The 137,907-nt window shown below is 47.0% G+C and overlaps 6 protein-coding genes across 11 annotated transcripts in view; 4 read left to right on the top strand and 2 right to left on the bottom strand.

The window, feature by feature from the left end:
* Positions 1–7,818, bottom strand: part of hic1 (hypermethylated in cancer 1) — an 8,824-nt gene extending 1,006 nt beyond the window's left edge. Inside the window, exons 1-2 of one of the 4 annotated variants that reach the window (XM_056611661.1) lie at positions 7,502–7,818; positions 1–1,865 (exon numbers count right to left, since the gene is read on the bottom strand). The exon at positions 1–1,865 is cut by the window's left edge and continues 1,006 nt beyond it. In XM_056611661.1, the coding sequence (XP_056467636.1) occupies positions 1–1,848 (1,848 nt within the window). In that variant the 5' untranslated portion in view covers positions 1,849–1,865; positions 7,502–7,818. Of the gene's footprint in view, positions 1,866–6,024; positions 6,438–7,501 lie in introns of those variants that run through there. The other 3 variants (XM_056611659.1, XM_056611660.1, XM_056611658.1) reach the window with 3 other exon arrangements.
* A 12,610-nt stretch (positions 7,819–20,428) lies between these two features.
* tsr1 (TSR1 ribosome maturation factor) lies at positions 20,429–32,972 on the bottom strand. Its single transcript, XM_056612401.1, has 16 exons — positions 32,868–32,972; positions 32,381–32,581; positions 31,317–31,420; positions 30,457–30,685; positions 28,630–28,764; positions 28,065–28,516; positions 27,138–27,276; positions 26,535–26,722; positions 25,060–25,274; positions 23,656–23,815; positions 23,298–23,408; positions 23,024–23,156; positions 22,630–22,746; positions 22,019–22,159; positions 21,594–21,668; positions 20,429–21,225 (listed from the first exon to the last, which is right to left on the bottom strand). Exons 2-16 carry the CDS (start codon positions 32,505–32,507, stop codon positions 21,047–21,049), a joined length of 2,505 nt encoding a protein of 834 aa, XP_056468376.1. The 5' UTR covers positions 32,508–32,581; positions 32,868–32,972; the 3' UTR covers positions 20,429–21,046.
* A 9-nt stretch (positions 32,973–32,981) lies between these two features.
* taok1a (TAO kinase 1a) lies at positions 32,982–52,637 on the top strand. 2 transcript variants are annotated; one of them, XM_056612399.1, is made up of 20 exons: positions 32,982–33,252; positions 37,357–37,613; positions 38,163–38,234; positions 38,527–38,628; positions 38,742–38,787; positions 39,066–39,162; positions 39,280–39,393; positions 39,520–39,611; positions 39,788–39,881; positions 39,995–40,076; positions 40,225–40,392; positions 40,724–40,909; positions 41,601–41,729; positions 42,100–42,336; positions 42,566–42,694; positions 43,276–43,479; positions 44,490–44,729; positions 46,033–46,245; positions 46,681–46,863; positions 48,027–52,637. In XM_056612399.1, exons 2-20 carry the CDS (start codon positions 37,482–37,484, stop codon positions 48,591–48,593), a joined length of 3,087 nt encoding a protein of 1,028 aa, XP_056468374.1. In that variant the 5' UTR covers positions 32,982–33,252; positions 37,357–37,481; the 3' UTR covers positions 48,594–52,637. The 2 variants fall into 2 exon arrangements, with proteins under 2 accessions (XP_056468374.1, XP_056468375.1); XM_056612400.1 differs by lacking the exon at positions 32,982–33,252 and adding an exon at positions 33,259–33,474.
* Positions 52,638–52,735: 98 nt separating this feature from the next.
* paf1 (PAF1 homolog, Paf1/RNA polymerase II complex component) lies at positions 52,736–57,592 on the top strand. 2 transcript variants are annotated; one of them, XM_056612402.1, is made up of 14 exons: positions 52,736–52,944; positions 53,360–53,392; positions 53,505–53,597; positions 53,694–53,815; positions 53,899–53,965; positions 54,132–54,233; positions 54,348–54,453; positions 54,602–54,670; positions 54,958–55,061; positions 55,210–55,326; positions 55,418–55,546; positions 55,720–55,825; positions 56,308–56,386; positions 56,864–57,592. In XM_056612402.1, the coding sequence occupies exons 1-14, from the start codon at positions 52,898–52,900 to the stop codon at positions 57,397–57,399; spliced, it is 1,710 nt and encodes a 569-aa protein (XP_056468377.1). In that variant the 5' UTR covers positions 52,736–52,897; the 3' UTR covers positions 57,400–57,592. The 2 variants fall into 2 exon arrangements, with proteins under 2 accessions (XP_056468377.1, XP_056468378.1); XM_056612403.1 differs by having other exon boundaries at positions 52,738–52,944; positions 53,363–53,392.
* Positions 57,593–58,562: 970 nt separating this feature from the next.
* Positions 58,563–73,570, top strand: LOC130405824 (protein Smaug homolog 2). The gene is made up of 13 exons (XM_056611072.1): positions 58,563–59,286; positions 60,255–60,803; positions 61,643–62,113; positions 62,678–62,917; positions 63,502–63,611; positions 63,941–64,027; positions 64,578–64,824; positions 66,196–66,281; positions 66,523–66,638; positions 67,028–67,229; positions 67,812–67,938; positions 70,576–70,659; positions 71,058–73,570. Exons 2-13 carry the CDS (start codon positions 60,608–60,610, stop codon positions 71,084–71,086), a joined length of 1,995 nt encoding a protein of 664 aa, XP_056467047.1. The 5' UTR covers positions 58,563–59,286; positions 60,255–60,607; the 3' UTR covers positions 71,087–73,570.
* A 1,319-nt stretch (positions 73,571–74,889) lies between these two features.
* On the top strand, positions 74,890–79,763 carry socs9 (suppressor of cytokine signaling 9). Its single transcript, XM_056611073.1, is given in 3 exon segments — positions 74,890–75,008; positions 76,087–76,369; positions 76,371–79,763. Coding segments are annotated over 2 exon segments (1,695 nt in total). The 5' UTR covers positions 74,890–75,008; positions 76,087–76,264; the 3' UTR covers positions 77,961–79,763.
* Positions 79,764–137,907: the final 58,144 nt, after the last annotated feature.

Raw genomic sequence — 137,907 nt, 5'->3', positions numbered from 1 at the left:
GATGCGCATGTGCTCGGTGAGGCGGTACTGCCGGGTGAAGCGCATGCCGCAGGCGTCGCAGGCGAACGGCTTCAGGCCCAGGTGGCTGCGCATGTGCCGCGTCATGGTGCCGCGCTGGGTGAACTTCTTGCCGCAGATGCTGCAGGGGTACGGCCGGGTGAGCCAGTGGGTCTTCTCGTGCTGCCGCAGCGTGGCCGGGTCTTTGTACGATTTGTCACAGTTGGAGCAGCGGTACGGCCGTATCATCTCGCCCAGCCCGCCGCCCCCGCTGGCCTTGCCCTCCAGGTGGGACAGGCTGTTCAGACCGCCGCCGCCGCTGCTCAGGCCGCCGTAGCCGTTGGTTGTGCCGCCGCCGCCGCCGCTCTTGCAGTTGCTGTTGCCGTTGCCCGTGTCCATGCCGGAGTTGCCGTACAGCTCCTCCTCCGTGTGCGTCTCCACGTGCGCGTTGAGCTGCTCTGAGCTGGGGAAGCCCTTGTCGCAGGGGATGCAGACGTAGAGGTTGTCCCCGAAGCTCTCGGGCTCGTAGGGCATGTGGAAGCGCCTCATGTTCCCCGTCGGGGAGGGGCGGCCCTCGCTGCTGCCCGTCTCCTCGCTGCCCGAGCCGCTCTTGTCGTCGGCCCCCTCGCTCTCCTCGCCGCCGCCCTTCAGGTGGTTGAGGTGCTGGTGGTGGTGGTGGCCGTCCGGGTCGCCGTGCCCGCCGCCCTCCTCGTCGTCTTCGTCCTCCTCGTCCTCCTCGCCCGTGTACATCAGCGGCTCGTTCTTCACCCAGCGGTAGATGTTGCCCATCTCCCGGGCTCGCTCTCCGGCGTCGGTGGGCGTGTCCGGGCTGGGGGGGCACGGGTAGGGGTCCGTGCCCTGGGAGACGGAGCGGTGGAGGTGGGGGAGGTGCGGGCCGAGGGGCTGGTTGTGGTGGGGGAAGGGCGGAGGGGGGACGGAGCCCGTCTGGTCCGCCGTCTCCATCTTCTCCAGCGAGTACGGCCGGCCGTTGGCGCCCGGCGTGGGGCTGGTCCGTGTGCTGCGGGCGCCCTCCCGCTCCTCGCCGTGGGGCGGGGCGCTGGCCAGGTGTGACTGCGACGGGGCGTGCTGGGACTGGGAGCTGGGGCTCTTCTTGGAGAGGTCCAGGCCGAAGACGGGCGAGCGGTTCCTGTCCGGGTGCGCCGAGCGCAGGCCGAGCTGCGAGGGCAGCAGGGCGGGGAACACGGGGGACCCCTGGGTGGAGGAGGGCGCGTACAGCTCCCCGGCGTGGACGGCCAGCGGGCGGGGGACCATGTCCTCCAGGGGAGGGGGGCGGGGGGTGTGGCTGTTCACCGCCCCGCCGGGGGGGCAGGGCTGGATGACCGGGGTGGAGACCCGGTACCGGGCAGCGCCCCCCATGCCCCCCATGCCCCCCATGCCCCCCATGCCCCCCATGCCGACGGGCCCTATCTTCCCGTACGGGAAGATGGGGGCCTGGCGCGGGGGGTACTTGCCGTTCCTCTTGAGTTTCTTCTTGCACAGCGCCACCAGGTCCAGCAGCTGAAGGTAGCTGGCGGCGGCCAGCACGGCGGCCAGGTTGGGCTCGGCCGGGGAGGCGGGGTCCCCGTCGCAGAGACGGCCCGTGTAGATGTAGTCCAGGACGACGCGAAAGACCCCCGGGCTCACCATCTCGTGGTCCAGGTTGATGAGGTTGTCGTGGACGACCAGGGACTTGAGATAGAGGCTGCTGGCGGCCAGGATGTTCTTGTGGGCTCGGAAGAGAGCGTTCTGCACCACGATGATGACATCGCAGAGGAAGCCCTTGGTGCGCTGGCTGTTGAGCTGCAGGAGGAGGTGCCTAGCGTGACTTGGAACTTCCATGGCGTCCAGCATCGTCTTCAGACTGCCACCTGCAAGACACAGGAAGCGATGGATGTTACATCACGGCGAGCGTAGTAGCACCGTCCTCGAAGGATGTGAAAGCAACAAGCCTGAGGGTGGGGTGGGTGTGTTAATGGGTGTGAAAACACTGCGAGGTGTGGGCGACTGAACACCTTTGAAGTCTAAAATGGTCGCGCAAAAGTCACTTCTAGTAACGACATGATGTGAAAGTCACTGTTTGATTATTCAATATGATGACTCTTAGTTTTCAAAAGTGCTTTACCACGAGATGTTTTTTTTAAATAATAGGGATTTTTGTGGAGAATTTATCATTTTCATTTGTTGATAGTTCAAGTAAGTATTCAGGCATTAATTGTCTGTTATCTCGTATTCACTTGAGATAAAGCATGAGGAAACCTCATTAATGTGACGGTTATTATAACCAACCCAAAGTAAGCGTTTGCTAAAGGGAAATCGGTCGCTATTTGCTATCACAAATCTAAACGCTCACTTCCTTTGCGTCTTTCTTCTCAGATATACTTTTCAGTCTTTCTCCTTTTTTTTTCTGCACACAGATATATTTGTGTTTCCTAGCTACTGACTACCAGATAAAATATTCCAGAAGTTGTGCAGAAGTCTGAGACGAGCAGTACTGAGCGTTACGCAAGCCGTGATGAACAGCAGATATAACCTGTGGGTTGGAGACACACACATCCAAAAACAGATAGGCCTTTCAGCTCTCCTGCTGCCCAGTCATATAAGGAACACTGAGCAGCTCGCTGCTAAATCATGGTCGCATAAGATGGCCCACTGATTTATCTGGGGATGAACTCAACTCTAATGTACACAAACGCACGCATACACACACAGGGCACTCGTACACGTACACAACACACACACTCACACACTCACGCACACACACACACACACACACATACAGGGCACTCATGCACTTACACAACACACACGCACACACACACACACACACACGGCACTCATACACTAACACAACACACACACAAACACTCACATAAATACACACAGCTCTCACAAACACAGACACGGCACTCATTCACACACTCACACACACACACACACACACACACAAACACACACACACACACACACACACACACACACACACACACACACACACACACACACACACACACACACACACACACACCATCCCCATACACACGCAGCACTCATTTACACACAAACACACACACAAACACACACACACACACACACACACACACACACACACACACACACACACACACACACACACACACACACACACACACACACACACACACACACACACACAGAGACACACAAGCACACACACACACACACACACACACACACACACACACACCACACACACACAGATGTCTTTACACTCATTTAGAAAAAAAAAATCACAAAACGCACTCAAGCGAATACACACCTACACACACACACACACACACACACACACACACACACACACACACACACACACACACACACACACACACACACAAACACACAAACACACGCAAACACACACTGCTAGACAAATGTATATATGGCAAAAGCATAAACCAAAGTGGAGCAATATAATTGAAACTATAAGGTATCCTTGTCAAATATAATATGGCTGAATTAGTTTAAGTCTTTAATCTCAGGAAGCACATTTAACGTTAAGAATAATTAAGCATTTCTGAAGCTGGTCTATGAGAATTTAGACCTGTCAATCCATACGTGACTACTTTTGTTATCATTGATGAGGAGACTCCAATCGCATATCTTCGGTGTCTATCGGACGGGGGCGTTTAGTGACTGAGAGTCTCTCTGTAGCACCTAACGCGTCTCGCACTCCCTCTGTCACAGTCTCTGTCTCTCCCTCACTGTCCCACACTCACCTGGTGGTTTCAACCTAAAACACTGCAGAATAAAGGGTCGTTGTGGACTCCGCAGGACAATTAACACACGTTATATCACTCATGTCATTTGAATGACACGCGTGCCGATTAATAGTTTGGTTTCTTCGAGACTATGAGAAGACCGATGTGTCGAGATTGATAACATTAAATGTGAAATGCCCCCTCTTATTCACATCACGCACCTGTCAAAACACAATTTGTATCAGGCTGAGTTGGACTGAACCCATAGTGCGCCTGTTTTATGTTACGTTGCTCACAGATGCGACTGGATGACGTCCGGTGTACTGTTTATAGGTGCATACTGTTTGATTAAATGTACCGCTACTTGGCCAAAGCTATAGGTGAGTAAATACCCTCGGACACTTGGAAAGCGCGGACAACGACGGTCCATTGCAGCATGGTGTGAATCTTGAGTGCATACACCGCTGCGTAAATCCAAAAACCCGCTCATGACAACGCTCCTCTGTACGAGGTGGGTCCTTGGCCTGCTCTTTTTACTCTTTTATTTGAGTTTGTGTCGCAAAATGCAATAGAATCTCTCAGTGCATATTGGAAAATAGATAGGAAATTATGAATTATTGATAGGAATTGTAGGATGAGCTCAAGTCTATTCATGGCCAGTGTTGTCGCTTCTGATTGGAAATAGACAAGGGAGTGAACGTTTTTTTCCTCATATTGCAATCTTCATAAACCCCATGTTGTGGTGACACGGCGTTTAAATCCGGCCTTGTGTGTTGGTGTTACGACCTGACAGAATATGTGGGACGTAAACCCCCAGAAGGTAAAAATCAAATATTTTTTTCATCAAATATCAGCTCCAGCTGTTTAAATGGGGGTTTGTCATTAAGTGACAAGAGGCTGTAGAGATGCACAACAGCTTGGGATGTATGAAGCCACACAGAGCAGAAAACTGGAGCCCGGGGCGCAGAGACGAACCATTTCATTGTGCGTAAACTGGAATGGCAAACGAGTCTCGTCAGTGAACATCAAAAACAGATTCATATTTTTTTCCACCCATGTATGGTTTCTGTTACCCGGACACCATGCTCATCATTTATCAATAAAATACTATTGCACCCCCCGATTTCACTTTCATGTGCACCAAAACTCTCATTCATAAATCTTACTTGCATACAAGTTGGCTGAGGTGGGTTTAGCTGTGGTCTTTCAGGAGGCGCGATGTTAATGATAATTTAAGAGCCATCCCTGATATTAACACAGTATTTGGCTCAGTCTACAATCTTCTTATTTACATAACCTATTTATTGTAATTAATATTTGACTTTTTTTATACTTTAAATACACAGAACAAATTATATTTACTAAATTAAATTAAATTCTCGTCTGAAACAGATTTGGTTTGGTTTAGTTAATTTCATTCGATTTATATTTTGAATTTAGCCTAATCTGCATAACAAATTTAGCAATACATTTTACTTTTTCGTACAGTTTGGCTTTACACTTATTCAAATATATATCAGAATAAGATTACCGTTTATTAGTAGGCAGAAACAGAAAAACGCAACAGAATACATTAAATGGTGTTGTTGTTAGTGGAGCTGTAGGGCCCCAGACTTTACTAATTGATCCTCACTGAGGGCCCGGGCTTTATCTCAGCCTGCTACTCATAACGGGCAGTTAACCAGACGTCATCGGGCCACTAGCCACTGAACCATGACATCGTATAGGATCTATTGCGCTGTGTGTAAAGTCAGATATGTGTAATATAAGGAGCCTGTTTCCGTGAATCAGCTTGAGCTCTGCCTTCCTATATCAACATTCATGGACATTTTGGTTCTCGTTCGACCTTTTAGCGTGAGGGAAGTTATTAGAAAGTACCGAGAAATTCGCATTTCTCGGGACTTTATACATCTCCACTCACGCGTAAATGTCGAACGAACACCAAATGTCGATGAACTTGAACTTAACGCGGACACCCCAATTTAAAACCCACTTTATTTTCAGCATCATCTGGATTTTAAACACATTTTTTGCTTAGTACTAAATTGTATTATGGTAATTAGAAGAGATTAGAATTTGATTATCCATTTTTAAAGTGACTAGTAGTTAGCTGAAAACAGGCCTTGCTTTTGCACTATCCAACCGCTCTCACCCTTCGAGCCAATTTAGCCCACCGTCACATTAGTTTAATCACCATTAATAACCGAACCAATAAATCAGGTAAGAAAACATTGGGGATCAAAATATGCCATGCGTCTAAAAGGATACATTCATGAAATATCTCCAGGCCTACCTTATATTAGGAGTTGGTTTTTCAGGCAATTTAAAACGATATTGTCAATTCCATCACAACACTTTCAGCAGCCTATGAAGTTAGTGCAACGCGAGGATATCCTATTAAAACGTCTTAAAGTAGGCGATACAAATAAAAGGACGCACATCCAGGCTGAGAAAGGACTGAAGGATCATTCCTGGTAAATGTTCCTTAGAGCTGGAGAATAGACCCAAACAGGGCACTGGATCTTACCTGCATGCCCGATCTCTGCTGCCATCCGATCTAAGTCTCCCTTAATGATCATCTCAATAGTCTTTTGGAGTCATATCTGACGTTCAACTCTCATCTGCCAGCCTCCAAAAACCATGCCAGTTTTCCAGGCACGTCTGCCAACTCCTTTTATTATTAATTGATATGAATTTCTTGTTGCTCCTTACGTCCGCCCTCCCACCCACCCCTTTCTCTCTCTCCTTCGCTCTCTCTCCCTCCCTCCCTCCCTCCCTCCCTCCCTCCCTCCCTCTTTCTCTCTCGCTATCTCTGCCCCTCCTCTTCGTTTTGTTCGCATCCCCTCCGATCAAAAAAATCGCGTCCCTCGACCAGCAACAGATTCCTCCTATGTTTTTTTTTCCTCCAGCGATTTCCTCGGCTGTTGGGTGAGTTGAGCGCGAAAAGGCGCACAGAGGTGATAGCGGAGGCTCTGAGCGTCCCTGGGTGTTGTAGTGTCGCCCCTCTGATGTCAGGAGAGCCGAATGAAGAACCAAGAGGTAACACGGGGGGCAGGAACTCCGAGTGACCCCGACCTGAACCTGACGCACATCGCCTTAAAGAGACACACCGGGTACTGTGTGCATTACACCGCTGCTTTAACTCACTTTTACGCACGTTTTAGCGAGTCTCTCTCTCTCTCTCTCTCTCTCTCTCTCTCTCTCTCTCTCTCTCTCTCCTCTCTCTCTCTCGTCTCCTCTCTCTCTCTCTCTCTCTCTCTCTCTCTCTCTCTCTCTCTCTCTCTCTCTCTCTCTCTCTCTCTCTCTCTCTCTCTCTCTCTCAGGTAAAAGAAACACCTGTTGGCTCCTATTCATCACTTTCCTTAATGTGTTATAGAACAAAGTTGGTCCTCGGGGGATAAATGAACACCATTCATCAACACCGTAGTGAATAACGCTGCAAAATAAAGCCATCGACGTTTAGTTGAATGCTTTCATTTATACGACGGACAATGATTTTTTTAATTTAGGATGCTATTAAAACTATGCATTGTTCCCTCTTCTCTATATGAATAGGACGTTACTTGCCCGCCACGATGTTATCTAACCCTCCATGAGAAAGAAAACAAAATGCGATCGCCGCAATGCAAAACACCAAAACGAAACACAAGTCTATAATAAGCTAACTCCATGCGAGATGAGTTGGAAGTATTGTTAGTCCACATCACACTTCAGAAAACTCATGTCTGGGAATAGGCTATATCACAGAAATTCACACGGAAATCCCTCACCACAGAGGGTAATCGCAGTCCCCACCGAACGTCATCTCCAGATCTGCCCCGGATCCAACCTACCTCGGACTCATGTCTGGTGTCTACCCGGCGGTGTGGTCTATCTTCGGGGTTTCCTCATGGAGACCTGTGCGCCTTATTCCTCGATGCTGCCTCTTACCAGGTCTCCATAGCGGCTCGTCTCCCTCTGTTATTATTTTTTATCCCTTTACTCTTGTACAAAACATTCGATCCCCACGTGCACCAGAAGAAGTATCCCACTTAAAGGTGGTCATGGTCGGGTCGGACCTCGGCTGCCCGTCCTAGAGAACGCGCGGACAGCGACACCCTATGGCCGGTCCGCATGGTGACCCGGGAGCTTTGGATCCAAACGATGGAAAAGTAGTTAATGAGCGCAAATGATCAACGTTTATTACGATATTTCTTTTACTTTTGTTATTGTAAATAATTATACTTGAAGAAAATACTTTTGTTGTGAGAATTCGTTTATTACGATATTCATTCTACTTTTTTTATTGTAAATATTTATACTTGAAGAAAATACTTTTGTTTTGAGTAGGCCTACATCAACCCTATGTGGCGAAATCGACCAGTTCAAATAAATGTTTTTTATTTTGTTATCAGACAGCAAATGCCTACTACTCTATGTCCTACAAATGTAATTTATTAATACAACTTAATATAAGGCCAACCATTTCAGGATAAACAAACACATCCATTGTCTTGGCAGAGACACGTTTTTAATAAAACAGGGTTGAATAGTGTGGGCTAAAACGAATTATTTTACCATACTCCCTGGCTGACTGAAATCGTGCGTGGCATTGATCCAATGAATCAACACATTTCGTTTTAATCGGGCGAGCAGCTGACGAGCTCGTAATGCGGGACCCTTCCTCTCTGTAGCTGTCCCAGATTCCCGAGATGTGAGGGATGCTCCGTGCCGACAGAGTGGGAGCATTGTCCTTCACTTCCACTGTCCCTGATGACCAGCTGATAAGCTCCGAGCTGGACTCACATGTGGACCGAGACGATAGCCAGCCATGTTTAAAAATAGCTTGCAGCGAGGGAATACGGTGATATGTTCCATGATGCTTTGCTGTTGGGGGACAGAATATATATTTTATGTTAGTGTTTAATTCAACAAAGAGTCAGACTGTTGTCTGGTGATTTAAAACTACCTATTTTAAAACTGAAAAAAACTGAAAAATGAAAACATCAATACTATAAGTAATGTAATAAAATATGTATATTTGTTACAGAGTAGTGGCTCTCGCAGATAGAACGTGTCAACCTCCAATACTACTAATCACCAATTAGTCTGCCCGCACACAGCCATGCATTGAACATGAAACCGCCTCTACTCATGATGCACATATTCAGCTTCAGATCCTTAAATGTTGGCAGAACCTTAAACTACCCACTTGAAACTGAACAAACTTGAAGGGGTAAGGGAACCTGACCCTTAACCCCAAACCTACCCAACACCGGAGCAGATGATAACAGTTCACAGTCCGCCATGTGTTCTGAGTACCTTCTGATCAACCAGGGCATGCACGTCTGTGTGTGTGTCTGTGTGTGTGTGTCTGTGTGTGTATGCGTGTGCATACTTGCGTGCATGCATGTTTGTTTGTGTTTATGTGTGAGTGTGTGTTTGTGTTTGTGCGGATGTTTTTTGTGTTTAGGTTGCAATGGGAGAGAGAGGGAGAGAGAGAGAGAGAGAGAGAGAGAGAGAGAGAGAGAGAGAGAGAGAGAGAGAGAGAGAGAGAGAGAGGGAAGGAAAGAGAGAGATGCAGAGAGAGAGAGAGAGAGAGAGAGAGAGAGAGAGAGAGAGAGAGAGGGAGAGAGAGAGAGAGAGAGAGAGAGAGAGAGAGAGAGAGAGAGAGAGAGAGAGAGAGAGAGCGAGAGAGGGAGAGAGAGAGAGAGAGAGAGAGAGAGAGAGAGAGAAAGAGAGAGAGAGGGGGAGAGAGGGGGAGAGAGGGAGAAAGAGAGAGAGAAAGATGCAGAGAGAGAGCAAGAGAGAGAGAGATGGCCCAACGCTCTCATGCAGCTGAACAGTTAAACCGGTTTCACTGCCGTCTCTCACCTTGTAAATCACACGTCTTCTTCACGGTGATTTGAATAATCTGGAACTGGAACATTTTTATTTTATACCTCGTTTGGAGCACGCTGTGACCGATTAGCGTTCCCTCTCCCTCGTTTGTCCTCCCCATGCTCAGTGGTGCACCGAGGGCCCCCAGCTCTCCCTTCGCCCCCCCCCTCCTCTTTTTCCTTCTCCTGCTCCTCCCCCTCCTCCTCCTTCTCTCCCCCTCTCACCCCCTCCTCCCCCATCCTCCCCAACCCCCCCGTCTCCTCTTCCTCCTCCTCCTCCCCCTCCTCCTCCACCCCGTCACGGGACGGCCCGTCCGATGGAGCTCTCATCGCCGCCGCGTCGCCCCGGGCCAGGTGAGGCGCGGCGCGCGAGACGAGGCCCCCCAGGGAGGCTCAGAGGCAACGGGAACATCCCCGCATCACGGTGACACCTCGGGCCAGACGCCGGCACCACGCAGCCATCTGCACCTGGTTGTCCGCCACATGTTTCATTAAGGCTCGGAGCGGGAGAGGAGAGTAGCGTGGCTTTGCTTTGGTCTCACTGCTCTTCTCCCTATTTTAGATTAGATTCGGATTATGTTATGTTCCGTGAGATTATATTCTATGTATTTTATAATACTGTATGATATGATGTTATTTGTATTATATTAGATTATAGATTATACTAGATTGGATTGCATTGATTGGATTGGATTACATTACATTACATTCAACTGTATTGTCGATGCACAGTAAAAGTATAATGCAACAAAAAAGTACATCGACCCAGTTTCAAGGTCGGATTATAGCATTAAAAGTACAGTACATGAAATCGAGCCATTCCGGAATTTAGTGGCAATTACGCCAGTCCTCCTCCTCCTCCTCCTCCTCCTCCTTCTCCCCCCTCTCTCCCCCCCACCTCCTCCTTCTCCTCGTCCAATACCAAAATGAAGTGGTAGTTCAGCATGCACACACACTCTCCTAATTCATCGTAATGAGCGGCTTTGTGACAGTTTTAGAGTAGAGCCGTGCAAACCATTTCATTTGCATGAGCCGGGACGTGTTGAGTGGATTCAGATACGGGCTCTCTGCCTCCCTCCTCTCTCCCTGCTCCTCGGTCCTCCCTCCTCTCCCTCTCTCCCTCAATCCCTCCCCCCCCCCCTCTCTCTCTCTCCCTCTTCCTCTCTCTCTCTCTCTCTCTCTCTCTCTCTCTCTCTCTCTCTCTCTCTCTCTCTCTCTCTCTCTCTCTCTCTCTCTCCCCTTCTCCCCCCCCCCCCTTGTCTTTCACATTCTGATGGTGCTTGACAATTATGTCGCCATGATTAGAGCCCGATCAGGAATACTTTTGGTTAGAGGGTGATAATGGAGATAATGGAGGAGGTGTGGGTCTTGAAGATGCGTGAACTTGGAACAGGGCCATCAGCTCACACGCAGACGGGCAATGGGGGAACGAAAACACACTAAAGGAAACAAAATTATATGTTTGTGAAATTTTACTTTGGCTTTATCGATTGCATTTGCATAAAACTAGAGGAGATGAAAACAGCAAATACAGTTTGACACAGGTAGTAAAAACATGTGTGTGAACCACGGGTAGTCAGCCAGCAGCGTACATGTGTGTGTGAAGGTTTACATGTGTATCGTTCTATGTGTGCAATTGTGCAAGCGTGCAAAATATTTGTTTGTGTGTGTGTGTGTGTGTGTGTGTGTGTGTGTGTGTGTGTGTGTGTGTGTGTGTGTGTGTGTGTGTGTGTGTGTGTGTGTGTGTGTGTGTGTGTGTGTGTGTATGTTTGTACCTGAATGTGTTTGTTATCACCTGAATGTGTGTGCGTGTGTGTGTGTGTCGGTATGCGCCCGTATATGTTTGTTTTTGCGTGTATTTGTATATGTGTTCCTATATGTGTTTGTGTATGTGTGTGTGTGTGTGTGTGTGTGTGTGTGTGTGTGTGTGTGTGTGTGTGTGTGTGTGTGTGTGTGTGTGGGGTTGTGTGTCTGCAATTGCATCTGTGTGTGTGTTTGCACCTGTATCTGTTTGTGTGTGTGTGTGTGTGTGTGTGTGTGTATGTGTGTGTGTGTGTGTGTGTGTGTGTGTGTGTGTGTGTGTGTGTGTGTGTGTGGGGTTGTGTGTCTGCAATTGCATCTGTGTGTGTGTTTGCACCTGTATCTGTTTGTGTGTGTGTGTGTGTGTGTGTGTGTGTGTGTGTGTGTGTGTGTGTGTGTGTGTGTGTGTGTGTGTGTGTGTGTGTGTGTGTGTGTGTGTGTGCGTGCGTGCGTGCGTGCCTGTGTGCGTGCATGCGTGCGTGCGTGCCTGCGTGCGTGTGTGTGTGTGTGTGTTCAGGCCGTATGTGGTGCACATGGTTGTCCGCTGCGTGGTCCCCGCTCCCTGGTCTCTCCTCATTAGCCTCACACAGTGCTGCCCCCCCCCCCCCCCCCTCCTCCCCCTCCTCCCCCTCCTCACCCCCTCACCTCCCCTCCTTTACCTTCCCCTCACACCACACAAGGGGGCTGGGGGAGGAGGGCAAGCTTTTGTTTTCCCCATCCGATACGCACCCCGTTCCAAATCTTCTCCTCCTCTCCTCTCCTCTGCTCTCCTCCTCCTCTCTTCTCCACCTCCTCCTCTCCTCCTTTCCTTCTCTCCTTCTCTCCTTCTCTCCCCCTCTCCTCCTCCTCTCCTCTCCTTCTCTGCTCTAGTCCTCCTCTCCTCCTTATCTCCTCCTCTCCTCTTCTGCTTCTCCTCTCCTGTCCTCCATCTCTCCTTCTCTCCTCCTCCCCTCTCCTTCTCTGCTCTCCTCCTCTCCTCCCCTCCTCTCCACTTCTCCTTCTCCTCTCCTCTCCTCCTTCTCTCCTTCGCCTCTCCTCTCCTTCTCCTCTCCTTTCCTCCTCCTTCTCCTCTCCTCCTCTCCTCCACTTACTAAATCTCTTTTCCGGCTTGATACTGCTGAAAACCATATGGTGTGTGACATCATGAGGGCAGGAAGCAGAGGGAGAGGAGGGGAGGGGAGGGGAGCGATTGGCTTGCCAGGTCTCTGAGCAGTGATGTCAGCACAAAGGCATTATGGGAGGCCCTACAGGGACAGGGGGGGGGGCAGAGAACAGGTTGAATAGATATATGTTGGAGTCCCACCTGGGTAATCATTGTTTTTTGGAGTGCGATGGGGCGTTGGGAGGGCAACGCTCAGCTTAGTGAAAGTTAAGAGTCTGAATCCTGGCCCTTCTATGAGCTGGTAACTGAACACTTGGAGAAAAAAAATAGCAGATGTACTTAATTACTGCTCCCAAAGTGGTGTGCACTTATAGTTTTTCGCCCATGATTTACATTTATGTAAATCACCTTGGCAGCCTGATGGAACAGGAACTGTCCTTGGAAGAGAAGGAGTCTAAAGTGTGAGTTAGTTCAAAATGCATTCGGGGTTTGGTCATTAGCACAGGGGAGGACAGGAAAGACCTTTCCTCCTTATATATCTCGTTCTCTTGCCTTTGTTTGTTGTCCCTGGCAGTCGCAATGTGCATGCCAGGCACTGTGTGTGTGTGCTTGTGTGTGTCTATGTGTGTGTGCGTCTGTGTGTATGTGTATGTGTGTGTGTGTGTGTGTGTGTGTGCATCTGTTTGTGCCTCTGTGTGTATGTGTATGTGTGTGTGTGTGTGTGTGTGTGTGTGTGTGTGTGTGTGTGTGTGTGTGTGTGTGTGTGTGTGTGTGTGTGTGTGTGTGTGTGTGTGTGTGTGTGTGCATCTGTGTTTGTGTATGTGTGTGTCTGAGTGTGTTTGTGTGTGCATCTGGGTGTGTTAGTATGTGTGTGTGTGTGTGTGTGTGTGTGTGTGTGTGTGTGTTTGTGTGTGCATCTGGGTGTGTTAGTATGTATGTGTGTGTGTGTGTGTACGTGTGTGTTTGTGTGCATCTGGTTGTGTTAGTGTGTGTGTGTGTGTGTGTGTGTGTGTGTGTGTGTGTGTGTGTGTGTGTGTGTGTGTGAGCCGTTCTCCCTCCTCTCTGCGCCCGCTGGTTGAACCCTCAGCTCTGCTGTGAGGTCCTGCTCCCCATACCATCACCCCCGTCCCTTCCAGCAGAGCAGTATCAGAACACACAGAAACACACACGTAAACACTCACACACGCACACACCCTCTCACACACACACACACACACACACACACACACACACACACACACACACACACACACACACACACACACACACACACACAGACACACACACACACACACACAGACACACACACACACACACACACACACACACATACACACGCCCACACACACACTCGCACAGCACTGTTCATTTTTTGTTCTCTCCCTCATTTCCCTCGCTCTCTCTCATTGCCACATCAACACAACAAACATCAGGCACACACACACACACACACACACACAACACACACACATACTCACACACATAACACACACAACACACATACACACAAACACACACGTACCCTTCACTCTCTCTCTCTCTCTCTCTCTCTCTCTCTCTCTGATTAATGGCAGAGCTGGGGAGGGTGCCAGGCAAGTTCTTTCAGCGGAAGGCAAAGGAAGGGAGGAAATGGGAGACGCTAGGGCAGATGAGGAGAGGGAGAGGAGAAGAGAGGAGAGGATAGGAGTGGAGAGGAGAGAAGAGAGGAGAGGAGAGGAGAAGAGAGGAGAGGAGAGGAGAAGGGAGGAGAGGAGAGGAGAAGGGAGGAGAAGAGAGGAGAGGAGAGGAGAGCAGAGGAGAGGAGAAGTGAGGAGAAGAGGGGAGAGAGGAGGGGAGAGAGAGGAGGGGAGAGAGAGGAGGGGAGAGAGAGGAGGGGAGAGAAGAGGAGAGGAGAGAATAGGAGAAGATGAGAGGGAGAGGAGAGAGGAGAGAAAAAGAGAGGAAACAATATTTGAATATAATAGAGAAGAGGAGAGTTGAACAGAAGAGAGGAGAGAAGAATAGAACAGGGGAAAGGAGGCAAACGCTGCAGCAGCTGTGCTTTGGAGCTGGTCTCCTCACCCCCCTCACTGCCCCTTGTCTCCATCTCGTCTTGGGCTCCTATAGGGACAGACGCCCTGGCCAGGCCCCAAGAACCAGGGAGTCAGAACCAGGCTGAGGGGGAGAAGGAGGGAGAGGAGAACCAGAGGAAAAGATAAAACAAAAGGCAGGGGAAAGTGAAGCTGAACTTATGTCAAGGTAACTGATATCAAGAATCCTCTTTTTAAAAGAGGTGGCTGCAAGATAGAACCAGGTTTACACATGACCCTGAACGTTTTTCATGGGCAAAATAGTACTTTAGACTACAAAAGAAATCCTATTAAAAACTACTAGAACCTGTAAATGGTTTACTGCTTTCTGGAAAATGTGTCAGTGATTCTCTGTAGTGCCATCGATTTGTCTGCCTGAGGGTTCAAACTGAGGTTGAAGGTATGAACACATGAGAGAATGCTACCTTCTCTTCTACAGTGTCAACCCTCAAGGACCAGATGTGTGCCCAATATCACGTGCAGTGGAGGGCGGTAGCACCCAGCTAGCTAGGCCTCCATTTCACGGTGGCTTCGGGTTCATGGTTCCCTGTGAATACAAGAAGCCATGTTGTGATGTGGACCCAAAACAGAAGTAGGTGAAAGCTTTTGTTCCTTTTGTTGATTTTACCTGATTTTACTTATTTTACTCATTATTATTTTAGAACACAACAGTAAATATAAGATGCGATTCGATTTTATTCGATCAACCGCCATGCCACTGTTCATTGTTTATTAAACCATCCAGGCATCACAGAGCATCCTTTCTGCTGAACGGCCTGTATTGTTTGGAGTTGAATGTAGAAAAAATGATTAAATTATTTCTTCTGCTGACATTTCGTCGTCCAGACAGTAGACAGTACAACAAAGAAATGGGCTCTGACATTGATTAAGTGAGGCACCCTGGTTCTGTTTCTCTCAGCATAGTACAAGAACAAAAACAACACGAATAAAAACACTAGGATGATTCCAAATCCATTGATTGGTTAAGGGAATAGTCCCGGCTCGGTCTGTTATGCCAGCCAATGAAAAGCTTGCTCAAGTCTTTGAGCAGAAAACTGAATCAGCAAACAAATCAGACTTGATTATTGCAGCAGTGATGTGCTCAGGCTTCAGTAACATTTGAAGAATGTTCACAACAGTTCATCAAGGTGAAGAACAATTCATGCGAATTCTTCAGAATAAGTTTATTCATCACAATGGCCCTCATTTATCAAACGAACGTAGAAATGAGCGCAAATCTGAACGCATGATTCATCTTACGATAGGACCCACGTGAGATTTACGAAACCTCCGTATCACACCAATCCCAGCGTACGAAGGATCTTGGTGTTGATAAATACGGCGGCTGAGATCGATCGTAATTAACGTAACACGCCCATATAAAAGCACGTCTTCAGAAGTCTCGCCCCTAACTTTTACGACATGGAGAAACGTCCAACGGTAAAATAGAGGAATTTTTCCGAGACCCAAATGGAGACGCTCGGGTCGCTGGTGGATGCGAACCGTCTGGTTTTATTTGGTAGCCTATAGCTGGCATTAAAGGCCAGCAAAAGAATGCTATATGGAAGGAAATAACTGTTGCAGTGAATAGTGTTTCCAATGTTCGTCGGGCTACGGAAGAGGTTTGTTAATTAAATTAATTAAATAATAAATTAAATGTACAACTTCTGTTATCCAGCTTAAAACATTTCACATATATGCTATTGTTTGCATTCCGTTAAAGTTATTTCATTCCGAATAAGGTGAAGAAAAAATGGTCCGACATGAAGCTCCAAAAAACGTGTTGCGGCTGTGAAGCCGGCCAAGCAAGAAACGGGAGGAGGCCGGTGCAGTGCGACTGCAGCGTAACTCACCGAGATGACTCTGACCATGTAGTGCGCCCTGATGTAGACGATGCCCAACGTTGCTATTTTGGAAAATAAAAGAATCGTGCGTGCCCCCAGGCCATCGGGCTACCATGTTCAGGATTGACATTCTGGCACCGCAAATAATCAGAACATTAACTGAATGGTAGCTTTTGCGGTTGATGTACGCGTAATCATTAATAGATGGTTCATACGCACATGGGTACAATCAACCGCACCAATCACATTTGGAAACCTAGCAATAGCATAAAAATCCCGTTTGATTCCAGTTTGCTGATCGTTATTATATGGGAATTTAATATAACGTTCGGAGAGGGACATTATAGCTGCCAAAACTGTGCGTTGAGATGGCAGAGCCAGATCTGCCATCGCTGAGACACGACCACCTATTTGGCAAAGCTTCTGTTAATATAGACAGCTGAATAAACATTTCACCTGTCACATTCTAATTATTTTCATAGCAATACTGTTTTTAATTAGGCCTGACTTGATTGTAATTGTTTGAACGGCTGGGCTAATTCCAATTTATTTAGTAATTAATACAGATGTTGAACATGGGCTACTTGTGCTGCAATATTCATCATTGAAATACCCGTATGTTGCGCCAAAAAAACTTGCGTACACGAGCTCAGACCTGACGTGAGATTTCATCGCAGCCTGCGCTCACGTTCAAATTGATAAATGCCAAGCTCAACGTTGAAATTAGCGTACGTCCATTTTACGCACGTTTTCTGTCGTACGCTCGTTTGATAAATGAGGGCCAATGTGTTTAATTCTGAGTCAGGAGGGAACATGAGGGAAAGGCAGGAAAACAGTGAGATAACAATGATTCAAATCAACTTTTCAACAGCTAACTACACTTGACTACTATTCATAAAAAACACAGCAAAAAATAACTATACTAACCAGTTTTTTGATTCCCTTTCTTATACTGTGCCCTCTGCATCTTTAGTCTTCTCCTCAGATCACTCTAGTTGTCGTGAAAGAAATGTGGTTGTGCAACTTCAGAATGTGTGTATTTGCTCAAATATTGATTGTTTTTATTGTGCACAGCCTCACTCGAAAGTCGCTGTGGGTGAAGGCGTCTGCCAAATAGAAAATGAAGAATGCATGTATATTAAATGTAATAATACAGATGTGAAACCTTGGAGAGCTAATGTAGGGTTGGAAGGGGAAATGGGGGAGTAGATGTGTAGGTATAGGGGTACTGTTCCTTGGCCTGAAGATAAGACTGTGGCAGCATATCTCTTAAGTTACCCCTTGGCTTGGTTCCTTTTGCTCTTTTTAATCTCTAAGTCTTTGTTTTGATCACTCAGCAAGAATGCATAAAAAATTATGGGGTGGGCTTTCCATTATCCGAGCGAAATCCAAGCATTTGATCTTGGTATGGATGCATTTGGAGAGTGTTCCTATTAAATATAAGATAAGCTTATCAGCCATCACCCTGATAAGCCAACTTTTTTTACGGGTGGCTTTTACCTCACCGCTGGCAGAGCGTACATTTATATGTTTTTCAGCTTGTCTACGAGAGCGGGGAAAGCGTGTGAGTGTGTGTGTGCATATGCATGAGAGGATTCTCCTATTTATTTAAAGCACCGTGTTTTCGTGCGCGTTCCCCCCTGAGTGTGTGAGTATGTTCGAACACATGCACCTCAACGGCAGTCATTGGCCAACCCCCGTTGCCCTCTGGTCCCCGTGCGCGTGTGTGTTCGGGGGCCCCCGCTCACCCGCGGCCTGCCCCCTTTCTGTGTTTTATGGGCTGTGTGCGCTGCGGTGCCGTGACCTCCCCCTCACCCGGTGCCACCCAGCCGGTGCAGGATTCAGGCGCGCATGGCCCCTGCCAAAACCCCACCGCGCCACATCTGCAATCCATAAACACCAGCGCACTCTAGCTCTCCTTCTCCCTCGCCCACACTGCATCAGACTCTCACACTCCTCCATTTCACCCCTCTCTCCCCCTCCCTCTCTTCCTCTCTGAAACCCTGTGCACCCTTTTCTGCATTCTTCTTCTCTCTTTTTTTTTTACGGAATCCACCATCTTCTATTTAATATGGTTTTGTTTGTTCTGAGCGTGAACTGGCACTTCCTTTAAAGCTCTCTCTCTGTGTCCCTCTCGCTCTCTCTCTCGCCCTCTCTCTCTATCTATCTCTTTCTCTATCTCTCTCTCTATCTCTCTCTCTCTATCTCTCTTTCTCTCAGTCTCTCTCTTTCTCTCCCCCCCCCCCCCACCACCCCTTTTGTTGCTCTACCTTCCTTTATCCCCATCCAACGGAAAACAATCCCTCAACCTCTCCCCCTGTCTTCGGAGGGAGCCGGCTAAGTGTGGTGGCAGTGAACTGGGAACCGCAAGACATTCCTGAGCCCGACCGCGCTGAGCCACCAGTGCTGTGCGCTCCCCTCCAGTGCCAAACACACACTTCACTTATAGGCTGGAATCCGCCTCACCGCGATGCCGCGCGTCCCCAAACAGCCAGCAGTTTATCTGCTTCAAATTGATAGTGTCAAGAGGCCGAGAGAGAGAGATTTACGCTAAAGGCAGCGCATCCTTTAAGTCGCCTTTGCTTTAGGTGGATTTCTCTCCTTTCCTTCAGGCGCGATTCCCCGCGGTGGCCATATTGATTTCCAAACCTCTCCCTCATCATGAGGAGTGAGCTGGTGGTTTTATTCTCTCTCTCTCCTGGCCTGAACAAGATGTGTTCTACACATCATACTCCAGTGTCCTCGTGGTAATAGTCTAAAAGAAAAGAAGGAAGTGAGGAAATAAATGGAGTGTTACAGCGAAACTGTCCAGGGTTCAGAGTTGAAGCCCAGCCGCACACCAACACCGCACACTCTTTTACATGCATGCAGGCACGTAGACCCACACATATGCAGGAACATACACATGTACACAAACACTCGTACACGCACACACGCACGCACGCACGCACGCACACACACACCCACGCACACCCACAAACACACTCACGCACATGCCAAGGTTAATAGAAACGCAGCCTTTCTAGATTGTATAATCTTTATTTTTCAGGGTTCTCTACCGTAATCAAATTCACTCTTTAAAAAAATGGCACAACGTGAACTTTTGCTCCCCATTTGTTTCCTGCATCCCGTATATTTCTCTCTCTCTCTCTCTCTCTCTCTCTCTCTTCGCCAGACCTTCACCTTCTGCTTTCCCAGACATATTGGCATGCCTCTACGCTGCTGGAATAAAAACATGTTGCTGAGAGCAGGCAGGAACGCTGTTGTATGATAAATAGTTCAATTCATAAATCATTATTTTCCCCTAAGAAAGAAAGAAAGGAAAAAAACGTATGGGATGGGACGGGAAGTGGACGTGAAACCGTGGAGATCCAGAGAGAAAACAAGGAGGGGGTCAGGAGCTGGGTGTCTGCGTTTGACTGGCGGGAGACACGAGGTCATAGCCAGGGTTCGACCACCAGGGAGCGATATAGGGAGGACTCTGAAATATGGCCTCCGCGTTGGCCCACACAAGACTTCATTTTTGTGGATACTAATTACACCCACATATATCTAATTATGTTTTTTTTTCTGCTGTTTGCAGATTTTTAATTTTACACTTGACATTTAATGTCTAAGGAGAGAAATGGGTAATATGGATGTAATATTTTTCTTTCTATCTTTTCTTTTCTTACATTGTTAATATCCATTTGCACTGTTACTCCATTCAACTGACTTAATCATTGATTGATCTTGACTGAATCATTTCGTTGAGTATTGTCATTGTTATGTTCTACACTCATAAATCTCATTGGGCCATATTATATATATATATATATATATATATATATATATATATATATATATATATATATATATATATATATATATATATATATATATATATAGTTGTTAATAGTTGAAACACTGCACCCTGGCGGCTACCTGTACAAGCAACAGGTTTAATGGTAAATCAACAGGTGCAAGCAATTAACGCCGAAGGTTTGAGGGAACATGGAGCGTGGTCGTAGTGGTTTCATTTCGTACATTCCCCTTTTAATTCGAAACATTGAGCCATTTGGCGTTTTTATTTATTTATATTAAAAAAAACACGTTTACTTTCACTATTTGGAGGAATTGGGTTTCGAACGCACAAATAATGAATAGACAAATAATATACAAATAATGAAAAAATAATCCTTTGGTGCAGCTTGTTGTGCATCTTAAACAAACCTTCCAAGAACCCCAACAAAAGCAAGAACAAGCAAGATAAACAGCAATTTTCTCATGTTTCCCAGACGACTTGACGCTTTCAATCGAAGTGTTTGATGAATGACATGAGGGGGTAATTGTTTGAATGTTAAACTGCAGCATGTTTTTATTTCCTTCCTCTTACTTTTGATATATTCTTCTTAACAGATTGTTCCACCATGATTTATGACTGCCACCAAGTGGCCAGAATAGGACGTTTCTTTACATCACAAAACTAGTCCTAAAAATAACAGATGCGTCGTCATCCTTTTAGTAATGAAAAAAAAGGGTATAGCAGAGTGAGAAATTATTTATTTCATTTGTGCCACTGTTTCTTAGAAACCCGTGCCTGATTAGTCCATTGAAAGTCGCTACACACACACACAGTAATTATAACAACAACAACAGGCTGCTAGTCCATGTCAGCGTCCTCTATCTCCTCAGAGAGCTCACTCTTCACCCAGGGTAAGGGTATGGGCGCGTAGGGGTCGTACGTCCAGCGTGGGTACGCCCTCTTGAACAGATTCATCATCACCGTGTCTTGGGAGCGCAGTTGGTTGTCAAACTGGCACTTCATGTGGCCATGGGTTCCTTCAGGGAGGGGAGAGGAGAGGTTTAACAAACGGTAAACAGACTGCATTTATAGAGCGCTTTTCTAACCAGTGGTCACTCAAAGTGCTTTACAACATTGCCTAACATTAATCCATTCATCCACACACTGAGGGCTGTGTCAACCATGCAGGGCGACAACCGTCGGGAGCTGTCAGGGCGAGGTGCCTTGCTCAGGGTCACCATAACACTCGGCTAGGAGGAGCCGGGGATCGAACTAGCAATCTTCCGGTTACCAGCCATCCCGCTCGACCTCCTGAACCACATGCCGCCGTGTTAGTGAGGGCTATCTCTATAAAAAGGATGGCATTGAGGGAGGTTAGGAGAGTGGTTTAGTGGTTCCCGCTCACCTAGGGCCATCTTGATGTGGCCGCGCCGGCCCCACTTGGTCCTTAGCTCCACAGGCTTGAACCACAGGATGTCCTCTGAGAGAGAGAGCGAGAGAGAGAGAGATTTTAATGTACAATCCGCTATCGATACAGCAGACCTAATCTTCCTCGATGGGTTTCTATATTGTTTAATGAGTTCTGACTTTAAAATCAGAATTATGAAATTAAAGTCAGAATAATGACTTTAATCTCAGAATTTATAAGAAATGTGCATGTGGCCCTAATCGTCTTCTGTATGAACCAGACGCTTTGGTGCAGTCAAACAGGAAGGGGTTCTTGCTTGACTTCGTTTGATCCTCTGTATCCAACGAAGGCTCTTCCCTGTATTACGGGGGCCTTTTTCTGCACAACAAACAAACTGTCGTAGACGCGCTGAGAGCGCTCACCTCTGTTGAAGAACATGTAGCGGACCACCGCCGAGTGCTTGTTGATCTTGAAGGGGTGTCCGCTCAGGACCAGCCTCTTCAGCACCACCCGCTGGGGGTCACAGCTCAGCAGGCTGCCTGTAGCCACCAGGTCCTGCATGCCTGCATGGGTGGAGGACACGCACACACACACACACTCAGTCAGTCTCCACATAATGATCAATGCAAATGGACTGCATTTATACAGCGCTTTTCTAACCAGTGGCCACTCAAAGCACCTATTGCCTAACAATCATCCGTTCATGCACACATTCATGCACCCGTTCACACACCGACGGCGGTGTCGACCATCCATGGTGTCCTCCAGCTCCCCGGGAGCAGTCAGGGTGAGGTGTATTGCTCAGGGACACCTCGACACTCGGCTAGGAGGAGCCGGGGTTCGAACTAGCAACCTTCCGGTTACCAGCCAACCCGCTCTACCTCCTGAGCAACATGCTCCCCCCAAAAGCAATAGTGGGTGTCTTCAGTCGATCCATCCCTCTGCCTTGAGTTACTATGGTGTGTTACAACTAACCAATCGATGAGTGACCATGTCAATAAGAAGTAGAGCTGTATGCCACCATGCATCTTACCGTCGTCTCTCTGTTTGAAGACCAGCGTCCCGGCAGGGGGGAAGGTGATGGGGGCGTATACGGTGACCACGGTGGGGGCGTCCTGACGGAGGAAGCGCTCCATCTTATGCTTGTCCGCTGAAAGGAGAGCACATGACGTCAGAACCCACTCGCCTCGGAAATTCAGGCCATCAATATCAGGGGGCGAATTTTTTGGGGCATGTTGACGATTTTCTGTCCTTTTTTTAAATCGATTTAAAATCAAGTGTGTACGTCTGCCCGCCTGTCTTTCTCCATCTCCAGGCTGTTAGGCGTGGTGTGCAGTGACCAAGTGTCAGTCTGTCTGTCTGTCTCTCTCCCTCGGCTGTTGGTGTGCTGTGATCAAGTGTGTGTGTCTGTTTCTCTCTCTCTCTACCCGTGGTGTGCTGCGAGAAGATTGGCGAGGCCCTGAAGCGCCTGAAGCCACACTGGAACACCAGCTCCTCCTTGGCCTTGATGGTGTCCTTGTTGTTGGGCTGTCTCCTCACCAGCAGGTGCATCACCGACATCTGTTGGAACGCGAGAAGAAGGGGAGACGAGGTCAGTGGGTTCGAGTGGGTAGAGTTCACATGCAAAATAACGGGATCAATAGGATTAAGACTATAGCAAAGGACTGTAATGGCCCTTAGCTTCAAAGTAAAAGCGCCTACCTTCTGCTCATGGGGCATGAGGGACACCACCACGAGGGGACGTCCTGCCGCAACCCCCTCCATGACCGAGGGGGGGACATCGATGATGTGAAGGGTCACGTACCAGCCCACCTACGGGACACCACCGTCAGGGTTAATGAGAGGCACAGGAGCGCCACGTTACCGATGTGGACGTGTGTGCATTGTTATTCCCAGGCCTTAGGGGGCGCTCTACGGCCCCAGTTGAGCGTAACTTGTAACATTATTCTGGTGCTGGTGAATCAGAGTTGAAATGGATATCAACGTCTCGACCTGCGTTCTTGTGCCACTCCGTTGCTAACACGTTATCCTTATGTTATACAACAAACATAATCGTTACCATGGCTCCCTCCTCCTCCTTCGCGGCCTCTGCCAGGATGCGGCGGCGGGTGCGGTCAAAGCTCTTGAACTGGAAGATTCGCGAGTAGTCCGGGGGCAGGTTCTCCATGGGGTCCCACGGCGTGGACCGGAAGCTCTTCAGACCCCGGTACCGCTGGAACCTTTGGTGATTCGCCGCATCATGAGGCAAATTGTTAATTGCTGCATTTTATTGACAAAGTAGAAAATGCTTTTTATGCCGAAAGGACATAATGTCTTCAAAAACGCTTTTGACACTGGGCTATACATTTACATTAATTGTATTACTGATTGTAAGTCGCTTTTATTCAAAGCGACTTTCAATAAGTACATTCGTCAAAAGAAAATGAAACATCAATATTTTGCTGTCGGTACTGTAAGGATGTTCACAGAAACAAGTTGAAAGCACTAACAATCGCTAGGATAAACCATTCCCCGTATGCAACAAAGATAGTTAGGATAAGACGCTACACAATGTGGATTATTATTTTTAAGTGCAAGGACGTACAACATACATAAGTGCGTACATTAAGTGGGTTTAAACCCAGAACATTCCGAGGCAAACACCCGACATACTCCTGGACTGTCATTGTGTGTTGTAGTAGTGGAGCTGCACAATCGTTGTGTTTGCTCCTCCCTGTCTCTCTCTCCTCTCAGGTGGTTCCTGGTGGGCGGAGCTGCAAAAATAGGCTGGTTGCAGATATAATGGTGTGTTTCTGAATCCTCGGACGCCAGCCTTCCCAGTTGCACGTTTGACGTCGCTTCCGGTCTCGGAGCATTCATAGCGTTCCTGTTTGTATTTGTGATTGTGGCATGAAATTGGCTAGCCGTTGTTGATTGTTAGCTACATTAGCCTCTTTAGCAAACCAGCCCGAAAACAAACACAACTTTACATTGTATTGCATGTACAGCCATGCAATGTATAAATTGGTGACGGGAATAAAGTAGCAATGTAATCAAGTGTGTAAGAGCATTTAAAAATCGACATTAAAAGGACCTACGCGGTACAAATACAAAAAATCTCTTCTCGGGCGCAGCCATTTTGTTGAGCGTCATCACTGCGCTCTGTCCACTCTCAGATTTTCGAAAGATGATGACAGAAAGGGGGCGTGCCTTCAGGAAATACCGCAAGAAAGCTGGGAGATATTCGACTTTCGACTCGGAAGTCTGGCGTTCGAGGATTCAGGAACACACCATAAGTCTCATCAGTCTGCCTTCTCCAGACACCCTTTTTACTGTTGTTAAACCATTAATTTTGGTTAACTTCGGTTCATCAATAAATTATGATTACTTCTGCGGTTAGACCTTGGGGCGTCTCCATATTTGTGGTGGAGCCCGGCCCTGACAGCGTTAAAAGCGCCGCTTCACGTCGCAGCTCACACAATACCTGTTCTTAGCGGGCATGTTGAGGGGCGTGTCCACCTCGTCGGGGAACAGCTCGTGGGCGCGCGCCTCGCGGTACCGCTTCAGCCCCTCCCCCTCCTCCTCCTCGTCGATGTGGTCGTCGTAGCGCTGGTCGGCCCCAGTGGGCTCCGTCGGGCTCAGCTCCTCCTGTTCTTCGTCGGAGCCGCACAGCGAGCCCGCGGTCTGGGAGTCTGCGCACTGTGAGGAGGAGACAGATTTAGGTTTACGGCTGGATGTCTATTGGGCGTTTTTGGTTTTTGAACTTCTGATGGCCACAATTAGCCTGGCTACTACCAGACCAAGATCAAAAGTAGATTGCACGTTGGTCTAGGGAGGCTGCTGTCAATTTCTTCAGCACAAGAGGCGTGATCAACGGGCCTAGTTCAACAATAGCGCCCCAGGGGGAAAAGCCAGCCTGGTGATTGGCTCCCGCAAAAACGTATCGGAATCAGAAAATTAATTATTGCTCTTCTCCAGACCCTTCTGCAGGGCGAATTCAAATCGCCGGCAGAATGGGCGGGGTCACCCAGTCTAGGCCAGAATACTCGTTTTTTTTTACCGCTGGCCTCTTGCGTAGATTCAGAAATGTTTGGCTTGAAAGAAAAAACGTCATACTATTAATAGTGCCGGTGAACATGTCTGCTGTGGGAGGAATAGTGATCTCATCTGGGTTAGAGAGCTAGGATGTCGTAGACACGATCCACAATATGTTAACCTAATATCCCTTGGATGTATTGGAACAACACATGGGGCCTGAACTTCCTGCAGTAAAAGTGGTGTGATCGAGCGTCTCCCCCACGGGGGGTCTAATTACAACCTGAGGAACAAGGATGCAATAACAGACAGCCGTCTTTTGAAGTACCCTTTCTCCTATTGTTCCCCAGCCAGCTGCGGTGCTTGCGACATCAAACCCGTTGCCCATAATGATCCCAAAATGTAATGAAGCCCCCCCCCCCCCCGACATGAATGAGGAATTTTCTCCCCCCCATCCCCCCCACCCCAAACCACCCACTCTTTCCTCAGAGGAGAGGTGGAAATAAATAAATGTCTGCCTCCTCCCCGAGCGTCCAGACAGGAAGCGGTGTTCACAGAGAGAGGAAGACGGGAGGCTTCTCTGGGGACCGCCGCTCCAAACACTATTGTTGCCGCTGGCGAAGCCTGGCACCGCACGCCAAAGACGGCCACCGGGAAAACAAACAGCGACCTCTCAGATGAACCGGTGCACCGGGCGATGGTCACGTATGCACTGTCCCCCCCCCCCGCCCCCTCGCCACCCACCAGGACCTCACCCGCTCCGCCTTCTGGCACGTGGGCCAAGAACACGGTCAAACTGGGTCTGGTGACACACCGTTGCCATGTTAGCGTGTACACAGTGATGTAAACGCGCCCCAGCGTCGCCGGTTAGCGGGACCTTATTAGGACAAGATCAAGTCCAAACTACGTGTGTTAGCGTCTAACCTGGGAGTCGATGTCCTCATCGTCTCCTTCCATGTCTTCGTCCATCATACCATCGTCGTCATCATCCTCGTCGTCTTCGTCGTCGTCACAGCTCTCTGCATCCCCATCAAGCTCCTCGCCGATCCAGCTGGCCTGGTAGTCCGATGTCCCCTTGGGAACTTTCATCAGTTTCTTGACCTTCCTGGCCTCTGAGGAACAGACAAGATAAATTTCAGGACCTTCAGGACCGACGGCCCACCACTGAGACTACCATTTTGCGACGGTACGTATGGATCACAAATTAAACCACTACCATGTGTTTATGAATGACTGAGAATCACACGTTAAAGGTAAATGGACTGCAGTTATACAGCGCTATTCTATCCAGTCGCCACTCAAAGCATTTTATAATATTGCCTCACATTCAGCCATTCATGCACACATTCACACACTGACGGCACTGTAAACCAAACCACCAGCTCGTCGGGAGCAGTCAGGGCGAGGTGCCTTGCTCAGGGACACCTTGACACTCTGCTAGGAGGAGCCGGGGATCGAACTAGCAACCTTCCAGTTACCAGCCATCATTATGATTATCATTATCATTGTTCTCCTTCTTGGGTGTACCTTCGGCCTCGACCAGCTCTGTGTCAGTGGGCCAGGTCTGCTCCCCGTCCATGGGGTCCACCTCGGCCTCGGCCTGCAGGCTCTCCCTGCGGGCGGGGTCCGCCTTCATGAGGACCCGCACTGGGGCCGCGTCCGTGTCCTGCAGCACGCAGAGAATGGGTCAAGATTCAAGAAGAAACAACTAGTCCTCGTCAACGATGGAGAGCTTAACTTAGCTTCCATCTGGCTACAATCTCATTACAAAATGACTCAATAAATCTGGCAACCTTAATTATTTAATGAGTCACCGGGTACACTCGGCCAATCGACGCAGAGCTTTTGTTTTCGTTCTGAGCACCAGAGAATTTGTCCCGACTGCTAGCAAATCCGTTGGCAGACGATGCGTCGTAACTAGAGCTGTCAAGCGATTAAAATATGTAATCGTGATTAATCGCATTAATGTCATATTTAACTCATGATTAATCGCGATTAATCGCAAATTATTTTTCTATGCTAAATATCCCTTGATTTTTTTGTCCCATAATTCTTCTCATTTTAATTCTCTTATCAACATGGTGAAGTGCATCGGCTTGCCTTGTGCAAATTATTTTTTATTGATAACAACATTGGCATATACTGATCAAAACAGGACGATACAAAAAAAGAGCCTATAGTGCAATTAAACGACTGCTTTGAACAAATGTCATTTGAACATAGCAGTCAGGCTACTGCTTCTTTGTTTTGAGCCAAAGAAAAAAAAAAAAAAGTTTTTTTTTTTTTTTTTTAAATAAAATAATTGCATTAATCGCGCGATACATTTTAATGCCGTTAAAATTGGTTTGCGTTAACGCCGTTAATAACGCGTTTAACTGACAGCTCTAGTCGTAACATGTGATGTAACATGTGATGTGTAATCCTATAATAATAAAAGAGTCCAACTCCTCCCACCTGCATGTCCACCTCCCCTTCCTTCCCGGGTTTGGCCGTTCTGGTCGTGGGGAAGATGAGCGGCAGTGGGTCCGCGGGCGCGTCCACCTGACTGAGCTGGAAGTCCCCGTAGCCCGTGAGGTGCACCAGCCTGTCCACCTGCAGCGGGCAGCCGCGCACGTACCCCGACACGTGCAGGGTCCCCAGGCCGGTGGCTGGGGCCCCGCCCGGGGCGGAGGTGTTGGGGGTGTAGGAGACGCTCTGGGCCACCAGGTGGGGCCGGCGGGAGCGGAAGCCCAGCTTCCTCTGCCTCTGGGCGCTCAGGTGCCGGAGGATCAGCAGAGCGTCCTGCTCCGTGTCCAGCGGGAAGAGGCGGGAGTCGGGGAAGCGGTACTCCAGGATCTTTGCCAGCGCCCGCTTGGACTCCACTCGCCTCTTACCGGACAGCTCGGGGGCCCCTTGGCCCACCAGAACTACAGCAGCAGGGAGAGGGGTACAGATGACTAACCAGACACCGCCGGGAGGTTTACAGTATACAAGTACTTTGGGTTGGAAGGGAGGGGATGGGGTTACGGTGGGCTCTTACCGTGGCTGGGCAGACCCTGAGCGAAGAGACAGGACAGGCAGTAATCTCCATAGCTGTCCCAGCCCTCGGTAGGATCCATTACAAACACCAGGCTGTCCGCCATCTTTGCCAAGTCCAGGAGCGCGTACAGGTCAGCTGGAACATTACTTAGAGTTAGGCCGTCGTCACTTAGTCATACACAATTAACGTACACCAAGTTCAAGTCTATTATGGTCAGAAGCACCGATTACAGTCAGAATGGGCACCAATTCTTACGACGAGTCAACTATACAACCCCCTATTTACGGCAAAAAGTACTAGAAGGATAGAAAAGGTAGATACCAATATACTAGATAAATATACTGGAAAAACTTGAGTATATTACAGGGTATTAATTAGGGCTGCAGAACGAATCGATAAAATCTATTACTAAAAGCGTTGACAACGAAAATGGTCATCGATTCGTTGAGTCGCACACTTAATACGTCACTCGTAGGCGCCGTTTACAGCCAGCCGCTGACAGGTTGGTTCATGGTTAATGCCAACCACAGCTTGTATTTTGGTCATATCTTAACACTGGACTGTAGGCCTATATAAAAGTGTTGTACCTTCACTGTCTTTGCGTTAAAAAAAATTAAACTCAGTATCCGTCTAGCCTAACCAAAAACTCTGTCAGTTGCTGCTGCTGCAGACGGGATAGCAGTCGACACCGCGTGCATCAACAGTCATTCAAAGGAGCGGTAGTAATCACACAACCGGACGGGGTAGAAAGTCCCGTCAGTTAAAAATAGTAAACCAGTTTTTAAATCCATGTTAAAATCGGCAGGATATAGAGCTAGTTCATTAAAAAAAAAATAGCAAACACTGCCAAATGTGATGTGTTCAGGTCGGCTCAGTAATATGATTGATGAGTTCAAATGCAATACAAAAAAAAAAAAGAGTTGAGATTTTGGATATAACTTGTTTTCCCAACAATATAAAATAGATAGTAAAGATGGAATTATGACCAGTTTAACGTCCTATCTTCAGCTATGATCATCTTATCATCAATTAAAGCAATAATACAAGTTCTATTTCAACAAAATAATAGAAAAGTATCAATAGTGGTATCAATAAAGACTTGGATCGTTGAGGAGTCTAGAAAATGGTATCAATATCAAGAAAAATGTATGATCTCCTGTCACCTGAGAGATTAAGATGATTTAAAAAAAATTAACCATTAGTATTTAACGTTTAAAGATCTTATCGGTTAACCAGTTAACCATTGGACATCCCTTATATACTGTATATATATAAATGTATATCATACATTGTATGTTTTTTTTGTGTTATCCAAGTTATGTTTTTTTTAGTTATGTGTTCATATTACTTGTAATAGTTCCGGGACGTTTGAGCAATCACCTGGTGTATTTACACTTTATTTTGCTCTGTGAATTTGAAATAATGTTCAGTTTTTTAATAAAGATGCGGCAATTACAAATGTTTCTTTTTTTTTAGATTCATCGAAAAAATTATCTAATCGATTATTAAAATAATCGTTAGTTGCAGCCCTAGTATTAATATAGCTGATAAACTAAATCCAAGGGCTATAACAAAAAGCGTAAGTGGGTTGAGTAGTAATGATTCATATTAATTTCTCTCCATAGATTATAAAAATGAATCACTTACACCAACACATCTAACGGGAATAAGGCTGTGTAGGCTAACTCAGACTTATTTCACCGAGTCATCCCCAGTCTTGGGTTTACTGTCATCTTGACGTCATGACCCTCTCTCGACTGCATCCAACGCCGACAGGACGAGGCGGCGTGAGCGGGCGGGTAACCACTGAGGACGTTGTGAACCCACCTGTGTCGGGGCGCACCAGGGTGAACCTCTGTTTGAAGCGCGGCAGGATCAGACCGAAGCTCTCCGCCACGCCGCTGACGCACCGCTCCTGCCTCACCAGGCCGCCCGCTCCCTCGCTACAGAGCAGCTTGGCCACGGCCGCCGCGTCCACCCCAGCATGGAGCGTCACCACGACGACCAGGTGCGGGGGGCCGTCCTTGCTGCCTAAACGCCGCTTCTCTGTGAGGACCTGACGGGGAGACACGGGGCACCGGTCAATTCGCTGTCAGCACTGCAGGACTGTTGTTCTCTAAAGCAGTCTTTACCAAAGACTGGCGACCCACATGTGGCTCGCGGGAGATTTGAATTGGGTCGCAAAAAAAAAGAATTTTTTTTATTTTTTTACACATTCGCTTTTAAACAAAAATTCAACAAGAAGCATGTTTTTGATAGTACTGAATGTTTGTACTGTTCTGTACTTTTAACATTGAATCAAGTTGAAAGGCTAATGTACATTGGGGTTGTTTTACTGTTAATAAAAACAATGAGATAGCCAAAACAAGGAGATGTTAACTCCGCCTAAATGCATTTATGTGAAGTATTTAATCGGTGTATTATGTTTTCAATAACAAGGGCATAAAACCAAGTTGTGATTTATCTCTTCGAAATGGCTGGTTTAAGTTCATATATAAGGGGATGCGGAATTGGCAGTAAAAACATTCAGAAATGTTCATTGATGCACAAATTTGCTCTTCTCACGATTGCATAGATACGGCCTATTGTAAATTGGGTCGCGATGGTTTGTAATTTAAAAAAAATGGGTCCCCAGAAAAAAAGTTTGGGAAACACTGCTCTAAAGGGATGGGCCGTGCTGTTCCTACCATGTCTTTCTTGTTCTTGCGGTGCTGGTTGGCTTGATGTCTCCGGTCCATCCTCTTCTGCTCCCGCCGCTGCTTCTTGGTGAGCGCCGTCACTGATACTCGGCCTGGGGGGTGAACGATCGGAGTAGAAGGTTAAAAGGTGACATATTAAACCACCAGGTGCGATGCCGCCTTCAAAACAGCTTGCAGGTTCAGAAACTCTCATGTGTCTACCTTCCCTTCTTCCAAAATAAGAGCGTTCAGGAAACGCCCCTCAGAAGGTATTAGGCTATGACATAAAACAGGAACAACAGATTGTTCGTGAGACTAGACTTCATAACAACAAATATGGAATGAATCAGATGAATCACTTATTAGAACTGTTTGCGATGGTTGAACATGAGCAAATGTAGGTTACTTTATAGTATATTGGGCAGTGTGGCTCTGGCCTTTCCCTGCCTTAGTAATTGTTAAATATGTTCCAATTTGATTTACCTCAGTCTGCACTCAGCGCTGCTGCCCCATTTTGCTTTTAAGGAAATTCTATCTACTTTGTGTTGCTGAGTACATTTCGAGAGTTTCATAATATAAGACACAGTCTGCCAGACAGCCTGGAAACTACACTTGGTATGTCTATGAAACGATGTGCAACAGCAACATCTACTGGTTAAAGCAGTCAGTTGTTATTTGGTTTTCAAACTTTGACTTAAACAATATTCTGCACTTCTTATTTGAGCAGTAAATAATGAATAACACATTTTGCCAGGAAAAATGTTGCCAGGCCAAAAAGTATAGATTGCCGCCACTGCCTTATTTATTATCAGTAGTTTTATTTTTTTCTAACTTCATATCCATACATCCGTAATGGGTTGTAAAGGAATGTTTTCGTGCTTGGTCAGACATGCAGTTTTATTCGCTGTGAATGCTTGTACAACATGATCCAATCGTCAAGCAGCTAATGCATAGGCTATGTTTGATCAAGAGGACCGGCAGTGTGAACACGTGTGATGTAAAAGCCCATATACTGCTCTCCCATCCATCACGGTGGAGCAGGAGACCCCCCGATCAACATCCACATGGCTCACCTTTATTATCCTTTTCAATCTCGCCCTTCGTCCGATGCTTGCCATGTTTGTGCCCTTTGTTTTTCTGTTTGTAAACACCAGCTCTGTGGCCTTGCTGGTTTTCCTCACCCGCAGCCATTTTCACCATGTGAGGAGAAGTCTATTTTCTCCAGCCCTACTTCCGCGTTGGACCGCAGCGTTCTCGGGTCTTCCGACGGGATCCTTCAGAGTAAAAGCATGTATGAGCGAAGAAAAAGTTGTATTTGTTTTAATTGGGGAAATAACCGATAATGACCATTCAAAAATACCGCATTGCAATACGAAAAACCAGAGTATATGAAATGAGGTAAAAAGTTAACTGTGAGTAAATATAAGTCATTTGTAGGAATCTGGATCTCGCAGTGGTCGCTCCTCAACACGTGTAAATCCAGACCACATACATACAACACCACGATCACTATTTCTCTACTCCATTTAAACATCAACGCATTTAGAGACGTGGTCATACGTCACTGTGTCCAAGAGAGTGACTGTTTGTCGTAAAAACGTTGCGATTAATAATTACAGCCTTCACATGACCGTATCTGGGGAGGACCTTTACTGCGACAGGCCGAACTGGAAATGTAGTCCGATGACTGAACCGGAAATGTAGTCCGATGTCTCGCAACTAAGGGAAGACGGATATCAAATCAGAGCCGCAACATAAACACACGAAATATCGACCACGTCAGTAGTCTGGTCTCAGCTAGGGACCCTTTCCTTCGTTTACAAAGCGTCTGGCCCGCTGTCTTCGTGCTTTGACGGGTAGTTCGGCGGTGTTATTGAACTTCCCTCACCGTCTCCCGAGCGTGTTTTCACCGAAGGAGGCGTCGGAGCGGCCGGCCGCCATCTTGGTAAGCTGGGAGTGGGAGTCGAGACTCGTCCAAGGGTGGGGATTTTAACCTCATATTCACCGGGACATCCGTGTCCCGCCGTCGATTGACAACGTCCAAAGCCATGCCCACATAACGCGAGCACATTGCCGTGTCAGCGATCGGTGTGGAGGTGTTATTTCCCCGTGTGAACGCAGTCCGGGCCGCGACGCTCCCTGCTGAAGCCCGGCCTGTCAGAGGAGGGTGAGTGGGAGCTAATCGGGCTAGCCTGGGAGCTAGCGAGCAGTCCTTAAGTCTTACTTTAGTTGAACACAGACCCCCGTTTGCATTGCCTCGTTGTGGTTTTTGTCCACACTTGTTGAGATCATGAATAGGAATGGTTCAACTCGGGGGTTTAACCATTCTGGTCGGTGTTTAACACTTTGCTGCTTGGAAGTTTTGCAGCTCCTAGCTGGTGGCTAGGAGCTAGCCCACCCCTGGGAAAGTAGTTCGTCAATCGTCCTCTGGTTGAGATTTGGTGGGGTGTGTTTGTTTTTATAACGCATTTGTGTGTTGGTGCTTGTGTGTGTTTGTTATTGCGTTAGTACACTTCACGGTGTGCGTAATAACGCAGGAGTTGTGATCGTGTCGCTGGTGTAAGGAGTGGTGTCTGTTCCTCCAGGGCTGTTGTAGTTTTCTGGCTGGTAGAGGAGCTGGCCCACCCCTGGTAAAGTAGTTTGTCAATCGCCCTCTGGTGATATTTGTTGAGCGTGTTTGTCTGTTTTTATAACGAATTTTGCATGTCTGTTATGGCGTTTGTACACTTCAAGGTGTGCGTAATTACGCAGGAGTTGCGATCGTGTCACCGTCGTAAGGAGTGGTTGTCTGTTCCTCCTGGTCTGTCGTAAGGAGTGGAGTCTGTTTCTCCAGGGCTGGTGTGATGGAGCACGGAGTACAGGAAGGTGTTGGCCAGCTACATGTGCTGCTAGCTGGAAGATTAAAAAGACAAGAAAGTGGAATCAAGTTGGTACAGAGATGGGCTGATCTTCGATTATACTTGTGTCTGTCTGGGTGACTCAAATGTTTGATTATGATATAACTCACACTAAAAGTAGGATATAACCTCGATGTCTGGAGCATTAATGTCATGGACACCAAACCGTACTCTACTGAAACAATAAAGTGCAGTGTCATCGATCGACGTCCATGGTATTTCCTGATAAGATTGGCAAAAGGAAACTAAAGTTGATATAATTGTGTGCTTATCGATACTCCTGATAACCAGATCACATGAGCAGTGATGACTGTGATGTATATAGTTTTATCAAACGGCCGTAGCCTATTTCACACAGAACGATTTTTGTAAAAAGAAAAGAAAAGGCAACACAACAAATCACATGCTTTCTTTCATCTTGGCTACAATTAAATTACCATTACCAATTGTGTGATTGTTGCTCAGTGAAAAGGAGCAATTACTCAGTTGCCTAATTGCCGTTGTCCCCTCCCCTCTCAGCCTGTGATCAGGAAGTGCTGAAAAATGCAGAGCACTGGGCGCACAGAGAGAAGCACATAGGGAATTGCAGCCCTCCAGCTTTGTCCTGTCTGACTGCATTCTTGTCTGCGTGTGTAGTGGCTGGCACACCATCGGACTTCACGAAGGTATCAGTTATCATCACTCACGTGCTCGTGTGTTTGAAAGGCCCGTCATTAAACGGTGACACTGGGACACATTCATGAGCAACAATGTAGTGAGGCACAATGACGCTTACAGTCACCGCATGGCCATAAGGCTTTGGTTCACAACGCCGGGGCTTCTGCATCCCAGCGAGCTGCCCAGTGTTTGGTGGGACAAAAGAGGTCTACTTGGATGAGGGGTGGGGGTGGGTGGATGTGGTGTTCCTTCCCGGCTGAGGGAGAAGTCTTGTGACTCTGGTGTCAGCTCTGTATCTGCTTGCATCTAATCATCTGAGCTGCTTAGGAAACTCTTGGTTCGTCGTTTTTACAATGACTAGATATACGCCCTGCTGTTGCCACATTATGGATGTGTACAAACGCCTTTGCAGGTATTGAATATGTTTCTGAAACCAGGCTTCACAATTACGCTTAAGGTTAGTGATGCACCGTTTGATCGGTGATCATTATCGGCCGATAAACACGTGAACGGGGAGCCCCCTAGACACGTGATCGGCCGATAAACTCTAAATTTGCAGATTGCTTGAGCCATTCAAGTGAATCAAACACTATTGTGCACAAGACGCACCCCCAAACAATTGCAACTGCAGCACTAACATGTCAACATAGTTTCCTCAATGTGAGGCATACGAGGTTCTCCTGAAAAGTAGACTTTATAACTAACTAGCCGTTGACAGCGTTTCCTTTCATGGGCACGGATTTTACGAAGACTTTGTGTAGTGAGATAATACAGTTCCGTTCTAGTTTCGAAATTCTGGCATAGGATGGCTATAATCAGTTTGTGAAACGGTATATGCTTCCTTTGTATAAGGGTTGGTCATTTTGCTAAATGTATTCGTCCCAATGACAGATTCATCTACTTGTTTCACACTTACTTCCCTTTGTGCAAAACTCAAAAAAAAAATATATATATGTATCTATACCAACCCATAATAATGAAAACAAAATGCTACCGTAGATAATCAGTTACATCTGCTGAGGTTGAAAATGGCACCGTAGGTTATCTCAGACTTGAGTTACTGTGCAAAATTATAACCCACAAGACTGACTTTAATGTGGTGGCCTGGTGCTACCCGGTCTTATACTTGTGTATTAGGCCATGCCGCATCACAGGATGCAAAAGGTTAAAATATTTTGCATCCCCCATGTCCATTGATGAATCAAGTCGGTTAATTCATCTCCACAAACTAATTAATGGCTAAAACCTAGGCTAAATATTATAATGGGTTAATCCCTCAGATCACTCATGAGAATATCAAATCAGTATTGGCATAAAAACAGATTGTGTTACCCCAATTAAGATGTTTCCTCATGTTGATAAAGGGAGGAAAGCAAATGCCAACCCTATTCTATGGACAGACACAAACTTCTCGTGGAACTCTACACTGTCCAACTAAAGTCTGATCTCATCGGGGATGGTCCATAACTTAAGTTTATGACCACAGGGTGCATCCCTACCACTTCAATTGAACCATCGGGCAACCCCACATGGCGTTTGATTTTCTAAATTCTTCTTTCTCCGACGGGAGGCTTTCGCTGTGTGTGTTTACGAACTCCTTACCGGTTAAACGAGTAGTGCCGTCAGCGGAATGCTTTGTCTCTGCGACGCGTCGCCCCTGTCACCTCTCCATCAGTCAGTGGCTCGCTCGTGGCTCCCTTTGTTAGAGCAGGGACTTGTTTGCTGCTGCACACAAATATGTGTTCTTAAACTTTTACACAACTAGCAATCTTCTGACGACTCATTTGAATTGGTATGTTAGGCCTATAGGCGTATTTCTATTTTTGATCAAGGACATAGCACGTGGCGTACGTGCGTCCGCGATCAATTCTTCGCAGGAATACTTTCCTATGAGAGGCGGGGAGTGGTTAAACCGACATAGTCGTTCAGTCTACTAGTCTACTAATCTCGAACATCCCAATGCAACACATACGTACGGACTAGGCATGAGCGGAGACATACTTTTCAGGAACATAGGCACTTAGTTTATGGTAGTGCTGTGAGTTACCATGGTAACCAGAGACTGATCTCGTGTAGCTCTCGTCAGCAAAAGGCCCCAGTATTTGCTGCTGTCCAAGCTCCCTGACTTCACCCGAGTCCCCTTTGCGTCTCAACCGAGCCTATTCTAGGTCTTTATTTGATATTCATCTACTTGTCTTCGTATTGGACTCCACTGTCTCGTCGCTGCCGTCTCAATCTGAAGACCTCATCGACCTCGCCCTCTAAATCTAAAGCTGGTTCGCTTTTCTTTCCATTATAGTTTCCCAAATGTTTCTGTCGGAAAAAAACAAAAAACGTTCCATCATCACATGTGGGGGCATTGAAAAGAGTGTGAAGGCTCCCACATTCTGTCGCCTGCCACAATCAACCACCCACGTCCGTAATGCCTTCTCAGCGCGGTACAGGAAAGGCACTGTATCCTAACCTGCTCCACTTTCTGCCTCCTCCCCCCCCAGGTCTTGACACGCATGCGGCTACTGACCCGCAGATGAGCCATCGTGGGGGCTGTCGCGTCACTGTCGGAGATCCAGAACGTTCCTGGCGGCGGTGGTGGCATTGAGCTCCCCCAACCCCAAACAATATGCCCAACGCCAGCCGCGCCGGGAACCTGAAGGACCCCGAGGTCGCAGAGCTGTTCTTCAAGGAGGACCCCGAGAAGCTGTTCTCGGATCTGCGGGAGATCGGACATGGCAGCTTCGGGGCCGTTTACTTTGTGAGTATTGGAGACTGTGATCTGGGACTGGGGTTTATGAGAGCAGTTCTGTGGGTACTGTTTAGGATATAGGGTTGCGCTAGAGAGGAAGATTAGAAGAGATAATATCGATAATATTGATTTTTTTTTTTCAACTCAAGCCAGTTTATTTTTAACCCCCTTTAGCTTAAGCCCTCCTGAAAACTTGGATAAAGTATTTTTAAACATTATCCTAAGATTTACATTTAGATTCAGGGTATTTAGCAGATGCTTTTCTCCAAAGCGACTTACAGTAAGTACATTTGTCGGAAGTTAAAGCCTCTGTTTCAAAGGGGTGCAAGTACAAGTATCAATGCATACAATTACAAATTCTTCAGCTTCCTGCCAAAACTCTAGAGTTAACAAATTGTCCCTGGATAGAGGAGGTCTGGGCGGTCAGGCGTATGGATTCAGTGAAGGATCATTGGGATTCTAACAGAGTTCGGAGTCTGAGGACTTTCACTTCTGTTCCTGGTGTAGGAACCCCCTGAATCATTCTAATGTCTTACTTTTATTCTTTGTCAAATGTAGGCACGGGACATTCGAACAAATGAGGTGGTGGCCATCAAAAAGATGTCCTATAGTGGAAAGCAGTCCATCGAGGTACAATGTTTGCTGTTTTCTCTTACACGTCCTTCTGTGTCATTGTACGAAAGTCAATATTGCTAGCTGTCAAATAAACGCTTTAAATAAACAGACAGAATAATTACTATTTGTCTAACTCCTTGCTTTTAGGCGAATGAACAAACACAGGGGTTTTTCCCAAGTTGTATTGGTCATTCTGGAGTACATAATGACTGTTATTGTCCTTGCTCACCATTTTGCCAGTTCTATGAGATGACTATTATTCATTGACGATACATTTTAACATTTCTTTTTTAATATAATTTCCCAGAAATGGCAAGACATAATCAAGGAGGTCAAATTCCTCCAGAGAATACAACATCCAAACAGCATCGAGTACAAAGGATGTTTTCTACGCGAGCACACGGCCTGGGTGAGACTTTACAACATTGCGTTTGTGCTGCTGGTGACTGACTGACTGAGTGTATGGAGGTGATATATTTGTGGGGAAATACAACCTATTTACTCTACTTTCTCTGTTTTCAGTTGGTGATGGAGTATTGCCTGGGCTCCGCTTCAGACCTCTTGGAGGGTATGGTGTCTCATTTGTAGATCCTTATATTTATATCCTTAATATCCCAGTAATACCCATTCATAGTTCCATATTGAACATCAACCTTTTTAAGTCGCGGTTAATGTTTTGGTTGCATAGACCGGTAACACAATATGTCTGAATTCACAGTTGCCGTCTGAAATCACAGATACGGTCTCAAATCATAGTTACTCTCTCAAATCACCTATACGGTCTCAAATCATAGTTACAGTCTTAAAGTCGCCTCACTTACTCACTGTCCAACCTTCTCCATTCAGTCCACAAGAAGCCTCTCCAAGAAGTGGAGATAGCTGCGATCACGCACGGAGCTCTGCAAGGCCTGGCCTATCTCCACTCCCACAACATGATTCACCGGTAAGCCTTGTCCGCCCGCGGTGCGAGGGGTACGACGGGCAACCACGCTGAGCAGTGTGACAGCTGCATGTGTCTGGAAGCTGTAATCTCCCCTTCCCTTCCCTTTGTCTCCCACAGAGACATCAAGGCAGGCAATGTCTTGCTGACAGAACCAGGCCAAGTGAAACTGGCCGATTTTGGCTCGGCGTCCATCGCCTCACCCGCCAATTCCTTTGTGGGAACACCATATTGGTACGCTGCGAACGTCTCATGACCATCACATGGGCATATCAATAACTTATCCTGATGCTGCTGCAATAGTTCTCAGGGTAACTTTTGGAGCTAAAGTATGTGGCTAACATGTCAACCCTTTCTCAGGATGGCCCCTGAAGTGATCCTGGCTATGGATGAGGGCCAGTATGATGGGAAGATTGACATTTGGTCACTAGGGATCACTTGCATTGAATTGGGTAAGGGTCGTTATTCTGAATTCTGTTTCAAACACAGAATCCTGTTTTTTTCTGTGTTTACATAATGGTAATCTGGTAGCAGAGATAATAAAATGACATTTGCATACACTGATTGAGTCAGAACCAATGTATCTGACTTATGTGTGTGTTGTGTTGCATTGTGTTTTTTTTTGCAGCTGAGAGAAAACCTCCACTGTTTAATATGAATGCAATGAGTGCCTTATACCACATAGCACAGAATGAGAGCCCCACACTGATGTCAAGTGAATGGTGAGTGACTTTCTATGCATTTATCTGAGCAGATGCAAAATAACATACAATTAGTTCATTTCAACATTTTAATTCTTTCCCCTTCCTCCTTACCCGTTTTCCTTCCGATTCAGGACGGAATATTTCCGAAACTTTGTAGATTCCTGTCTTCAGAAACTGCCCCAGGACAGACCCAACTCTGAAGAGCTGTTGAAGGTAGGACGACAGGGATCGACAAGAGATTAATGCCGATAAGATGCATTAAAAATCCTGTGGTAATCAAATATTACCAAACCGACTTTGTGCTTATTCTTTCTTCAATTCATTCGATTAAATGTCGTGATTCTCCCCTCCCTGTCTCCAGCATGCCTTTGTACAACGCGAGAGGCCGGAGTCTGTGGTGTTGGACCTGATCTCGCGGACCAAGGACGCGGTGCGGGAGTTGGACAACCTGCAGTACCGCAAGATGAAGAAGCTCCTGTTCCACGATGCACACAACGGGCCTGCAGCAGAGGCTCAAGACGACGAGGAGGTTTGTTCTATCTCTGTCTCTGTCTCTTTCTCTCTCTCCGCTCCAGCGACTGTTTATATTGATTGCTAGTGTTGTTGTTACATCTAGGCACAGTGTGGCTAGGTTTAGGCTTATGATAACTCGTATTGTTCACTGAAGTGTTTTTATTTGCATCAACCTTTTTTGTTTTGCCTGAAAATTCTGTGAACATAATAAGACATAAAATAAACCAGGAAACGTTCCAAAATAGGGTTTTCCACCAAAAAAACAGCTACATTTTGAACAACACTCGCATCAATACCTACCAGTAAGCGTGAGTGTCTCTGACCGCCGGGTGTGTTCTCGTGCTCAGGAGCCGGAGAACAGTGCCGGGCGGACGGGCACTGTGAACAGCGTGGGCAGCAACCAGTCCATCCCCAGCATGTCCATCAGCGCCAGCTCTCAGAGCAGCTCCGTCAACAGCCTGACAGACGCTGCCGAGGACATGGAGCGAGACAAGACCGTCATATCCAACAGCTCCGTCATCCACCTCAAACCGGTTAGTGGGGCCGTGGGGATTACGCATACAGGAACCCGTCTCCTCTTAAGATGCACTCCTGTACTAATAAGTCATTTTGGCTGATTCACATTTAGGGCATTTAGCAGACGCTTTTATCCAAAGTGGCTTACAATAAGTACAATTGTCAGAAATGACATATCAATGTCGGTACAGTAAGGATGTTCATAGAACCAAGTGCTAAGCACTAACAATCGCTAGGTTAACCCATTCTCTGTGTACAGCAAAGATAGCTAGGATAAGATGCTACACGATGCCAAGTTTGACATACAACATTCAATAAGTGCGTAAGGGGGGGGGGGGGGGGAGGCTATGCAGAGTCTAGGTGAACTCTGCAAAAATGAGTCTTGAGTTTTTTTGCGGAAACTGACTGATGCTATTTTATTTAGAGCATCTGCTAAAGTGAAGTTTAGATGCATGTTCTAAGAAGCAGGTATGGGTTAAGGTCCTTCCGCTTCTTGGTCCGAATCCCAAACCATCGGTCCCACTGTGGACATAGAGTTTGAAACCAAGACGCTTCGTACCGGAACACCCTAGTTACTTGACGAGTCTGGCCCCCCGAGATAAGAGATAGCACGGTCTGTCAATAGCATGTGTTATCTTGTATCTGTCAATGTGCTACGGAATAAATTCTCTGTTTGTTGTGGATGTCCCCCCCCCCCCTCCCCCCTAGGAGGAAGAGGCCAACCATGAAGACCCCGAGGCCAACGCGGGTCAACCCGAGTCCCAGTCCCCTTCTGTTCATGTTCCAAGACCAAAACGCAACCGCGAGCACTTTGCCACCATACGCACGGCTTCTCTGGTAAACACTCAGGCTGGATGGAGAAGGAGGAGTTTGAAAAGGGGTTCCTGATTGTGTTGATTTTGCCAGTCCGTCCTCATAGAGAACATATCTCGTTTTGCCTGAAGAAGTTATTATTAATTCTGCTGGTGAAAGTTCATCAGAGATTTTTATTACATGAGCATGAATAACCCAAAAAGTCTCAAATACAATAACTGGTTTATTCCAACGGTCATGTCAACCGTATAGTGCAACTTTTCGTATTGGCATATCAAAGAAATCTTTACAAAATGTATTCTATTGTTGTACCTGTCTACACAAAGAGTTTCTCCAGAAGACCAGACACTTTCATAGCTGCCCTCTTAACAGTGTGTGTGTTGCCGTCTACCAGGTGACGCGGCAGATGAAGGAGCACGAGCAGGACTCTGAGCTGCGGGAGCAGATGTCGGGCTACAAGCGCATGCGGCGGCAGCACCAGAAGCAGCTGATGGCCCTGGAGAACAAGCTCAAGTCGGAGATGGACGAACACCGGCTGCGGCTGGACAAGGAGCTGGAGAACCAGAGGAACAGCTTCGCCCAGGAGATGGAGAAGCTGGTGAAGAAGCACCACGGCTCCCTGGAAAAAGACGTATGTCAACGCAGCTACTGACCCCCCCCCCCCCCCCCTCTAATGGTTTCACATGAAACTTGGTTGTATTTATATAGATCGTTAGCCTCATAGTATAATTGATAGCGTTAGCCTCGTAGTAAAATTGATATCGTTAGCCTCAATAGTATAATTGATATATAATTTATAGCCTAAGTCATATTTTGGCCCAATTGAGGCTAACGATATGTTTCCATCTTTCCCCCATCAGGCGAAAACCTTCACCAACGACGAGAAGAAGTTCCAGCAGCACATCCAGAGCCAGCAGAAGAAGGAGCTCAACAGCTTCCTGGAGTCCCAGAAGAGGGAGTACAAACTACGGAAGGAGCAACTTAAAGAGGTACCGTCTACTCTGCTGCTCGACAGAGCTCCCGCATTGGGTTTAAATGACATGGGGTGGGAATCACAGGGAATCACGATACGATATCCGTTACATGGCCTGCGATACCGATAATATCGCGATAGAGCGATTCTATTGTCATCAATATATTTCTTTGCCAATCGTATAACGATAAATCACGATATATGTCGAACTATGAATATAAAATAAACATATTCTATATTCATATGTTAAAAAATGTCGGCCTCTGTCTATTCATAGTCCAAACTGAGTTTTTTTCGTTAGTTTACTTCCGTTAAAGTCTCCTTTCTTCATGTGTTAAGCGCCACCCCGTGGAGCATGGATATATGTTTAGAGCGCCTGTTTTGGTCGTTAAAATATGGATATTTAAGAAAATAAAATTGATACTTGGTGCCAGTGTATCGATTGTCGTACCGCACGAAAAAGGGTGACAATACATCGCCGTATTGAGAGATATATGTATATATATATATATATATATATATATATATATATGTATATATATATATATATATCTCTCCGATCCGTTCCTCATCCTACCATCCCTCCCTCGTTTCCAGGAGCTCAACGACAACCAGTCGACGCCCAAGAAGGAGAAGCAGGAGTGGCTGTCCAAGCAGAAGGAGAACTTCCAGCACTTCCAGGCGGAGGAGGAGGCCAACCTGATGCGGCGCCAGCGGCAGTACCTGGACCTGGAGTGCCGCCGCTTCAAGAGGAGGATCCTGACCGCCCGCCACAACATCGAGCAGGACCTAGTGCGCGAGGTGAGACACCACCCTGGGGCCCCGACACCACCACCCTGGGGGCCCGACACCACAACAATAGGCAGGACTTAGTCCGAGAGGTGAGACACCACCCTGGGGCCCTGACACCACCACCCTGGGGCCCCGACACCACAACATTAGGCAGGACCTAGTGCGATAGGTGAGACACCACCCTGGGGCCCGACACCACAACATCAGGCAGGACCTAGTGCGAGAGGTGAGACACCACCCTGGGGCCCGACACCACAACATCAGGCAGGACCTAGTGCGAGAGGTGAGACACCACAACAATAGGCAGGACCTGGTGCGAGAGGTGAGACACCACAACATCAGGCAGGACCTAGTGCGAGAGGTGAGACACCACAACAATAGGCAGGACCTAGTGCGAGAGGTGAGACACCACAACAATAGGCAGGACCTAGTGCGAGAGGTGAGTCACCACAACAATAGGCAGGACTTAGTGCGAGAGGTGAGACACCACAACAATAGGCAGGACCTAGTGCGAGAGGTGAGACACCACAACAATAGGCAGGACCTAGTGCGAGAGGTGAGACACCACCCTGGGGCCCCGACACCGCCACCCTGGGGGCCTGACATATTGATGTGAGCCGGGCAACGGGGTCGGCACTTGGTTATTCGGAAGGGTTGCTTACATTTAGGGTATTAAAGGATAGATCACCTTACTATTTTTGCGCTTATTCGGATATATATATATTTGTATGATATCCTCCGTTTTAAGTCGGGATGAAGATATTTTTTTCTATAAATTACAAATGTATGTATTTTTTAAGTTTGGATTTTATTTCAAGGTTAACAATGAATAACAAAAGCAAAGTTTGGTTGCCACATACTTTAGGCAAACTCTAAACGCTCACTTTTTTCGTGCATGTATATGTTTTTTTATAGATTGACCATAAATTCGAATTACGAATAAAAATCGATTAATCAGGCAGCTCTAGTCGAGAGTCTCTCCAAACCCCCTCTAATCCGGTCCCCCCCCCCCCACCCAGGAGCTGAACAAGCGCCAGACCCAGCGGGACCTGGAGCATGCCATGCTGCTGCGGCACCACGAGTCCATGCAGGAGCTGGAGTTCCGCCAGCTCAACAACATCCAGCGGCAGCGCACCGACCTGACCCGCCTGCAGCACCAGACGGAGCTCACCAACCAGCAGGAGTACAACAAGAGGCGGGAGCGCGAGCTGCGCCGCAAGCACGTCATGGAGGTCCGGCAGCAGCCCAAGAGCCTCAAGGTGGGGGTCCCTCCGCCGCTGGGAGGAAGGGGGGAAGGGCTGGGGGTAAAGGAGGGTGGGAAGAAGGTTTGAACTGGGGCTGGGGAGGTACTGGTCGATGTTCACCACTGGTACTGGTCAATGGTCCCCACAGGTACTGATACCAGTAGCACCAGTACCTCGCAGAATCGCTCTGTCGGAATGCAGTGTGATGTTGGATTATCTTTTATTTTTATTTTTTTTGTGCAGTACACAACCATTGTTATGTTTTCTAGAAGTGTCATGTCGTGAAACTCCTAGCCTAGTAAAGCCTAATGTCCTGTAGTTTACGAGACAGTAATCCTGCATTGGGTTTCTTGTGAACCGTTTTATTATAAGGGGGAATTTGCAGATTTAAATTTTTATTGTTTATTGGACTTGATATTATACTTTTGAGTTGAGATGGATAGCTACATTTTTTTTTTTTAAACCAGTAGTTTCGGTAGCCTAAACTGTTTGTTTTTTATTGGGTGGAACTTTTTCAAAGACAGTTTCAGGGTGCACTAACACTAGGCCATCTGGCCGTGGTCGTGGACGTTTTCACACCTAACCGTGCTCAAATCTGCCAGTTTGAGTGTGGCCAGTCTGGCCAGGCCAGGCCAATTTGGCCACTTGGGAGAGGTGTGCTGCTACGGTACGGGCCGCCACGGTACAGATGCTAATGAGCAGACACGCACACGCACGGCTACGCAACCTGAGCTGGATGACGTATAGTCTATGCGACGAGCCTTCTTTCCCCTTAAACGGTAAACATGGCGTCAAGCGGTCCAACTGTTGGTTCACGTTGGTCCCATAGAGAAGTCCAGTGTCTGTTAGCCATTTGGGCATTCCGCCTCCAAATAAGCAACAGACTCGGCAAAGTGCGAACTGTGTTCTCTGTGTTGTTGTCCATTGATGTTAAAACTCTGACTTTATTATGGTCAATGCAGCAGACGCTTGGTGATGACGTGTTACGACGTGATGACGTATGTACAAGAGCCTACCGTGGCCAGGCCACAGTTGCGACGGGCCACGGCCAGATGGCCTAGTGTGAGTGCAGGCCAGAGAACAATTGGGCCAGTTGAGCACGGTTAGGTGTGAAAACGGCCACGGCCAGATGGCCTAGTGGGATTGCACCCTTAATCTTGCCCTTGGATGTTTGTTGACCAGTTCACTGCCTCAGGCAACGGCCAAAATATTTGCCATAACATATGTTTCATGCCAAACACAATCGTTAGGTTGACCCATTCCTGGTATACAACAAAGCTATCCACTCACCCACCTCTATGTGCACCTCGTGTCCCAGTCCAAGGAGCTGCAGATCAAGAAGCAGTTCCAGGACACGTGTAAGATCCAGACGAGGCAGTACAAGGCGCTGAGGAACCACCTGCTGGAGAGCACGCCCAAGGCAGAGCACAAGGCCGTGCTGAAGAGGCTGAAGCAGGAGCAGCACCGCAAGCTGGCCATCCTAGCGGAGCAGTACGACCACTCCATCAACGAGATGCTCTCCACCCAGGCGGTGAGGCCACGCCCCTGGTTATAAGCAGCAGGCCTTCTGGGAAACGGTGTCCCGGTCTCATGCTCGTTGATCCTCCAGCCTTTTCTTTCCAACCCACTCTACCTATTTTTTGTCTTAGGCTCTCTTTTATTCTCCAACTGTCTCTCTCTAGTTATGTTCATCTGATGCATCTTTCTATTTGTGTCTCTTTGTTCCCTGTCTATATATATTCTTTCACACTCTATCGTCTCTCGCTCTGTCTGTCTCTTTTTTTCTTCCCCTGCCCCAATCTTCCCCTTCTATGCATATCTATCTGTTATTTCTGATCTATATGTATATACATTTCTCCCACCTAATCCCTACTTCTCTCTCTGTCTGTCTGTGTGTCTCTCTCTCTCTCTCTGTCTCTGTCTCTGTCTCTGTCTCTCTGTCATCGTCTCTCTCTCTCGTCTACAGCTGCGTCTGGACGAGGCCCAGGAGTCCCAGTGTCAGGTGGTGCGCATGCAGCTGCAGCAGGAGCTGGAGCTGCTCAACGCCTACCAGAGCAAGATCAAGATGCAGACGGACGCGCAGCACGAGCGAGAGCGCAAGCACCTGGAGCAGCGGGTGTCCCTGCGCCGCGCCCTGCTGGAGCAGAAGGTCAGCGTCACACCGGGCTGTACGGGCGATCAGGGGGCACTGTCAGGCTCCTGCACAGGGCAGTGGGGTCATGTCGGGGTGATGCGAGAATTCCTCTCCCAGTGAAACACAGCCCTTGTTTCACTGTTTCCTATTCTCACGTCACCCCGTCTTGACTGTTTGGTATTCCCATTTCAAAACGGTGACTTAATTTACCTTTACACGTAACTTTACACTTAACATAGCACTTAACTCAACACTTACTACACCAGCCCTTGTGGAATACCATTGAAGAGGGTCTCTTCACTTAATTTAACACCTAATTTAAAGTACTGTAACAGCCCAGGGGCTGTATTTCACTGTTTTCCTGGAGCGGAATTCTCATGTCTCCCAATCTTGACTGTTAGGGGATTACCATTCAAGTCAGGGATGGGGCTGATGTGAAGATGGGCAGACGGTGTTGTTGTGTACCAAGTTAACTCTACTATGCACTGATCTGTGTTTTAAGCTCCCCTTTGGCATGCGCACAAACAGGCTTTGGTCTCGCCTGTGGTGACGAAGGAATGAACCATTCCGAGCCTCGGTAGCTTATTCAACACACTGAGTACGGTGTAAAATGCCTTAGTACAACGTATTATTTTTTTACTACCGTTGTATCTTAACACTGAACTATAATTGACGATAGAGTATAATTGATTGCAATTATCCCTAAATGTAGTATCTTATTGTAGCGCTATCCGCCGGGCGTGTGCGTGTGTGTGTGTGCGTGCGTGTGCGTGTGTGTGCCATGCAGCAGAGAGCCGGTACTAAGTGCTGTGTGTGTACTTAGGGCTGTGTGTGTGTGCTAAGGGCCGAGTGCGTGCGTACTAAGGGCCAGTGTGCGTGCGTACTAAGGGCCAGTGTGCGTGCGTACTAAGGGCCAGTGTGCGTGCGCACTAAGGGCCAGTGTGCGTGCGTACTAAGGGCCTGTGTGCGTGCGCACTAAGGGCCAGTGTGCGTGCGTACTAAGGGCCTGTGTGCGTGCGTACTAAGGGCCAGTGTGCGTGCGTACTAAGGGCCAGTGTGCGTGCGTACGAAGGGCCGAGTGCGTGCGTACTAAGGGCCGAGTGCGTGCGTACTAAGGGTCGTCTGCGTGTCTACTAAGGGCCGTCTGTGTTCTAAGGACCATGTGTGCGTGTCCCCAGATCGAGGAGGAGATGCTGTCGCTGCAGAATGAGCGCGTGGAGCGCATCCGCAGCCTGCTGGAGCGGCAGGCCCGCGAGATCGAGGCCTTCGACTCAGAGAGCATGCGGCTGGGCTTCAGCAACATGGCCCTGTCCAACCTCTCCCCCGAGGCCCTCAGCAACAGCTTCCCGGGGGCCTCAGGCAGCTGGAACCAGCACACGCCCCCCCGCCAGGTGGGGGGCTCCGCCCGGGGGTCGCCCTGGGGGGGCGGCAGCGGCGGCGGGGGCGTTGTGATGGGCTCCGCGGGGAGCCACCAGGGCAACCACCACCACTACCACTCTAGCCCGGGCGGGGGGTCGCTGGGGCCCAGCTGGGGCCCCGGCAGCATGCAGGCGGCCGGCACCCCCCAGCCCTGGGGGCACCCGGTGGGGGGGCACCTGCTGTCCCGGAACAGCGCGGGGGGCGGGCACAACAGCCCCCAGGCCCTGCGGAGGACTGCGTCGGGGGGGCGCGGTGAGCCGGCCATGAGCAGGAGCGCCAGTGTCACCTCTCAGATATCTAACGGGTCGCATCTGTCTTACACATAGACACACGCATGCATACACCCCACCCCCCGCACCAGTCCACCCTGGGGGTCAGAGTCCGGTGAACTGAGGAGAGTCAGCTGGAGATGTTTAGGCTCCGCTCACAACACATTGCTCTCTCTCTCTCTCTCTCCCTCGCTTTCTCTCACCTTGACTCCCTGCCCCCCCTCCTACCCCGTGTACAGATAGGGATGTGTGGTGAAATCAATGTTGCTCAGGTCAAAAGGGCTGGGATGACTCCACCCTTCCTCAAAGCAGTTTTCCAGCACACGTATAGATTCAGAATTAGTTTTAACACCAACGTAGTGTCCACACTTAGCTTAAATTTTTTTTTTTTTAATTTGGAGATCTCTTCAATCAAATTCCTTATCATTTAGAATCTATATGTCGTGCTTTATCTCAGCCATTGCTCTCATTTTGCACATGAAACACTGTTGGAAAAAAAAAAAAAAAAGACAGCCTTTGACTTGTATTAACTATGTCCTTTACAAATGTTGTGTGACGCAATCACAGTGAGTTGATCTTGTTCCCGACCCTAGTCCTGTTGGCCCCACGTCGCAGTCCACACACACAGTGCTCCGCTGTCTTTGCTGCCAGCCTGCTGTATTGGTCAATGCTCTGACGTTCAGTTGTCTTCCTATAGTATCAAAAGCTAATACTTAGAGTTCCTCAGTCATTCGCCAAAATTAAGATACGTTCGTGCCACCCCTTACTTTGTCCGGCTACGTTGTTTTGTTGCAACTGTTGCAGCTCAAAAAAGAAATATGTGCCTTTTCCTTTTTTTAAACCTGTGATTTATTAAACGCTGTTACATATTTAAGTGATACAACTTAACTTAGTTGAAATGGATGCCAATTTATTTTGAATGTTCAGATTGCTTCATATCCACTCAAATCTTAAGTTTGCAAGATCCCAAAGTCTAAATTGTAGTTTTCTTATACTCATTGTACATATGCAGTAATGTGGGTGTTATATAAAGTTTTATAAAAATATGAGGAATATATCTCGAATGAGCGATACTATCTTTCAAGGGTGATGTTTTTAGATTGTTCAGACTGCTTTGATGAGGAGAATGTTGCATTCTATGTGATGGATGGAGGAGACAGACTTGGTTGCCTTTTAAAAAAAGGACCCTTGGATATGTTTATTTTATGCGTGCCTTGTTAAACTGCTGCCTATTTAAAGCACTTTAAACCTATCTTTATATATATATAGATATCTATATCTAGATGTTTATAGATATATATTTCTATATCTATATCTATAGATATAGATATATAATTAGTTATAATAATAATAATTTGCCTTGCATATTACCAAATTCCCTGAAAGGCTTTTTATTTAGATGCCATTAGGAATTGGTCAAGGAAGTTTATATTATGTTTCTTAAGAATACTATTTTTTAAACACAAGTTGGGTGTGGGGGAGCAACTAGCCATAGCTGTCCAGAGAGTCTTCAGTTCAGGGTTTATTTTTGACCTAAAGATTACCCCAGACATTGACGGTCACGTTGGGGATATTTTCATTGATCCTGGTTGAAAGTAGGGAGAGAAGCGAGGATGTGTCTGAAAGAAGTGCCCGAACATGCAAATAGATTTATCGTGTAAAGCCAGAAACCTTGACCATAACAGCAGGCTCGGCAATGCATCTGTGAATAGAAAATAAATAACTTTAAAAAAAACGACACTGTTAATGAAGATACAAGTTTGGACCTGTGAAATTAAACACTAAGGACTCAAATAAAAAAACCTATCTTCTTGCCTACATAACGCAAAGGTGCATGAATCAAGCACAGTTTTTAGTGTTGCTTTTTAAGTATGAAAGCATTACGTTAATTTAGCAGTGGTTGACATTAAACCGTTTTTCTTTTTTTTTTTTTATAGATTTAGCAATGCACTTGGGTAAATTACTTAGTTGACCCATGTTTGTTTCTCTCTCACTCAGCATTTTAAAATGAATGCACTTAGCAGGTTTTGTGAGTCATGAAATGTGTTTGGATTGCCCACCATTTAATCACATCCCACCCCCTCATCTGTCACTAGCTAACTAATACCAGGGTTGAATCATGAATAGGCCTAAACATTAATAATCCAGAATTACATGGAAAGAACCTCCCATATATCTCTGAGATGGAGTTTTGTTAATATTGATTTTTGTTTTCCTTCTCCAGATAAAACTTTTTAAAACTAAACTTGCATAAAGTAAATAACTTTAAAAAAAAAAAACTAACCTTATTTAACTTGCAGAATACACTGATATTATATTATAAAAGAAAATGTTGGCTCTCAAAATAAAAATCCTATTGAGTTGTCCAAAAGTAGTTTATGGAAGATATTCTTGGTTTGTGTACATCGATACTACACTAAATGCTTTATTTGCATGTATTTGCTGTTTACTTTAAAATGCCATTTGCTTAGCCAACGGACCATTAAGATCAAAATGAAACTCAGTCGATTTCCTTCTTTGCTTTTATTAATTTCTTTCGTCCATCTCCTCTTTGAGATTCGAGCGGTCCCTAACCTTGTGGCCGTGCGTGAATCCCTCACCCTTTCGCATCCTTGTCAAGTGGTCAAGAAATGCAAGACTGGTGTTTATTTATTTGAATGGGTGGATTGTTTTGTTTTGCTCTGCACTCGGTCATCAGAGAGCTTTGGGTTTGTCATATTACATACGTTGTGCGATAGGTTTTGCTTCCCCATAATACCAATATACAACTTATTTTTTTGTCTTAACACCCATTGTCAATAGCTTGAGCTATTTGTGTAATAAAACAGGTTCCATTCAGGTTTTCTTTTGGTTGTTAGTAAAAGCGATGGCGGACCAGGAGGGGGGGTGTATTTAAGATTATGGGAATTTTTGGGTCAATTGTATTAATGTCAGGTCAAAACACAGTCAGAACGCCAACAATATCTGTGGTCCGTTCCCCGTTGTGTTTTCGTGCGAGGGAGTCCTATTGTTGTGCATAGGACCTCCTTCCACCCACCTGGACTTTTATTTGTGTCACGATTCTAAAGCTTGGTGTCCACTTCTGTCCTACTGACCGTAACGCATTCATTACCGCGTCAACCACCGCGGAACAGTCTGAGATCCTCCCTCTCTGCTCCCAACACTGTGCCATACCAAAACCCGACCCCACACACACACGCTCACATGCTCAAACACACACACACACACACACACACACACACACACACACACACACACACACACACACACACACACTTGTCTTATTTCCTTGGTTGAACTGTCTTTTAGTTTTTTACTGGGCTGACGGCATGAGATACACGATGCATATATTTATAGACAAACCGTTGGCAGAGTTCTAAAGCAGTGGCGTGAAACGATGATGTGGTGACAGGCAAATATATGAAAAGAGATTGCATTTCTTTGAAGATGTCAGTATTCTCGCCACAGCATTACCACTACACCTTAATGTACTCTGTCTTGAAATGTATAGATGTTATTGAATGTCTGAAAGATTATAAGATGAAACTTGTAAGAGTTAAACCAAGAAAAAAAGAAATGGTGGATTTAAGCAAAGCGAATTACCTAGGATCAAATGTACCATTTTGTTTGTATTATAATTACTGTTGTATTGGCAGAGGGATATTGAACAGAAATCAGCTGTAATAAAGTAATTTTAGTATAACTTGACCTGTGGTGCAATTTTTTTTGTCTTGCAGTATTATTGTTCCAAAACATTCCACTAGACTATAGTGACACGTTATCTGCATAGATTCAATGACTCAAGTTGGTCGCCCATGGTCGTTGGAGGAGAGGGAGTTAGTTGAAATCAGGTTGGTGCCGTTGCGTACTGTAATATCAGGATCATGTTCTTCTGATTACCTCTTATTGTGTAATGTCCTACTTTGAACAGTTTTCCTCATAAATTGGGTGGAGCCTTAAAGTGTGGTATTTCACCTCACCAGATCCTGTGTCGTTTACCACGTGGTTTGAGGTTTTCATCGAAGGTGTCAACGTTTGCTTATTTAGCTGTTTTACAAATTGAATATTTAAATTGTGAATTCAAGCATAGAAGATTACTAAGCAAAATAATGCATACAAACCAGCTGCCACAACATGCCACAACACTAGGGGGCGCCCATTATTTTAACTCCACAAAATCTTTATTTGTTGTTGACCCGCATTTTAGAACCGGGTTCATTTGCAAGGCAGTGACGGAGGAAAGGGAAGAACACAAGTCCACTCCGGGGTTGAAAGTGGACCCGTTTTTTTGTAGATTGTGTTGGATTGAAAGTGTTTTGTCGAGCAGTGCTGGCCCGAGGTGTGCGGGACTTGAGTAGACGATGGCTCCGACTATTCAGACTCAGGCGCAGCGCGAAGATGGACACAGGTGAACCCCTTTAAGTTTAAACTTAAGTCTGTTGGTTGTATGGATGTGCTATGGGTGGCTGACCGGCAATTAATAACGAATAAACATGGTTAGTTTCTGCAGTGTGCATGTAAAATAATATACCACGTATTCAACACATAAGTGATGATTGGCAATAGCCCAGGCGGACCCGCAAACTAGATGCAAATATTATTTTAGGTTGCTACGCTACTTAGTTTATGATCATGTAACTCCATGCACGGAAGGTGTTGTTAACCATATAGGCTATAGGTCTGCGGATATCCAAGTAAGCAATTATAATTAGGTTGTGGTTAAGGACAGCATAAGTATTGAGATATTTGGACAGTCCCGCCTCAAGAATGGATCTGTGTATTGTCAAATGTATGAACATGTGACATTGTGTTTCCTTTTGCAGTAGGAGCTCCTCTCACAGAACTGTCCCGGAGAGGTAAATGCATCACAAATGGCAACATGTTCGTTATTATACAATTAGCCTCTTTATAAGTAAAATAAAACTAAAGCTATGATGACTGACGTTTCTCATTTTGTTCTTGTAACAGGTCAGGTGTGGTCTGTCGGGTCAAATACTGCAACAGTCTTCCAGACATCCCCTTCGACCCCAAATTCATCACATATCCATTCGACCAGCACAGGTAAATACCCCCCCACTGACACTGAGTAGAGTCTCAACGGAGTAGTAGCCTTAGTCAGACTCTTGACGGCTGGCTATTCTGAATCTCTTGGAACAGATTTGTGCAGTACAAAGCCACCTCCCTGGAGAAACAGCACAAACATGAGCTGCTGACAGAACCAGATCTGGGGGTTACCATCGACCTCATCAACCCTGACACCTACCGTGTTGACCCCAGCAGTAAGTCATCTGGTCAAAGTGAGGCTTGTAAAGCTACACACTACCATGTATATTACAGTAACATTTGGATTTTTTCGCTACAGTTCTGTTGGATCCAGCTGATGAAAAGTTACTGGAAGAGGACATGCAAGCACCGTCCAGTTCTAAAAGGTCAGCCACACACACACGCACACACACACACAAACACACCGTGTAACATTCACTTTTTTGTCTTGCATATTTATAATAATATACGGATAATACTCATTTTAACGTGGATCCTTTTTATTTGAAATCATGCTGAATGTTTTGTGTTTTTCCCCATCTCTTCGTAAAGGTCGCAGCAGCACGCCAAGGTGGTGCCATGGATGAGGAAGACAGAGTACATTTCTACAGAGTTCAACAGATACGGTGTATGCAATGAGAAAGTTGAAGTCAAGTGAGTTAGATTAGTTGAATGTTTGTTAATTCTACATGGCAACATTCGATTTCTTACAATTGTTACTTTTGACTCTTTGATTCTTAACTTTCCCCCGCCGGTCTATCTCCTCAGAATTGGTGTGTCTGTCAAACAACAGTTCACCGAAGAGGAGATCTACAAGGACAGAGACAGCCAGATCTCTGCTATTGAGAAGACCTTTGAGGATGCACAGAAACCGGTGGGTGATGTCATTTCTGTAGCTCCCATCCGCATTTTCCTTTAGACGTATAGACATCATGAATAATATATTATTAAGAATGCTTATAGTTAAAGTGAAGCATTATACTGCTTGTGTTTGGGACTAAACGTGCCTGTGCCCTCTTCAGATCGTCACGCACTACAGTAAACCCAGAGTCACTCCTGTGGAAGTTATGCCCGCGTTCCCTGACTTCAAGGTAAGCTACGCTCTTAACTCTTTAGTAATGTCTGTATTGTGATCTTGTCTGTGAGATTTGTAATTCAATTTTAGGAACCTTATTATTCTTGCTCCCACAATAAACACAGTTTTTAATTCTTCTAATATCTTTGTTTTTTGATTTCCAATTAACCAATCCTGTGTATATATTTTTTTGGTTCAGCTGAACCTTTAAAGTAATGTAATTACTGCTTGGCAATGCATGCACATGGACCAATGTTTTTTTTAATAGTTAATGACCCTGCTTGGTGTTTTTACTCCTTTCAGATGTGGATCAACCCATGTGCTCAGGTCATCTTTGACTCTGACCCTGCTCCTAAAGACATGACCGCTCCCGCCGGAGTGGAGATGATGTCTCAGGCCATGATCAGGTGTGTGTGTGTGTGTGTGTATGAGAGTGATTGTGTGTGTGTGTGTGTGTGTATGAGAGAGAGATTGTGTGTGTGTGTGTGTGTGTGTGATACAGTGACATGCCATTGAATTGTAACCAATTGCGTTATTTATTTTCCCTCCATGCAGAGGTATGATGGATGAGGAAGGAAATCAATTCGTGGCCTACTTCCTGCCCAACGAGGAGACCATCCGCAAGCGCAAGAGAGACGTGGACGAGGAGCTGGACTACATGCCTGATGAGCTGTAAGTGGAAACGTTGGGTTATTCTCACATCACGGCCGCCTTCAATGACTCGATCATGACCGCGCTGACGCCAACGCGTTCTGTGTTCCAGGTACGACTACAAGATCGCGAGGGAGTACAACTGGAACGTCAAGAACAAAGCCAGCAAGGGCTATGAGGAGAACTACTTCTTCATCTTCAGGGATGGAGACGGTGTTTACTACAATGAGCTTGAGACAAGGTAACCCAGAATGCAGTCCTTCAAAAAAATTGTATTGCAAGAAAAATGAATGGTTACTTTTATAGATCAAGATCATAGTTCAAACGATGGAGGAATCAGAGGGGGCTGCCTCGTTAAACGGCGTTTACCTTTGACGTTAAGCGCTTGCGGTGTTGTGACGTTGCTCATTGCAGAGTGCGTCTGAGCAAGAGGAGAGCGAAGGCCGGGGCCCAGTCCACCACCAACGCCGTGCTCGTGTGCAAGCACAGAGATATGAATGAGAAGGAGCTGGAAGCCCAGGTGAGTGTTCCACCTTTTTAAAGACCTTTTAACTAAGAGTGTTTAAGGTCTGTTATGGGACCAAAGGCAATGCTCTGTGAGTGGGCTGCGCAGTGTTCCATTTAAGTTTGGTTGGGCTATAAAGGACACAGATTCCATGGCCAACAATTGTGTGTTTAAATAGAATATAATGTATATAAAATCAAACAATGTATACTCAAAAGTTAAGTGTCGTATTGAGCATTTACCAACATTTTATTAAGCAAGGCCCACACAAAAGACCTGACAATAGTTTTATTAGATGTATAAACAGCCTTGACATAGATCATATAAACCCCCCATTCTAATGTGTAATATTGTTCCTTTCATCCTGTAAGACCATGAATACATACTTTGAATCCTACTTCTAGATGGTCGTGGCTCTGGCCGTGGTACTGGTTAGTGTGGTTGTGTTGAAGCTGTCCCAGTGTAGTAACCCTCACCTCTGTCTCTGTTCACCGCAGGACGCCCGCAAAGCCCAGCTGGAGAACCACGAGCCCGAGGATGAGGAGGAGGACCTGGACAAGGACCTGCAGGACTCCGGTCAGTTGTTTGTTGTTTGCTCTTTCTCTCTCCTCGTTTTTATCGTTGTTGGTTTATGGCCTGTTAATAGAGGTGAGGCAGGATAGATTAGAGGCAATGGATTTATTCTCTGGGTTCAATCTACTCCTAGAAAAGTTGGTAAAGGCTCAGTGAATGTCTGAAATTTCAATTAACACCGTCCTGCGAATGTGTTGGGATATACTCGAATGATGGATGGTTCTATTTATTATTACACGTTTTTGAGTTTATTAAAAAAAAGTAAGATGGACATATCTTTGGTCGAGGTGATTTATGGAGGGTTATTTTGTACAGATTTTGTCTTGATTAAAAAAAAATAATAATATTGTAGCATTATGAGTTTTTAAAACCACGGACCATGTGTTGCCCCTGTCTGTGTTGCCCCTGTCTGATCTATTTGATGCCCCTGGCGGTGTTGCCCCTGTCTGACCCCTGGCTGTGTGATTGTGGCGTCTCCAGGTGACGAGAAGGAGAAGGGAAGCGGGAGCGACGCGGATAACTCCGACAGCGACTCCGACAAGGACGAGGATGAGGACGAGGAAGAGGTGCCGGAACGGCCGCCCAGAGTGGTGGTGCAAGAGGAGGAAGAGGATGAGGTGGAGGTGGGCGGCGGCGAGGAAGAGCGCGAGAAGGCCAAGCCCCGGCGTGTCAGGAAGCCCAGCGGCGGCAGCGCCGGTAGCGCCGGCAGCGGCAGCGGCAGCGAGAGCGGCGGGGAGCGGACCCGCGAGATGCGGGACGAGGAGGAGATCTTCGGCAGCGACGACGACGAGGACAGCGAGGCAGACATCACGGAGCCCAAGCGCTCGGGCGCCCGGGGCAGCGGCAGCGAGGAGGAGGGCAGCGGCAGCGAGGAGGACCGGGGGGGCCGGAGGAGCCGGGCCAGCGCATCCCCGGCGCACAGCGACCGCAGCAGCGAGCACTCCGGGGGCCGCGCCCAGAGCGGCAGCGGCAGCGAGCAGGCGTCCGACTCCAGCGACGGCAGTGACAGCGAATGAGCGCCCGGGGTGGGGGGGCACGCCAGGGGGTTCCGGCTGGTGTCGGGGCAGAGGGCCCTGTCTCTGCCGGATTTTAGAGAGCCTCTCCGGCCAGGCGGAAGTGGAGGGCTTCGGTCCGCAGGAGCTGGTTAGACAAGTGCAAGTGTATTATGTTTTTGTTTCCTTTTTTTTTTTTAATAAAAGAAAAATATGACACCCGTCATGAGTCTTCCATGTGACTACATCAGAACAGAGGTGTGTGTAATTGGGGGCAGCACACCTTCGATATGTATACGATTGTGTGTCACGGTTGCGCCGTTGCTTAACCTAGGAAACCAGATTCCATCCATCTATATCAATGAGCCAGCCAATCGACTAATCACTGCACTGGGGGGGTGTCTTAATGAGTTTAGGTGGGTGGGTAGGGGATCATCATGCATGCAGGGCTGTCCTGGCTCTGGCCTAGCCATCCTTGGATGGGAGACCAGATGGAGCCGATAGAGGTGCTGGAGAGCCAGTAGGGGTTGCCCATCCGTCTGGCAACGTGATGTCCCCAATGCCTTGGGATAGAAATGAGCATGGTCTTTCGCATGAGCCGCAAATCCGGGGTCCTGGCTACATCCGGTCACTAACGATCCCGTGGCAAGAAGGCGTCGCTAGCTAGAGTCGGGGCTGCTAAACACGGTGTCCTGGCCGGATTCCCAACCTGGCTCTGGTAGCAACTTGGCCGCCTAATCAGCCCCGGCTCTAATTGGATTGTAGCGTTCATCACCTCTCGTCGACTGAGGTAGCCAGTGTGTAGTGTGCGCGTCCTGGCTGCTGTGCGTCACCCGGCTGGGGGCTAGACATGATGAGTGGTGGGGGTGGTGGATGAGGTTTCCTATCCCACCCGCACCAAATCACTATTCGAAACGCTCTATAAATGGAATCAATTATAACATGTATAGTTGGGGTGTTTTAGGTGTCTTATCGATCACACACAATCGATCACTATGCAAAGCAAGATCTATAAGTGCAATTAATTACAACAGGTCAGTGTTGGGATATATGTTTTGCATACATTTTGTTTGCCATGCACACACAACGTCGGTATCATGTGCACTTTTTTAATAACTGGGCGGGGCCACGCTTTGTCTGCCGCCCTTGCGTGTGACGTCACCGCGCCTTACGTCAACTCTAAAAAAAAAACGAAGTGGGATTTCTCTCCACCAGGCGTACACTCTCCCTGTTTTACGTATTGTAATACGATTTTTTTTGTACATTTATCCGCTTGGCCTACGTCGTACAAACCAAACACACACGTTACTGCCGTCACGGAACATGGCCATCGAATGTGACCTGGCCCGGGGGACGAAAACCGACGCTTCTGTCTGAGCTAAGCTAACGTTCTTGCGTCTATAAGCAAACTCGCTAGCCTAGGAGGTAGTGTTAGCATCGTTAGCTTTTTTGCAACGAAGCTACATTGCTAGGCGGTAGCCTTGCCAAGCTAGCGCGCTAATAAGTCACTTGGTTTATCAAAAGGTAAACAACCGAGCTTTTCCAGAGTACGGGATCGGCGATCGCGTCCCTCGGGGCCCAATGGCGCCACACGCGCACGAATTCGGCTCCTAAATTCGCGCGGTGAAGTGCGGGGGTAAAAACGGGGGCTCGCACAGACAGCCCCGTCCGTCGGCGACGATCAACAATACAAATCTCGGATCCCCTCCGGTGAGGCCAAGCCAGCTAACGCCAGCGGAGGGTGGCTGCGAGGGGCTGGTTGAACCGCCCGCCTGAACCTCCACCCGACCCCGGTCTGGAGGTTTGCTACCCGCCACCCGACCCCGGTCTGGAGGTCTGCTACACGCCGCCCAGCCCTCAACCCGACCCCGGTCTGATCGGTCTGCTGCACGCCGCTCAGCCCTCCTACAGGTTCGTATGTGACCGGTCACCTGGGGTACAGGTTCGTTTGTTACCGGTCACCCGGGGTCGGTGTGCACGATGGGCTACATGTGGTGGTCCAACTTATTCCACCATGGTGCTGTTCATTGATCAGGTCGCTGCAGCCACCGTTCCAGTGTCAGATTTTCTCTTATCATAAGCTGCTCTATACATATGATGGAGTGGTAGTGTTTGATAAGCGGTGGATGGGATTGAATAAAGTTAAGTCGACCACAAGTTTGATTAGACGGGTTGTATGGTTGCTACCAGACTTTTGGGGAGCGGGGCTCACCATGAATGTGTGGCGCACCTGCCTTGCTCGGTGAATGACTTGCGTCTTTACGTTGAACTGGCTCCACACAACCAAATGTAAATTACACTTCCTAAACCCTTTCACTATATACCAGGACCAGAACTTGTTTGGGGCTGTAGAGGGTGATGTGGAATTGGAAATGGATATGATGTCATTGTTGCCAGCATAGAGTTTAGTTCAGACTCTTGTTGTGTTATGCTTATATTCAGTATCATTACTGGTTTGCATATACCATGTCAGTCGGGGTTGGTTCCAATTGAAACAGTGTGGAGTCAACTTAAGAGCTATTCATACTCGTACTTGGATGTGTAGAGTAGAGTCGTCTGTGTTTCTGTTCCTATTTTTACCGATTTTGTAATCTCCTGTGGGGACCTACTTTGCTAGTATAATATTAAAGTAGGTCCCCATATGTATGGAATATAAGTTATTATGGAATCCAGGGTCTGACTTTGTGACGGAAACGTTTTCAAACGTACCAGTGTTCACTGCTAAAAGCCATGCTGGAATTGAAATAAATCCAAATTTTTCCTGGGTTCTAATAATGGTTGTGCGGTAATCACTATTAGAGAATTGTACTTGTAGTTACTTTTTTAAACTGAGGTGTATGAAGGTGGAAGGCTGTGCTCATCCTCTATTTATTCTCCAGGACTCTGATGCTGTGATCCCGGACACGCCCGTGTGACACAGATTCCCCTTTCTGTCTTGAGTTACATCCAACTGGAGCGGCCATTCTCCCACCATCCCAACACTGGATTCCACTCGCTCACTACGGCCTGCCACGCCCATCCGTCGCCTCGCCCGCTCCTGAACCATGTGAGGGCCCTTCGCTCCACTCTGAGGGGATCCCAGGACCATCCTGCATAAGCCCCCCCCCCCACCGTGCAGGGGCTAGAGACACCCTGATCCCGAGAAAGTGGTCGCCCCCTGTCCCCCCCACCCCACCCCACCCCTCTTTCCACACCTATACGTTCTTGATCTCCTTCCCTGGGGAGACACGCAATGATGTTCCGTGACCAGGTGGGCATCCTGACGGACTGGTTTAAGGGCTGGAACGAATGTGAACAGACAGTGGCACTGTTGTCCCTCCTGAAGAGGGCAACGCGCACCCAGGCCCGCTTCTTGCACATCTGCCTGGAGCACTGGCTGGCGGACTGCTCCGAGATCCATATACTAGAGGCCGAGGCCAACAATGCAGGTAACTACCTTGTTTAAACGGGACCCCTCAACGGGTTCTCGGCTATTTTCTAAATGAGAAAGGGGTTAACGGCATCAACTCTGTTTCCATGAGTGCTTCGCTGAAATGTTGTACCATTGATATTGTTTTTCCAAATCTGACGACTTGTGAAAGCATATCCCTGACCACTGGTGTCAATGTTCGTACTAATCTGGGATTATTGTTCACGGCAATGTGGTTTACCGTGATTTTTGTTATTCATAACACTCATATGGAGCAGTATTTCCTTAGATTATAAAACGGCGAGTGTTGCTGTTGCCCTTTTAAGTTTCTATTATTGTCTCGGGATAGTTTTAAATGTATTGTGTGAGTTTGAAGGGAGATGAAACTTTTCAACGTTTGAAAGAGTGAGAGAAACCTTGCATGGGCGATTGGAATGTGTGCCCTGGGAGGGAGGCGAGCCGAGCAGTTACGCAATTCTTATCAAGCTGGAATCATGACTGACTTACTAAGTTTGGCATAAACATTGATAGATGTGTAGAAAAGGGCGAGGTATGGGTTTAGTCAGCCTCTGATATGAACTGCTACCGGTAGCTGTTATATATGTCAACGTCACATGAGTGACATAATTTGTTGCCATCGGCCAAGCTGGTAATGATTCTGCTATGGGAGTCGTCTCGTTGTTCAACTCTTTTTGGTTGGTTAGAGTCCAGAGCAATGGAGTATTGATACAGTCCCAGGCCTTCTTGCCATTACGGCAGGATGAGGAAAAACTCATTTTTTTCCTCCCCTTCCCTACCTTTCTAAAGCCAATGTGTAATATGGATTATTGAGTGGTCTCCCACGTCTCCCCTCTCCAGCCATCGTCAACCAATGGCACCAGGAGCCTAAGGAGAAGGTGGTGGCCCTGCTGCTGTCCCACCTGCCCCTGCTTCAGCCGCGCAACAGCGAGGCAAAATGTGAGTACATGAATCTGCTGCAGAAGGTGCTGAGTCACACCATCGAGAGCAGCCTCTTCGTGGAGGAGAGCCGGCAGCTGCTCTCCTACGCCCTGATCCACCCCGCCACCACCCTGGACGACCGCACCTCCCTGGCCATGTGGCTCAACCACCTGGAGGAGCACCTCTCCAGCGGCTACGCCCCCTCCTCCAGAGCCCCCTCCAGCCCCTACCACCCGCGGCAGGGCTCGGACGAGTGGCCCAGCTCCGCGGACGCCATGGACCCCGGCCACGCCTGGCACGACCAGTCGCCCTCCTCCAGCACCTCGCCCGCCGGCCAGAACGGACACATGCCCTTCCCTGGGTGTATGGGGTCGAACAGCAATAACACAGGTCCGTGTCTGCCGTCACTTGTCCGTCCTGTGTGTACATTCAGGGCATTTAGCAGACGCTTTTATCCAAAGCAACTTACAATCAGAATTTTTTTTAGAAGGAGAAACAACAATATATCGCTGTCGGTGCAGTAAAGATGTTCATTGAACCAAGTGCAAAGCACTAACAATCACTAGGTTAACCTATTCCTCGTCTGAAACAAAGATAGCTAGGATAGGATGCTACACAATGCTGCTTTTATTAAGTGCAAGGACATACAAACGTACAATAAGGCAAGGAAAGGCAACTTTATTTATACAGCACTTTTCATACACGTGGCAGACTCAAAGTGCTTCACATGAGCACTTGGGAAAAATGAGTAATATAGATAGAAAATAAAGGCAAAGTCAAAAAAGCATTTTAGAAAGTGCAATGTATATAAGATGAATAAGTGGGGTGTTATTTGGAGAGTTAGGGAGGAGAATGGGGGACGGTGGGGGGTAAGGGAAGTGGCTATGCAGCGTCCACTCATGCAACACTTGGTGACCCCATGCGTCCCCCCCCCCTGGGTGTTTCTCCTGCCAGGCCTGGGCCAGATGCTGCCGAGCCCCCTGAAGAAGCCCATGTCCCTTCTCCCCTGCGGGCCCCAGGCCTGTGGCTCAGAGTGGTCCAGCCAGGACGACACAGGGCTGCGGCAGGCCTTCGGGCCCTCGGACCACGCCCCGCTCTCCCCCCAGAGCAGCGTGGCCTCGTCCGGCAGCGAGCAGACAGAGGACCAGGGGTCCGCACGGAACACCTTCCAGGAGGACGGCAGCGGCATGAAAGGTCAGAGGTCGACGCCGCTGCCGCCCAAACCTTGCTACTAGGGCAGGGCGGTACATCGATATTTGAACTATATATTTGTTTTTTTCAAACGAGATATGGAACGAGACGCTATCGTAAACATCGGTATAGTTTCATTTGCGTTGAAATTGCAGCGCATTTGCTCCAAAGAAAAGCCGTTCCGAGCAGCGCCTGCCGCCTGCTATTTCCTTACTCTGCTTAGGGTTGCCAGATTGGGTGGGAAATCTTGCCCAATCTGCCTACGCCCAAATTAAGGATTGAGTTTGCTTCAGCAAGGCAGGTTAACGAGCACAGCGACGCAGGCAGCCTGGAAATGAAAGCACAGCGGCGCCACCGATGTAGAATGACGAGTTGGAGCGTGACAACGGCAACTATGTTATTGCGTCACCAAATATCCATATAAATCTTATATCGGCTTTCTGCTTGAAAATATCGAGATATGACTGTTGGTCCATATCGCCATGCCCTAGTTGCTACTAGTTTGTCCGTAACGTGTTCACCCCGCAGTGGGGACCCAAATGATAACATCCGGGTTTGTTTCTGTGTTTCTAATGTGCCGCCTGAAGATGTCCCCGCCTGGCTGAAGAGTCTTCGTCTTCACAAATATGCATCGCTGTTCTCCCAGATGACCTATGAGGAGATGATGATTCTCACCGAACACCACCTAGAGTCCCAGGTTTATATCCTCCTCTCCTTGTTTCAACCAGGGCCCTGGCTTTCATTATCTTCACCCTCACCCACCCCATCAACTGCAAACATCGCTGTCTTCAGATGTAATGATACATCTAGTCTCAATGAGGCATGAAATTAACCAGTGGGCCCCACAGTTATATAGCGTCGCTCACACGACCAAACGGTACGATTCCTGCCGTTGCGCCTCAGGTTTAATGAAACTGAGGATGATTGGGTTTGTTATTTAGTAACTACAAATGACGGCGTGTTCCCCTGAGAAATAACCACTTTTTCTTGCCCTCTGCGCCTTCTATTTCTTCTTCTGTTCCCTAGAATGTGACCAAAGGGGCACGGCACAAGATTGCTTTGAGTATCCAGAAGCTGCGCGAGAGGCAGAGTGTGCTCAAGTCTTTGGAGAAGGTAACGTAACAGGTTTTTGTTGTACAGCAAAAGCTGGCACTCGGTCGGATGAGAAGGCAAATAGTTTATATCATAGAATCGTGCCCTTGAAGCACTCCTCTGAATGCAGTGTCCGTATCCGAGTAGTAATCTCCTCTTTGGAGCGACTAATGTGTATCTCTGAGTCTAAAGTTGACTGTGTTCGCTCAATGTCTGCATCCTACACTTAGGCCTCCCACAAAAAGGAGGCCCAACTCAAGTACCTGAAGGGGAATGTGTTGTCCCTACGGGTAGCGCTGGGAACCAGCGTCTAAAGCCTAACTGTAACAACTAGAGTTGTTCCGATACTGGTATCAGAAATTCCTCTGTTACTGCCTAAATAGCGGGATCGGTTATCGGCGAGTACATCACATGTCTATCTAATCTACTACACAGGCAAAACAATCCACTACACAGGCAAAGAACATCACAAACTCGATACTCAAGTTCAGGAATTTTAATCGATGTCGGGAAGGAAAAGCTGGTATGGGAACATCTTTACTAACCACTGAACACTGAACCCCTACGGCAGGACATCCTGGAGGGAGGGAACCTGCGGAACGCGCTGCAGGAGCTGCAGCAGATCGTCATCACTCCCATCAAGTACTACAGCGTGTCCAGCGCCGCCCTGATGTCCTCGGACGCCAAGGCGGGGGACAAGGACCTGACGGCGGAGGGCTTCCAGTCCCACAACCCCCCGCCCTGCGACGGCGAGCCCTCGGCCACGCCCATCTCGGAGGGCGACATCGCCGGGCAGTTCACGCGCGTCATGGGGAAAGGTGAGGCGCCTTCTGTACGGCTGGCCTCTCTGTCGTCTGCATTGGAAGAGCGTGTATTGATTTAATCTCTGTAATAAAACGGAGAATTTAGGAATTTGGGAAAGTTCTGCCAATATTAACCCATTAACATTTAGCACAAAATTAAATTAAATGATGCTCGCTCACATCAGCACCGAGCACATAAACATCAGTAGTGCTGCCACTAACGACTAATCTTTCGACAAATTTTTCTAAACGGCTTATACAAAAAATATACACAGGAGACGCCAACATTGTTTTCAACCGCTCGGTACTGTGCCATATTAATTCCCAAGTTTTGAAAAGAAAAAGTATTTGAAGCAAATAAGCAACGCTGTTTTTGATTTGTTTATTTGGTTTTGAACTAATAGTTTTGGATGCATGCATCGTTTGTTACTTTGAAATAAGCTCACACGTTAATTTATTCACACACGCACCCACTACAACCTGCCATTCTTCAATCAAAACATCACGTAAGTGATGCCGCAGCCTTTAGACAATTCCATCCCGAGGTGTCCATAGGCTTTATGGTTTGTATATTTGAAAGCCGTGACTCTTTTACCAGTTGGCCTGAAATACTCAACTTGATTCGGCGACTGCACCGGCCTCAGCCATTTTTCATATCAAAGCAGTGAGGATGGGGGAAGGAGAAGAAAGAGGATAGCAGATTAACCAGCAGGGCGTGCACAGATTTGTGTGGATGTGAATTACAGTGAGCCGTTTTAGACGGGCGAACTAAATAAATAGGCGGTCAATAGGCGCGTCAACTAAAAAAATTGCCGTTGATTAAGTACACTAAGTTGACTAATCGCGGCAGCACTACATATCAGCACCGTGCACATCAGCACCCTGCACGCACACATCAGCCCCGTGCACGCTCACATCAGCCCTGTGCAAGCACACATCAGCCCCGTGCACGCTCACATCAGCCCTGTGCAAGCACACATCAGCACCATGCACGCACGCATCAGCAAGGTTCACACACACACCTCAGCACTGCTGCTGGAAACAAACGAGGGAAACACTGTTTAACCCACATAATGCCTCATTAGCATATGGACCCAGGGTCCAAATGTAAGCCATAGAATATTTTATTTCTACCTGCCCCAGTGGAAAACCTACCGGCCAGGCAGTTGTTTGAATATATAACCCTGAATCTGCCAAAGGCCCAATCTATCCACTGGTGGCAGATGTAAATGTTTGGCACCAATGTTGGTTTGTATTTTTCTATGCACATGTTTGCAGTACTAATTGTGCATGAAGGGGAGAACACTGATGTAGATTGCAGGCGATTATGGGTTTTTTCCTGTGTCGTTCCCGTCCTGTGAGAAAAGTAATGTCTTTGTGCCGCAGTTTGCACCCAGCTGCTGGTGTCGAGGCCGGACGAGGAGAACATCAGCTGCTACCTCCAGCTGATCGAGAAGTGTCTGACGCACGAGGTGAGAGCCTCCCACGGTACAGGGTCTCGGTGTCAGCATGGCTCCGGGGTCTGCGTATCATGGCCGTAGCGGTGCAAAACGTTATTCCAAATGGAATTAAGCTTTGCGCTAGTTAAGTAATATGGGTGAATGTTTTGAGGTGGCCGGTGAAAACGAATGTATTTTGCAGTCATCCTAGTTCTCTGTTTCTATTCCAAATGGTTCTTGGCAGGCGTACCCACACCTTGTCTCTCTCCCGCAGGCGTTCACGGAGACCCAGAGGAAGCGGATCGTTTCTTGGAAGCAGCAGGTCCTTAAACTGCTCCGCTTGGTCCCTCGGAAGGCCATGGTGGACATGCCAGTGTACCGACAGAAGGGGTGAGACCTTTTGAAATAATTCCCTAACAAGCATTGGGGAAGGTGGGGGGGGGGGGGGGGTCACCTGAGGGGAGAAGACCTTTCTTTTACCTCTGCAGCCCTGGGTGTCCAGCTCTCTAGCCTCTGTTCTCACTTTCTTTCAAATAATAACCCCCTCTCCCTCCATTTCCCTCTCCTCTCCCATCCCCTTCCCTCTCTCTCCCTCTCACCCTCTCTCCTCTCCCTTCCCCTCCCTTTTTATCCCCTTCCGTCTCCTTGTCTCCCTCCCTCCCTTTCGCTCTCTCCTTCTCTCCACCTCCTTCCCTCTCTCCCCTCTCTCCCGCTCTCCCCCTCTCCTTTCCTCCCTCTCCTTCCCTCCCTCTCTCTCCATCCCTCCTCCCCTGCTCTAGTTGGGCGTATGGCTCCAACTCGCTCCCCACAGCAGGCTCTGTGAGTGGAGGTCTGGCGCGGAGAGGCCAGAGGCAGTTCCAGATGCCCCCCCCCCGCGGGCTCCCCACCAGCCGCATGGGCCTGCTAAGCCCGGGGAGCATCGGGGGGGCGTCCCCTCGCCACGCCCTCACCAACCCTGCCCTTGCCAGCCAGGGGAGACAGGTCAGCACACACTCAAACTGTTTACATCGATAATGTAGCGTGTGATAGTGTTCACCCCCTGCTGTCACCAATGTTTCCCTTTGGCGCTCGGCGCGGGCAGTTCATTTCGGTTACCGATGTGTATCGTTTTATAGTTTCTAACGTGTTCGTATCCTGTTTAAATCTCTTCCTCTCTTTTGAATCTCGTTTAATCTCTTCAAAACAACTCCCAGTACTTTACTGTGCTGTTATTCTGCTGCTGTAGGCCCCAATGGTCCGGGATCAGAAGTTTAGTTTATCAGCGGATATCGAGAGGTTCTCTCTGCTGAACTGCAGGGTGCTTTATCCACCCAGCAATCGTGCTCCCCGGGCGAGCCTCTTGAACTGAATAGCGAAACAGTATAATTGAAACTGAGCCCTCTTGGTAGCCTGTTCCATAACCCACAAGGCAACTCTCCGCACGTTGTTAGCGAGCGTTTGAATCATTAAAGCTTGACGAGACCCGGTGAAACGACTCGATTTGAAAACGCCAGAGGACGTATGAAGGTGTGAGACGGATGGACGGACGCCATGAAACTTGTTTTTCTCCCCCCCTCGACGCAGAACCTGTGGTTTGCCAACCCCGGGGGGAGCAACAGCATGCCCAGCCAGAGCCGCAGCTCGGTGCAGCGGACCCACTCGCTGCCTGTGCACACGTCCCCACAAACCATGCTTCTGTTCCAGCAGCAAGGTACGCTCCCTCACACACTTTACACACGTCCCCACAAACCCTGCTTCTGTTCCAGCAGCAAGGTACACACGTTACAAACGTAAGGAGTCCTTCTCCCCATCGGGACTAAAACTCTGTTTCATTCCCATGGATTGCAATTGCATGTATGTTGCATTAAAGCATTGAGCAATTTAAGGGCAGAGAACTACCAGAGGCCTAGCTTAAGAAAATGGGGAGTTGCTATCAAATGGATCCCTGCAAAACCTGGTTTCTTGAAAGACGAACGGACACAGTGCAATCTAGCAACCTGAATGACTTAATCTTATTTCATTTTCACTTGCTCTTCCCTCCAACGCACACCTTTAGTAACCAAGGCGTGCAGCATTCTTTGACGTCTCACATGGTGTCATGGCGTGTGTGTCTGGAGAGTAAAAATGAGCTGGACTCCAACAGGGCTTGCCCGTGTATATACATTTCAAAGCTTTGGATAATCGTTGGGTTTTCCAAAGGAATATTCAAATAGTGCCTCAAAAAGAAATCAGCATGACTCAAGGAAATGCATTCACAGTGTGTGTCCCCCCCCTGCATGAATGACAGTCACTCACTGGGGGGCCACTGTAGAATCTGCCATTTTTAGCACTCGGGGCTGTTTTTCCTTTTCATTTCTAAAGCCTTATCATTCTGGAAGGCAGATGTTATTTTTAGGGCTCGCCCCAAACATTAACTCAACATCAAACATCCTTTTGTTATTTATGTATTCAGAGATTACGACGTTGTAAAGTTATACTTTGACACCATCCATCAAATGTGCGGAAGGCTTCAAAAATCGGAAGTATAATGTAGGATGGATGACAGTGCTGTCTTTCGGATTCACTCATCCTAATACGACGTCTCCGGCTTCTGTGGAAGAGTTTGCAAAGACTTGCGGCTTCCAAATGCATGAGAGGACTTGATATTATCACCAAACAAATAAGCTGCTTTGAACATTGTGCGTGCTTTTGATTAGATTGCGTAGCAGCACAAGTGCACCTGTGCACCTGAAGAGAAAAACACACCAACGCCCGGGAGACGGTAGACCAACTGGATTCATGTTTGTTAAATGAACAACTCATTATAACTGGGAGGCAGAGCTTTTGGGTATATTCCTCCCTTGCTTCAACGTTGACATGGCTGCTAAATCCGTAAATTATTATCCATTATTAGAGCTATGAACTCCCCGGTCCACACAAGCTCTGGTTTCCATGGTCAGCACCGACTAATGGGAGCTCTGTGGTGTAAAAAATAACAATCCTGAAGAGAACAGTGGAATAAACATTATTACATTTGTTACAAAATAATTAGGACTGTTTAAGGGGCTCCCATGCTGTCGATTTCTTCGGCGTCTGAACAACGGCTCAGTCGGCCTTTCCGATTCTCACACTGGATGGAAGGTGTGAAAATGGAACCAAACTATTGGAATAATGTGCTAACGTCTGAATACATATTCGAGGCATGCCCAGGACTCCATTAGTAAACTCACTCTTGGCTCCATTGCACGCTGGCATGCTTTAAGGTGTTTGAGTGTGAGTGACAAAATCTGCATGAGAGGGCGCCTTTTTATTCAAGGGTTAGCCTTCTAAAACGGGATGTGTGAATTAAAATGTTGTACTGTTCACTTTTGTAGAGTGTAAACTAAGATTGCCTGTTTAGGACTATCCTCAAAGTCACCTAGGACATTTTTATCTGATAGTTCTCTGAACTTCAAGAACACAAACATGTACACATTAACAAATATTTACACTGAGTTTAAAGTTGTGGGCGTTTTGGCTCCGGTATCGACTTCATTATGCTCGGTAAACCTTTTCACATCCAGTAAAACATTGACATTTCTCCACAAAGAAAAAGGTGTGGGAATCAATACGTCATTTGATGAAAAGTTTAGCTTGCTTCTTCTACCTGGTGTTTGGTGTTCGGATGTTGTTCGGGTAGAAAAGTCAATGAAAGAATGTATCAACTCCAGCCCACTTGTGTTCACAGAACATTCATGTTCATCAAGACATCGGGCCCTCTCGATATTAATAGTGTGGCTAAATATATCCCAGGTCAACTAGGGTTCAAATTTGTCTTTTAGTCTTTTTAGCTGGAAAATCACCTGAGCACTGTTAATAACACTAATGATATTTTATACATAATTAATTGTTTCGGGGAAAGGGAAGACTTTTAAATACCCTTTTTTAATAAACACTTTAAATCCTGCTACTAACACACTAGACAAAGAGCCAACAGTGTGACTGTGAACGGGCGTATCAAAGTGAAGGTCTTCAGAGTGATTCTTCATCCTGTGCTCAGGCTGACTCACTTGAGGTCATGCGACGCTGATGCTATGTGAATCCTCCATCACCTCATTCTGAGGCTTGGAGACCGCCTGGTGAATCTGTATCTTACAGAATGGAAATGTGGTGAATGAGGAATCAGGCGTTTGTATGTCTGCTTGGCTTCCATGTCCTGCAGACGTGCTTTGCTGCATGTTTCGTTGCTATTTCTTACCAGTATTAAGGCTTTTTTTACCTAAGAATAGGATTTTGGAATAAGCGGATCATTCCGATTTAAGGTGTGTGCGTGTGCGTGCGTTAGCTTTTATCGCTGAACCTGTTGTGGTTCTTGTTGTTCCTTCCCCAGAATGCCAAGTCCCAGGAGCAGACCTGGAAATCAATCCCACTCTGGAGTCACTGTGCCTCAGTATGACGGAGCATGCCTTAGGGGGTGAGTTCTATCACCGTCCCGGTCTGCCCCACACAGGACATGCAAACAACATCAGTAACAAAGAACACACACACACGCACTACATCTGAACGACCTGTCGGGGAGAATGAGCGGTGATCCCTGAGAGGCGATGCATTCACAACGCGTTTGCATTATTGAACAGATGATGTTAAATAATATTGGCGCGCCAGTGTTATACAGGAGTTCAAGCATGTGTCGGCCCAGCTAGATCTGTCACTGCTGCTGTGTATGTGTTGCACTATTCCATAGGGCGGCGCCCAAATCCAATTTTGGCCAGCGTGTAATGAATGAAGGCCCCGTAGATGGACTAGGCTGGCCCCGGGCCCTGTGAGCGATGTGTGTTGTTTAACTATTTTTCTCTTCAACCCCCCCTTCAGATGGAATAGACCGAACGTCAACAATATGAAAAAACACACGGCATAACGAAGAAGGAAAAAACACTTAATTTCATCTTGAGGCCTGCAGTTCCTCGTTACCCAGCACAAAGATGTACGCTTCAGAAAAACGAAAGGCAAACCGCTCACTACAAAACGACAAAAAAACTGTATATGTTATGATATTTTTGTACTTTATTATATACAACTAAGTTTATTATAAATGGAATACAGATGAATATTATATTGCAGGAGAGAGGGCGGGGGAGAGAGAGAGAGGTGGAGCGAGGATAGGTTAACTGTGGGTACTCTGCCCCATGTTGTCTGCAGGACTGGGACATGTTGTGCAGAGGCCCAGTTTGCTGTGCTCTGACAGGAATTGGTGTATTGGTGCTGTCTTAAAGTTTTTTTTGCCCCTATTCGTTTTCTCTTCCTTTTTCTCCCAGGAAAACAAAAAGATAAGTGTGTCTCCGAGCAGCCTTGTGTTGGAGCTAGGAAAAATAACGCATAGCCACAGCCTCTTCACCACGTAGTGTGGAAGTTGGATCTCCTCCCCCCCAACTAAGAGTCGGGCACTTTCTCACACACACAGACACAGACACACGCGCAAACACACACACACACACACACACACACACACACACACACACACACACACACACACACACACACACACACACACACACACACACACACACACACACACACACACACACACACACACACACACACACACACACACACACACACACACACACACAGTGAGACCGGTAACACAGATTGCACATTGATTTAACATACTCACCGGGTCAACCTGCTGCCAGGTCGCGGTTCACACACACACTCTGCTAGCCACACCTCTCGCTCTGTCGCCAGCCAACAGTGTCGATCAAACCTTGGAAAAAAATCTCCTTTTTGTTTAGTTTTTTTTACTTGTGTTGTATTTCTGCTACTGTCCCAAATAAACCTGAGGATGAGGATTGAAAAGCAATTCTAGACAGCCTCCACATTGTGTGACAGGAGCAGAGGAAAGGGGGCCTGGAGGAACGGAGCTGATGCTAGTAACGTAACCACAGGTGGGCCCCTTTTCTAACCCCCCCATCCCCCCGAAACCCCTGCAAACACGGACTCAGCAAAGCCAAAGTTAAGGGCTGTATGAGGTCCCAACTCTTAACTGGAAGATATGACCGGTGAGACACGCCAAGAGGGGTTACCCGTGTCCCGACTAAGGGAAGGTGGCAGTTTGAGGAATACACGCCAGCTTCCACTCATCTCTAATATTCTGTTCCCTGGTAAACAAATGATGATGAATCTCATTTTGCGCCGAGGAACCCCTGTGGGGCCGAGCCCGGGCTGGGGGGGGTCGGCGCTGTCTAGGAAAGGATTTTCAATTGAACCAGGCTGGAAGGGGGGGGGGGGGGGAGTTTCAATTTGCAATGTAATGCCTGGTAAAGTAACACAGTGATGGCCATCTCGTGCCCCCGGGCTCCTCCGCGATTGGCTGGAAGATGATAAGGAAGCTCAGGCTTTTGTTAATGACAGCGACGGCGCCGGCCGCCTTGCCCCTGCTCGGCCTTCTCCTCAAAATGGCCACTTTGGAGATTTGATGACTCATTTTTGTTTTGAACCCGTGGTGCTCGGAAGATTCCCCAACGTTCTCTGTTTGGGTGTTCACGCCGCCGTCTCAGCCTCCCCTCCCCCCCCCCCCCCCACACCCCACCCTCACATGATCCCGTGGTGTCAGTGTTGAACCCAAACTCGTCTTATACAGCCTCTGTCTTGGAATGTGGCAGAGTAGGAGGTGCATGTATGTGTGTAATATGGTCTTAACTTTTTCGGGTTACACCTTGAGTCGCATCGTAAGGTCAGGGATTTAACCGTTTGCATATTGTTTCCGTCTCCAGAGCCATAGGAGATCTGTGTAGTAAACATGGTCATTTACAGATGTCTTTTTTCCACTTGGATTTTTTACTCTTCCTCGGTATTGATACCTTATACTTTTTTTTTTTTCTATAACTGCATGTTTTTGCCACACTAATACAGCAAGGTTGTAGAGAGAGAGGCACGACCGTCACGGGTGATCAGTGTCGCCTGCAAAAAAAACAAAACAAGAAAAAGACGAGCATCTATGTTGCAACTAATGTTTGATGTTAACGCCGCCTCTGTGTCACTGTTTACATCTCACTGGACTAATGCCAGCTTCATGTGACCTCATCAATTATTCCACTTGTCTCACGTTGTAATGAATTAAAAGCACCGAGGCCTTCTCCTCGCAAGAGAGCCGGCCCCGGCTACAGCCTGAGGACGCGACGCCTTCTACCCCAGCCAACACCCCACTCCTTCTCCATTCTGTGTCATTGCAAATGGGGCTTAAATGTTAGACGCGACACATGTAGGAGGTTACCTTTTGTGGTTGTGGAGAAGAAGAAAAGTCATTTTTCCTGGCCTTGTGAATAATCGTTCTGAGTCGTCACACGCTGGCACCCTATTGGTGTTGTGCCTGAGATACACAGCCACCCCGCTCCCCCCCCCCCCCCCCCCCCGGCCCCGGCCCCGGCCCCGGCCCCATGTTCCTTGTGTCTGTTGAGTTGCATTTGTGATCCTACATAGTGTTCTAGTCATGGCTTTCTTCAGAGCAGGCTCTCGGACAGATCTGACTTAGAGTGAATACATGCGATGTTGTGCCCTCAAAGAGTGCAACGGTAAAAGGTATACACAACTTTTATTTCAGTTAACACATTTTAATCTATTAGTTATTACTGTATGTCGATGCTCTTGTGTTATGGCTCAGATCCCCACTTTCATGGTGTGTGCTGCAGACGAGGCGACACTGCCTCTGTTTCGCAGACAGGTGCCGGTTCCTGGCCATTACTGGGATGACGAAGCAGGAGATGAAAATGCTTATCTGAGCCATTGATGTGATTATTTGTGTAAACGAACACTAATGACAGGCCAAGGAATATGTTTACTCCATGTTTACATTCCAGTAATAAGTTGAATGGGTTAGAATGTGCTCTTCATAAATTAGGGTATATTCAACAGACAACCACCACTGTGAGGGTCACAGCTTAATGTCAAATTAAAATTCTTACCAAGTTGTCTGTAAAATACAGTCAGTGTCCCTGCCTGGCTTAATTAATAGAACTGTCAGTTAGAGGCAATGTTGCGACGTTGTCTTGTACAATTTCTATTTAATTCTAATGACTCCTGAGACATTTTCTAATATTTTAAGAATGAAACATTTTGCATCCCATGCTTACACACTCTAATTTTTTACTGTCACTCATTGTATGTTTTGGATGGTCTGAATTGCAGCATTCATCAGAATGACAGTCCAAATAAAGGAGTTCAATTCTTTTCTGGCTTTTGACTCGGGTCTTATTCATCTGGTCATTCCTCTAGTGAATACCAGCATCCTCCTGTTGGGCCTGAGATCTTCCTGATCACAGTCAAGCAGAAGATTACAACTATAACAGACCGCACTACAACAGTAAAAAATAAAATCGGATTTGCAATTTGCAATATAATGAACCGTGGCTTTTACCACTACCACTTGAACACTTTACACTTCACTTAAATTTCTTATAGGTACTTATTACCACTCTCTTGATTTCTATATAACTTACCTTTTAATATTTATTATTGTGATCTATGCTGCTACTTATTTATTTTTTACATCATTTTACTTATCTTTATTTACTTTATCTTGTATTGTTGGTGCTCTGTGGCTGTTGAACCAAGGCTGATCATTTTACTCTTGTGTACTTGTACAATAAGATAATAAGATGTAATAAAAGTAACTGATTCTGATTCATCACTTCCGGGTTGCTTTTTTTTTTTGTTCCATGGATTCAGCCGAGGAGTTAACGTCAAGCTAACGCTAGCCTCGATCGTCTCCATCGCGGTGTTAAGAGAGTCGTGCAGTGACAACACAACACATCCGACCCCTCACAGGTAACACACCTATGGTGTTCTTTGTTGACGTATTTGCAGACGGGAAGAGATGTAGGGTTTGACCTGACAGGACGTGTCCGATGCGAAGAACGGCCGCCCAGCTAAGTGCTAAAGTTGGCTAAGAGGAGCTTCGGCTTTAGCTTCATGGTTCCTGGGTTTCCTACCTCGGGGATTGTTGATCGTTTGATCTTGTTGTCGGGGTTTTGCACCACACACCCGCGCTTTGCATAATGAACGGCGTTTAAGGGGTATTAAAGGAGTTAAGGGGTATTGAAGAGGGGGGATCAGAGTTGGTGCAGTCTGTGCTGCTGATGGGATAGCTGGCTCAACTTTTTCAAACTCATTATTTCTATAAAAGGAAGCCGGACTGAAAGGACAGACGATCGTCACTCGTAATGGTTGATTTTATGCCGTGTGAGGTCAAATGTTGCGTTACGTTTAACTTTTTTGAACTTAAATGGTCAATACTTTTCAATTTGGTTATTGCCACTTCCGCCAGGCGACGGTCGTCTGTCTGGGACTCGTACGTTTGACTAGGAATAAACTAATAGGTCCATGGGACTAAACCATTATACCATTGGAAGCATAGCCTTGGTGAATGTTGTTACTTTAGACTGGGATTAAGCCATTATACCATGGGAACCATAGCCTTGGTGACTGTTGTTATACATTAGACTGGGACTAAACCATGAATTTACCATCATGGGAACCATAGCCTTGGTGACTGTTGTTACATTAGACTGGGACTAAACCATTATACCATGGCAACCATAGCCTTGAAGAAAGTGTTGTTACATACGACTCGGACTAAACCATGATAATATTATAGGAACCATAGCTTAGGTTAATTGTTTCTGAACTACATGCTTGACTGGTAAAATACTCGCGTTGTGTTAAACAGACTGGATTTCCCCCTATACCCATCTATTTAAAAGATTTAGATATTTAATTTAGATTAAGATATTTTAAAAGACAGATGTGTGCCTTAACACACACAATGTTTATATAACACACAGGCCATACAGCAAAAAATATTTCAACGTGTGTAAATAATCAGTGAGTGTTGTTTGTTTTGCAGATGGCCTAAAGCCACGATGAAAGTGACCCACCCATCATGTTGACGGTGGCTCACAAGCTCACACTGCTGGTAAGTCGCGCCACTGCGGGCAAAGTGGAATAACAAGTCATCAGCGCACGTCTCCGCGGACCGGACCTGTCTGGTGCTACCGTGTTACCCGCTGCATAATTACACCGTCATGTCATTACCCAAGGACTCGGGGGACAGGGGTAAGGACAAGGAGCGGGGGGCGCGTCCCAAGGTGAGGCAGAGCCGGTCGGAGGAGCGCCGGGACTCTAGGGGGGGGGGGGGGCCGCAAGGGAGGGAAGTTCAAGAAGAAGGGTCTCTCCTCCAACGGGCTGGCGGCCGAGCGGCCCGTCAGCGACGGCTTCGAGTACGGCGAGCTGCTGGCGGGCGGCGCCGAGACCAACGACCGGCGGTCGTCGTCCCCGCTGAAGGTGGGCCGGAGGTGGCAGGGCGCAGACGCCGCTGCCACCGGGTCGCCGCTCGGACCGGAGCGGGGGGCGGCGGGCGCCGTCGCCGCTGAGTCGCCCCCCGCCGGTGAGGGCGAGGGACGGGGGGGCAGCGGCAGCCGCACCCTGCGGCAGAAGATCCAGGACGCCATGGGGCAGTGCTTCCCCATCAAGACGCTGGCGGCGCCCGCGGCTGCGTCGTTGCTACTGGCAACGCCGCAGGCTCTCGCGGCGCCGGCGCCGTGCCCGGCGGCGGGTGCAGAGGCGGCGGGCGGCAGCGTCTCGTCGAGGCGCAAGATCCACCTGAGCGAGCTGATGCTGGACGACTGCCCCTTCCCCGCCGACTCGGAGCTGGCCCAGAAGTGGTACCTCATCAAGCAGCACACGGTGCCCATCACGCAGCCCCCGCCGCTGGACGCCGCCACGCCCACGGCCGCCCCGGTGGTGGAGGACGTGGACGACCGGCTGCGGGAGCGCCGGCGAATCAGCATCGAGCAGGGGGTGGAGCCGCCGCCCAACGCCGAGATCCACACCTTCGAGGTGACGGCGCAGATCAACCCCCTGTACAAGCTGGGGCCCAAGCTGGCGCACGGCATGAACGAGCTGGCGGCGGACGAGAGAGCCACGGTGCAGCTCCAGCAGCAGCTGCTCATCCAGAGGCAGCAGCAGCACCAGCTCCTGCTGCAGAGCTGCCTGGACACCCTGGACGAGGTGGTGGCCTCCGCCGCCGCCTCCAGCTCGGCCTCGGCCTCCGTCACCGCCCCCGTTGCCGTGGCCTGCGACCCCGTCCTGGAGTCTCTGGCGGACCCCGAGGTGTCGCCCGGCGAGACGCCGCCCACGGCCTCGCCGCCCGGAGCGGAGCAGCCGCAGCCCACGCCGCCGGACGGCTATCGCATCCACACGCAGATCGACTACATCCACTGCCTGGTGCCGGACCTCCAGCAGATCACCACGCTGGGCTGCTACTGGGGCGTGATGGACCGCTACCAGGCGGAGACCCTCCTGGAGGGCCGGCCCGAGGGGACCTTCCTGCTGCGGGACTCGGCCCAGGAGGACTACCTGTTTTCGGTGAGCTTTCGGCGGTACGGCCGCTCGCTGCACGCGCGCATCGAGCAGTGGAACCACAACTTCAGCTTCGACGTGCACGACCCCAACGTGTTCCACGCGCCCACCGTCACGGGCCTGCTCGAGCACTACAAGGACCCCAACTCCTGCATGTTCTTCGAGCCGCTGCTGTCCATCCCCGTCCACCGCACGCAGCCCTTCGGCCTGCAGCGCCTGTGCCGCTCGGTGGTGAGCGGCAGCACCACCTACGACGGCATCAACCAGCTGCCCATCCCCACCGCGCTCAAGAAGCACCTGAAGGAGTACCACTACAAGCAGAGGGTGAGGGTGAGGCGGATGGACACCTGGTGGGAGTAAGGCCGGCGCCCCCCCCCTCCTTCCGGACCAATCGGCTCTCTTGTTTCGAGTCGCGTGTTTTAAGGCGTGTTTGACGAAGGGAGACACTAGACTCTGTGATGCAGGTCCCCGCACGCCCGGCCAAGTAGTGACTTATTCCTCCGTTCCTGTCCTTCTTTTCTTTTGTTTGTCGCTGTATTAATCGACGTTATACTTATTTATTTCCTCTGGCGTGTCCTTTTCTTGTATCGCGCTATGTGAACAATACAGAATAATACTAAAGATTGTCATGCACATTTAACATTTGACACATTAAACAAAGATCTTTCCAACGAAGGTCCTGTTTGAAGAGGCTTTTCTTTATTCCTATCTGTTGGCTGCTGGCTGTGACGAATCAGTGTAATAGCCTGCCGACAGGGGACGGCGGGGCTGATTGTAATGGAGTTGTTTACCAGGTGCTGAGCAGGATGGCACGCTGGCTCTGTCGGGTTGCTGAGCTTTACATTATGGGGCTGGGGGAATTTACATTAGCTTGAATAGAGGTGTGTGTGTGTGTGTGTGTGTGTGTGTGTGTGTGTGTGTGTGTGTGTGTGTGTGTGTGTGTGTGTGTGTGTGTGTGTGTGTGTGTGTGTGTGTGTGTGTGTGTGTTGTAGCCTATTCAAAAGAAAAGAAAAATCACTACATATTTTTTGTAACAAAAACAAGCAGATTCAGTTAGTGTTTAATGTTTGCCAGCAGAACCTTTGGTCGTGTTATCTTCATTGTTCCTCTGGTAGGAACCGAAGGCACCAGGGTCGATACGCTCACAATGTGCTCTTCAGAAGCTCATATTTCAAGGTGTAGCTGGAACCAAACACACACAAATGCATGGTGCTCATTCATCCTCTGATTTAATCAGATTATACGAAAGCAAAGGGTGAATTGGCAGCACGAAACGTGCTGCCAATTTTCCCTTGAAAGCAACACAATTTTCCCTTGAAAGCAACACATTGCCATTAATACCGTAAATAGATAAACATTTCCTGAAACGTAAATAGAAGTAGTGTGAAAGTGGTTATTTGAATGTTTTTGAGGTAATGTATGCAATTGACAAGGATGAGGATGTTTTTCGAGACGGGGCCAGTGGTTCTGATACCTAAACCATGCAGAACTCAAAGTAGTTATCTACTTGGCAGAGTTCCCTACTGTGAATGCCCTCAGTTAAATCAGAATAATTAGCATGGTAAATTAGCACTGATGAATCACTCATAATTACCTGAAAGATGATAGCTGTGGGATTCTGGATTTCTCCTGGGCGCTGACATCAAGTCAATCAAGAAGCCGATCTCAACTAATGAGAACAAATGCTGCCACATCTTGGGTAGTCTCGCAAAGCCAGACCAAACTACAGCAAGTAGAACATCTTGGGTAACATGTCCGTAGTTTTTGTCCTTCTCACTGAATACCCTTCTGCTGCTGTGACCCAATCCTGCCAAACCAACATTTCCTCTCGGCTTTGTTATTGAGTTAACACACTTGCTTGTTTGATTTATGTTGTTATGAAGTCCTATTTACAATATCATGGTACAAATGATAGCGATCAGAGAATCATTCTGCTATGATCTTTCGAAAACCAAACAAACTTAAAAAACTTGACCCCGTATCAGTATAAGAAAGCATTGCAAGTAAAAAGCATTAATTCACATGCTGTCAACTTTCCAACCTAAAACAATATGTAAAATGAACAAATTAACTGAATGTCATGCTGGAAGGACATTATTTAACTGGGTATCTGAAACTAATTGCACAATTTACCATTGAATTCCAGGTGTGTGTGTGTGTGTGTGTGTGTGTGTGTGTGTGTGTGTGTGTGTGTGTGTGTGTGTGTGTGTGTGTGTGTGTGTGTGTGTGTGTGTGTGTGTGTGTGTGTGTGTGTGTGTGTGTGTGTGTGTGTGTGTGTGTGTGTGTGTGTGAGTGAGACACAGACACACAGACTGCATTTCCCATTACCATACACCACCACGTGTGGATGCAGCGTTAATTGATGTGTGTGCGTGGGTAATCTCCACACACGACACCCCTTTCCAGTTGGCTAATGAAGAGGCGTGGAGAATCGATCTGCCATCGTTCTGTTTTGAATGGCCATGATGTTCCACACTTAATCAGGATTGGGGGGTTTAATAGGACCCACGTTCGCTATGCTCTCGTGGGCGGCATGGCAACAAACTGCCCCTATCACAGGAGCCTGACTTCCGTGTTGAATCAATCTAGGGAGAGAGAATCTTCACCGATTAGGAAAACACCTCAACCAATCATCACTATAGTCCACGGGCGCCATGTGGCTCAGGAGGGAGAGCGTGTTGGAGTGTCGAGGTGTCCCTGAGCAAGACGCCTCACCCTAACTTCTCCCGACAAGTTGGCTGTCACCTTGTATGGTTGCTTTGAGTGGCCACTGGTTTGAAAAGCACTACATAAATGCAGTCCATTTATCATCCAGAGGTCTACTTTGGCATTGATATGTATATATTATATGTATGATACTGATATGTAGTCTACTGATGCTCCTTGTTCCCATCATCAAACCATCAGTCCTAACCTGTAAGTGCTAGTAGTCCATACCTAGTCAGATCCAACCCATTGCTTCCTATGAATACAGCCCATTTTAAATCATAATGACTCACGTCTAGGCTAATTCTTTATTAAAAGACTGCTAGCATTGAGTCCACGGGGCCAGCAGTTTTTTTTTAAAAAGTTCATTCCTCAGCAGCACTGAGATATTACTTTGCTCCTGGTATCAGCTTGTTTGTATTGGGGCTTTGCTCCGGTATCCAGCCAAAGCCTGCTCTCCTGTGTGAGCCCGCTGTACGTCCATAGGTGGCATTACACTGGATCCTGACACCCTCGACAACCCAGTGTGTCGTCTCCTCCCGTGCACAGAGCCCTGATGCTATATAAAGCTGGCTATAGCTCACGGATAATAAGCTGAAACAGCTGTCACAGCTTGTGCAGGGAGGTGTACACAAATGCCGAGATCAGACTCGGGGAAGGTGCGAAAGGAGGATTTTCGCGGTGGGAACAAGCAGACAGAAGCAGTATTCGCTGGGGGAAGGAGCTAAGGAGCTCAGCAACAAGGAACCCAGGTGAACAGAGACACTAATGAACACAGGTGAGGACTGAGGAACATTACACCAACCAAACAAAGCAAACACAAGTAATGAGTGGGAGCAGAATCTTTACTAAGAGCCCCCCCCCCCCCCCCCCTTTAAAATAAATAGATAAAATAACAGTATTAATCACGGCATTGTGTCATATGCAAACAAGATGTCCAGTAATATGATTAATGTTCATAGGTCATTTACTCAAGAGTTAGTGGGACTTGTTCCCCTCCCGCCCTTCCTTGTGATGCTCTCGTCAGCACAAAGAATGTGGTGCTGCAGCCAGCACAGCAGGTGGCTGTAAAGAGCTTCCGTGTTTATCACACTGTCTGCTGATGCAGGTTTGTGCACGACCACAGTGTGTATGTGTGTGCGTGTGTGGGCCTTTGTGTTTGTTTCTTTCTGTGTGGGTGCGTGTGTGTCTGTGTGTTTGTCTGTGTGTGTCTGCATGTGTGTGTGTCTGTGTCTGTGAGTGTAGGTGAGTTTGTATGTGTCTGCTTGTCTATTTGTGCGCGTGTGTATGTTTGCATCCCTGCATGCGTGCGTGCATGTGTGTGTGTGTGTGTGTGCATGCGTCTATCTACGTGCATCTGTTTGTGTGCGTGTGCACGTGTGTGTGCACGTGCGCGTGCACGACGCCGTGCTGCAGCTGCAGCCAGCGCCTGGCTCTGGTCCTGCAGGTATTAGAGGCACCAGGGACAAAGGAGGACTTCTCTTCTCCTCCTCCTCCCTCTCCTCCTCCTCCTCCTCCTGTGAATCGGCAGACCCTATACCGCGGCTGCACGCGTGCAGCCGCGGTATAGGGTCTGCCGATTCACAGGAGGAGGAGGATTTGAACCAGCAGATTATTTGTGAAAAGTATTGTCCTCACCCCCGCCAGCATCCCACCGCATACATATAGAGGACGACCGGCTCCACGGGAGAGGGTCTGTGTCCGTTCGTCCTCCCCTGAACAGGAGGACAGCGTGGTGGAGGGGGTGGGAGAATGTGATCTCCCGGACAATACTTTAAACAAATAATCTGTTGGTTCAAATCCACCAACAGACGCCGTTGAGGGGTCCTTTAATGGGGGGCCCCCGATATTGGGCCGGCTGTTGGTGGTGCCCGCTGGGCATGTTAGGGAGGGTGTGAGGGGAAGATAGGGGACCGCTCTGAGGAGTCCTGCTCCTCCTTCCTGGTGTGATTAAGGCTGCTGAGGTTTGGGCGTGTGAGGCTGCTATTCACTCCGGAGCGCCGTGGGAAGGACTCGGTAATAAGGCTGTTAACTCAACTGGAGGAGGAGGGGGGGGGGGCGGCGGAGGTTGGGGATTGGACTGGGTTCAAATTCTCGAAAGATTGATATTTTACATAGTCCCTTTGTGTTTAATACACGGCGGTAAGTGGATTTTCTGATGAAACAGGACTGCATGGCTGGTTGGGTATGTTCAAACACGATATCTGAATTATGTAGACACAAGAGAAAGAAACGGGAACATTGTTTTCCCTATTTTAGTCCGCTTTGGAGTTTGACTGTTTACACAGGAAATGCTTCCCCTTCCAACCACCGTAACCCAGGTGGCGGATCCAGAGTTCACTGAGAATCCTCAGTACCCTTCGCCCCCCTCCCCTGGGAGCCTCAGTCAAACAGTCATGTTTGATGTTTGGCTCCCTGGAAGCATTGCCCTTTTGACAACACATTGTTTCTTACTCGTTCTCCGGTTTGAATCCTAACACACTCCTTGCACTTCAATGCTAGCAGAGCCAGACGCAGACGCAGACACAGACGGAGACCCGCCAGACCCAGACGAAGACCCAGACGAAGACGCAGTCCCACGTCCAGACCCAGACCCAGACCAAGAGCCAGACCCAGCGCAGTCCCCAGGAGGAGGCCTACAGCCGCCTGTATCGTCCTTCCCACGCTCCGCTCGTTCCGTGGACGGCTCCGGGGGCCCGGCCCCTGACAGATGGCTGGCGAGGGGCCCGACAGTGCTACCACACCGGCCCCCCATTGGACAGTTTGTGTGAATAACAGTGTGCGGTATGGCTGGCTGACCGCATGACCGGGGGTCTATAAAAGGTAGTTGCAGATTGAAAAGGTATGCGTATAAGTTAGTGTGTGGAGCAGGACACAAGGAATTTATTTATACCGCACCCTTCAAACACAAAGGGCATTCATGGCACAGAATGATCTCTCAGCATGGAAGTGGGCTTTATATTGCTGGGAATAGCAACACACTGAGGTGATGTTTTAGAGAGGGCAGATTTGATCAGGAACGCGTTTGCATGCTTGTTTGGGGAAGAGATAATAACTCTTAAGCTTGTATGTAATTGACAGCCATTGCATCTGATTAATCAGTACAGTATATCAGCTACATATCTTAATGGTATGCAAAGTAAGTCATTATTCAAATGATTTTAATCAAAATGGATGACAATGATTACCCGGGCAGCTAGTGTATACCTGTCGGATTATGAACTCCTCAACCTGAGCATAAGTCAAACGGAAATTTCACTGCACACAGCACACTGAAAGCAACAAAACAAAGGTGTGTGTGTGTGTGTGTGTGTGTGTGTGTGTGTGTGTGTGTGTGTGTGTGTGTGTGTGTGTGTGTGTGTGTGTGTGTGTCTGTGTCTGTGTGTGTGTGTGTGTGTGTGTGTGTGTGTGTGTGTGGGTCGCCCCTGGTTACACAGAAAAATAGAGATGTTAAGAGACAGTCCGAGAACACGAGGCTAGGTAACAACACACAATGATACGAGTCCAAAGACTTTAAAGGTCAAGCCTCCTAAATGTTTATGGCCACTACATACAGTTAAAAGAAAACGCATAGAAGTTAACATTCATTTTGCCTTCTAAACAAATGTTAACAAATAAGCAAATTATACCCACATTTCAACAGCGAGAAGTTGTGGGACTTGACAGGGTGCTAGTGTGTTTGGTTTGCTCTGTAATACACCCTTGTCTCTTATTAATTCTTAATTGAACAACTCCAGCAAAGCGTTCTGTGAGTCCACAGCTCTCGTGCTACAGCTGCTGGAGAAGCTGTGAAAGACCTGCGCCTGCCTGTCAGGTTTACTTTAACTCTAATTAGGAATCACAAAACACCAAGACCATTACCAAACAAAGTGGACACTTTTAAGGATCCAGGCGTAATCAAAAGCGGTTGGATAGTGTTAAGAGTTTGGTATTTAATACTTAAAACCATTCGAGAGCCAAAGAGAGAACAAGTCTGGGAGAATCACAGCAGGCGGCCGAAGCATCTTGGATAGTCGTATGTCACTTTCTGACATCGTACTGCCTTAGAGAAACAGAGAAGAGGGAAGCATGAGATTCAGACATTGCAGCTTCCGCAGCATGACTACACGAGCACAAACATTTTAACTTATGTGGTGAAAACGTGTTATTTCTCCAACAGCACAACAGACACGTCAATCAATCAGTATCACTCCTGTCATCATTAGATATAATTAAATGAAAATGGATAAACACGATGATGACAATAACGATGGTTATCATTATTAAGCGTCCTGCACAGCAGACATCCGACCTCATGTATTTGTATAACTCACTAATAGCGTGAAGTCTAAAACCTTGTCACACATCTCCATAGCTCAATTTGACGGATAAGATGACATTTTAATGAAGAGTTTCAACTTGTTTTTCCGCCTCCAGCCCATTCTCTTTAGGCCTACATATCTCTTACAAACGCAAACCTCCACTGAATACCAATTTGTCTTTTGTCCTTCTACCCCAGTACATGGAAACCACTCAATACCATAATTCTGCAACGTCGAATCGCATATTTCACTTGCAAACTAATTTTACAACATTCCAGCAGTCATTCTTCAACCACCATTGTGTCTCCGTTCCCCTCGCTCCTGCTCCCACCAGAACCCTTTGCTGTATTGACATGCATTTCCCAGCTCCCCTGACAAGACTTTGTACATGTGATCTTCAGAGCAGGTAGATTGTTAGGGTGCCATGGAGGAATTAAAGGTTAAATTAGGTTAAGGATGTGCTGCAAACAGCAGTCTCGGGGGTCTGATCATTCTCATTCCGGGAGACAAAGGGAAGAGATGGCTTCTCGCTGGCTGCAGTCTCCGGGCTGCTGCTATCAGTGATTACACAGCACAGGCAGGATGAGAGGAAGAGGTTGTGTTTAACCTCGTCGCGTCCTCCTGTGTTATCGCTACTCAATTCCCCACCGCCAATTTGGGTAATCTGACACATTGTGAGCATAATGGGGATGTTTATTTTTTTTTGTTTCCCTGTCGCCGGTAAAATACCATGCTGCACCCACATTGTCACACAGAGAGCGGAGCTGTTCAATGGTAAAGCGTTGCCCGTTGTTGTTGCTATAGCAGCACGCAAAACGCACAACCGTGACGAATCCGACTGAATCATTTCTATTTGAATCCGTGAGTGATTCTTGACTTCAGAGGCGAGCTCGTGAAATCCCTTCACAGGTATGGATTCAGAAAATGTGCTCCATTTTTTAAAAGCCTTATAAAGAACTAAGTAATAAACACGACCCAAATCCAAAGGCTGAAATTAAATTGGACTTGAGGCTCACACGTCGGAGGGAGGGAGGGCGCATCGAGCTCTCGCGGTTGCAGAGCTAATTCTGAATGCCAACTGGGACTCTTGGCTCTTTGCCCCCCTCGCCGCCACACAGAGAGAATCCCAAATGCGGCGGGGCCTGTGAAGCCACAGGAAGCGCTGACCTCTTTTCACCAGACTATGAATCACCCGCTTATCTCCATCTCCTCAGCAGAAGGACTTCTTCTTATTTTAGCGCCATCACTGTCAAATCGAGAGACTTGTTAAATAAACCTGGGAGGCGGGGGGGGGTTACCGCAGACCTGTAATGATAAGATGGAATGGGGTGAGGTGCACACCAAATAGGAGGGTCTCCCCCTCAGGTTGAATGATGGGACAGACAGTGTACCGAATGTGTTTAATAATGCCCTTTCATCCACTGAACTAGTGGAGCGGTCCTATAGGCACGATAAACATTAGCATTTCCTGTGTCTGGTTAAATTATTCATGTCTCGAAACGAAGAGGAACAGAGTAGGAGCTGGGGCTGTTTCAGTCGAGCAGCACAAAGGCGCCGTTGCCTTGTGTCTCTACTTTAGCTCGTTGGCGCTAATTGTTAATACATTTATTTACTGATGTTTGGTGTTGGTGTTTTCTCTTCAATGCGTGCAGTATATCTTGTCACTGTGCACCGCCTGGGTCCATTAATCAACCTGAGAGTTGGGTGAGGGTGACGCTTTGAGAACCGGTGCATGTTAAGCAGCAAGCTGCAGTAAGAGCCAATGTCTCCCGTTCTTTCAGAGTACATTCAAGTTCTCTTTGGGTGACTTTATTTATTCAAAACCTCAACCTGATGGTCCGCTCGTAAAAACAACACACCTCATAATAACGCATTTGACACATGAGTAGCAAATAATTAAAACAAAACAAAAACAAAAAAGATATTTAATGAGACATCATGGTTTAGGTTACCAGTCCAACCCGTGTTGATCACCCAGTTTGTCCACCCGTCTCTATTTTCTATCTTTTCTTTGTGACCCCTCTATCTATTGCAAGTGTTTGCCGGCAGCATTTATCCTGTTGTCAGAGGTAACAACAGCCAGCATAATGCGCGTGTCAGAGGAGAGAGTCTCAGTCCCTCCTGGTTTATCATTCGCGCACAAACAAACAATGAGATGAAGAGGAAAAACCACCACACAAATGTCACTTTGACGCACTGGATCATTTCTGCACGTATCACTAGGAAAAGGTCTACGCGCGTGCGTGCGTGCCCCACGTGCGCGCGCCAGGCACTCGATGCACAGGTAGTGCCGTGATTTAAGTGCACGTGATACACACGAGCGACTCAATTTGCGGAGGTGGCCCGTCGCGTGCTGCGTCGCGATATGAAGCTCCTCTACCGTGAGTAGGATAATTTGCGTGGTGGAGGTTCTTTGCTTGGAGCGGGCAAGGTGGGGGGATTAGCGGACGGCGGGGGACACTGAGGCAATTGATGACAATTGATGACAATTGATTAAATCAGCGGGAGGGAATGAATTGCGCACGTCATTATTATCCCGCCCTGACGACAGCGCCACAATCACACTATCTTGTGCGTTTTTAACATCACGCGTATAAGCAGGTTCAAACCTCAAAGATAGTATTTCTAGGCAACGGTGGAAGAAAAATGAGGATGAAATGTTGTGTCGGGATCCAGGGATACTGAGAATACCTGTGGCAGAACGCCAAATGACATTGTTCTGGGTAAATAGGTCTGGTGTTCTGCCAAAAACCTGTAAGCCGTGCCTGCTCCAAATCAACACGAAGGCCCTATTGATGTGGCGTATATCCGGTATTAAGTGGCCCATGATGCCATTATGAATAAATTAGATCCTATGGGATGCAACAAGGTTGTCAGGGAAATGTAAACTGCTGGAGTACAACAAGTGGATCCTCTTTGAAACAGCCTTTACCAGGGCTGCGGTAGAGCCGGGAGTTTTGGACTGTTAATGACGGTGACATTTCCAAATGTCTCGCGATGGTGTGGCGACCCAGGCTGTCTTTGAAAGGGGAGATAGGACACCTGGAGGTCCGGGGCTGGCCAGGGGCCTCTGAGGCCGCAGCAAGGATAACCTTTTAAAATAAAGTAAGATTAGGTCATTCATCTTTGTCTGAGTAGCGCGGGCTCTGGTCTGCAGAGGAGACTGGTGGTATCACAGCAGACGATACGCGCTAGGATTCATATTACCTGAAGGCCGGCCCTGGTCGCATGATGGATAATGCAGAGAGCATAGGGCTGATCCCAGGCCGGGCGTGGTGTGGGAGCCCACACATTGCTATCATGCTAACGTTTGCCGTCTCTTTTATAGTGCAAGCCTTTACCTCTACCTGTAGGAAGTGGTGATGCCATAACACGAGACTAGGGAGCAAAATGATAATTTATCAGTATTAACACGGTATTCCAATGTGCTGACGATTTAGTACTGATGCACACACTGAATAAGAGATGTTTTGAAATCCACAACCAATAAGCCGCCCTATGTAATTTTTTTGCTTGCATAAACATTTGAAAAATATACCAAAACCTTTTATGTAAACGTATGGACACCATATGTGAATTAACATTAAATATGGTGGAGTCCTTTCGCAGCAATTTTCTTTGTGCATAATCTTGCAGACATGGTGTCTTTGATCATTTTTCCCTTTACATTAAACGCGATTGTTCATTGCATTTCCTCAAGCATCCAAACAAAACACGAAATTGGCAATTTTTGAAAGCCCTTGCCTGCGTTTACATCAGTTTAACGAATCAGGTGCCTGCGTCATATCCCCATGGTCACGGTACATGTCTGTGGAAATAAAAATAGGTAGGTCTACTTCCATCCTCCCTTGTGGTATCCATAGTATTGAACTACGTTCATAGACCCCTAATTATCGCTATCTGTTCTATGCTGACCTATTGATCATTGGGCTGTTCTTAATAGCACTTGGTTCTGTTCACTAGCCAATGTTCATTTGCACTGCGCTTATAGATCTTGCCTTTGATAACATGATTGTGTGCAGTAGAATCTAAACTGTTTTGTTTTGGGTAGGCCTACAGAATTTCTCTTTGTCTTTCAAGTGTAATAGTCTCTTTCTACCTATCGTAAAGGGTAAACAACCTCAAAAAACGAACCTCTCCAAAACATGGCGGTGTTAAGGAATGCTGCAAATGCAACGCCACTTAATCCCATTCATCCACAAACTGCCGTTCGCTACACTCTTTTACACTTGGCTTTAAAGTGTGTAAACTCCATTATAAGTGAATCCTTTAAATACATAGCATATTTTTGTGAGAGGACAGCATAAGCTTGTCTCCAGGCTATACAGTTGATGTCTTTATTACCTGAGCTATATTCCTAATTGAAAATGCTGTCTACTTGCATCTCAGCTGATGTAAAAATTTAATTGAATTTCTTTCGTTCGTCGTTCTTGCTTCTTCGTGACGTTAATTCATTATGGGCCTGATTTTAAAACTACCTTTAGTCCTCTTTTGAAGGCTGAACAATCTCTGGAGCGCTTTCCCTGCCTTCTGCCATGACACAAAACAATTCCATGTTGCATGGCCCTTTCTCTTTATAACTCATGTTTTCCGGAGCGCAGTATTCAAACATGGTGTTAATGTAACCTACAATGGATGGGTAACATTAACCAGGGCTGTGAATCGTACCATGGTTTACAACCATTTCATCCTTAGCTCCGACAATGCTGACATACTTGTGCTGATTCATGCTGCATGCGTTTAACAGTCTGAGCAGGCTTTCATTGTTCCCCCAAATCGTTGCCAGAGATCAGGCCTTGGGTTTAAAAATGTTATTTAGAGCGCCGCGTTGCTATCATTCTTATCATGTTTCTCCATACACTAGCCGTAGCGCGCGGCGCAGCCACGTCTGTCCGCGTCCTCTAGAAGACTTTGTTTCCAGCGGGAAGCGAAGGTCGCGTTTGGAATGCAGGTGACGACTCGGCGCAGACGCTGTTTGCCAGCGAGATTCGGCAAATCTTCAAGACATGCTAATGGGTAGCTGTGGGGTGACAGAAATAGACACGCTACACACACATTTACACACGCACGCACACACACACACACGTACGTACAGACGCGCGTACATACACGTACACACACACACACACACACACACACACACACACACACACACACACACACACACACACACGTGTACAAACACACACACACACGTGTACAAACACACACACACACACGTGTACAAACACACACACACAGACACACATGTGTACAAACACACACACACACACACATGTGTACAAACACACACACTTGCCGACACACACATACACACACACACACACACACACACACACACAGATGTGTACACAAGCGCAGCAGCGAAGCCAGGTCAGGCGGGGGAACTGTGCCTTGTGCCGTCTTGTTTCTCTTTTTTTGTGTTTCGTTTCAATCATTCGCCGCATGCGCCTCCTTGCAAATGTCACCTGCTGAGGCTCGGATTAATTAGCGCTCCCACTGCACAGCCCCCAGCCGGCAAGCGGCAGCCACGGCGGCTCCGCGAGAAATGTCATTTATTTGACTCGCAGAGTTATGTCAAGATATGAGGGAGAGGCTTGTGATGTGAGGAAATTGAATATAAGTAAAATAATATCGGCGTTTCGTGAAAGAGAGCATACAGGTGTTAATAATGTGAAGGATTGCTGAAATGTGGTTGGGGGCGGGGGGTAAAGTTTGGGAATTACTGTTCGTCATTACAATATGTGCGTTTCATAAGAATAGCGTGTTCAGGTGTTTTTGTCAAAACCTTGTGTAAAACCGAACACGGGTGAGCGGTTTTGGTGAACCATCTTAATCATCTGTAACACTTGCTTGAATGCTCTGAGGAATTTGTAAAGCTACAAACGGGTGCCGACTGGTATGGTTGTGTGCCGTCATGTATCGTGTGTATCCGAGGCGACAGGGAGCAGCTGTGGTGAGCCGGTGTAAACCGGCCACTCTGGCGCGAGGGGGTGAGTCAGGGCAGAAGCCACGGAGCCCGCAGCCCTTTTGGACCTGATGTCACTTCAATTTGATGTACTTTCATTATTGTGATTACCGCCAGGTACCTTCGTTTTTAAGCCCTTGTCACTCTTGTGGTTACACAAACAGAGTTAACTGGGTGTTGATAACCCAGGTTGACATCATCCAGTTATACGGCTCCCTTGCAGAACCTATATTTATTTCTGAAGATTAGTTCTGTGATTGGCTGGGAGAGGGCAGGGGTTGGGGTTGGTAGAGTTGCAGAGGGTTCTGTTGTCGAGCGGCAGCAGCACCACCACTAGCACCACCATCACCACCACCACCATCACCACCATCACCACCACCACCACCACCACCACCACCACCACCACCACCACCACCACCACCACCACCAACACCACCACCACTACTACCACCACCACTACTACCACCACCACCTCCAACACCACCACCACTACCACCACCACCTCCAACACCACCACCATCACCACCACCATCACCACCTCCACCACCACCACCACCACCACCATCCCCATCAACACCATCACCACCATCACCACCACCACCACCATCACCACCACCAGCACCACCAGCACCAACACCACCACCATCACCACAAACACCACCCCCACCACCACCACCACCAGCGGGTCCTTGTGAATTCTCTCTCAAGTCCCGCCCACCCGCCCCAGCACGGAGGCTGAGGGCGGGCTGAACACCGCTTGAAGATGAAGATGCAATTCAAGACCACTGAAGAAGTTCCCTTCTATGAGGGGTGCTCCGTAAAGTCTAGTCGGGGAGTTGTGTGTGTTTTTATGAAGTTGTAACTCTCGGCCCCTTCACTTGAATCCTGTGATGTCTCGTGACGGGGGATTCAGCGGAGCAATTTATTTGCGTTTTATAGCAATATTGAATCTTGTGTGTTTTACGCCGATAGTAAATGTTTTTATGCACCGGCAGATGTAATATGTGTATGGTTATTATATAATGGTAAAATTCTCATGGAATCATAGGGTTTAACGGAGGTCTCTGCAGCATCGACTCGTTTCAACACTTGGAGGATACATCGCCCCTTCTCTGCCCTTGACTTTGACCCCCACTCTAATTTACAACGTGAATGCAATTCATGTATTGGTATGAATATCTCGATCACTCATATCTCTTCACGAGGCAAACCATTAACTCACCCAGGCGTCGACATGATGGTCAAAGACGAGCACATTATTTGTCAGATTTTATATATTGGAATAACATAGACCAAACTAATAATGTACAAACCATCGTAATAGCACATCATCGCATTAGAGGTAAAGCATGGTCTTTAATCCTCTTTTCAGCTCATACCGATGCAAATAACAAGTTAATCATGTCAAATTCGAAGCCCTGTCATTATAATCATGCAGTTTGATTTTGGAGTGGCCTCTGAACTTAAAAAAAAGACAGTTATTCCACTTCATGAACCTAGGCAGTGACAAGGGAGTCTTGAATCAGCCACTTTAATTATAATCAAATGTTCCTACCATACACTTAAATATTAAACTTAAGTATATATGCATTGACCATTGAGATGAAATGCAATGCATTTTGTACACCATGATGGAAACATTTACAGTAAATGATTCGATAGTCTTACATAAACTACAGGGATTGTGTAAAGAGTAAAAGCTACAGCTGTGAACACCACAGCAGAGTTAATCTATAGGTGGCCTTTTTTGTCAGCAAACTTAAAGTCAGTTCTTAAATATGGCCATTAAGCGAGCATAATAGCATAACCACTCATTCTCATTATTTCATATCTGGTTATCTGCGTTGGCCGGGAACACGGTGTGGCCTTTTCCGCTTAATAACCTTCCGTTGTGTTTCCCATTTGTCGTATTTCTTTCTTGGCTTTCCCATGTTCCTTCCGTGCCTGCCCAACACTTGTCTCGATAATGGCCAGCGAGGGACAGATGATGGCTGTGAAACAGTGGCGCTGTAAGACCGGCCGTTAACCGGGCTCAGTGAGGTGCCGAGCCTGGGCTACCTCCAGCTGCTGTTTTAAAGTGACCCCTTCTTTGATGTGCGGGTGGATAAACTCCGGCCCTTAAATCACCAGCCTTGCCGCCGTTCGCCAAAGGATTGCCAGGAGGAAAGATGGGGAGGGGAGAGGCAGTGGGATAGGAGACTTTTTTCACGGGTTATTACACGCTGCAATATGGTGTGCCTATCCTCGCATCATAAGAATGGTGATGGGTAATCAGGCGTCTGGGTGACGGCGACATGTCCCACGCAGCCACGCTGGCAGAACATGTGGTCATTATCACGGAGACGCTGAGGCTGAACACCGGCTCCTAGAGCATCGTCTGCCTGGTGTGGGGCTGAGGGGCGCTCGGTATCTCTGAATTCAAAGGGAGATCTGTTTTGTCTGTTTGTGACTAATCAACCGGAATCTTCTGAGTCCCCCCTGTAGGCCAGCGTGGACAACACAGATAAAGTTTGGGAAGAAGCAATTATTACGAGGCGCTCGACTTCAACATTTGAACGAATCTCTCTTTGAAGAGCCGCCACACTCGTCCCGCCTTATCTCGAATGACATTACACAATGACTGTCTATCGGCAACGTCTGCCATATAGTTTGAATAAACTAAATCGTAAAGTGTCTTATTTTTTAGCTGGATGGAGCTAGCTGATATGTGTGCAGTAATTAGCAATTCCAACCCTCAATATCCAATGAATAACGAATGAATTAACGTCTCTGGCCGATAAAAAGCTAGATCTGAATTAATGAAATAGTCTTGTTAGAAGTGGGTCTAAATAATGCGAGTTAAAGTGAAAGTTTAAAAAAAAAAAAACATTGTTCCAATCAGAGACCAGTCTCATAGGTAGACAAGCCGGTGCTAACCTCCGGCAAGATGATGTTTGTATTTTTATATTGCCTTCAATTTGGGGCTCAATTTGGCCTTGTTTTCCTAAGGTTACAGAAGCGACTGCGACACAGCGGAGCGGATCCTATCTTCGAGAAAGCACACAGCAAAAACAAACCACAATCAATCTTCATATTATGCTCTAATCGCGGGGAAGGTTGCTGTTGTACACAGCCGAGATGACCACACTCCACTCAGAGCCATCGAAACTAGCGTCTCACACCCAGTGTTGCCACAGTTACCTTGAAATAGTAATCCGATTACTGATTACTAGTTACTCCTTCACCGGACGCATCTCCACGTGTGTGACGTAAACCGCGTTCTAGCGCTCGAGCTGCTCGGACCTCCCCACAAACAGGCAGACAGACAGACAGACCACACACCACTCCATCGCTCTCAACGCCAATCGGTGATCCGGTAAAAAAATAGTAACGCACAGTGACTTTGATGAGTAACTTTAATCTGAATACTGGTTTGGAAATAGTAATGCGTTAGATTACTCGTTACTGAAAAAGTGGTCCGAGGCCAGTACCGCGTTACTAAGTAATGTGTTACTGGCATCACTGCTCACATCACCTGCTAACCATTCCTCTCCCATCTGACTCCATCTCCATGTGTGTACTACCGTGGTAGTTTGAGACCGCCGTCCGACTCAAATCTTTGTGTGTCCTTCCGATCCTTCCTGCGCTACAAAGCCTTTAACTACTATCGGATAAAGCCTCGTGGAGGCTGTGTCTGGTGAGACTGCTCCGAGCGTCGTCAACCAAACTACAGAGGCATCTGTTCCAAACCACCACGCTGCCTCATTGTCTTCTTTGTTGTTTCGTGTTTTTGTTTAATGTTTATTTGCATTATCGCTGGCTATTAATAAGTTACAACACTGCAGTGTTTTTTTTATCATTTGTTAACTCTGTAATGTTAAACAGTGATTCCGCTGCCCTTTGCTTTGTGTAACCGATAGTGGCTTAGAATTAATGACACCTCCATGAGTAGTTTCAATTATAGTTTTGTTTTGTTCTGCGGTTGCAATAGAACCGCCCTGCACAGGGTCAACGCTCTTCATTCCTGACTGATGTTCACACACAAGCAGATACAAATAAACAATTCCATGCTCAAAACCCCCCTTTGTTATCTCGCGTTTACATCATTAGTTAAATAAATAAATAAAAGGATAATTGCACGGTGAAGCATTATCCCGGCCCTCTGTCGTTACAGCCTTCGCAACACATCGCTGTGATGGAGGCTTTGCGTGGCTTATCAGCAGTAGTTTCCTGCGACTCGTTGCCTTGTGTTGGTGCACGGGGGACGTTGGCGGAAAGCTAACGCTGAACGTGGCGTTGCGTTGCGATTAACTCCCGTTTGAATGACAGGCCAAGAGAGCTCGCTGGAGTGCGGCGGATCCGTCTCGAGGATTACCTGCTGCAAAGCAATTAAGACAACAATGTAAAGGTTTACATGTGCGGTCCCAGAACACCGCGGTAAAAAGGTTATGTGCAAACAATTGGGTACCAGGGAAATGCAGCTCCGCAGGAGATCTCATTTGCACAACTGGATCGAATACCCAGCTGTGAATCCGAGGTGTCAGGCTTCGTGGGGCTGATGTGGTGTGTAAGAACTGTGCAGAAACAGGCCTATATATATATATATATATATATATATGTGTATGTATGTATGTATGTGTATATGTATATGTATATATATATATATTTCTCTGAAGGTCTGCTCCCTCTGCTATGAAGATGCTCAAATGCAATATCAGTTAATAGTGTGTATGATATAAACTGATATATGTCATATAAACTGTATGGGACATCCTACTTATGTTGAATTCATCCAACTAAATCCAACTACTCTGCTCAAGATATATAAAATCGTACCTGAATAATTTGCAATGTACAAAATTATTAAACCGGAAACTCTTTATTTAATTTTTGATATTTTATTTGATCAGGAAGACCGTGCTCTCTTTTGTAAGAAAGCTCTGCGAAATTTGCATGTCAATTATCTTCAACAAGCCAATTATAGAGACACATCAACCAAAATACTCACAAATAGGCCTACTGACCACGTTTTTAGCAAGCAGCCTTCGAATTCTATTCACGAAACGAGTCAGTGCCGTTTCAGACGTCTCTGTGGCTCCTCCCAGAGATGACACATGCGTGGACCTTATAAAACGTACCCTTGTTCCAGTATCGGATCTCCTTTGTTCACGATGAGGCCCTATGCCGCGAGCAGAAACGCCCATCCAGACAGCTCTGTCCCTCCAGCCGCTGGATGAGACTGTAAGTCTTCCCAGATCCCTCTAGAGCGGTATTATCCCCCCAGTGCATCCTGGGTTTGCTCCACCCTCTCCTACCAGCTGGGGAATTTGTGGAGCAACTCAAAGCGAGAGTGGCCTGGAGGCATCCTCTCCTCGCTACTTGGTTCAACTCCCTCCATGTGGAGTCATCTGAAAGTCTCTGCATACTAATGCATCCAATTATGTAAGTCGTATGGATACAGCTTGCGTACACCCCTGCATGTGACTATAAAAAGTAAATCACTCCAAACTAAACAAGTGTCTGCTAAATGACCGAGCTATAAACAGTAATGAACAGATAAATGTTGGACCGAGAATACCGGGCCTTTTGTGTTGTTTCTATAAAAAATAAACCTGACTTGTGAGTAGCGTGGAGCCATGTGTTTGGCATCTGCTCGTTTTCATCTCACTTCCACTGACGCCATTGAGCAGACTCGCTCCGACTGTGTAATAGGGGGGCTCTTAGTTTGAAATTGGAATACGTACCAATGTTTTGTCTGAAGCACTTCTATGAAAGTTGTGTGCCATATGGCATTTGTCCTGCGGTGTATCGTGACTCTGGATTAATGACACGTTGATAACAGGACGGTTGAGGATAGCAGAAAAAAAAATCTGTTTGTTTTCAATCTAAGTTTTAATGCAATACAGGTTGCACTTAATCAAAATCTAATTAATCAAATGATTCTTTTTTTTGGGCTGAGGTAATTGGAGCTCAGGAGTTATTGAAGCTGTTATTAACAGTCTATGACAATAAACAGGGTCCTCGTCAGCAGGCTATATTAATCATACATGTCGTGGCTCACGTCTTGATAAATGATCATCTAATGCAATTATTCATCGAACACAGGCTCACATTCCCGCGATTCTTCCTCTGACCTTTATTTTGCCACCAAATATAAATAACCATTAGGATTCAAATTATATGCAGAGAGAATCGATTTGAAGAAGACCATAGAAAAAATTAACCATCAAGTTATTAATAACCGTTTTTAATCAAAATGCAAATTTCTTAATTCACACAATTTTGTTGAAATGTGTTTTTGTATGTGTGCCTAGATTCCCTTTGTAGAAAAAGGTTTTCACCCCCTTCCCCCTGCAATCCCCCCCCCCCTCCCGCTGGGTGCAACAGAAAGCCTCCTTAAACAGTCTTGTCACAGATCTGATGAAACCAGGGATACGGTGGGTGGGTTCCTGGGTGGGTGTGGGGGGGGGGGGGGTCGAGGGGGGGGGGATGCAGAAAGAACCCCTTTGATCTCTCAACGTCGTTGAGTGACCACTGGCATAAATTGCCAGCGACCGTGCACTGCCAACGTCGGTGGCGATGGAAAGAGATCCCACTGAAGCAGGGAGGGGTGACTGAGTGATGCCCTACCCTAGGCCTCAGACGAAACACTGAGATATCACTTCCATCAGTGTAGCAGGATGCGGCAGATAAGACTGGCAGATATGCCGCAGGAGCGAGATGGCTAATTGTTTTTGTCAGGCGACTCTGCCTCTTTCGTAGCCAATGTTAACCCTGTATGGTAAGCCATCCCTGGCCAGGTAGAGGAGCTTTGTGTATTGTGCCTTTTTTTCCAGTTCTAAATGCATTGTAAATGATCCAAAGGAGAGCTACTGTAGAATAATAAACAGGTCTGTAATGCACCTGGGTGCACCAGGCCAGCGCTAATTAAATCTATTATAACCATCTATACTATACCATTGATTACGGCATTAAAAAAGCACCAGTTCATTTCTATCACATTGATTAATGTGAAATGGAAATCCCCAATGCATGCATTTACTGTGTGAGAGAATTAATCAATAATGATAGTTTGGAATTCCTTGGCGATGCTAAATTCTAACCATTATTTTTCGTATCAACAGCCATGATAGAGTGTAGAATAACACAATTTTAAAAAATGCCCTATTGATTAGTAATGAGCTATCTATTATTGACGTTGATGCCTTCAACTGCCAGAATCCCACGGGGTTGGGTTCTCTGATAAGAGAAACTTCGGGATTGATAGTCACTGCTGTGTGACCACCGTTTTTTGCCCTCCATGCGAACGCCTATTGGTAAATCATGGCAAATCAATGACATCTGTGTCGTGCTGCCACGGACACTCTGTCACCGAGTCCTCCATCCGCATTGAGATTCACCGGCTGTAAGGATGCATGAGCGTGGGGAGGGAAGATAACAAGGCTGCTTCCTATTCTCCCCCCAAATGTGTTTTTTGAGGCAGGTGCATTTAGGTCTCCTGTAAAAATGAAGAACAACACATGGAGATGAAAGCAGCGCAGGGGTTCATAAAACACTGTCACCTACGGTGCTATAGTGCTACCCTAATGGGTAAATTGCCCGGATATGTTACACTTTTGCTTTGTGAATTTGTGGGAGAACAACAACGCTAAACAATCATCCAAATGTCATCAATCTCACTCACCACCACCACTGGTGGTGGTGAGTGAGGTCCCCCCCTTCAATGTAAAGCGTCTTTGAGTGTCTAGGAAAAAGCGCTATATAAATTCAACGCATTATTATTATTATTTTATTAACGCCGGCCAGCGGGACAATCAGCCAAGGGCGTCTGTTCATTCGCGGACCGCGGTTGGCTTCCTGTGAAATGCCGGGTTAACGAAAAGGGGAAGGCTGTGATGAATGCAAGTATTGTTCCGCTGATTTTGGATTGGGTGCCTGCTCTCCATTGAGCAGCTTTCCCTGACCTACGGCAAGGTCATGAGATGAATAAATCGAAGCATAATGGAGGAGCCTCTAAATCACTGTCAACTTGGTCAAGATGGGTACACCCCTGCAACTCACCCCCCCCCCTCCCCAACCGACCCCTATGACCCCTCCTCTTCCTCTGAACGTTGTTACCCGTTCCTATAAATGTGCGTTGTTTGTTCCGGTGTACCAAACTAACCCCCTTCGCTGAATAACACATTGGGGAGGGAGTGACGTACAGTGAACGGGTGCGTGAGATGACTCACGTATGCTTAATTGCTAATAAAGTTGTCGTTGAATCCTTATGTGGCTGTGCTCAGATGTTCCCCCCCCAAAAGTTCCCCAGAAGCTCCCTTTGGTGCTGCAGCACCAAAATAACTCTGGGAGGAAGTCTTCCCTTCCAGGCTGTCATTGCTAGTGAGCCAGCATGCAGCATATGAGACACACCACTGCTCTGCAAACAAGACGCCTCATAAACCGCCACGCGCTCATTTCCTGTGGAGCGAAACTGCAAGGACGAGGGGGAAGTCGGGTCGCCTGTTAAAACGGAGGAAGCGTAAATAATTGAAGTTGTTTGTCTCCTTGACCGTACCGATTGGTCGTTTTTGGAGGATTAAATCGTTGTTTCTTTCAGCGGATTGTCGGAGGTGGATAGGAAAAGAGTCACTATTCTTCATTGATTAGGGAGTGGATGGACATGCCGATTGAGCAGCCATCTATTTTATGGTCAATGGCAAAAAAAAAGATTTGACTATCGGATGATGACATGCCCTCCCAAATACCTCCAGATACAACAGGAAGCCTGGGAACAGATTGGGCCACCTCCTGTGAATGCTCAGAGAGAATACAGAGAAGTGCCTAATCTGACAACCATCAGGCAGAAAAGGAAGAGGAAATAAAGTACTCACCAGGCAAGATGTGTGCCAGGCTGGGCTGCAGAAGCAGTTAGGTTCAGCAGCGCAGACACCAGGGAAACTGATGTCTGAAACGAAGGCCTTACATCTGAATTAATTCCACTGGGGATCACCAGGGGTCACAGATATCGTTTTTATTACCTTTGATTCCTTGGAAGCCAGATGGAGATATGCATCTCTTGAATGTTAAGTGTGTCTCAAATGGGGGCCAAGTATTTTTACTGCTCAATTGTTTTGCCCCAACGGTGACATATCGGCATGGCGATACCATCCAAAAGCGTATTAGGTATGTGACTTTGTTTTCCGTTTTTCGTGAGTTTTTTATTTTTTAATGAGCATTGACTTGAGTTGGGTATTAATTGGACGCCGAGACTGGTTTTTGTTTCAGATGAAGAGCTCCCAGGAATACGAGATGACTCATGTCTCCATCTGGACGTGTTCTTATTGTGATCGTGCAGACGGACAGTGCTCTCTCTAATGGTGTACAATTACACAGTGTAACTTTTAATGGCTGATAATGGGCCACTGTAAGAGGCAGCATCTACGTGGTGTAATTAGATACGCCATTCCATAGGAAATGCCTAAGCCATCCTGGTTAATGATTGATCACGACGCAGGGCGCCCAAGCCTTCTCAGTAATGCATCAGACAAGGTACTTTGTGAGCGGTGAACTGGTAACAAGTGCTTATATCTCCCCAAGAGTCTGATGTCAGGTCTTATAACCGACTTTTTATGCAGACCCAAGACTGATGTGTGATTCAAAACCGTAGAGTTATATAGAAGTTTGGAGGAGAACATTACAACTGTCATCCAGATTGGTAAACTACAGGTTACGGTTAGCCCTTTCCTTTAGTTGTTAGTTTTTTTTATTTTATTAATAGTGAGAGAGGAAGAGAAATAAGAAAATATATTGGATTAATTAGCAAAGGCATAGATAAAAAGAGTATCTATAAATGTTTCTTCCGTGGAATAGTTTTGGAATTGGCTTTTATTCTATCAAGTAATTTGTGCTTTTAGTTTCATGGGAATTAATAATTGTATCATCTACTGACATCCCTGTTTATCAGGTTTGTTATGGAGTCAGAGTTGGCTGGGTCTTCTCACTGGCAGGGCACTGGGATAATGAAGTTTGCGTGTGTGTTGTTCAGCGCAGAGGGCGTGGGTGGAGCCCGTACTGATGAGAGGTTAACCAAAACAGAACAATCAAGAAGCCAAGCACAACCCTTCTGTGGCCAAAAACGAAGTCTCTGGGAGAAAAATACAAATTAGTCTGGACTCTGTTATAGCTCGAGCAGTAAAAGGAGCTTTTGTTTAGATCATGGCTCGCCTCCTGGGATCCAAAGATGCCACCGCCAAAGGTCAAAGGATTTTTATGTATTTATTTATTCTTTTTTTTTTTACCTTGCTGTGTCTCTCTGTGTCCCTATCTGTGTTATTATATTTATTATATTTTCCTTGGTTTGCTCCATTGGGGAGCTTATTTTGAAATGTAATTATTTCGCTGGTCAGCCTGACGATGCCTCAAGTTAAACACATTGGCAAAAGCGAGCCAAGCTAATTGGAACAGGTGTTGAAGCCAAGTATAACAAAGACGATGATGCTAGCCAGTCTATTTCCAACCTACAAACCTTTGGTTCTGGTTTAATTGTTTTTTATTTGAATGTACAACACAGTTTATATTTTCAGCAACTTAACTCCAGAGCCAAGCTCCCGACTAATGTTTGTTTTTATCCGATACCGTTGAGTTATTGTTTTCTGTGCGATATTGATATATAGATTTACAAATTAGTTTTGATCCTGCCTGTACTCCTTGCGCGGAATATAATACAAAAACATGCAGTGGAATATGGAACAAACAGAAATTATCCAATAACTTTTACATAAACCAAGTCACTAGAGAATTTCTCTTGGATATAGGCCTACATGATTCCTTCCACGCAGCCGCTCGGTAATTAGAAATTGATTTGATCCAGGAAGATAGGAAAGACAACAGAAAGGCAGTGAGTTCTCCCTCCAACATCGGCTCAACATTCCCCAATGTTTTCCTGTGGAAGCCGAACCGTGCATTTGTTTTGGCTACTCCGTCTCCGAGCTGGTATTCGCCGTATCGATCGCGTTTCCATTTGTTTGTATACTTACACGTCAAACAGGGCCTGATGGTCGATGTGTAACACAAGCCTCGTCCACCGAAGGAAAGCTAATAAAACAGGTGCTCCTGCCTGCCCCGATTACCTGCAGCACGCCAATAACGGCATTACTCCAGCCCATACACGCGGTATGGAGACGTCTTGTCATATCTCCAGTGCAGTTATCACTGTGTCCTCCGATGGGGACTTCAGCACAGTATCCATTGTTTAACATGGTCATTTTTGACCATGTTGAATTGAAGATACTTCTCATTGCAAGTTTCCACTGCTGGTTTCACCCCGTGTCTGAAGCAACGTGATGGTGGGGGGGGGGCAGTGGGGGATGGAGGCTTCTCTCTGTGTAGGGGCTGGTGGGGGGTGGCGAGATCGTTTTGGTAGCAAGCACTGAATACTGCATGAGTCCTCTGCTGGATTCGACTGCTTTCAGGCCCTGTTAGATGTCAGTGGTGCGTAGACAACCACACAGACTCCAGCCAGTCTGGAGGTGGTCCAAAGGCCGGGAGATTATTGAAGACGTGTTGGGTGAATATTACATTACAAAGGTGTGAAGGTCTGTCTGTCTGTCTGTCTGTCTGTCTGTCTGTCTGTCTGTCTGTCTGTCTGTCTGTCTGTCTGTCTGTCTGTCTGTCTGTCTGTCTGTCTGTCTGTGTGTGCATGACACAAACTTTAGGTGGGTACCTTGGATTTATGGTAAAATGCACACTTTTAATTGCTCGTCAAACCCAAAAGGAATTGAAATGGGACACTTCAACGCTGGTGTTAATGCACTGGGTAGAAGTAACCACTTTCACAACTACATTCATGAACCCTTTGACTCGAGTGTATGAAATGGATGACATATGTGCAACAAAAAAGTAAACTCTTTTAACTACACACATTTTGCTAAATAATTGTTCCTTAAGAACAATCAGAATTATTATTTCGGAATATTCTGATTCTTGATGACCTTTTTCTGACAAGTAGGGCGAGGTAAAAAAAAGTCGAGGAATGATCCTTCGAATAACAAGCAGCACGTAACTGATCACCGCCTAAGTATTGACGAATGCGCTTGATGTCTTTGGGATTTGATTTCCTCTGTACATGAAAGATCTCCATTTTAATTGAAGATAAAATTAACAGACTGGCCTTGGTAGAAAATCATCCTGGAAATCGACAACACTTTGAGATGTTGGAATATATTCAAACTAGCGTATGTGAACCCGTGTTTCAGCACAGATTTACCACATCAACATTTGTTTTTGCACTTGGGAGTTCTCGTAATATAAGGAGGGGGAGGTGTTGTCTACATGGTTATGCCCAAATGAAACCTTGTGATAATTAGTTTTAGGCAAGTAAAAGCTATATTAAGCGAGTAAAACTATTTGTAAGCTTGTATGCCTTTGCGTCATTGAGTAAGAGTTCAATAATGAACGATATGTCGTATGAAATGCACCACACACTGTGGCGTAACACATTCTACGTAATACTGTTAGCCTTCTATTAATAACTAATAAAAAAGTATTAGATTAATTAAAGAATCGAGTAAAACGTTCACAAATTGATTGGCGGAGACTAGCCCAAATTGTTTTACACCTGTTTATATTCTGAATTCACCTTTTAATTTAGTAAAGTAACAAAATAGTATGTTGAGGTAGCCTGGCTATTGCCAGACCAAGCTGAAATGTAGATTGCCCGTTGGTCTGGGGAGGCTGTTTCCATTTTCTTCAGCACAAGAGGCGTGATCAACGGGCCTAGTTCAACTGACTCTGTACGCAATTGGCTGCTTGCCGTTGCTTCCCTGTCGTCATTATGTTAAACCAGCCAATAGCGCGCCAGGGGGAAAAGCCTGCTTGGCTCCCGCAAAATGCGTATCGGAAGCAGAAAGAAATGCATTGCTCCTCTCAGTTCAACCTTCTGCAGGGCGAACTCAAATCGCCGTCAGATTGGGCGGGGCTACCCAGTCTAACGTAGAGGATCTCAGAATACGTTCCAAGACGTCTAAACCAAAACAGCAGCAACAGCAGCGTTGGCTGGCACGTTGTGGATGGCTCATCTGGCGGCGCCATCAGTGTGATGAATCCATGTATCACCGCCACCTCCGCCGCCGCCGCCGCCACCGCCGCCACCGCCACCACCGCCACCACCGCCGCCACCGCCGCGCAGAACCTCCTGATCAAAGCCAATACGGGACGGGCAAGGAGGACAGCTGAAGTCGGTGTGTTTGTTCACAGACAGATTGGCACAGACTCTCTGTTTATGCTGAGTAAAACACATAAACCAACGACGGCCCCGAAAGTACAAAGAAGAAAGGCAGACGACGCAGTTCGTTTCACAGCGATTATTCTCCTATGAGTAACGCAGTGTGGGCTTTCAGAAGTGTTCGGCTACAATCTGTTTATCCAGGCGTCTGTCGCACCACTCAGAACTGTCCCACGCTCGGACGCACGTACCCGAGCTCTTCTGACAAATTGAGGCCGGTGGGAAATTAAAAATGCTGGTGTTGGCCACAGGGGCCACAGCGCTGAGCCCAGTGTATGACCCAATACCCTCCCCTTCCCAGGGCGCTGTCCGTCTCTCTCTGGCTCCCTCTCTCGTTCTCTCTCTCTGTCTCTGTCTCGTTCTCTCTCTGTCTCTGTCTGTCTCACCCACTCTCTCGGCTGCCTCCCCCCCCTCTCTCTCTCTCTCTATCCGTTTCTCTCTCTCTCTCTTTCTCTCTCTATCTCTCTGTGTCCCTCTGTGTCTCTCCTCTCTCTCTCTCTGTCTCTCTGTCTCTCTGTCTCTCTCTGTCTCTGTCTCTGTCTCTGTCTCTCTCTCTGTCTCTCTCTCTCATGTCTGCTCATCCGTTCTGCAGGCCCAGGATTGGCACCGTTGTTAGTCAAGGAACACTTCTGAAAAAGTAGCCATGGTTTATCTTTTTTTCATTCTTTTTATTCCCCTTCTTTTTATTTTTTTCTTCTTTTCCACCAAATTGACTTCTGAAGTCCTTCCAGAGCCTTTGAGGTCCGGGAGGCCAGGAATTGAACGTCACTCGGACACTCTGGGAGAATGAGGAACGACATCTCAGAGTCTTATTTGTGATCACGCTCATGTTTGCTGACACATTCGCCTCATGGGTGGAAATGTGTCACTGAGACGCAACGAGTGCAGAGACCACACTTCCACTGTTAAAGCGCTATCATCTAGCCTCAGTTTGATGCCTCTGCAAAGTCAAACAACACATGTCACAAAAGGATAAAGAATACCTGATCCATCCACCCACACAGACAGAGAGACAGACACACACGAACACAAACACATAGACAGACATACGCGCGCGCACACTTGGATACATGCACACGCACGCACAATCACATGCACACAGACAGACACCCACACACACACGCACGCACAGACACACACACACACTCCTCTCACATACTCTTCTCACTCCCTGCTTCCTAATATAAGACAGTACTGCTTAGTACACATGTTGTCAAAAAAATGGCAGTCGGCAACATCCACTCTGTTTCCCTTAAAAATGTGCCTTTGACCTCATTTTTCAAACTGGACCAATGGTGAAGGCCACTCCCAGCCTCCTCCGTTGATACTGAGGAGTGGATGATCTCTGATCTCCTCACCACTGACATGAGGATGAGGATGATAATATGCAATAGCAAGCGTGAAGCGTCCCCCTTTGTCCTTGCTCATAACCTTGGGTAGAAGCAAACACATTATATCTGGGATCGATACGGTAGTGTGGTGTATTAAGAGAAAAACATGTTTATCCACATTAATGATTTTGTCAACCTGAGAAACTGCGGTTTTGAAAAACGCCCTTGAAATCAAGTTCGTTCTGAACCGTGGGGAGTATTCTGTTGAACGTAGAACAATTCTTTCAATCGATCGTGAAATATCTTATGTTTAGCTGTCCAAATGTAATTGTTAGGAATGACATATGTTTTCACCAGGCTTTGAGTTTCAAAAGTAACGCACAGAAAGAATGAACCCAGTAGTGATTGTGATCAAGCACGTACGGTTCGGGACATCTTGCTCCAGGAGGCCTGAAGGTAGACCGCAGTACTGGAATATCTAAAGCCAGAGGGCCCTATTTTAACGGTCTGAAACGCAAGTGGGAAGCGCAAAGCACAAGTAGCTTTGTGGGCGGTTCTACGGCGCTATCGCTATTTTACAGGCGGATAAATGACACTTGCGTCGCGGCGCAAGTGTCAAAAGGGTTGGTCTGAAGCAGCCTAGTTACCCGTAGGTGTGGTTTGGGCGTAACGTCCAACAAACCAGTGAGAGTGCCAGCTCCCATCCCCTTTAAGAGCCATGAGCGCATTTGAATCGGACGAGTTGATATTTTGACAGCGCGTCTGCAGTCTCCGATGAGACAGATGCACATGAATTTCGAACTGCAAATGGCTCAGTTTATTGCCAAATAATATGGCCTAATTCACACATGGAATAAGGGGTTTTCTTCCACAACTTCTGAAATACTGAGTCCTCAAATAAATTTCGGCAAAGAAAACGTATATGATATAACATATGATATGCGGTAACTGTGGTTCTATTTAATGATATACGCAATACATTATAAACATTGTTTCTTATCAGTATGCTATCCTAATATGCATGTGTCCCCGCGGTAATAGACATTGCCATTGATTGTGTTATGCGCTACGTGTTTAGTTTGCGTGTGTTTAAACAGAGCACACACGCGCGCCCGCATTCATTCATTATTTTTAACACTCACTCGCGGTAAAACAATGTTTTTCACGATCAAATACTCATCAATCCTAAAAGTTATGGGCATGTAGGCCTACACGATGTCTCTGTCAAGAAAATATGTGTTTGCTGTACGGTGTTTGCAGATGCATTGATTTAAAAGTACAACTTATTACCGCTGCATCTGCTGTTCTTTCCCAAATAATTTACCAAGAATGTGCGGCTAGGTAGATGGGAGAAGCAAAGTGTATGCGCGAGGTGCACAAGCAATCCGTATGCATGTATCGCATGTGCATGTATGCATGCGCCCTTAAAATAGCATCTGAACAACGCGCCACTGACTTTAAACCAGGTATTTCCTGGTCAGTAGCGCAATGGTATTCAGAAACGGCAAAATACCGTTTGCGCCAGAACACGCCTCCTCCTTCCGCCGAACCGCCCCTTGGGGCGCATGATCAATCCCTAATTTACCGGCGAGTGGCGGTGGTGGGAAAAGAACGCTCTGCGCCAGTTGTAAACTAGCAACGACACATGCGCCAGTGACTAAGTCACTTGCGCCGGATGCAAGATAGGGCCAAGAATCTTGAGGCTGGGTTCTCCCTCGCCGATACACGTTGTAAATACACTATTCTACACTGGATGGATGGATAGCTACCCATGGCGATGTTACAGCAGCACACATCAGTACGAAGACTTGTAAAAGGTAGTAGGTAAAAGTAGGAATTTACTGCAGACAATGGAGTAAGTGAAAGAGCTGTCATCAATGAATAATTAAACGACTGCAGTGCTATCAAACTCACGACCTGATGCCTAGAACAAGTCGGTGCTTAAAGAGAACACATGTTTACTCTCTTTAATGAATTTTGGATTAGAAAGAAATAGTGGTTTTAAACCACCATTTGGGCCAAGGGCATTTTAAACAGTCGTGATTATTCTATTGAATGTAGAGCGTTATTTAAAACGTGGAAAAGTACCTGCTGTTCTCGCTTTCCAAATGTAATTGTGAGGAATAAAATATGGTAAATGGAGCACAAAAATAATAATAAACACACTATTGACGGATCAACCGAGCGCTGTTAATCGACTCAGCGACAGAAATACAGCTGTCGGAGATGCTTTTCTTCCCTTCCGTCATACATATTTAAAAAGGAATAATGCTAATTCGGTGTTGCGTGTCAAGCGCTATCGATGACCCCGATGGGTAAACAACTGAAACAATCAATCAAGCCCCCCCGGTATCAGTTTCCCTCCCCTCAGAGTGCGTTCCATCGCCAGTGGGAGGAGGCCCTCCCACACCCGTCCTCCCAGTCATCAGGGCTGTCTTGTTATGCCAATACCAATTAACTCGCGTATATTCATTTCACTGCCTATCATCCTCCGCCGGCTCACCTCGTATTACAGAGTAATTATGAACTCAGTATGTTTTTTTTCTGTTTTTTAAGTCGCTGTATTGACTTGTGTACCGAGAGAAAATAAAATCTGTCTGGATCTGCGCTGCGCTTACGGAGGACAGACTAGTCGGAGAGTTTGAGCTAAAAGTTGTTTCTGTAAAAATTCGTTCTCGTTTTTAACTTCAGTCAAGGTAGCAGGATGAAGAGACTGCTACTATAAATATTAATATTTGCATTCATATTAATATTAATATGACTACCGCAGACACATTAGTAATTGAGGAAGTGTATATTTTCCTTGAGAAGAATGTATCTGTATTGAGCTTACGGGGAATAGAGGCCGCTGTTATCAAGGAGCATATAAGGGTGGGACAACCTGCTCTAGGAAGCCTGGAGGTAAACGACAGAACTGGAATATCTAACTTTTGTCTCCCTCGCCTAACCCTAAGGGTAATTTAATAGCAGCACATATAAGAACGAAGACTAGTAAGGGTAGGAATTTACAGTAGACAATGAGGTAAGATAAACAGCTGTGATGATGAATAATTAATCCACTGCAGTACTATCAAACTCCAAAACAAGAAGCCATCACGAGCGACCTGATGTCTAAAGAAACCAGTAAGGTTACATAACGTGACTCTTTTTGACGTTTCACCCCAACCCTGTTTCATTTATAGAAGTATAAACAGTCTGGAGCGGAGCCCAACTCAAGAGAAAGCCAGAACTCATCCAGAGCCCTTCTTATCATCTGTTTTCCAATTGTCCAGGGTGAGTTCTGCCTTTTCCCGGAGACTCTGGGGATTAATGTTTGTTCAGATAACAGACGTCTTGTGGCATTCGCCTTAAAGCCGAAATCCACAGGATTACTGAAGCTCAGCGCTGCCTGCAAACTTATTCATTTATTATTTAACGGTGTGAGAGAAAAGTGGAGCACAAACACCGCCATATAAATGATGAATAAACGAGGTGGAGGGATTGACACATGAACAGGTGCGGGTGAATCGTAATGCACAACTGCAGTCTTTCTAGTGGCGCGCTGCTCGCTTGTTGGATGGACTTTGTCTCACCGCAGGGGTGTAATATGAGGGGTGAGGGAGTGCGGGGGGGAGAGACACAGCATGGGTGCTATTCTGATCCTCTCCACGACTGCGCACACACTGGAGCCGCTGAAGAGCTGCGCCCCAGGGTGCTGCCTTGATTAGGTGGCCATGTGTGTCTGCTTGGAGCGCACACACCACCGCCCCCGCACGCTCACCCCTTCACTAATCCCAAAGGTAACCATTTTATGGTTCACTATTGTCAGACGCCCTGAACTACTCTGGGAGTAAACATTCCCTTTGCCCGTTGTTTCTGTGGGAAGTGTCATCCCTGTTGCTGCAAGGACACCTTTGTTTCCCTCTTGGGATTAATTAACTAGCTTAATCCCGTCTACTTTATTTTATTGGTTGTGAGGGTTGATAAACAGTACTCACGCTGTTGTGTTGTTCCGTTCTGGGGCCCTTTGAAGTAGTTCACGCGGTCAAGTGGACGGGGAGCTGTAGGAATCTTTAGTTGTTTTCTTCCCAACGTACTCGTAAGTGACTTTTATGCAGACTGTTGACGGAGAATTCCACTCGAGTGACGAAAAGATCAGCGCTACGGTACACACGCACAAACCAACAGAATACTCGGTCACACTTGAAAGTACACACGCACACACCAACAGAATACTTGGTCACACTCGCTCCTGAGTCACGGTCAGGTGATGTGAAGACGGTCCCCACGTCTTCAAAGGCGTGTTGGTATAAATTGTGGGGGGAGTCTGCGGACCCTGTTTGTATCTAATGCCGCTTTTCCACCGCACATGTAGCTCGACTCGACTCGACTCGACTCGACTCGACACGACTCGACACGGTAGCAGCACGGGTCGTTTTCCACCGCAAATAGTACCTCCTGGACGTGGGCGGGGTCGGCTGCGCGAAAGGGCCGTGACGTATTTTTGTCCGTGACGCAAACAACACCTACGCAACCCACACATGGACAGAACCCACATAACAACAATGGAGGACATCGATAACATTACTATTATTAGCTGGCATGTTGAAGAAGTTGAAGAAGTGGAATATGTTGGCTGCGGCGCTGCTATGGCTGTTACCAGCATGGTTGCCATGTCGCTCTCGTGACTTCGTCACACTCTCTGGCCAATCAGTGGCCGGCCGTCTGCCTACGTCACCTTTTAGCTTCGGCTCAGCCGCTTGGAACCTAGAGCGAGGCGGTACTAGAAAAAGCAGCCACTTCAGGTACCAGATACCATGTTTTCGCGGTGGAAACGCAAAAAATGCGAGCTGAGTCGAGTCGAGTCGTGTCGAGCTGGTACCATGCAGTGGAAAAGCGGCATTAGTCCGCCATCGTCAAGGAGATCACACTTCGCGGTGGAGAGGCAGGCTGGAGAGCCCACAGAAACCAAAACCAAACAATCCAATTGATTTTGTTTGAGATGATATCAGCGTTTCTAGCGCCAAACACGGTATTTGGCTCGGAACAATTGGGTAGAAAGCATCCAGTCGTTTTCGGCATTCATCGGGGATACAAATTGTCACAATGGCGAAATTATAACATATTGATAACCCTACTACGAGCCTCAATAGAAAGTACAGTCATTTCTGAAACCAGTGATGAACACGGGAGAATGTTATGTGAGACCTTGGTTTCAGGGACACATCACAGCAGGAACATACCTGGGTACCCTCTGAACAAAACATTTCATTCCCCGCGTTCATTCATTAAACAAACTGAAACAAAAGGAAAATAAACTTCATCTTGCCTTCTCCTTACCGAAACAACTCCTTTGCGCAATCGCCACTCAGAGCACACACCGGCGCCCCAAACCAAGAAATAAAAACAATAGTCGATATTTCTAATTACATTTTTAGCTGGCAGTACATCAGGGCTGTCTGAGGTTGTGGTTGTGGCTCCCCATTGGAAAGAGATCAGGATGAAATATCGGCCAAGCTGCTCCGGGCTCGTCGGAGATGCTTGTTTCAGCATGTTCTCCATGTCCGCGGCCGACCACAGCCCCAATCAATGTCGTCTTAGCAAATCACTCCTAGAGCCCAATCATATTTTAAGATCCAAGGGCCATAGCTCATCCTGCATGACGGATGGCCAGACTATTGCAAAGCATTGAGCGATGTTTATATATATATGTATAACGGCTCATCATGTGACCGGCATTAGATACTACTATATTTAAAGATTAGTCAGATAGGAAGGCATATGTCTACTTCCTCTGGGGTTTAATTGCAATTGCTAATTGCTAATTGCCAATGCATAAAAGAGGAATTTACCACAATGCTATGATGGATTGTTTATTTGAGATTTCTCAAAGCTTTGTTAAAGTTTCATTAGTTACACAATGGATTCTGGCAATTACATCTTGACAGAAAGCAGTTAAAACTATTAATTCTGTGCATGACTCTTGATTTCTCAAACAAGCGTTGTAATGGACCATTCAAATAGGCAGCATTAAAACAACAATGCGAAAGTACAAAACCAATAGACTTGGCTAATTACTTTTCACACTTAATTTATTTAATATATTTCATTAAATTCAAAAGAACCCTGTGTTTTCCATGAAACAAAACAATATCTGGGAATTCCTAAATCAAAGAGAGGAAATATTAAAGTTCCTCCGCATTTACAAAGTGAAAAATATACCAAATGAAAAAATATTGTTATGATTCATGATAATGGTTGGCAAGCTATCAGCCAGCAGTTAGGGGCTTACTTCAAAACACGACAACCATCTCAGATTATGTCTGAGTTCTGTAAAAACTAAAACTGTACGCAGTGCAGACACATACATTTCTTCTGACAAATGTACTAATTGTTAATTGTTACTAAAATAGTTAGTTGTTTTTTCATCATTAATTCAATATTTGTTGTTTGCATAACCCTAACCCAACCCTAACACACAACCCTAACCCTAACACACGGCCCTAACCCTAACCCTAACACACGGCCCTAACCCTAACACACGGCCCTAACCCTAACCCTAACACACGGCCCTAACCCTAGCACACGACCCTAACCCTAACACACAGCCCTAACCCTAACTCTAACCATAACACATGGCCCTATCCCTAACATACGGCCCTAACTCTAACCCTAACCAGCGACACTCTGTGGTCAGTGAAAAAAAAATATTAACTTGTGCCAAATAGATATTTTAGTAACAATTATCAAATATTAACAAAGGGTTAGGTAATGACTAGTTTGCTATTTATTATGCCACCTTTTTTTAAAGTGTTACCTTTATATTTGATATATTATGCATATCAGGTATTATTATTTTACAGCATTTCATATGTATGCATCCTCCTACACATTACCATCCAAATTATTAATTAATAATTAATAAATGCTGTTTGAGAACATTCGTTGTAGTGTTGCACTCTGAACATGGCAGCATTCGACTCTTGGTGGCACCCCCTCTGCGGCCAGATAAATCTGGGCGTCATACGATTCTCAGTGGGGCTTCAGCCGGCTGGGCACCCTCGGTAAACGTTGAAAAGGGCTGACCTTTGACCTTTAAGTCAGCCGACTGCAAGCCGTACACATTTTACGAACGAGACATCTTGGATCCTATCGAAGCCGAATCGTCTGAACCAAAGCATAGTCTGCGGGTTTATGTCTTATGATGTGTTTTTGTTTTCCGTTTCTGTAGCGTTTTGTTTTCACAGTCGCAGCTTTGGTGTCTGTGTTTGGTTGGCAGTCATTTGTTATTCTTCTAATGCTAATATAACTCTTGCTGAAGACTAGTAGGAAACAACAATAACCAAAGCCTTTTAAAACAACCCAACACTGTCGTGACACAAAGCCAATCGTTTAACCACATCAGAAAAAAGTATTTTAATGATAAATAAGCAAACAAAAGCATGCTCAGTGCAGTAACGTCCCCTGAATTTGCAGCATCCAGCTCTTGTTGAATATTTATGCACCAACAGAGGTCCCTGGGTATGAGCGCTTTCCTTCCGAGACAGTGTTGACAATTCTGAATAAATAGAGTTGTGAAATATATGTTACGTCATGAAATATATGTTGACAGTCTTGATTATGCAGAGGTGCTGCAGCTGCACGCTGCGTATGAATACATTACCGTCACGGATGTGGTTGATTAAGACCTAACCACGTCAGTCACAGTCTGTCAGCGGACGCCATCATTTGAATTCTAATTACGGTGCTCCATACTCGGGGAAGGACAGTGTGGTGACTTGGGTGTTTGACTCCCAGTCTGAGGATGCCACACACCTACCTCCTGCTCAGGAGTCAGTCCCCTTGAATACGAGTGTCTCCTAAATTAGATGAAAAAATCTGAAAACAAAATACCCGTTAATTCTTCCCATTATCGTAAAAGGGGTGAATTCATGAAACCGTCCTAATTAAATCCCGCTGACTCTAATCTCGATTTGTGTGTTGTTATTCTATCCTGACACGGAATATGTGTAGGAAGCTAACTCCATCATATTACATAAGCTTGTTACCAAACATTTAAACCCCCCTTCTCTTTCTCACCATGCTGCAGGAAGAAATGCACTCGCTCGCCAATGAAAACGGTGAGGGCTGGCAGCCACACTGGCGCACGCAACTTTCAAGGTGATGCCTGATTCTTTGTATCTTCAGGAAGCTGTTGCCAAGGGAACAGAAATACTTGACTGTTGATAAAGAATGTCAGGCAATCAAGGGGTTGCCGGAGGCACAGCCAGCCTCTGATAGGCCGGGCGTGTACACCTCCGAAGACGGGAGGAAATAAATAAATAACTTCATCGGAAACACGACAGTCTATCAGGACCCCGGCCAGGAAGTGCCCGTCAGATTAGGTGCAGCTGTGCAGGTCTGGGAAAGGGGACTTTTCCGGCACATGGGTGTTGCTGTGATGATCACGGTGTTGATGTTGTCATTACCCACCAGGAGGAGACAGGTGAAGGTCGCGGGGTAAGCCGTGTGGACAGAAACGAGACGTGGCATCTAATAAACGGTCTCCTGTCGCTCTGCAGATTTACACCACTTGAAGAGCCCATTAAATCAGACTGATGGAATCAAACACGCCTTTGTGTGGGAGGGGACGCTCATAAAAAAAATAGTAACTTATGTATTATCAATAGTGGGGGGAAAAGGCGTCTGGTGAAGTGACGATAAATTGTAGGGCTTTAAATTACAGAGACTGTCCTCATCACTCCTGGGAGTGTTCTCTCACGCCAGGGTTAACTGGAGTCGTGAAAAAACAACTGGCGTCGCATATACCGAGGCCTCTAAACCACCACTTCCACCCCCATCATCACTGACGGCTATCGTTTCATTCTGTAAAGGGCAATGATAAGCTTGATGTCGAGCAGTTTGTGACCCCAACTATGTTCAATCAGTGTGTTTCTTGTCATTGATTTACTTCATTTGGACACAGCAGTTCAAGTTTAACGATGCAAACTCAATTTGTGGGCAGGTTGGGGCTGCTTTGGCCGGTTGTTGGAGAGCCTTAATATAATTTCGGCTGTCTTTGATTCAAAGACAGCCGAGTAAAATACTGTATGGAGGAGGTAAAAAAGGTAGCAGCATCAAATGATCTTTGAATATAGTAATGAATAAACGCCTTTGAATCCAATCCAGGCAGAAATATTCATTTGGAATATATAAAAAAAATACAAGGTTAGAAAAAGAAAGCAATTTCCCTCACTTAATAGTAGGAATGCGGCGACAGAAATGAGGGTGTAGAGATGTTTTCAGCGGTTCTTTTTATTTTATGGTCGACAGCACCACCCCCTCCCTCCTGAAGTCTCACCCACCTGGGACTCACTCTCCTGCTCCCCCAAAGTCCTCCCCCAAAACCCATAAGCATGCCTTTAATGTTGAAACCATTCTACATGTTTTCATATTGCCTTATCTCCCTGCCCCAATTTTAACTCGCTCTCTCGTTCTAAACAATATCCATGCTGCTATTTGAGAACGCTTTTACCCAGGGATTTTAATTCTTGTGTCTATTTAGAAACTCGCTGCACAAAATAAATCTATTGTTGTTGTTATTAATATTTTAAGGAATGGGGGAAATAAACACACACACACACGCACACTCGCACACACACACACACACACACACACACACACTCAAAAACAGACTCGGTGTGTTCTCCTCCTGAAATATGACGTCTGGGCTAATAGAAGGGTGGACCGTAAAGTAGAAGTCATTATGGTCTACTTGCCAGCGAACCCATTCTCTGTGTGCACTCAGAAGCAAAGGAAAACATTAGTGCAAGCACAGGAGTTACATTTAAATTCCTCACCTGTGATTATCTCGTCGGGAAATGTTCAGAATGTGTGTGCTTATCTCTGTGTAAAAAACTTTTTCATGGGTCATGGTTCACAAGTGTTTAATTTTTGGTTTTGGCTTTTATTGTCGTAAACTGTCCTTATTATATTCAGTTGAAATATGAAAAAGGTTACGGATAACCTTAAAATTGTATTTAAGATTTTTTCTCTTTATATTCATAGTAGGCAAGTGGGCATTAGCACATTATGAAACTGTAATTCCCCTAAACTAAGAGAGGGAATGTTAATTACCCATGATTCATTTAAAAGCTTTTTAGCCTGATTTGAGGTCACTGACTCTTGCTGAACTCTACGGCGACTACGATTTTCCTATTGAATTTAAGGATTTAACTTTGAATACTTTAAAGGTCCTATTTATGGGACTCCACAAATATGTCTATACATCCAACATGTTGACAGTGAACCGTTTTATCATTACTGCTCCAAACTGATTTCGTTAAACAGAGGTTGTGTGAATTTATGGGAGAATACATGAAAATATTTCACCAGGCTACATCGGAATTAAATTCAAAAAATAAGTTCCCTATTTGTACAAAAAAAATTACGTGATGATATCGACAGGTTAATAGTGAACCTGTGCATATAATCACCTAACATAATCACATTCAACTTGACCCTATTGGTTTAATAGTGTGAATGTAACTAATTTAATCGATTTACAAGCAGCCTGTGAAAAAGGTCTCCAATCTGGCAGCAGAGTAAGACAGGTGCTGGTTCCCCCCCTCCACCCCCCCCCCCACAAGTACTGCTGCTCATTGGCTTAAGGGAGATCCACCTATGCATACAAATCAGCCGTTATACAGCCTAAGTAATCAGATTCCATATTGTGCCTGACTTTGTTTTTGCCTCGCCCGCCCATACTCAAATCACTTCCACTAATTGATTGAGCAATCACCGATCTGGGTCTGGGGAGAATATTGAACAGGCCTGACCGATGGAAAATGAAGAAAAAAGAACAAGAGCAAAAAGTCAAACATAACAACAACCAATCGGAGCGTCACATGCGGTGGGAATGACTCCGCAGAAGTACGCGGGCCGCTGTGCACTTTTCACTGAAAGCTGAAGAAATTCTTTGATCCGCATTCATAAAACGACGTGTTTCGCTCGTCAATCGACGAAACAATCCCAACACTTCCGAGGTGACATTTATACGGAACGGTTCAAGCAAATGGCTTTCCACGCTATTCATCAGCGAATCAGTCGGAACCAAAAAAAATCAAGTACAAAAATACAGGCTGTGTTGTGAAATAAATGATCAAAATCAATCTTTGAAGCTTCCTGCTTCTCTCCCTGTTGCCTTGCCTGACTCGTGATGAAAACTAATTTGATCCTTTGTGGTGTTGTTGTTTTGGGCTAAGTATGACTCGGGGAGGTATATGAACACGCGGTTTATTCAGAGACACAAGGTAAACAAGCTTGCGTTCTGTAGGTGGTTTATGAAGCATCTCTCAAACACAGGTACAAATTCAGTTTATATTGGAAGTTATAATGGTAAATAAGCCACACCTAGAGGTTTTAAATTACCCAGGTAAACCTCCGTTCTGTCTGGGCTTGGGCGGAAATGGCAAAGAGGTCATGTTTGTACTGTCTGACTTATCTTCAAACTCATAAAACAATATGGTGTTGTGTTGACCACTATGTGGAGAAAAAAACATTCATAACTGGTGTTAGCCCTACACATGTATGGTCAAATGAGGTTCTGATGTTAGTTTGAACCATGTGGTCTAAATAAAGTATGGACTAAAATAGTTGACATCAATCAGTAGAGTGATATCAGCAATGCCAGCGTTAAGGAAGTCATGTTTATTTATGTTTGGGGGGCCTGAAGTTAGAATTAGGCGGTATGGTGGTACCTATTGTGTTACTTCACCTCACTGCTTTTTGACTCGATGTAACCTCAAGTCGAGGGTTTAGGAGAGTCCTGTGATGGATAGGGGCGTGTCCAGCATCCTTCCCTCCAAAATGCTCGGGTCGCCATTAGATTAAAGTCGCTAACCACCGTGTGCAGTCGCATTGCCTTTTGGTGCCAGGCCAGCCTTTGAATTAGTGCAGCAATTATTAAGGACCATATAAGAAATTCATACAGCATATAAATACCAGCCAAGGTATCAGCCATCATTTGAAGCAGGCCAGCTTGGGTGCGAGGGAATAAATTTGAAAGCAGCCTGCGTTAAGTGTCATTATTTAGAGCGATATAGGGAGAGACAACGAGGTCAGTGTATAATCTTTAGCGCTCTCCATCCCCCCCTCTGCTATCAGCCAAAGACTCTATAGATATTCCTCCAGTAGCCCAGAGACCCCCATGTCAGTGCAGAGGAGTCTTTGTTTGTTGCTCGTCTGATGTAAACAGTCTTCCTGCCGGATTGAATAATGTATTTAAGACTTAAGTCCCTCAAGTTTACCCAGTATACTAATGGTGGCTCGCCATAGCATGTGGATCCATCAATTAAAAAGAATATAACAAAGAAATTCCCTTTGGAATGAGAGGCAGACCAGATCCAATATAATGTGAATATAATATGAGGACTTTTCTCCGAGCCAAAAGCGTATAGCAGTTGAAGAAACATATTGATATTCCGTCTGAAGAGCTTTGTAAGTTCTCTTCTATTGTACTTGATGCACTAAACATTGCTCAGATATCCACTTTAGTTTTGCTATAAAGAAGTATAATTCAGGAGATTAGGATGGAATAATAAAACGAGGACTAGAGAGTATCAACCTGTTTCATCTAGTGATGTTATCATCTATCTCTCCGGCTCTGTTATACTGGGTATGTTGAAATCTATGGCAATGGAAACAAAATGTTATCAATGGAACCCACTTGAATGTGTGGCTCGCAAATTATTCAAATGTACTTTCGAGAAACGCAACGGCGTGTGCGACGCTGAATGAAAAATAACATCTCCATGATAATGGTATTGGTATTATTTCTGAGGCCTCGACACACCTCGAAGAAAGATCTTCACCTTCAAAACACAAATCCTGCCAAGCTAAAACCGAAAACACATTCATGATGAGGACATTCTGGCCTCTTAAACAGAAGTACTCTCCTATGTTTCCGATTGACTTATTAATTCAACTGTAATATATTGTTTTCTGTACCAGACGTGGGTCTGACTCCTCCAAAGGCACTGCGTGGACGGCGAAATGCAGCACCTGTCTGGATCGATACTCCGGCCAGTCTCTGCTGCTGAGTGATCGTTCTTTAGCCAGAGAAAAGACGCTCAGGAAAGGGGTTCTGGATTATTCAGTTGGGCTACGCTGCTGCTGCTAGGCGCCAAGGTCACGACACCTGGCCGCGACGGCCCACTGCTAGCATGAATTCTTAGCCAGCCTCAACTGGGTAATTCGTCGTATCAGTCTGGGCTCAAACCGACACATCCTCCGCCGCCGCCTCGTCCCTCTCCACGAATCTCCTCTGAATAGAATAATATAATAATATAATTCTTTATTGTCATTGTACAGGATACAATGAAATTGGATGGCAGTCCTCATGGTGCTTTTATAAATAAATAGAGTTAAAAAAATATCAATGCCAAACAATATAATGTCCGGCTATTCAAAGATCCCCCCCCCCCCACCCACATCCCAACATCTTCAGACACATTCTCCAATGTAAGTTTAAAGTGACAGTGAGGTAACCTGGCTACCTCACTGCAGACCCAGTATTACGTCTGGGTCTGCGGTATGTTAGTGGGTTTTCTCCGTCCAAATTTTGTGCGTCCAATCAGCGAACAGAGGGAGAGGCTGAGGACAATGACGTTAAAGTCAGCTCTTGCTGACGGACATCTTCACACACAGTGTTTGGTTTGTTTACAGCCTGCGTGCAACGTGATTCCCGGCCAAACGTTAGCGATTGCTTATGGCAGATCCAGAGTGGCACTGGGCAGATCCAATAGTTTTAAACTTCAACAGACACCCGCCTTCAAGTGAGTTAACGTTAGTCAATTGAGTAGGTCGTCCAGACTCTCTGTGCAAATGAAATTAAGTATGAGAGTCTGGTAGGACCAGGCTAACAATGAGGTAGCATGGAAGGAAACTGCATACAGTGCACACAGTTCGACACTCAGAGGGGCATAGTCTCTAAGTTCTGGTAAGGACTGTTTGTGAAGCTGACTGAGAGTAGGACCCGACTGCTGTTTTGACATAAGCCTGTTTGTTTAGCTAGTCCGACTTGGGGGTGCAGGCCCAGCAAGGCCACCGTCTCACCCAATCATAGCTCTGTTGTTGAAGTGGCATTGAACGGCTGAACTAAGAAGCACCAAAACAACACATAAGGTCTGGAGAACGTGGTCATTGCATGCTGTTGGATTAAAGCCTAAATCACTGAGTTTGAGCAGGTTTGGCCACAACATTAAAAAGAGAAAAGTTCATAGCGGGGTATTCCGAGCTTTGAGAGAACATTTCATGCATCATTAAAATAACTCATTACAGAAGGTAAAAAATACAAACAATTAACATTCATCACATTACCATGAAAGCTTCACTCCTTAGTTTAACTACTTCCCATCTCTTGAGTGTGTGTAAACGCAAAAGAAATCCCTTCTTCTGCACTGGTTTTTCAATAATTGTACGAAAGCCAAACTGGCATGAAGACATGGCAAGGCAATCATCGACTATTCTGACAACATTATCTTCCTCAGATAATGTTGGAAACCACCCGCTGTGAGAGGGCTTCAGAGCATCGATGATATTGGTTCACCTCAATAGCTTGATCCGCGGCTGGCACTGGAGAACAGCAGGTATTGAATATGGAATGACGCTCGCCTGGGGAAATTAATAGGCTTTCACAGGAGAGGTGCTCCAGCACCAACTCTGATAAAAACGACAGCGAGGAAACAAGGGACCGCGGGCCCCGAATGCTAAGAGGGGCCGGTGTGTTCCGTTGAAGTTGCCTAGCAGCAGGTGCCCTGGGGTTAGCTCTCTCCCTTTGTCTCTATGTCTCTCGCTCTCTCTCTCTCTACCTCTATCTCTATGTCTCTCTCTCTCTCTCTCTCTCTCTCTCTCTCTCTCTCTCTCTGGTTCTCTCTCTCTCTCTCTCTCTCTCTCTCTCTCTCTCTCTCTCTCTATATATATATATATATATATATATATATATATATATATATATATATATATCTTTCCTGTGCTCATCCTCTATCTGTTTCTCTCTCTCCTTCACTAAACCTCTATCTGGTCTCTCTCTGTCTCTCCTCCATTATAACTATATCTCTTTCTCTCTCGTGCGCTCTCTCTCTCTCTCTCTCTCTCACCCGTCTCTCTCTCTTCCTGCGTACACTTGACGGATGTGGGGAAAGAGCAGCAACAGCTGTTTGACCTGGGGCGTCGATGCAAGCCTACAGGGATGGCCAGAGGGCTGCCCAGGTGGATGGAGGAGGAGGAAGAGGTGGAGGAGGTGGTGCTGTAGTGTTGTGTATTTACATGTTGACATACCTGTGAACATCCTAGCGAGCATGTGAACATGAAAGACAGCGCAAACATGCTGAAAGCAGAGCTCAAGACATCTGTGTCCTTGTCCCACGTTGAAGCTGTTCGCCATGCAGAAAAGAACATGGGAGAGTCAGAGATTGAGGTTTTGTTTGAATGCTACATGTATAACATTCAGAAGTATAGCCATGACCCAACACAGAAAGTAGTTCAACTTCAAACTCTATTCGTCATATTGTATGGAGTACAGGCAGTATTGACGGTTGAGAAGTCATCGCATGTGTGAATAGATTGAGAAAACCCAGCATACCATAATACACAGATTATACGGAGGTTTGTGTTGGATACTCTCAGAGTATGTGAGCTGGTGTGTGTTCCCTCCTCTCCGGGGACGTGGCAGGTGGGGGTCTGCAGGGTTAAGGAGGCCGAACGCTGGGCTTAAAACACATGGCTGGAGGTGATCAGTACCACGCACGCACGCACGCACGCACGCACGCACGCACGCACGCACGCACGCACGCACGCACGCACGCACGCACGCATGCACGCACGCACGCACTCACGCACGCACGCACACACACACATACACACACATACAAACACAGACGTGCACACACACACACACACACACACACACACACACACACAGTACACACATACAACCATACACACACAGTACACACATACAACCATACACACACACACAAACACACAGAATTGCACACACACACAAACACAGACGCGCACACACACACACACACACACACACACACACACACACACACACACCGTACACACACAACCATACACAGACAGCGTACACACACACAACCGTACACCCATCCATACACATAACCACACACACACACACACACACACACACACACACACACACACACACACACACACACACACACACACACACACACACACACACACACACACTTGCTCCATTAGAGCTCGCGGTGCTCCAGTGAGCATCAGTAATGTAGAAATCACAGCGTTCGGCCCGGGGGGAAGGAAGGCCACTCCCCCTACGCCCTGATGGTCGCCCTCTCCTCCCTTCACACCTCCCTCCCCCCTCCCACCTCCCCCCTTTGAGTGATTCAGGCTGCTTTGTCACTCACCTTACCGCCCCTGCCCCCCCCAGCACCAAAGTACCCGACCAGCAGCGCTAACCTTTACGGAGCGACTCCACCAGTTAGCCCGCGCGTCCACACCGATAACACCTTCCATCAGAGAGGGAGGGGGGGGGGGGGGGCACAGCACAGCAGAGCCACCGGATTCCCCGGCGCGGTGCCATTATTATTCTTAGATTTTTTTTCCCTCTCCTCCTCCTCCTGCTAAGATTGTCTGTGTAAGCCCACATCCTCCCCCTTCATCGTCACCCCCGCCCCCTCTATCGTCACCCCCGCCCCCTCTATGCATGCGTGAACCGGAACGCTCATCTATTCCTCGCCGAGGAGCCGGGGTGCGGGGAGCTCACCTGCAGTACATCAGCCAATACAAAGCAGGCATCCACATTGATTCCACCCCGGAGCCCCACAGCGGGCCCGGCCTCATGCTCCATTTGCTCGCATTGAGAGGACTTTCTTTTTTGTCGGGGGGGGGGGGGGGGCGGGAACTGTTGTGTTTTTGTTTCGATGTTGTGTTGTGTTGTGTCGGCGCATGGAAACCTCTTCACATAGAGAAGCTCTTCTTCTTCTTTCGGGGGAATGCTGTGTTTGGAGAACTTGTTTTAGGTTGTCGTTGCCGTGGTTGTTTCTCAAACACTTCTTCCTTCCCCACCCCCCCCAGCTCTTTTGATATGTTGTGTTTTGTTAAGATGCAAGGCGAGAACGACAAAGGAAGCAACACACAAACATGAATGTAGGAAGAGCGATGTCTTATCAACTCCAGGAAAAAGTGCGTACGGTAATGTGCTGAAGAAAGACCCCCCTGACCGCGTAAGACCGAGTTAATATAGTTAATGGTTTATAATAAAGGTCCTAGTGATGGTTAAATGCTTATACTGCTGCTAGTGATGGTTAACTGCTCCTAGTGATGCTAGTGATGGTTAAATGCTCCTAGTGATGAATAACTAATCCTAGTGATGGTTAAGTATTCCTAGTGCTGCTAGTGATGGTTGACTTCTCCTAGCTGCTGGTGATGGGTTAAATGTAGAGTTAATTTTGTTGTTCTTTAACAATGGCAATAAAGTTGAATATCAAATTCCTAGTACACAAGTTCTGCCTTTGACTCAATACATTTCCAGTTATTAACGAGACTAATGACGTTGGGATGTACATTAACTGAATGACCCGCCTGTGCGTCATTATTACGAGCCGATGGATGTTTAATGACACTGAGGATGATGATAATGAAGACGATGACGATGACTTCCCCCTAAAAAAATTAGGATGGATCCTGTGTGAGCCAATCACACAATATTAATATTGCAACGCTTTAATTCAATAAAGTATGACGCAGTTGTTCAGGACAACAAAACCGTTCCTCACTTAATGACACTGGTGAGATTAGCATATCCAGGCCGCCCCACATTGTTGGATCACATCCCAAAAGCTGTCCAAATTAAGGTGACCTATATAAACAGGGAATGAATTAATGGCAGCCAAACTTTGTTTGCTGTGAACTCCGTTTGGTGATCAGAAGACTAACTTCTCAAAGCCTTTTGTCATACTGTCTTCATAGATCCACCATACTTTATTGTGTGTAAAACCCACAAACATCCTGCATCCTGGCACAAAAATAGTACTTAGCATTGTTTAGCGTCTTATCCTAGCTATCTTTGGTGTGTTAACCAAGCGATTGTTAGTGCTTTGCACATGTTTGTATGAACATCCTTAGTGTAGTGACACCGATGGATTTTTGTTTCTCTTTCTTCTGACAAAGGTACTAATGGTAAGTTGCTTTGAATAAAAGCGTCCGCTAAATGTATACGGCTATATCAACACAACACCATACATTATTTGTAAATCAGTTTATTTGCGGCTGTGTGAACAACATTTTCCACAACAGACACGATGACGGTTCAAACACTGCTGACACTATGAGCCAACCCAAGAGTTGCCTATAGGCCTGTTGCTACCTCCTGGGAGGTGTTGCAGCAGCGCGCTTGTGCGTGGCGCTGGGTTCCTGCCTGCCGTCTAGGGGACAGTGTGAATGGTACATGTTAATGGACTGCATTGCGCTATATTAACCAGTGGCCACTCAAAGGGCTTTACAAAATCGCCCTACATTCAGCCATTCATGCACACATTCACACACTAGCGGCGGTGTCAACCACGCAAGGCGACCGCCAGCTTGTCGGGAGCAGTTAGGGTGAGGCGGCTTGCTCAGGAACACCTCAACACTCGGGGATCGAACCGGCAACCTTCCGGTTACCAGCTCACCCGCTCTACCTCCTGAGCCACACGCTGCAGTGTGCTGTGTGATTAGGTTAGTCAGGACCGCGGCCAGCACTCCGCCTTCGTCAAGCGTGGCCGGGTGGGACCAGAAGAGGGGGGAAAACGGCCGCCGGAGATAGACAGCTGTGGCGCGATGTTGATTGCCACTTCTGTCTCGTGTGATTTTGAAATTGACTTGAAAGAAAGAAAAAACACTTGCTCCGCCACCGTTCAGGAAGGCGCGTTTCGTTCAGCCGGCTGCGTCCCGACCGGTCAAAGCCCCGCCTCTCGCCCCCCCCCCCTCGCCTGTCACCCAGTGTTTGGGCCGGGGAGCGCCTGTGGTTCTGAGTGGTAACCTAGGCCTTCATCTGCAAATCAAGATGCTATCCGAGCCCCCCTCATCGACCAGCGGAGGACCCTGAAAGGAAGCGTGTTCCGGCGCGGCCGTCCAGATAAGACATGTGGCATAAAGCCTACGTGTGCAATCAGGCTCTGTTGCTCTTGCAATTGGAGTTTACAAATTGTCTTCCTCCCCATCAGCCTTGCATGCTGTTCTCATCAAAATTCTTTTGAATGCTCTGTTGCCATGGCACCTTGAAAAAACGTGCCGTGTGCGAGGGTTATTTTCCCCTTCCACCTTCTTCTTCTTCTTCTTCTCCCTCTTCTTCTTCTGCGAGATAAGGATTGTGATTCCGGCTTGTCTGCTTACTTTGCTGGAGGTACACTTAGGTTCAATATGTATGTAAATGTACACGTGTTGTTTGGCGCTGGCTCTGCAGCAGGGCCTTACATAATAGATTAGGACGACAGCACAGGTTACAGAATAAACATAATTGTGATATGCCTGACATTTCTTTTTCAAAATACAATACTGTGGAAGAGGATCTTTTATGTATAAATGTATATATTATATGTATATATTTATATCGATTTCTTTGTTATTATTTATATAAATAAAATATTATATATTATTAACATAAAATATAGATATACAATTGATGAAGACATTCAATGAAGATGCAGTTCTCTTCTCCTGATTAACCGTCTAAGCTTGCAGAACATTGGCTGGGAGAATACGCTACTTATACTTTGGACGCAATTTTCTGAATTGATTCCTCCAAAGCCCTGTAAGCTCCAGCGGCAGTAAAAGTATGTTAGCATGACTAAACTGCGGGGTTCCTCCTAGTCCTTCTGACACATTTTGTGAGGAAAATAACTTCAATTAAATCTCCTTGCACACCTCGTGGAGTGGCTCGTTCATCGCTCCCATACAAAAGATTAGGAGGAGTCTCTCGGCAAACATAGATGGAGAACGTGAAGGCCATGCATCTGGCCTGTTGTGAGCTCGATGATACAGCAGTGACACACTCAGCTCGGCAAGGTGCTTGGGGGAGAAGGAGCACTCCACAAACGTATTGACATCAACAAACATACTCGAAGCATTACATTTGCAGTTACGGGATTTTATCCAAAGCAACTTACGACCATTCAATCATACATTTATACACCGACGGCGGAGTCAACCCCTCGGGGCGACAGCCAGCTCGTCAGGAGCAGTCAGAGTGAGGCGTCTCGCTCAGGGACACCTCGACACTCAGCTAGGAGGAGCCGGGAATCGAGCAACCTTCCGGTTACCCGTCAACCCGCTCTGCCTCCTGAGCCACATGCCACCCCACACAAAGCACATGCACTCCGCTTCACTTATTTGAGGGGTTTCGTCTCCAGTTTGGATAAACAGTTACGCTGCTCTTGAATGAATTAGGAGTTATTCAAAATAATTATATGTATTTAAACGTGGCAGGATTGGGTGAATGTGAGCATGTTTTCATAGCACGGGTTGATTGGACCTCGCTAATAAAGGACATGTGTGTGAACGTGCGCTCGGTAGTGCTTTTGGCGGAGTGTGTTTGGAAATGGTCCTTCCTGCGTGGCACGATGGCCGCTGTCTCGCGGCGGGCCGTGTGTATCTGTGCGTGGTGTGTAATTGTCTCCTCAGCGGAGAGGCATCCATTACCCAATTAACCTCACCGACGGAACCGCGCTTCACGTAGAGATGAGTTGCGGTTTATTTATTCGTCCTTTATGAGTCGTTCTCTCTTTTTACCGATCAGGCTGGAACATTTGTAACGCACGGCTTGTGCAGGGTAAGTGGAAAAAATCTCTTATTTCTGTTAACTCTTTATGTCGAATGTTTTCGTACTGCACGGTTAGGCGACCTTGAAGGTTCCTGTCAAACCAATAAAAAAGTGTTCTTATTAAAGCAAAGCCTCCATTCCCGACGATATGGGCCATCTGGGCCTAGAGGCCGTTCGGTCTTCACCTGAGCAATACGTGGCGCTGCATTCTCCTCGTGTAACTACTTGAAACCGAGCTGCGTCCATCATCTGAACTGTCGCACCAACAGAAGTGCCAGCGTCTAGACCTTTCCATCGTGGCCAGGCAGTGTTCAACACCAAAGAGAGAGAGAGCAATGTTCCAGGCTCAACCAGGCACATGACCTTTAAGAACTCGTTCTCTACGGAGGAAGAGGAAGAAAACACAACAGAAATGTCTCAAAGTCTTTATTCGTCTTTTGAACAAGCAGGGGGCTGGAGGAGACCCGGGTGCTGTGAAGCTTGGTATATTGACCAAAGCAGACAGGGCGCAATGACCGACGGAACGGACGGCGTGACATGGCGGTAATGATTCAAGCGGCATTACAACAAATCAGGCTTTAGAGGCTGAAAGGCTGCGGCCGCCCTAGCTGCCAGCGGCGCTATATGGCATTGATAATAGCTTATCTAGTGACCCTATAGAACAGCCCCACTGATGCTTCTCTTTCTTAATTATCCGGGAAAAGATCTGGAATAAATCAGAGGTGAGTTCTGAGCCCTGGCTGTAAGTCTGCCTCCTACCAGGCCTTTTTTATGACCATGCCTATTCCCTTATTTCTTATTTCTTAAGAGTTACAAAATTGACTGGGGGTGAACCGATCACAGCCTAGAGTATATACCGTACAAAGTGGGTTTTGTGATGGGAAAAAGTTGTGTTGGAGTCGTATCGGATGCAGAAACCGAGGGTTCGGAATACACTGAGGATTTCTTTGTTGACGCGTGGAAACCCGAGTCGAGAAACGAGGGGGAGATATTGGAATTGCGTGCGCGGTGGACTGTCTTAGGCCGGCCCCACCGGGGGAATAATCCCCTGATCTCCAGTCCAGCGTAACGGCACCCCTGTCATTGAGGAGCACTTTATTGCAGGTGTCACCTGACTAATTCACTTTCCCTTTCAAAGTACTGCCAGGTCGAGCGTCACGGGATTGGCTCGCCCCGGCTCATCGAGAGAGAGAGAGAGAGAGAGAGAGAGAGAGAGAAATAGTCAGGGGGGAGGAGGGAGGGGCAGTTCACTGTCCTTAATGGGAATTGATCCAGACAATTTGGCTGAAACAAAGGCAGAGTGCACCGACGTGGTGTTTTTGGAAAACTGGTGTTTTGAGACGGGCCTCGATCTGAAGACAACTCACCACGCCTGGCCACACACAACACACAGCCACGCCCGACGGATGGCAAAGGGCCTGCTGGGTCGACGAGGTAGCGGGTCGTTAGGCACAACACACACGCACACGCACACGCACACACACACAGGGAGGTGATTAGCGGCTAGGTGTTGCGTAGAGGTTACCCTTGCATACACCTCACTTGCATACACGTTCTAATAGCAACGCTATTAGAACGGCTGTGGCCTTCCGATGAGCTATGTCGCTGTCGGGCTTTCAAAACAAGCCGGGGTGTGCGCGGTAATTGCATCACGGCGGCGTGCGTGCGTGCAGCGTGAGTTAAGATGGACCCTCTCTTAATATCGCACTAATCAATCACTTTTACCGGGCGTTACGGTGGAAGGAGGCTCCCCCCCCCCGGAGCGCGGCCTCACACTAACAGCAGATCGCTCCTCCTTTAAGCCCCCTTCTCTGGACTCCTCCATCAGTATGCTGGCCCTGTGTGTGCAGCGAGAGCTTAGCCACCTCGTGAACATGCTAATTAAAGGCGTATACGATTCACACGGCCACTTTCTGTTTTTTTTTTAACTGCAGACGTTGGCTTCTTCATGTTTTTTATACTTGTTCCGTTTTGGTTTGTTGATGTTTTCACACGACGGTACATAAATGGGCTTGGATGGAAGTGACGCTCCCTGGATGATGTGTCCCTGTGTGTTAGTCACACAGCATCCTGTGTGAGAACGCGTGTGTGCCCGGTCACACACTGTTCCGAGCCAGCACTATCGCACTGTGAATAACGTATATGATATATACGGCCGGGGTTTAGAGATCCGATGACCAGTGGCCCGACTTGATATCATCTAGGCTACGCCTATTTGAAGACAACAGTGGGAAAATGCATTTCGCCCCGCATGCGGTGCCCTTCATGCGTGTAGGTCTGCAGAACACGTACACGATGTAACGCAATTCACCAGCGTGTGTTGGTGATGGAGAGCGGATAAACGCAGGGAGCTCGCCTGCCTGGGCTCGCTAACCACCACGAGAGTAGTCATGTTTTGTGCCTCTACTGGTGGGTGGATGTTTGTATGTCTAGGAGCGCCGGATAACCAACTGCATTGATTTGCTGCGAGTGTTTGTCACAAAGCAAGGCGGCGCAGAGTCAACCAGAACATGCCGTGGGCGGCAGGCCCCGGCTCGCAGGAGAAGGCTTAATGGAAAGGAGCGTGCGTCGCGGCGTCTCTGTGCCGTTAGGTTCAGGGCACAAGTTTTACCAGCTTCGCACAACGCCTACCATGTGGCAGTGAACGGTGTGTGTGTGTCGTGTATTGTGTGGTGTGTGTGTGTGTGTGTGTGTGTGTGTGTGTTTTCAAGGTGCATTCACACACACACACACACACACACACACACACACACACACACACACACACACACACACACACACACACACACACACACACACGCGCTCGCACACACACACACACATCCTACAGATACATAATATACACAAAGATATCCTACACACACGCAGATATCCTACACACGTACACACACACACACACACACACACATCCTACGCATACACAACATACACATCCTACACACACACACACACACACACACACACACACACACACACACACACACACACACACACACACACACACACACACACACACACACACACACACACACACACATCATACACACGCAAACACATACCCTACAGATACACACACACACCCACACACACTTGAGTCCATCTTGCTTAGTGTTGACCCGAAGATTAATTTTACATATGTAGGCCTAATACCATTTCAACAACAATCAGTCATGTCCGCCAAAAGACAGTAAATTATGACATCAAATGTAATCATAACTGTAACGAAATGGTACTTTGACTGGGTAAAAATGACATCACGTTGCTGCAATGCTGCACTTGCATCGAGGCGTCAAACTCCGTCTTCCTCTATCAATTAGGAGGACTCACTGGTCAACGGTTCGCCTGCTGGGAGGTGCTCGGCATGCCCATGTCATCATGCCGTGGTGAACGCACGCCTCCTTTATATTGTTCATCATCCGGTTATTGCGCAGGTGGGCTGAATGCTGAGTCGGGACACATTGCAAGATCCCATGTTCTCTCTCTGGGACCCAGTGAGATCCCCCCCGCCCCACCACAGCCACCACCTCCTCCACCACCACCCGTAAGCAGTCGACCGCATTGTTTTGTACGAAGGAGCGATGCAAACCGAGCCATGTATAACAACTAATTGCTCGCATGGATACGCACAGTAGGGCTTTACGACCCAAAGAGAACGCGCTTTACCCATTTCGGGTGGGACTGCTTTCATGTGCTCACACGATGGAAGTTATGGCAGCGGACGGCCACAGCACAACCACAGACCTCTTTTTATTCATTTGTGGAGTTAAGATGATATAAAGGCGTTTTTATTCGTCTGTTTGTGGGTAGTTGTCCACCTCCGTCCATCTTCCACGCTTTCACACCACTTGGATGCGAACACAATTCGGTCGGCGTGCTCGTGGATTTTTACTCGTCAACCTTCAACGCGTCCGCCTCGCAGGCTTCAAGATCACCAGGCTGCACTGCTCCCTGCAGCTCTGCGTCCCGCTCTGCGTCTCACTCTGCGTCCCGCTCGTTTGGTCTGTAGCGATGGTGTGGAGGATGAGACTGAGCGAACACGAATGTTTCCCTCTCCCCGCTGGGCTCTAACCTCCTCTTCTGGGCTCTAACCTCGTCACCAGTCAGCCTGAATCCGTCTGGGTCTGCGTCACCGTCGAGATGTTTGGATGTAGGATTCCGCTTCCCATGTGAATGTGAGACCCATTCTCCCTTCTGGGTCCCAGTTGGATGTTTTAGGTGGGGTTTCGACCCAATACAGGTAACAACAGCGGGGCACGGACTGTGTGGATGACACTCGAACGCAACTGTTTACCCCTCCGTGGATTTTTTTTTTTAAGTCGACGCATCGCAGCCGGGCAAGTCTGTGTAATATTCGATTTGGAATAAACTCTGAGCATCGGAGCTCCTCGGTGAGATCCTTCTCCGATACGTGTGGGCTGCGTTGGACATCATGCCCGATCGGTCCCATTCTTCAACATCTGCCGAGATAGCCCACTTTTCCTGGTCGAGGTAAGTCATACTAAATACGGCGTAAAGATAGGTGTGTGTAGGTGTGTGTGTGTGTGTGTGTGTGTGTGTGTGTGTGTGTGTGTGTGTGTGTGTGTGTGTGTGTGTGTGTGTGTGTGTGTGTGTGTGTGTGTTCAAACGTGTTCACTTTGATCCACTTAGATCCTACCACAGCAGCGATGGGTGTTAAAACAAAGCGTTATTAAGCCCAATCGACGACCTGATTCCGTCTCCCATCAGAACAGGCTGTCCAGAATGTAGATGGCTGCTGATATGCCGCATAGGGTGTATAAAAACTACCACATGTACCCCTCCTGTTCCACCGACATGTCTCCCCTTTGTATCATGCGTTATAGAGGTCTAGTTTGGGCTGATCGCATCTCCATGGACCATGATCATATATATAAGCCTGCATGCTGCCTCACTCCGAGGGGCGTAAAAACAGCGATTATGATGGAAGTTGAGATTCACCTCCTGCCTATTTAAGTTATCGAAGAACAGAGGGCCTATACACCAGTCCAGCCAAGTCTGTCTGCATCTGTCTGTCGATCTGCCTGTCCCTCTCTCTTTCCGTTTGTCTCTATATCTCCTGGTATTCGTATGTGCTTTTTCTAAACACCGGTGTTAAGTATGAATGGTTGAAATGGTGGAGGCTGTGCTGATAACGCGCTGCTGCTATCATGATCTGCAGACGCACTCCCCTGTGCGGCACATCGCGTCCACGAAATGAGCGCACACTGGCAGCACTGTTTGTTTAGGCGGTGCTCAGCATCTATCACGCACAACACCATCCCTGGGCGGATCACGGAGGATGTATGGGAGCGTATGGGTTGGTTGGTGGTACCCGGGTGCGTATAGATGGTGTTTGGGCACAGCTGCATGGACGCGCTGGGCGGGCTGGGACTGGAGCGCAGGGGTAATGGATCGGGCGTGTCTGAATCAGCACGACGCCGGGTGTGCTCTCAGACTTCTTTTAAAACCAGAAGTGGCTTCGTATTAATGCATTCATGTATTAATGATTAGGTGTTGCAGGACTGGCTTTCTAATGGGGAATGGATCTCGAAACTAACCACGTGATCATCCAAACACTCCCGTCTGTTTTTAGCCTTTTTATCAACGTGGTAAAAAGTTGTTCTTGATTTGTTGGTTCAGGCCTACCAAAGTGTGAGCCCTCACCCTTTCATTTTTTTCATGCACCATCTCGCAATCGAAAATAATCTCTTTGGCACAGTGAATAGATGAGCGGCTGTTCAAGCAGCGCTTGAACAGAAGGTAGCACTATTCTCAATCATTTGTCGTCCCTGCGTGCTCGACTCATTGCCTATGCACGGGCGTTCCACCGTGTCAGCCGCTGTAAGAGAGTAGGGGGGCTCCATTTACTTTGTGGCTATTTTATCCTCCTCGCTCGACGCAAGTGTTCAAAGGGGGTCAGTGCATGGTCACTGCACTGATCTCCTCCTCGTTTTGAGGATGTATACCACAACAAACGGTGGGGGTGAGGGGTGAGGAGTATGCAGGCATGGGGGGGGGGGTGCATAGCCATTAGACCGAGGTGAGGCTGAATGTCAGCATGTGTGAAGTGAAGGCGGCGATATGGGTGTATATGTACGTGTGTGTGGGGGGGGGAAGCAGCCCCAAGGGAGGGTTAAGGCATCGAGCGGCCATCGTGGCGTAAAGGTCTGAGAGCCATAAGAGCTGTTCTGCAGGCCAGCGGTTCTAAACACGACAGAGTGCCAGCTGGTTCTACAGCAGCCCTCTCCCCCGATGCCTTGTGGGACTGGATGTGCTGCGCTTTCCCAGTTTAGCCACCAATTCCCTCCAGTGTTCTTGGCTAAAGATATACAGAGGAATTAAATGGAAGGATACTTCCAGCATCTGTCTGCCACTCCCCGGTGTAGGTTTTCTCACGCGTACATCGCCCCACTTCTATAAGCACTCCGAGACCTCAGGTGCTATTTTAAGGGAAGTGTTTTATGGTATAGACTACACATACACAGTCCCATCACTGTAACTTAATCTGAGTGCGAGTACTATGTATGTTATTGACAAGAGTGTCTTACCTTTAAACCCTTGCCACATCTGCATAAATATCTCTCTATATGTGCATCATGGGGGTTTGAACGTGCAGAGTGCTCAGAGTCTAACGAGTTGTACTCTCTGGTGAGTTGACGACCCTAACTCTCTGTGTGTGTGTGTGTGTGTGTGTGTGTGTGTGTGTGTGTGTGTGTGTGTGTGTGTGTGTGTGTGTGTGTGTGTGTGTGTGTGTGTGTATACACACGTGTACGTGACTCAGTCTTTACCGACTACTCCCCTAGTTCTTTAAGAGGTGATGATCATCGCCTCTCGGGTGTGTCATCCTGTTGCACGGTGTTGCAGTAGCAGCAGCTCTGGGTGGTGCTGTAAGAACTACGTCAACTCTCATTACCAAGCATTACCCCCCCCCCCCCCATAAAAACTCAAACACTCAGTGTGTGTGTGTGTACAAAGCACACTGTACAACGCATCTCTCTAAGCAGATTGCTTGCATCAAGAGGCTCCACAATATAATGTATAGCAGAGGGTGAGGGAGGGAGGGAGGGAGGGAGGGAGGGAGGGAGGGAGGGAGGGAGGGAGGGGAGAGTCTTCCACTTTCTGCTTCCTCAGAGAGTGTACCGGGCCATGGGGTGAGATTAATGGCTTCCCTCTTGCGGGTCCGTCCGTTGTGTTACAGCAGCTGTTGTGCATGCCTTGTGTGCTGGTGTCATGTGTTAAAGTCTGCAGAGGCACAACTGATATGTGGGTAATCGTCTCGTGCGGCCACGAGAGAGAACCAGGCAGGGAGGCTGTTTATGGATTATTAAAGGGGACAATACCAGGCAAGTTTATAGAGTTGATTAAAAACACTTTTGTCCTCGACGGGGAGGGGAGGGGGGAGTAAGAATGCGACTTTCCAAAAGAGGGCACACAAGGCCATATCTGCCATATTTTATGTCTTGTGATGTAAGTGGGCCTTTGTACCCCGAGAGACGTTTCTCCCCTCGTAAAAAGGCCAGGGTTCGTCTATGCGGCGTTCCGTCCTCTGGATGTTTCCTCTGACACTCCGGGCCGAGCATGCGGTACAGTACAGCCCTTGTGTGTCTCGTGTTAATGTGTCACTGACGGTAATTCGCTCCTGTCAAAGAGGAGAATGGCTACAATATTTGTCGTCAATGGGAGGAGGTTGAAGCTCATTTGTGAGATTTTGATGTGTTGAGTCATTTTTTGTAGGGTTGAATATCATTTCAGGGAAAATTGAACCATGTCAAACAAACTCACAATGCGAACGCATTCATGTCAAAGAGCATTAGCATTCATGTTTTTGGGTGCTTGTTGAATTAATAACCACATTTAATAAAGCATAAATAAACAATACAATGCAAGAACACACAAGGAATAAAAGAAATGCAAAAAGAAAAAATGGAATTAAAAAATACGATTCTTCGTCTCTGCATCCGAGTCGGGTTCAGCCAAGACGGTGTTAGGCCATGTCCGGCATCCTGTGCGACAGCACAAGTGGAACTGTCGAACAGGATGGGGTCACGATGGATGGTATCTTGCGCGTGTCAAGGAACGGTTCAGTCTCGTTTGGGGTTTGCGAGATCCTCTGTGCTTTGCACTCCTCTACCCTCACATGAATAAAACACAATCGCACTGAGGGCAACATGTAAGATACATCACCTCTTCAGCAGAGGCCTCTCACAAGCTTCACCGCGGGATGACTTCTTCTTTTCTTTTTCTGTACTAAATACAGAATGGATATCTCTAAAAAAAGAAAAAAACTCAAAAGAATGGCCGAGCAGCTGGAGTCTGTCATAGGTGTTCATACTTTTCTGATGTTTCCTCCGAGCCAAAAGAGTTGGAATAATGAATTTCCCCCCCACCCCCCCATCCTCCTCAAGAGTTTCACCAAGGCCAACTTCCTTATTGTACGCCCTGAAACTTGAATGTGGGCCAGGAGCATTTTCTGTCATCCCAGAGCTAGCTCTGGCACTCCTGGCTTCACCTGATAAAAAGGTGGAGGGGGGGGGGGGGGGGGGAGAAGGAGAGAGAGAAGGAGAGAGAGAAGTTACAATACAGGGAACAGTGGTGCCTATAGGGCAAGCTGGCAGGAAGTACACAGTGACTTCACATCGTCAAATGGAGAGACTGAGTGTTAATAGACCAAAGAGCAGCGGAGGTTCAGCAAAGGCCACTGAAGAGACCAGGGAAGACAAAGAACGTACGCCAGGACATCACGGGCTGAAGGGGCGAGGGGGAATGTCCTATCATGATAAAGGTCTACGAAATATATAAGTACTTATATAAGTCCTTCACTTTCAAGGATACTGTGGGGGATGATGGTCACACACACACACACACACACACACACACACACACACACACACACACAGCGAGCCCCATTGTTCCCCATATAAATCCTCGCCCTATCCCTACACGCGGGCTCTGCTGTGGCTGGCGACCATCAAAGTGAGATAGAAACGTCTTCGCTGTGTTCGAGGCCCCGAGCAGAAGAAGACAGCCTTGGAAGTCCCGACGGGATGCGACCAATAGCTTTTGTTTCTTCTGCCCGCCAGATAACAGGGTTTTGGGGGTCTCCCGGCCCCCTGAAGAACCCCGGGCCCCTGGCAGGCGTGCCCGGGGGCGACGCCGCCATCGGCTGTTGTTTTCATTGGGGTGGGTGTCGAAGGCTCGGGGGCACAGAGGGGACTTAATGAAGAGCGATGATGCATATTATAAACGGGGGGAGGAGGGAAGATGGCTGTCTGTTTGGGAAGAATGCATCGAAGCGAGGGGAAACTTATGACCCCCCCCCCCCTCTTCGGGAACAAATCGATTTCAACCGTGATTTGACTGACGGCTTCAGACCGTGTTGATTTCTTCGGTTTTATCCGAAGTCCCCCTTTCGTTCGGCTTGTGTGAGATGTGTAGTACACAAACATACATTGCACACACACACACACTCCCACACACACACACACTTGCGCACAAACACCACTACACACACACACACACACACACGTACACACGGCAAACGTACATGCATGTAAACAGTCTGAAACACTTAGAAACACTGAAGAACCTGTCCCGATAAATGTTGCATATGTATTCTAGGATTTTACTGCTTTTAAGACCAGGGGCCTCATTTATAAAACTGCATGTGTACAAAGGAGAAATCGGTATGAAATATTCAGAATATATAAATAGTTTCCATTCGACGTTATAATCTCCTTGTTTGCATGACTAGCCTATCTAGTCATGCCACGGTCATCCATAAAAAGTGTATTTGTACATTTACCAAGAACTGGGGACTGCGTAACCTTCTGTTGGCAGTTCGCATTGGAGCTGCATTCAAGACAGATCCATTTGAGACCGGAATAGCCGTCTTTGTGGGGAAGGTTGAAGAGATGCAGAAAAATTAGCAACCTCAGCACATGCTTGTGTGCGCATGGAGGAAATGCTACAGAATTAAAGACTGGGCCCGATGACTTTCTTTTTCTCTTCTTTTGGAAGATGCTGTTTGATTTTGGTTAAGCATTTCCCCAGTAAAGCGCATACTGCCTGGGTTAAGAGCTCCCTCAGAGATGCAGAAATAGTGCTGTTTGATTTTGTGTTGGTGGGAATCAATGTTTGTGTTTTACAGTATTTGCTGAGAAAGTTTTATTTTATACGCAAACGGACCATTCATGCACCTTCTCCAACCAGTCCTTATTCAATCATATTTTATTAAATTATTAAAGCATGCAGCTTTCCTAAACTGGGACAGTGACAGTAGTCATTGATTTGTATATCAGTTAGTCATATTTCAAGGGCATGTTTTCCAATGAGGCACCAGTGCAACGCTGGGAAACATCTTACTGTTCCCTCCATTAATCGCTGGCAGACCACAGAGAAATCATCAGCCATTCTGGTAGAAGCATCTCTCTCTCTCTCTCTCTCTCTCTCTCTCTCTCTCTCTCTCTCTCTCTCTCTCTCCTCTCTCCCTCTCCTCCTCTCTCTCTCTCCTCTCTCTCTCTCTCCTCTCTCCTCTCTCTCTCCTCTCTCTCTCTCTCTCGTCCTCTCTCTCTCTCTCTCTCTCTCTCTCTCTCTCTCTCTCTCTCTCTCTCTCTCTCTCTCGTGTGTGTGTGTGCTTGGAAAGATATCTTGCGCTGTTTGGTGTTGTTGTTATTTGAAATAAAGGTTCACATCCAGTCCAGAGCAAGGATAGTGTTCTATAAATATTATGTGTCGGGTACTACTACTAAAGCCTCCTCTGTTATTACTGTTCCCAGCATGTTGGGGGATGGTATCTTGCTAAAAAGGCCTCTGGATAATGCCAGGCTTTTTGGTTGCATGGGATAAGTGCGGCCATTAGAAATAATATATAGGCTAGAGATGTCTGCATTGCAAGGGACGTTCAGCAGACTATGAGAGCAGACTTTCAACCTGGGTTATAATAATGCCTTTCTCCCTCTTTTTGATTGGGAGTTTGATTACAAGGTGGAGGAATGGTGAAGGCAGGAGCTCCAATGACCTGAACCACTTCTGCATCCGTCTGACCCAAATGCATGCAAGAGATAAGGGTTTACACTCGTTGGATGTTGTTTCCCTGATCCTGTTTGATAACACGGCGCGTTTCCCCGGCTAATAATAAACGGCCCTGGGGTTCTGACGATACCTGACTGGGGAGGTTTAGCTAAAGGGTAGAGGCAGGGTGTTTGTGTGTGAACATACAGATGGTTGAGTGTTGGGTAGCCTACCTCTTTTAAATGGTTGGTGGGGAGTTGTTAGGACGTTGGAATGCCGGTTCTTCTGTTTTGTATATTTTAATTTTTTTGACTCTGATTCATACAGAGTAGACCAACTCAGTGAGCACATTAAGCATGTGGGTGTCTCGATGTATTCTGCAAACCATCTTTTATGTATTTTTTTATGCAACACAGTAGGCTACATTTAACCAAGGACATCAATTCTGCTTCAGAGGAATTCAATTATTGCATTCAGCTTGACGCTATCGCTGCGTCACTCCCACCTTAATCCGATCGGTCTGATTAGATCGACTGATCCAACGAATATTGATCCTATGTTTAATGATCGTCTGAGACTCTGTCTCTCTGTCTGTCTTCTGACCGTCTGCCTCTCGTCTCTGTGTCTCACATATTCATTTTTCCTGTTCTGCTATTCCAGCAGACTAATTGCTTACTGGCCAGCCTGTCTTGCGGTAGACATTGGGCAACGAGGCGCTAGTGGAGACGTAAAACAACCGCCGTGAGACGCGCAACTAACAACAGAAAACGAGTAGACCGTGACTGTTTACCCCCTTTCGACCGCAACACCGTACCGTTGTATTTCCTAAATGTCTTCCCGCCTCCTTCAGGACATCGACGCCCACTTTACCGCTCGGCCTTCCCTGAACACGCCACGCCACGCACCGCGCGCTTGTGTAATAAGACCTGCCAAGTCGGG

This window comes from Gadus chalcogrammus, chromosome 16 (assembly GCF_026213295.1).
Source record: "Gadus chalcogrammus isolate NIFS_2021 chromosome 16, NIFS_Gcha_1.0, whole genome shotgun sequence".
NCBI lineage: Eukaryota > Metazoa > Chordata > Actinopteri > Gadiformes > Gadidae > Gadus > Gadus chalcogrammus.
This window is presented reverse-complemented; position numbering and strand designations above follow the sequence as displayed.

What these genes read in the sequence shown, in the direction of transcription:
- taok1a (XM_056612399.1), top strand. Translation starts at nt 37,482, where the DNA reads ATGCCCAACGCCAGCCGCGCCGGGAACCTGAAGGACCCCGAGGTCGCA. An exon ending in CGCTTCAGACCTCTTGGAGG is followed by an intron (nt 38,788 to 39,065) that starts GTATGGTGTCTC and finishes TTCTCCATTCAG; the next exon opens with TCCACAAGAAGCCTCTCCAA. An exon ending in AGATGCTCTCCACCCAGGCG is followed by an intron (nt 46,246 to 46,680) that starts GTGAGGCCACGC and finishes TCTCGTCTACAG; the next exon opens with CTGCGTCTGGACGAGGCCCA.
- paf1 (XM_056612402.1), top strand. Translation starts at nt 52,898, where the DNA reads ATGGCTCCGACTATTCAGACTCAGGCGCAGCGCGAAGATGGACACAG. An exon ending in CTACCGTGTTGACCCCAGCA is followed by an intron (nt 53,816 to 53,898) that starts GTAAGTCATCTG and finishes TTTTCGCTACAG; the next exon opens with TTCTGTTGGATCCAGCTGAT. An exon ending in TTGAGGATGCACAGAAACCG is followed by an intron (nt 54,454 to 54,601) that starts GTGGGTGATGTC and finishes TGCCCTCTTCAG; the next exon opens with ATCGTCACGCACTACAGTAA.
- tsr1 (XM_056612401.1), bottom strand. Translation starts at nt 32,507, where the DNA reads ATGGTGAAAATGGCTGCGGGTGAGGAAAACCAGCAAGGCCACAGAGCT. An exon ending in ATGAGGACATCGACTCCCAG is followed by an intron (nt 25,275 to 26,534) that starts GTTAGACGCTAA and finishes TCCTCCTCACAG; the next exon opens with TGCGCAGACTCCCAGACCGC. An exon ending in CTTCAAACAGAGAGACGACG is followed by an intron (nt 22,160 to 22,629) that starts GTAAGATGCATG and finishes CCACCCATGCAG; the next exon opens with GCATGCAGGACCTGGTGGCT.
- LOC130405824 (XM_056611072.1), top strand. Translation starts at nt 60,608, where the DNA reads ATGATGTTCCGTGACCAGGTGGGCATCCTGACGGACTGGTTTAAGGGC. An exon ending in GGCCGAGGCCAACAATGCAG is followed by an intron (nt 60,804 to 61,642) that starts GTAACTACCTTG and finishes TCCCCTCTCCAG; the next exon opens with CCATCGTCAACCAATGGCAC. An exon ending in GCTTCTGTTCCAGCAGCAAG is followed by an intron (nt 67,939 to 70,575) that starts GTACGCTCCCTC and finishes TTCCTTCCCCAG; the next exon opens with AATGCCAAGTCCCAGGAGCA.